Below are 121,896 nucleotides of genomic sequence, written 5' to 3' on the forward strand. Positions count from 1 at the left end.
GTCGCGCTTCCCTCACTTCTGACTAAAAGTGGCTGTCAGCTCGACTATAATATTATAGTCTGTTACTTTAATTTCTTGAAAGATCACTTAAAAACCTTCATAATCACAGCTTCATCTATTCCTGTAACACTTTAAAGTGGCTGGAGTGGCAGTCCAACACTGTGGCAAGTTATAAGTGACAAATAAAAGGAAATAAAATGAAGAAATTCAGCAGTGTGTCCATTCTGTTACAGTGCTACGATAGATAAATCTTTTTGCTACAGAACTTTATGACTCCAGTGACAAGCTGATACTGAGCCTCAGAGGAGTCTTTTAGCTATTGTGCAAATTCAGCAAGATGAGTCAGAGAGGGCCTCCTTACTAAAGGAGTGAGGCAGCAGCTCAAAATGGACTTTCTCCCCCTAGAGGACAATATCACAAAGTGTTCAATTCATCTTTTTTCAACTCAAGCGAATTAGATTAAATTAGATTAGATCAGAGAGATTATTGTCATTATACAATGTACAATGAAATTAGAACGGCTTCACATTAAGGTGCACAAGAGACAGGCAACCCAGCAAAAAAAAAAAATTGCTGCATATATTGCACTGTGGATGAATATATTGCACTGTATATTGCACTGCTGAGTGTTGAGATGAGTTCAGAGTGGTTATGGCTCTGGGGAAGAAGCTGTCCTTAAATCTGTTAGTCCTTGTTTTGATGCATCTGTAGCAGCTGCCAGAGGGCAACAGTTCCAATTATGATCTTAACTTTGTTATTATGACAAAAAACAAGAGAATGGATGGATGGATGGATGGATGGATGGATGGATGGATGGATGGTTTCATTTTAATGGCAGAAGCATCTACTGGACTGACTCACTAACATCTATAATATTACTTTTTCCTTTTGCATCATGGACTTATCTAAACCTGCAAGAAACATATGAATGCCTGGTTTAAAAGACCTGATCTTGCACCCTAAAGGATTCTATTGATTACAGTGACCAGAATTAGTATTGATAACTGAGATGTCGTTGGCTTGGTGGGTGCCAGTTGATCTATCCTGATTTTTTCTTCTTTTTTTTTTTGTTTAATTCAGACAGCTGGATTTTTTTTATAGCAAAGAAAATATGTGAATCCAAAGAAGTCACCCACTGGTGCGTCTCCAGTTACTATGATTCAGCCACAAGGTGGCAACAAATGACCACGTGACTCTGTGTCTTTTAATACTGTACAGTCAAATCAATTTAGTTACTTGTAGTATTGAGTACTTGTATTAGTTGCTGGTACATTGTTGTCATTTGTGCTTTATAATCATGAACACAGAGTTTCTGAGTGACTATCTGAATCTTGTTTTCAGAATGCAACAGAATACAGTGTGTGTTTGGTTTTAATGCTGTCTTAATTAAAGCAATTATCCAACGGCGATCAAACTAAAAACAACAATATTTCAAGACATGACTGTGACACCTTATTATCACATATGCATCTTGTTGAACAGCTGGGAAATATGTGTTTGTTTATCTGTTTGTCAGCCTTGTGATAGAATAGCCTTGTAATTTCCCGGGTGAATTCTGGGAGAGACTCCAGAGTGCAACAGGCTCTGATAAATATGGTTGTAGGAAATGGATGGACAGATATGGAAATGAATTACGCATGATGCTTTTCCTGAGCATAATATAGGTTAAATCAATCTGCTTTTTATAAATTATGAAAGGCAGCTTTAATTCTGGCATGATATATGCAGTTCAGCCTGAAGTGCACTCCACGTGTGCTCGGCACTCACTATCACTATTGTCCAAAAAGTCTATTTATTCAAAAATAGCCTTGATTACCAAGTGCACCCTCAAACCCCTTTAAATGATGCCGCTATTTAATTACTGATTTCAGGTGCAAGCCCTCTGCTGCTCAGATAACTACCATTATGAGGCAAGCAGTAGAAGTGGTGGAATCCTACAAGTGCCTTGATACTTGATGCTCTACAAAAAAGGCCAACAACGTCTCTTCTGCCTCCGTGAAATGGTACAATTCAATGTGGATAGGACCATCAGGACTACATTGTATAAATCCTACATTAAATCTGTTTTAACGTTCTCTTTAATCTTGGAAATCACAGTGTCAAGGCCAAAACTGAGCTCTCCAAAATTGTGAAGGCTCAGCAGCAAAATCATAGGTGTCCAGCAGGGCATGATGATGATGATGATAATTTTGTATTTTGTGGATTGTGACAATGTTTCATGTTGAGGCTGACCTTGGTCAGTGTTGCTTCGGTCTGTATATGATCACATTGTTGGCTGTTATTTATGTAATGGCATTTGTCCTTTTGTCTTTTTTTTTTTTTTATCTATGTCTGACCTTCAATGACAAATTAAGTTGAAAGTTCAGTTGAGTTCATTTCAAACTGAATTTATAGAGCCACATCAACAGACTGCAGTCATAAATATACTGCTTAGGAAGACAGTGTAAGACAAGGCTATTGAGCATAGCAATGTTTACTCCATTCATTTAAATACGGCTGATGAGCTTTTTTTTTTAAATGCATCTTGACCTGTCCCATTGACACTAATAAAACATTAACATTACAATTATACATGGCAAAATGTGTAGTTGTTGCTGTAGATCAGTCTGTAGAGGGCAGCAGCCTCCATGTTTGGACAGAAGTCCGTAGATTACCACAATGTATAAATAATCATTGCAAGTACGTCTTATTCTTAAGTTTTAACATTTAAAAGTACTTAAATTGAAAAAATACACCTATTTTGCAGCATGTGTGCAGTTGAGGTGCAGCTAATTTTACCTAATTTCTGTACTGTTGTGTACTTTAATCTTTGTAATGCATCATATTTAATGAGCTGATCATATATTGTGTTTATTATCTGCAAAATGAGTATAACTCTAATCAAATGACATGGGGTAAAAAGTGCAAATATTTCACTGACACACTTTACTTCAAATTATACTTGAAGTCGGCCAGTACATGATTTAATGTGCATAAACAATCGTCAGGTGGCAGAGGATCCCTTGTCTACTGTCTCACAGCACTCTGTTTATTTTTTAATTATTTAAAGGTGCAATATGTAGGAATTTTAACTGAAAACATTTAGAAATTAACTAAAATTATCGACCAACTCTGAGGGAATAACAGTTTTGACCATAGGGTGTCTATGTAATGTGTTGCAGAGACATCCACTTAAATTAGCTTGTTAACCAGCTAGCCTTGGCAGTCCTGGTCCAAAGCTCCTGTGATAGAGGTTTAGACATCAAGACTTCCCCAGTACTCTGAGATCCCAGTTGCTAGATGCACAGCTAATTGAGCTAACTAGCTAATGGCAGCTATAGTTAGCAGCTGCTGACAGTTACTCTGGTGTTATTGCTGCCCCCTTTTTCTTTTCAGGATGAATTTGGCAGGTGGCCAATACCCCACAACACATTTTGTGTTATGTTATCATATTTTGCTATATACACCTCAAATATATCCTGAAAAAGACCAATAAATAAGCTTAAATACATCTTTCAGTATAATTTATTTAAGAAGAACATCCAAAAGAACATCCTACAAGTTTTTACATATTTACTGTAGTTTATAACTGTGTTGGGTGTGTGGAGGAAGGATTAAATTCTGTTTATAGCGTCAAAAAAGTGATAGTTGGTCATGGTTAAGATTAGGAGGCTGGGGGATTGTTGAGCAGAGACAGCGGCCTCCACAAACCTGCAGCAGTGTGCCTACTGACAAACTGGTGTCCAAGAATGTGCCACAGAGAGATTTGTGTGAACAGTTCCTCATTCTGGCCCGACTCTCCAGCAGCTGATTTCACCGACAGGTGCAGCATCAACCAGAGAGGATGAACTAATCTCACGGTTGCAGACCACTGGGTTAGACAAACAGGGCTTGTGACCAGAGCATCGCTGTTCCAGTTTCCCCTCAACCAGCTGGTGAAAGGTGGGAGGAAGCTGAGCAAATGTGGCTCTCTCATCTGTCAACAGCAGCTGTTGAGGTGTTCTTGAGCAAGGTACTAAAACCTGGTTGTTAAAGCGCTCAGAGGCCCAGAGGATGCACTGTAACCGAACCATGAAGCCTGTCGATGCCAGCTCCTGCAGCTGTGCGAAGGTAAAGCAGCGCACGACTGGAAAAAACAGTATGCATGCTCAACAAATGTCCCCTAAAGGTTAATTAAATAAGAAACATGGCTCAATGCAGGAGTTGCTATTTACTGAAATGCTGTTCACATGCAGAAGGATCTGCCATGATTGCTGTGACTGTATGTGAGGGTGATGGCAGCCTCTCTTGAATCCACAATGTTAAGAAGATGTGGCATATCATCCAGAGTGGCTGCTGTGACAAATGAAAAGGCTCTGCTGCCAATGGTAGAGGCCCATGTGACGCACGAGGCGAATAGAGACAAACCTTACCAATCCTGTAGCACGAAGTCGCTACAACTTTCTTTCCAAATTATGAACCCCCACACAGTTTAACAGGATGTCCCTCAGGCAGGGACAGAGATGTGTCATGAAGTGACTTCATCTCAGTAGCAGCAGTGATCTGACGACAGCCTGTCAAAAAGCTCGAGTGATGAAGGATTTGATGTGGCATGTGCTGTACTCTGCAGAATAATACATACTGTTTTACTGTATACATCTGCAGTGTATCAGTTTGTGGGGAAGTTGACAGTTTCTGCAATAGATGTCACACAAACTTCTACTCAGCAAAGAATCACCTCTTAAACAAATGCTACATGCGAAATATTGCAGAAGCTGCATTTTTTTGTTTTTTTGATAAAGTTGTACGTGTGACAAAACAGCATTTTAATGAAGTACTGCAGTGCTACAGAGATGCCCTCACCTGCAAGTTCTGTTCTCCAGATGTTTGTTTGGTACAGACCCCAACAAATGTCACATCATCAACGAAAACTGATTGCAGAAATTATTCCCTCTTATTGTTGATCATATCGTAATATCTGTCAATTTTATTGCAGTATGATTTTTACCGTATTGTGCATCTCTATACAATCAGTGGTTCCCAACTTCAGGGACATACCCCACAAGAGGCTGTGAGATTAATCTAAAAGGCTGTTAGATGATTACTGGGATACATAATAATACAAGATTCTGCTCCATAAAATTCCCTTCATTTCTTTTTTGACTTTGCAGAACTTTGCTTTGGTGTTGCTTGTGAAATACTACATATCTCTTCAGGCCCCCAAAAAGTGTGAGACAGCCTAATAAGGGAAACATGCAGCCTGAGGCAAGGGGTTGCAAGAAGATGTTAGGATGCCACAAAAAACAAAGATCTAAACGGCTTTATTTAGAGGTAAAACCAAAAGTGAGTGCACCAGTAATGTCAGTTCTACTCCCTCTTTCACAATATGATTTCTTTTAACCATATTGTGCATCTCTAATTCATATCAATGTCACGTTTATTGCCAATTAGCTTATGTTAGCATGCAAATACAAATAGAATTAGAAATAGCAAGTATTTCTTGCTAGAAATAGTGCATGAAGGCACTGGTGGACCCCTGGTGGCCCCATGTTCGAAAAATTGCAGTGAAGGTGTCGTCTTGGATTCCCCTGCGGTGGATAAAATATATCAAAGTGCCCTCTTGTGTGCCCTTCCACTGGACAGTATGTGGTGAAGTGCCCTCTCGGGTGCTCTTCCACTGCCATTTTTTGCACACTGCGCAGACACCACTGTGTCCAAGTGCAGCCTCACAAAGCTGCTAGTGTGGCTGTAGAGTCTTGGTCTTGTTATTTAATTTTTACTTAAAGGTCCAGTGTGTAGAATTTAGTGGCATCTAGGTGTGAGGTTGCAGATTGCAGCCAACTGAATACACCTCCTCTGACCAAGTGCATAGGAGAAACTGCAGTGGACGCTGAAAATGCAAAAAACAAGACAGACCCTCTCTGGAGCCTGCGTCTGGTTTGTCCATTCTGGGCTACTGTAGAAACATGGTGGACCCACTCTCTCTGTAGATATAGAAGTCTCATTCTAGTTGATGGAAATGCAACAATTCTTAGTTTCAGGTGATTATAATGAAAATATCATTGTGAATATTATATTCAATTTCTGCCAATTGATTCCACAATGCACCTTTAAAATGAAGGTATAGGTTGTTTTCTCTATTCTTGAATGTCTTTAGAGTGTAAAGGGTGTTAACAACTTTGCTTTTGGTCACGGGAGAACTGAAGCCAGAGCAGGAAAAGCACCATGGCCTGTGTTAGGTGTGCCAAATCTGTTCTCTAGCATTTTTTTCATATTTCAGTTGATTGAAGATCTCTCTCTCTCGTCCTCTCTCAGATATACCCTGCCTCCTACTTAATCCTCAATGTGCTAAAAGCATTTTCATTTAGTCATGACTCACTCCTCACAGCAAATTGACTGTAAATTCAATTTAGTTCCTGTTATCTCAGATGGGTGAGAATCAGATTTGCAACTAAACCAACAAACATTTCTTGCGCAACGTCAATGTGCATGGCTTTAATATTTACTTGAGTGAGCCAGATAGGCACGAATGAAAAGACATACTGCACTTAACATGTTATAATTATCTTTCAAAGTACAGAACCTACAGCATGTGAGCTATGGCTATGAGCAGCTGGTCTGTTCATGTTATATAATAAGCATATTGCATGGCAGAGATAATAGAAATTAAAAAACTCATTACTTTGTGATTCCCAAGTCCCTGACAACCAGCAGTATTGTGATTAAATCTTGAAGGGATGTGGAATTTTTCAGAAAATTAGGCAGCTGTTGTGCTGTGTTGGGATATTTTCCTGTGCAGCTAAATGCTCTGGTCACAGCTCAGAATCTGGATTTGTTACGGGCAGGTCTGGAACGAGCTCGTATCACATTGGCTGATCATGCTAACATGCTCATTTTCAGACAATAATTCCTCGAACAGATTTGAGCACCTGTTCAACAACCACTTTCGGTCTGCTCCTGCCGCCTCATTTCCCGTTGGATGCTTGCCGTGAAACCATGACAACAAGTCCAACTATCATGATTTTCTCCTCGGTGCCCTGACTTTTATTGGCTGTGAATACAATTGAATGTGCAAACATATGCATATGTGTGCCAGTTTCTGCTCGTGTATTAACTATATGTTGAGGCTGGGTGGAGGATTAAGTCATCCTTCAGCTTATCTCCATCAAAATGACTGATTATGCTGTCAGCGATGGTCGTGGCCTAGTTTTGAAAGACAGCCTCGTTTGCTCTGGCTCAGAGCCACTAGACCTTGTAAATACTACTGATGCACTTTTATCTGCCGACGAGTATTACCTCATTGTGTTTAATAAGAGTAATAACGCTGCAGTTTGGTTAATGAAAGAGGTACAGGGGGCCTTTTCCTGGTGCCGCTGCCTCTGAGAAACCGTATAGCCCGCGGTTCACCTTAGCACTTGCATAATTTGCATATAGATGAGGATCATATCACATTATTGCAAGAAGGGGGGTGTATTAATAATGGGGTTGTTGAACAGGATATGGTGCTGTACAAAGACTTGTGTAGATGCTGCACATCTTTTACCTGCGCTCCATCAGACATACTTTCTCTATCTTTTCTACATTTTTGAAGGATTGTGAAGATCCACTGGCACAGTCCCGAGTGGGCTTCAAGTTAGCTGGGTTTTTTAAATTAGGCTACTCCCCGCAAATTGAACACAAAAACACCACAGGGACACAAAATTGCTTGACCTCCTGATCCCCTCCTGTCTGGTCCTGCTAGTCCCCACCGCTGTCCCACTATTACAGGTATGTCATGCTGTAAAATTGATTTCACTTGCTCAGTGGGTGTGACATGGACATCCCAAGGCCCCCTCTCTCTTTTTCTCACTCTCATACACGAACGTATAAATACGAGGGTAGTTTCTTGATCAGTCTTTTTAAAACAGTCAATAAAAAAGACAAAAAACAATGGGTTCTCTGGATACATTCTGCATCAAAATGTATTTGTTTGATTACTTATTTTGTTCAAACTGGCAGCTGCACCAGAAGACAACATGACTTGTTGGTTCTTTCTTTTCAAAAGGACTAAAAGGCTCTGGAAGTTTTTCCTTTGTAATGGTGAGTTACCAAACAATGAGAGTATTTCGCACTATAGCCGACAACTGATGTGTTCCAGCTAACCTTAGAGGTACAATGTTGTTAGCTAACATTAACTGGTTTGCTCGAGGACTAGTTTGCATTCCTGCCACCAGAATATTGCATATTCACTGGTATAAAACCAAAGGCAGATGTTTGATGTTGAATATATTACTTATTTAGTTCAACCCAGCAGTTGGGCTACTTTTCATTTTTCCACTGTTAGCCATGTCACCGGACAGCCGCACCAGAAGACAACTTGTTGGTTCTTTCTTTTCAAAAAGCACTAAAAGGCCCTGACAGTGTTTACTTTACAATGCCAAGTTAGCAAATAATAGGAACAGAGTAATTATCTAGGCCTACCCATCACCTTCCAGCTAACGTTGGTGGTACACTGTTGTTAGCTAATGTTAGCTGGTTTGCTCCAGGACTATCCTGCCCTGCCACAGGAGTATTGCATGTTCACAGCACAATATACATATTAAAGGACTTTTCCAGTCATGTCGGGAATTGGGGGGCTTAATGGGAGACAAGTATTAACACAACACTGACTAAAAAGCTAGCTAACAGTAATTTTTAAAAAAACACAAGCTACAAGCTAGCTAGTGCGGTGTAGGCAGTAAAAACATCCACAAATCACTCATTCTAACCATCAAAAATCCAACTAAAGTGTAGCCAAAAAGAGAATTATGTTTGAATTGTGTATTTAAAGGAATAAAACTAATTAATATTACATTGAATATATGAGCTCAACAAAGAGAACACTGGCTTGAATTACACCAAACAGGTGTTTACTGGCAAGCTGATGGTTTGAAGGAATATTTAGTCCATAGCTGTGGTTAAAAAAAGCTGCACATGTTGCTATAGGATGAAAGGATCTGAAAAAAATAGTTATTTTTTCAGATTTTTTCAGTTAGAGATGACAGCAAGTTGTTCACCATCATTAGAGGTTGTGCCAAGTACATTTTAAATAGTTTATATGCTAAAGTCCCTGCAAACCCATAGTCCAGCCAACCAGGTATATTCCCTGCAGACATATTCACATGTCATGATAAGACACAGGTGTAAACAATGAAATTAATGATAGCTGAGTTCCAGTTAGCTGCTTCCGTGTCAGGGTCTGTGTGCATGTTAGCTCACTGTCACAGAACAGAGTCATTGTTAACGTAATCAGAAACAGCTCGATTATTCTTACTGAGACAAGACAAAGTATCTGCTGTGAAAGGCCTTAAGACTGTGTGGGGTTTACAAACTGCTTTATCCACAGCTCCCTCTCTCTCCTGTTAGCTTTGTTGCACCTGGTGGGACAAATTACACCTTAGATGCCTTAGATTGGTGACATGATGTGATTCCCAACTTAAACCTGACTAGAGGTCTAATCAGCAGTGTAATTGAAAACAACTTTGTGTGTCTGAAGGGCCTTTAATAGATCCAGACATTACTGGTTACCTCTTTTGTGTATAGGCTGCAGCAGAAATGAACCCTGGAATACCTGGAAATAAATGAGCCTTTGTGCACTTTTGTCTTAAAGTGAATGGGTTTTTTGAATGGTTTTCAGTTAGAGAGCTGAAGTAAGATCTGTGGTTAACGCAAGCGTTGTTTGTTTTACAATGTACAAATACTTCAGTAAAATACCCCACATGTGCATTATGAAGTACTAACATGCCTCAGAAAAGGTGGTTGCTAACAAGTGGCTGAATGAGACGACAGAAGTGGTCGGGGACATTAAACACTGATCTACTCTGTCTTTACGGATGGACTTGTAGATTGATATGTTTGTAGTAAAGTGTGTATAGTTTAGTATAGTCAGAAGCTTACTGAAGGTAACATTGAAGTCATGTGACCAGGATGTAGTTTGTTTATAGTATGACTGTATTATTGACCCAGGTACTAGCACCACTCCAATTTTGCCTAGCGACCACTGGAGGTTTTGCAGCAAAATATTTTCCTTTGGCACAAAGGCATTTGCCCCATTGACCACCATTATAAAAGATCTTCAGTGAACTATAGTGACCAATCTTTGGGTTCACTATTAAAAAATAGTTCTATTTAAAATGTTTGACTTATAGTCTTACATTAGCTTTTGATTTCTGGTAGTTGCATTTACACTTAATTGTGATCAATTGTGGAAATTATCTTGCTGAACAAAACGTGTAAGTATCATAAAATTGTGTTGTGTCTGCAATAATCCAGGATCCAATTGACAAATCCCAGAGGCTTTTTGTTGAGGCAACCAGGGCGGTGCTAACTTCCGGGTTAGTATGCAAAAGTATGTCATTACTGCAGCACTCTGTTATGTGACTATGTATGATATCAGCTTTGCAATCACCAAATATGGTGTAATATAGAAAAATGTTACAATTCAAAATATTAATATACAAAGATTTAATTTAAATTAGCGAATTGAAAGAGACGGAGAGACATCACAATGTCGGGGGAGTTTTATACCAAAAAATATTCACTGTTGAATCAATACTTAAATTATTATTTAGGTATTTTAAAGCAACACTATGTAACTTTCTGTAGCAAGATAGTAGATCGTTGAGTCTCTTTCCATCCATCCATCATCTGTATCTGCAGGGCGCGGGGGGGCTGGAATCAATCCAAGCTAAAAAAGAAAAAAAGGAAAAAGCAAATCGTTAAATACCAATTGAAATCAAATACCAAATCAGGTCTTGGGCGTCGGACCCGAACCTTAACCCGAAGCGTTGACTATCCGGGAATGATGCTTAACAATCGACTATCAACTGTATCCCCCTCCAGGATGACTCCAATGTTAAGGCCAGATTCTCAGTCTTTAAACAGAACAGCAGAAGAAAACAACCTGCTCTACTCTATTATATTACCTCTACTCTTGGCCCCGCCCCCACGCTCTGTCGTCACGCTCCGGGCAGCCAGTGAGGCGGAGGGAGGGGTGTGTGTGTGTGTGTGTGTGTGTGTGTGTGTGTGTGTGTGTGTGTGTGTGTGTGTGTGTGTGTGTGTGTGAGGCGGAGGGGGGGTGGAGGGAGGAGGAGGAGGAGTTGGGGGTGTTTCACGGCGGAGAGCCAGGCAGCAGCGTCGCAGCAGCAGCAGCGCTACAACACGAGCGGCTCCCGGGCTTTGTTTTGTGGATGTGAATGAGCTCCATCACCTGCTTCAGAAATGTGGACGGATATAAGGACGCTGCTACTTTTCCACTCGGTAGTCCTCAGCCTTCATTTCTCGGAGGGTCAGTAGTGTTTGTTTTTCTCTTCCTTCGCGTGTGAGACGGTAGTGAAATGAAATATATGATGTGTGTGTGTGTGTGTATTTGTGGAGGTGAGAGCTGCCGGTACTAGAGAAAAAGAGAGAGAAAGAGACAAAAGAAGACTTTCCTCTCATTGTTTTTGGACGTGTGTTAGCTAGGTGGTTGACGGCTGCGTGGTGGCTGTTGGTCTGAGTGTGGGAGAAGCCTCTCTCCGTGTCTGTCATGTGTCTCATCCATACTGCATCAGAGGTAGTAGAGAAACGTCAGCCCACTCTCAATCTTTGTCCTCACGTTGTGGAGAATAATGTCCGGGGCCTCCTCCTCCTCCTCCTCCTCTGATGCTGCTGCTGCTCCCACAACACTTTTCTGATCATCTCGGTTAAAGTCGACCAATAACTGAAAGAAGAACACAGACCATGACGCTCACAGCAGCCGCAGCCAATTGACCCGAATGAACGCTGAATATCAATTAGGCATTCATTTGCAAATGACAGTTGAACTACAAGCGGGTTACTGCTCCTCTGCTGTATACTGATCCATCTGGACGCTCCTCTCCTCTCCTCTCCTCTCCTCTCCCCCCCTCTTGTTTTGTTTTATTTCTCTCCAGCAACGGATGAGTGTGAGGATGGACAGTTTCAGTGCAACAACAAAAGGTGTATACCGACCATCTGGAGGTGCGACGACGATGACGACTGCTCGGACAACAGTGATGAAGAAAACTGTCGTAAGTGTTCAAATCAGTGGAAATCTTGAGACAAGCATGCTGCTGTAAACTGTGAAATGATTGAAGTGTAGTGCAAGTGTCATGATAAAGAGGAAAAAGGTGTTTGGAGGAGTGGCACAAAATTGTGAAAACATCAATTAGTAGGTCACTACAACTCCTCCCTTCCCTTTCTTCCCACCCACTCAGAACAATGTGTGAACATGTGCACTAAACCATGAAATCAACCTTTTGTATTCTTATATCTTAGGTAGTTTTTTTTTTTTTTTTACAAAAGTCAAACGATAAGTTCATCCAAAATTGAAAATTCGGTCATTAGTTATTCACGCACATGCCGATGGAAAGTTCAGGTGAGGTTTCATCGTCCACAAAATATTTCTGAGGCTTCACAGCAAAACAGCATTCTGCTAAACAACTGAAGTAGATGGGGACTTGTTTTAAAATGTAAAAAAAAACAATGGATAGGAAAAAGTAAAATGGCTCCATACAGCTTGTCCGGCATCCCAAGTCCCAAGTTTCTGGAAGCCCAGAAATCCCAAATTGTTTTGAAAAGACATTTTTTCCACCTTTTTTTAAAAGCAGAAATCTTCGCTGTAGCTGCCAAGCTAAAAGCATTAATGCACACGGAGTGGAAGCACGAGCTTGACCACAAGTCAGCGGTGAAAATAACATCTTTTAAATCAATTCAGATTACAGCAGACGAGCTGTACAGTATGGTTATGGTTAGTTATTTGGTTGTTTCTTACATCTTAAGACAAATCCCAGTCAGTTGTCAAGGATAATTCTGTAATGCTGTTTTGCTGTGAAGCTACAAAACTTCACCTGAATTTCCACTGGCATGTGTGTGAGTAGATAATGGCCAATGTCATTTTTGGGTGAACTTCTCCTTTAAGAAACTAATTAGATTTATATTATTGATATTATCAAGAGACAATACCTGCAACTGCTCCATCAGCTGTCTATTAGAGCTTGATTTAATGGCCTGTTCCTGACTGGAATGTGTATAGAAGCTCCTCTGTCTTAATGAGCTGCAGTGGAAAATGCACCCATATCTCCCTTAGGTCTCTGTCCTCTCATAACTTCTTATTATTTTTATGGTGGATTTGCTATTCTATTAGCATTTTAGTGCCTTCATTTGTAGGGAGAGGTAAAAGCTTCCAGAGTTTACAAAGAGGCACAAATAAAATCATGTTCTGACTGGGGATTAGGCATATATATATATATATATGTGTGTGTGTGTGTGTGTGTGTGTGTGTGTGTGTGTGCCCCAGGGCCAGAGTGTGTGCAGGTGATTTCATCCCTGCTACACCTAAATATAGCAAGCTCAACAAGCACGTTTTAAAAAAAAAAAAAACAAGGGTTGATTGGGTGGAACCATTTTCCAATCATCTTCAAATAAAAAGCTGTCCAGCTGAGAGACAGATTGCGTGGTGCATCGGTCTGGTGCACAGAGCTCTGACAGGTATCTCGGATGTGTTGTTCTGTGCAGAAATAATAGAATTCCAGTTTCCTTTCTGACTGCGAGCCAGTGGCCTATATTCTGGAAGAATGCTTGCGCTGAAACCAGTGAAGTTGTGCCAAAGCTGAATCCAAGCCCTGCATGTTTGCCGTGCAGCTATGTTCTTTTGTGTCTGGGTTAATTGTGGCTTGGGAGGAATTCCTGCACCTCCCCACACATGCATGCATATATACACGCTCTCTGTTTCTCCTTGTAACTCTCTCCGTCTGTGTTTTCTCTCTACCACAAACTCCAACGCACGCAGACCTGTTGTATACAACCACCTCACGGCTCCTCTGTGCGCTAGTGTGGAGGTGTTGCCATTGTTACCCCGTCTCTCTGAGGCCAGCAGGATGAGTCCTCAGGCATGCCAAAGAAAGCCGGTCATTGGGAGCATCTTTGCTGCTGAAACATTCATGTGTCACCGCTTTACACACACACACACAAACCCGTGATGTTTGGAGGAAATCATTACTGTGTCGGGCTTTATTTCATCAGTATTTCTTTTATGAATGAAAGAGGAAATTGTCAGTGAGGGTTTTATTACCTCAGGCTGAGCTTCTGACACATTTAGGCTCTGAGTGGAAACACTCCTCCTGAACGCCCACTACTGTCAAGCCACCATTTGATGATTATGACAGTCCAGTGTTACTTGCCATTATATTAGAGAGTGGCCTTCACTGTGTTTCCATTTCGTTTCCTGCGTGTGTCTGGCTGTATCTGCGTGGGCAGGCGGATGAGGCTGCTTTGCCTTCGCAGCAGAGTTAGACTCTTGCTCGGAATATTAGTTCAAGTTTTATCCTGTTTGATTTGGAGGAGAGGCTCTCTGGCTGCAACTCTGGCAATATTTAATTAATGTGTTACTATTAAAATCATTCTCATGGGTCGCCTCTGTAAACTCCTTTTTCTGTTTCTCCATCTGAGGAGGATAAAAAACATAGGGACAGGCAGCGTAGTGCAGTGAAGTGTAAACCTGTACAACATATGCTGCACAGGGGGAGAGTGCGGTGAGGATTTAGGCTTGTACACACAGCAAATCCCGTGCAGGAATTACACAGTTAGTTTCTTGTTGACTATGAAGTGGTTGCATTTTTGAATTAAGTTTCTGAGAGGCTGAACGGATGGTTTCACTTTTTATTCACAATGCATTATTTTGCAACACAATGCCAAGCCCAGGCATCCAGTGACTGAATGTGTGCAACAGACCATGCTTATGAAATATGCTGACAGGAAGAAACCTTTGCTGCAGCTGCTTATTTGTCACGCCAGTGTCACCTTATTTCCAACCTGACTGGGCGCTTGTTGCTGAACCTCTCCGAGCAGGTGTAAAACACTGGTATTGCTCGTACCAGTATCACGCCATTTATGCACCACGATCCTCCTCCATCCTCCACCCTGTTCCCGTTAACCCCATCCCCCACCAGTCCACCCCCAGACAGCACTCCCATCACCATCACCATCCCCCATCATCCAAACTCTATTCCCCACTGACCAGTCACCCGCTGCATGCACCCATACATTCATACATGCATAATTGCACTCATGAGTATGCATGGACACAAGTGTGGACCAAACGCATGTAAGCATAAATACATGCATAACAGGCATGAATGCATACCAATGAACTCTGTACTTTTTCTGACAAATGATTGGAAAGTTGAAAGGGAATAGAAACTCTCAGTTTTGTTTACTGGTTGCATAACATTTGTGGGGAGGATGAGATGCAGAGCCACCCTCCCTGTCGCCTCGTCTGGAGTCAACAGCAGCTGAGGCGACAAAGAATTCCGCCTTGAATTCAGAGTCAGATTTGTGCCAACTCTGACATGGAGCCGCTGTTTAATCCTCATCCTGATTATAGCGGCATATCAGCCAGCTCGCATCTATCAGTGTTACCTTCAAAAGTTCAGCCTGTACGCTTGACTCTCCTCTTCATCCCTGGATATGATAACAATCTATTTCATCCATGTTCATGAATTTAACATCCATACCTGCGGGGAGGCAATTCGCCACGTCGAGCTCAAAGTGTTCTTTTGTTTTCCTCTGTGATGCCGAGTCAGCAGAGCCTCCTCGCTTTGTGTTATTTTACCTAATAAATCCGCACAACTCCTTCAGAGGCAGAATTCGCTTTTGAAACTGCTGGCGCTCCTCCACACCTCCTGTAGTCATTGTTAATTTCTTTAGTCCAAAAGCCTTTCAGTGGATGTAGCCTCCTCTGCTGCAGTGTTATAACCAAAGCCCTGCCAACTCACAATATCTTAGAAATGCAAATAGTATCCCTGTTCCCTCGGTTAATGCTTATTTAATGCTTCATTCAATAGTGTTCAGACCGCAGCTGCTTTTTGCTCAACTTACATCTGACACTAGTTGAAGAAAGAGTAAAACCACAAGTGTAAATCCAGTGTGCAGGTATCTTTTATTTATGTCTTACATGGTCTGTAAATTTGGATTTTCTATTCTTTCTTGCACTGTGAGACCTTTTTTTTCCTCAAATCATAGTGTTGCTTTTCTATAGAGCTTCTAGCTGTGAGGCCATGGAATGGATGGACTTGCACTTAAACATATTGCTTTTCTGGTCTTCTAACCACTCAAAGTTTTAACTACACATGCCACATTCACATATCCAAACACACATTCACACACTGATGGCAGAGGCAGCCAGGCAAGGCAGTGACCTTCTCATCAGGAGCCATACAGCACACTTTAACCAAAGCGCCTCATGAAATTTCTATGCTCACACCAATGGAACAACCATCAGGACCAATTCGGGGTTCAATAACTTGCCCAAGGTATCAAACCACCGACCTTCCGATTCATGGATAACCCGCTCTACCTCCTGAGCCGCAGCTGCCCCTTGGTGCCTTTCAGTCGGCACGACCATGTCATGTTTACTGAAACACACCATAGCCTGTCTGAGTGCTTTCTCATCTATTGACAATAGTCACGATCGCTCGCTGACTTTAACTTAAAATGCTGCCATTTGTTGCTTTAAAATGCCTCAGGTACAATGACAGAAAATAGAGAATCAAGCCTTTCAATGGTACCTGAAAGCAAGTGGGCCTCACATTATGGGATTTGGTTTCTTGCTTATCTGTTGCTTTGTTGTCAGAAATCTCTTCTAGTCTTCTATAAAGCCCACTTGACCTGTGTGACCTGCATTTTTCTGTTCAAACATACCTATTGGGACCTGATTTAGCCCCAGTAGCATTTACATTATAGCTACTATGTCTGTATTAGCCTTCTCTTCTCTTCTCTTCTCTTCTCTTCTCTTCTCTTCTCTTCTCTTCTCTTCTCTTCTCTTCTCTTCTCTTCTCTTCTCTTCTCTTCTTCAAAAAGTTGTTCTTCTCCTGGCTGTGTGGACACGACCCAGCCAGGCTAGTTGACAGCAGTATTTTCTAAAATGTGAGGTAATTTTATGTAAGTTTGGCCGCCTGCTGAGATCTGTAAGTGCAGAAGAATAATATAGTAACACGCAATGTTCTGATTTCTCAGGAAGAGGAAGAGACCCATCTTCTTGTTGTGTTTTTGATTTATCAGTGTTGAAAACACGTCTGCAAGCATGCATTTCCCCCCACAGTCTTTGCCTCTGCTTGTCTGTGTTGTGTGAAGAGATGGTTTGACAGCAGGGAAAGTGAGTGGTTGTTGATGATGTGGAAAAACAAAGAGAGTGGGATAAGAAAAAGAAGTGGAGTTGAAGTGATAGAAAGTGGGGAAAGAAATAATTCTGACCTGCAGGGTGAGTCGGCGAGGTTGTTTGTGTTCCTATCAAATTCTCTCCGTAATCTCCACTTTTGTTGACAACTGTACACAGTGTGAAAGGGATTATGCCTTTATCTCTCCACGCAATGAGGCTTGTTTTCCACTGGGTCTGTGGTCAATTTATGTCTTGTTAACTCTCCCCATTGCAGTTCACATAATCATGATAGAGCCTTAATTAATGCACCAATTTTTAATAGCCCAGATAAAGCAAACTTTTCTATGGAAAAAAATTGTTGAATTAATGCATTGTCAAAGTCAAATTGACCCTACATTATTATGTGTACCTTTGATCTTTTTTCATTCATAAGCAAGTAGCTCTCAAAGTTTGAGTTCCTGATGAGAATATCAAGCACTTGTTTAACTGAACTGAAATTTGCATTCTCCTCTCTTCTTATATAAATAAATGTAAAGTATAATGAAACTGCAGCTATTGCACACAAAAGACAATAAAACTATTATTAGACATATCTGTGGAAACAACCTCGAAGCTTCAGAGGTCCTCTATTGATTTGTTTGTGAAGAGAGTTTACTCTGCACAGATTTGAGAAACTTGGAACTGAATTTCTATCTTAGTAGTTTATTGCTGAATTGCTTAAGGGTCTTTCATTCTTGTCTTTTTTTGTTGAACTCTTGAATCATTTTTTTTTGGTGAATATTATTTGAACTTTCCTAGCCTTAACCTGCCAAAAAGACACAAGGATAAAATCAAACTGTTGTTGCTGAAGGCATGTACTTTGTGGAGCAGCACAACAACAAAAGTGTTAAACCCAATGCTAACCGGGAACCTGATAATGTTAATGAGGAAAAAGGAGTTGGTTACCTCAATGAGAAGTTGGAGGTGTGCAGCCTGCTACTTGCAGCTCTACATCTAACGTCTTCTTGTTCCATTGCAGCCCTAATGCTGTTCTTTGCTTGTCTTATGGGAAATATTGTCTAAGGAAATAAACTCCACAGTTTTGATGCTATCACACCATCTACGTTAACTTCTAGAGGAGCAACCGTTGTTGTTTTCAAACAAACAATCTCCTCTCTTGCTGGTTGTCACACCTAAACCATGTCCTTAATGGCCAGTAGTTCCTCATAGGACAGTGACTGGTCCGGCCCCCTCAGATTTGTCCACAAGCACATAGCTTGAAGCTTAGCAAGATGGATTCACAACACATGATCACATGATCTTGTGAATTCAGCTGCCTCACAAGTTAACACATAATGTCAGTTTGTGTATATGGAGTTACCCATTGTGCTTTAATGTTTGTATTTTTAAACTCATAAAGTGGAAGCCATCAGGCTAGGCTAACTAGCTTCCACTTTCCGACCAAATAAATACTCAACTCAAACTACATAATTAAGATTTATTAGCAGAAATTCATTTTAATTTAAGTTTACCTTTAAATAAGATACACAGCACACATAGGCACTGAATACAAACATGCAGAAATTCTTTTAACCTTTAATCATTAAGTAACATGCATACATGCAGTACGTAATGAAATTCATGTCCAGTAGTTAATAAAGTATTAATGAGGTTTTAAACCAGCTTTCAGTCTGACCACTAGACAGTGACGAAACATTTTCTCCCATGATGCATTTAGTGCTCAGTGCTTCTGTTGGCATCAGATGCCTAAAAACTCTCAGAGGCCATTGCTCTGATACAGTCTAAGTCTAGTCCCTATCCACATGTGTGTTTGTGTGTGCAGCTGTGTTCATGTCTGTTGGATTGGTCGCTGGCCCTACTGGCCTATTGCCCTGTGTCTGCATGTTTCAAAGCCAGCTCGCCAAAGTGATCATTAAGAAGTCTGCAATTGAGCTATTATCTCAGATTACTGCGTGTCGCTAAGCAAAGATGCTGAGAGAGAGAGAGAATGAGCCGGGGGGGGGGGGGGGGGGGGGGGGGGGGGGGATTAATGTGGGGGTATAAAACATCACTCAGCCACAGCCTCTTGCCCTCATTGGTCATTTATTTATTCCCCACTCTCATCATTTTCAACATTACACTTCTAATAAATTATCTGTTCATTTCAAAGAAAAAAAGTAGATATTTCTCTAGGGGACTCTGAGCAGCGTGTCTCTCTTCATGAAAAAGTCTGTTTTAGTTTATTTGAATCATTGAAATACTGCTGTGGTATAAAACAACAGCATAAACTGTAGTCTGTGCACCACAGGGCTTTCAACTGAATAATCTATGTGACTTTAACGCTGGATTCTTGCCTTAAACTTTAACTGATTTTGATTCAACTTCTTAGTACCTTCGCTTGAATCATTTTGTTTTAAAGTTTAAACTTTCCTACGTTTTATTAAGTTGTGTATTTAAATCATCCCAAAGATTTCTAACAATGTTCAAGCCCAGAGAAAGCTGGGATTTTATTCTATTTGGGCACCTGTTACTACAACTTCCAGGTAAACACCAGATGATGCATCATATGCACTGGTGGACCCAAGCGCGGGGGCAGGTGATTGCCCTCCCTGGTGCCTCCATATTAAAAAAAACACTGCAAAAGTGCCCAACCCCTTGTGCAGAAATTCCATACTGTGTGTTTACAACACAACAGTAAATGTCAAGTAAAAAATAGAGGTTGCAGACATAGAGCAGTGAATTCATTCAAATATTCACAACAGCTGACAGTTGTAAATATATAAAAAATGAAGAGAGGCTCTGTACGCATCTGGCAAAATGTTACTTCGATGAGTTAAGAAAGGAGCTGGAAATCCAACCAAACTAAACCATGGAAATGTTACATTCGATACTGCTACTCGTGGCTAAAATTTTTGTCACAGTGATTCAGCAGTGGCAGTGAAATGAACCCAGGTTGGCTTGAAAATCGATAAGACACATGCTGGATGTTTGAGAGAGGCTGCCTGCTCTGCGAACCCAGGCCTTGGGGCCAGAGGCACCCAGGCAGACAGTGCCTTTCATCCAGAATCACTGTCAGAAAAAAACAGACCCACAAGGGAGGATGCTGGCACACATCGCAAGAACTGTGGCCCTTTGCAACTTGTGACTCATTTCCGTGAAAAATGCCACTTCATGTGACTCAACAGGCATGCCAGTGAATCTTTTCTGACAGCTCGAGGGATGCTGGGATTGGCCGAGTGCGGCTGCGAGTCTCACTTTATTTTGATTTATCCGTTTGTGGATGAGTACACACACTCATCATCACAGACCTACACAGGACATTATGCCACTCTGAAGTCCAGCCAGGGTAACAGAGAGCGTCAGCAGCGAGTGTGGTAGAGAATTGAAATGATGAGCAAATGGCTGTGACACAGCAACCAAAGCCCCCAGTCTCTTTCTTTTTTATTGATGATTCAGTGTAGCTGGATGAATTATGAGCGTCACCTCCACTCACAGAAGTAGCAACAAAGGCCTGCTCTTGCTCCTCTTCTATGCAGTGACTCATTACATTGCCACCATCACAATGTTCAAGCTTTGCATGAAAGCTGTCACTGCCTTGAAATCATTCCACCTGTCTGCATGTCTCTACCATCATCTCATCTGTAAAACCCATTGTGCCTTGCCAGAAATGTTCTGTGGCCGATGCATTTCTTCCAAAGGGTCATGAAGGTAGAAAGACAAAGGGGATTAAACAGTAAACAACCAGATGCAATTACAGTTAGGGCTGGGAGATTTAATAATTCTGTTAATTTTATTCAATACTATTATAACTACCAGTTATTTTCATTTGCAATTGATCAATTCTAATTACTGTCTTGTGCAACTGGTTAATCATTTAGTCTGTGAAAATGCTTTGTCCAACCAACACTCTCACACCCTGAAAATACTTTAATTCCAATAGCCATATTTCCATCAAATCTACTGCAGATATTAACCACCTTTCCAGAAAATTGACAAAAGAAATTTCAAATTAATGCACCACCAACTGTTAAGTAACAGTTGGTGGTGCTAATTCTCCAGCTGGGTGCCATTCATCTGTTGCAGATGACGACACAATGAGATGATGTGAGTAATAGAGTGCAGGTCAAAACTCAAAAAATGAAGCTTTGTGTATGTTAATGCAGGACACGGAAACTATACGCCCAGCTGTAATCAGATGACAGCCTGTCGACTGGACCTGCTTTGGCACCATTACGCTTACAAAATTCTCATATCAAGTTATCAGTTTACAGTTCTAATGAAAATCAGTTGAGTTTTACCAATACCTAAAGACACATAATATTTAGTGGTAAATTCAGTGAATTGAGGAATTTACTTTTAACATTCTTAACAGTAAATATCATGAACATACTGTGTCAATAAGAGATAATACTGACCATGCAGGACAGAATAGTTCATTGTTTGACACAACCTCTTTGTAATTTCATGGAAAACCCAATTAAACCACGTAGACTGGAATGATCACCCCAGGTCCTTCTGGTGCCTCCCATTCCTCTGTGATTGTGAAGACTTACTGGAAATGTAAATTTAAATACTCATTACATTTAGTCACTCTTTATTTGTTTCGTAGCATCTCTTCCCTGTCGAGGTGTGATTTGTGATGCAGTTTCTGCACAAATGCAGCCTTTATGAGCTAAACCTAGGTTTAATGGAGATTTAATAGAGTCAAACATTGCATTACCTGAACAATGAGCAAATAGAAATCGGAATTGGACTAATTTACTCAGCTGTAGGTCTTTAAGTACGAGAAGCCAGCGAGGTACGATCAAATTATGTCCGTACAGAAGCAGCCTTCCAATTAGTGGAAGGGGCGCTTTTACATAAGCTGATCAAATGTGTCAAAGGTCTAGACTACAGACACTCTGCTCAGTGTAGAACCGTCTGTAGAAAAATGTAACGTAATGAGTGGTAGAATATAACAAAACAGCTGAACTTATCCTACTGTCTGTGTTCAGAGCTTTTTAGTAGAACAGCAGCAGAGTTTTTTCCAGCAAGACACTCTTCTAAATTTAGTATTTTAAACCAGCAGGCACCATTTCATGTCTTAGTTTTCTTTGAAATGTTCAGTCATACATGTATATTAATGCACACATGAAATGGGTTGTGTAGGATCCTCAGGGAATGAAAACGATATGATCAGTCTTTTGTAAAGCTTTGAAAAACCAGAAGAGTTTTGATGATTTTGATATAAATATGAATGTGCAAAAACCCAATTTGCCGAATACTCCCAAATGCTGAGGCCAGAACGTGGTTTTGAATTTGGAATGAAATTACTTTTCCCATCATTTTTAACTTTAATCACAGTGTAATATGAAGCTTTTAATAGATTTTCTGCAGTCCTTTTTAAGGAAAAGGCAGATCTCATATCAGGAAAGGTCAGGCCTGTTTTAATTTAGAAAGCTTATATTTAAATCATAGGCTATATAAGAAATTAATGCTTATTCAAGATTCATCCTGACTGCATGTGTTAACACCACAGTTGTTGCTCAGTACTTCTGCAGAAGTTTTCTTGAAAGTGTGAAGCGTGATGCTAGGAAATGTGGGAAATATTTGCTGGCAGATGGTTTCTCTGGGTTACCCCTGACCTCATGTGCTTTGGGGAGAAATATTGTGATCAAAGCTCAGCAGCTAAGCTCCGCCTAGAGATAGATATGTTTTAAATGCATAGCCATCGGCCACTCGCATGCACACACAAATATGTATGCACACAGGCACGCACAGTCACCGACCGATAGACACACTAAAAAAAACTCACGGAACAGCTTGATACACAACAGAGTGTGGGGTGTTTCATTGGTTTGTGCGTACCTATCATGCTTGGAAAATGATGTAATCCCTTGTGACAGGGATCACCAGAGAAAGGGGAAGAAGAGCGATGGAGAGCTTTGAGAAAAATACAAGGAGAGAAGGAGGAGGCGGCGTGGCGACGAGCCAAGGGGGGTGGGTGCTGTGGAGCTGGGTGGGGGTTGTGGGGTGGGAGCTGGAATGAAGAGTGCTGCAGTGTCATTGATTTTAGAGTGGTTGTTTTGCAGTGTTATTGTTGTGATGCGGCTCAGATAAAGAGTAGCGAATTAGACAGGCAGCTCATTAGAAATCACCTGCAGTCTCTCCTTCTCAAAGGTCAAAGTTGAGGATGTGTTTTCTGTCTTACGCCGTCCAATCTGGAAGACATCATGTTACACTGAGAAGAAAGAGTGTAAGAGAGTAACCACGGCTAGGAGGCCACGAGTAAACACGGCATATGAAACTCTTACTCGAGCCAGACTACAAAATTGAAACCAATGGCACCCGTTTGGTTTGAATGAAGACAAACAGAGCATCTTTACGGGAGGCTCCAACTCATTGCAGAACATCTGCTCGCCCTATCAGACAGCCAGACTGCTGGGAACACCTGGCATACGTGCAGCTTTCCTGCTCTACTTACAGTGCTCTTTGAAGTACATTTTCTGTCTTTTTACTATCAGTCAAAATGGTGGCAAATCATGCTTCCATTATTTGTCATTGTTTATGTATTTAAAATTGAGCCGAGAATACAATAATAAAGTACATAAACAAAACAAACAGGGTGTTATTTATTGTAGGAATATTGTACTAGATTGCATTATATACAGGGGATGCTTTTGTTGTTTCCACCTCTAAAATCACTAATTACCTGCACCAGGGAGGTTATGTTTTCACCTGTGTCTGTTTGTTTATTGGTTGGTTGGTTGGTTGGTTGGTTGGATTGTCAGCAGGATTACACAAAAACTACTGAACGGATTTCCATGAAACTTGGATTGAGGATTAGTCTCAGCTCAGAATAGAACTATTGTTGTGGATCCGGTTAAAGGGATGGATCCAGGAATTCTCACTTTATTTAAAAGGAGACATATGCTCATTTTTCAGGTTCATAACTTTATTTTGGGTTACATACTGTAGTGCTCAAAAACACATCAGTTTCTCATACTGTCAAGTGCTGCAGCACTGTATTCCTCCTCTGTCTCGCTCTGTTTTAGCTCATTTCTCTTTCAGGCCCCACCACATCCAGAGTACTCTGATTGGTCTGCTCACCAAGGCCTGAGCCTTGGGACTGCTGACGAGGCGTTTATGGAGCAGTGTTTTCTGTGTAGCCTTTTTAACTTTCAAGAACTTTTACATGCACAGGAACATATATAAAACACTGAAGGAAAGGAAAACGAATGAACGAACGAATTATAGGTCTCCTTTAACATTTTTCGCCATTTTTGTTCATTTCTTAGGGAATAATGAGTGGATCTTGATGAAAAAAATCAGGCGTATTTAGGTGGCTGGTATCTATGAGTGAGTACAGTTGATGCAGATCTCTATAAAAAGATTATGATTCCCTCTGTTTGAATTATGGTTTAGCAGTTATGGGTGGTTCAAGATTTAGAGTGATACAGGACTATCAAGTTTGATATTTGATCAGGCCTGATTGAATTAAAGTGGACTGTTGGGCTTTGGTGGAGTTATGTGCTCTACTGAGTGCACTTGTGGTCCACAAAGGTCTTTTACTTGTTTGTGTCCACGCAGCAGAAACCTCACCTTTGTATACATCCCAGAACTACGGCCTACTTTGACTCTCGACACCACATTATGTCATTACAGGGTAGAAATAGCAGCAAAAATGCCACAGAAATAAAGCTTCATTAAATTGCCTCATGCAACTGAAAGCTGCAGCTCATCTCGCATATCCATTTGGTGTAGATGACTTCATCATGTTTTTAAATGAGTCTTCAAAATCTTAATCTAATGTTTATCGTATACTGCAAAAGCCACCGCCCCTTTCCAATACCATTTACAGTCAATGCCTATGAGGAGGAATGGCTGATCAATCTACCTGGTGCTGCGTTAAATCAATTTTGTGTGGTGACATTTTAGTTTTCAAGAATGTGGACCAACACTGCTGTTATATTTCCCAGCCCATTGGGGCCTGAGTAAGATTTTATGAAAACAGCTAATGAATCACTTCACTTCACCCTATTAGTTTAAGTGAGGCCAACTGAAATGCTACATCTCTGATGTGTACCAAATGTACCGTGCTTTTAATGGAGCCATCTGAGCTTTAACATGCATGAGAGAAACCTCAGTAAAGAGCGTCGTTACTGTGTCACCTTCAGCATTCTCGCAAAGACACTCACTCGGAGATGCAGGGTATTTGCTCATACTGATATAATATGCGGCACATGCAGATGTATAGTCTTGCATTGCAAAAAGGAAGAGAGCACGCTGTGTGTCTCGACAGGAATAAATGGTGGTTGGATTTGACTATTAATAATTTACGTGGAGTGTTTACAACTCCAAGACATTTTGAATGCATAGTAACACACATCCAGACCTCACATACCCTTCTGACCCACAGGGCATCAAGGTGTACTCACACTCCCTTGATATTAAGTATTAAAGGTCCCATATTGTGGAAAAGGCCTGTTCTAAATGGAATCTAAATGTGTTGAACCAACACTTTTCCCCCCCTGCTTTGTTTCTTAATTTTCACAATTGAAAAATAAACATAGGTTGTCAGTTTGATTCTCATAAATTCCCTATTATAGTATTTTGGTGCTTAGCAACAGACTGATGAGTGGGCCAATAAGGCTACTAACAAAATCCTTAGAAGCTGGAACCAACCGTCAGTATTCCTATACAGACATAAACATTTTAAAATGATGATTCACAATCATAATGATGCTTTTATTGAAAATGGATACTTTTATTCTGCATCTTTCTCTGTAGCTCTGTAGATGTAATATTATTAAAAATGACATCATTGCATAAAAATGTTATCAATGTGACCTTTACAGGGTTTTCCAGTTGAATAGGTCTGTTGTAGAAAGTGTGATTTCCATGTCTTTTTCATTATTATAAAGCAGCTCTAGGTGCTATATATGTATATACTAAAGTATTAACTCAGCTCAATCCCCAGAGAAATGCACACAGTCTGTATTCAGAAACTGTGCCTTAAACGAGAAGTAAGGACTTCCATACGGTTGTGTTGTTGCAGATATACAGTCACAACCCACGCCCCCAGCAGAGCCGTGGTTACAAAAACACACATAGAACTGATGCAGAAATATGTTGACCATTGCCTGCTCAGGCCTGTTAAAGCTGACCAATCAGAGCAGACTGGGCTTCTCAGGAGGGGCTTAAAGAGTCGGGCTCTAAAACAGAGCGTTCAAACAGAGGGTGAATAAAGGTTCTGCAGCAATAGACAGCTTGAGAAAAATAAAATGTTTGTGAAAACTGAAGCATGTAAACATTTTCTGTTTGACACCCAAAGTAAAAGTATGAGCCTCAAAATTAGCTGGTCTGGGTCCTTTGATATAGGATCACTTGCAACAGCTTACGTGATGTGCCCACCCTGTACAGTCACTGCATTGTTCTGCTGCTAACATTCAGCAGCTCTGGTGTTGAGAGGGAAGCCTTTCGCCACGGTCTGAGTAATCTGTTTCTAAAGTGGGTGGCTGCTGGACTCTTTGATTGGCCAGCAGGCATTTGGTAGGCCCACACTAAAGGATGTCGGCCCTCACAAAGTCCATCAATAGTTGTCTGTGACTTTGTTCCTCCTGTCTGACTCCTGGCTGCTGTTTGTGGGAGAGACGATTAAAAAACAAAAAACAGACAAAGTACGAAGCTCGAAAAGCAGAGAAACAGAAGGTCTACCCGCACACGTGAAGAAGTGGTTGAACGTTCGTGCGAGTGTGTGGTGTTTGCATGTAACTGTCGGGTTATGTTCAAAGGCAAACGGCAGCTGGGATTAAAATCTGACTGTCTCTTAATTACGCTGCTTCATTGCTTGGGGCAGATTTTCTAGAACAAGAAATTTGACCTCGGGCAGTATTACAGTTATGCTAATTTACTTCTGCAGTGGGAAATGTAAAATCCTGCTCTCAGTGTCTTGTCACACCAATTTGAATGCCTTAGTCTTCAGGACAGTGAGGGTCTCTCTGAAAATTTGGTCTGCAGCTGGCATTGTGTTTGGTGTTATTGGAGTCAGGTCTTTGCAAGAATAAGAGCGAGAAGGAGAAGGAAGGAGAGAAGAGAAACGAAAGAGAGGCTCATTCTCTTTGCAGGGTAAAAGGCTAATCTCCCATTTCCCATTACAGTCCCTGGGTTAGTAGACAGACACTATAATCCAATGTGGCACACATTTCCATATACAGGAGTGACTATAGGCTCTCCTAATGCATTTGGCTGCCTTTGACTTAGAGTGGCAAGAGGCTTTTTAGCATTTGCTCTTAAATTCAGATCTATTGTGAGCTCAAGATGCATAATGAAAAAAGACTCAAAAGTAGTGGGAAGAGATATCAACCTCTCTGAAGAGTATTTTATGTCTGCATCGTGTTCAGAACCAGGAATGTAATGTTACACTTTGGGTTGCCCATAGGCACTTTCATAGATTAATTTATAGCCTAAGATCAAGATCAAGTCTGGATGCAGACAAATCTCACATACCCATGACAGGTAGCTCTTGTTATGGCTCATTGGCCTAGTTTACACGTGTCTCACTTCTTTTTGATATCCAGATGTGATTTCTTCAGCCAATTATGTATACAGTGTGTGTCCTATGTTAAGGAGATAAAAATCTTGATTGCGCCTGTCTTGGTCTTCCCAGTATTACGACATTGATTTGTGTGTCTCCCTTACCTTAACCTAAGACCTAACCCCAACCACGATGGACATGCTATGGGAATTGGGTTACATGCTATATTGCTCCCATTGCTATGGGAATAAAAAGCCTTGTTTCCACCAAACAGTCCGGTTCAGCTCAGTTCAGTTTGTTACACATTAGAGAGGTTATTTTTCCGTTTCCATTATCAAAAGTTGTGGATGGTATCGAAAGAACTGTTCCATGCTGTTATGTATTTTCGTTACCCTTCTGTTGAGGTACCTGGTACGCCGATCTGATACTAAAAGGTGGAGTTAAAACACTTGCAGATGGCTGACTGGTCAATAGGAACAACCAAAATTGTCTCTTCGCATGCAGTGATTGAGAATTACGCAAACTCCAGGCTTGCTGTGGTGAATTTCTTGTGGTTTCCAACTGCTGGAATAGTTACCATGGGTTACGTACAGTTCAAAGGGTACTTTACCAAAAGTACTGGAAGGGAAAGCAGACTTTGATATAAGATCGACCCCACATGTTAATCAGATTGACCCTTCTCCTCTACAGAGGGTGAAGGTGTATTGGTGATACAGAAATAACAGGAAGAAGAGGGGGAAATAGAGTTAAGCAGTTAAATTACAGCAAAACAGTTTAGCTTTCTAGCCACTAACTATCCAGAAAATAACACAAACACGCAGACACCATAGTTTTGCTCATCGTCATGGGCTCTCACTCATGCCACCCCCTCATCCATACTGATTGTTCAGTGGTTGCACTGATTGCACTCAGGGATCTGATAAAACCTGCCAACTGATGATTGTATGTGTTGAAATTGCCAAAGAGCCTTTCTTCCTGTCAATATATATGTGACAGGAAAAAGACTGATGATTTGTGTCACTATAGTTGCTATTATCACAGGGGGCAATTTCTGTTAGTGGCTATTTTCCACAGATTGCTCCCGACCAAGTAACAGGATGCATTTACACCTTTCTAATATCTGGCTAGAATGGGTCTCATTTGCACCCAGGACTTTAAGAGGCTGTTTACATTTGGTTTTACCATCTGACTGATCCGATTAAAAGTGGACAGCTTTAAACCTGTCAATTCACACCTGGCATTAAATGTGTCTTGAGTGACCTCTTGTGATTGGATCTCGACTCCCTGCTCTATATGCAATTACACACCTACATCACTGGAACAAACCTATACAACGTTTTTACACACAGAATATCCTTTTGCATGATGCTGAATTAACAAGGAGGTCAATGAAGTAGCTTTTATGAGTTACCGTTTACTGTATTTGTAAAATTTGACGGGCTGGAACAGCGATGCTGTTACAAAGGGACACTTTTTATGATTAAAGAAACAACTTTAAGTTGTCTCCACACACAACTCTTAAAATCACGCGATTTGTAAGGTAGGGGGATATTGTCGTTACTAGCTCAATGGTTAGTTGAAACAGAGTGCGGTCACAAGCGTCTGTTGTTAACATTGGCAGGCCAAGAGAGCCCAAACATGCCGTTTACATGACATTATTCTCTTCAAGGGGCGTGACATATTTGGTTCAAAGTGAAACGTCTTGTCAACTGTTCAGAATCAGAATCAGAAATACTTTACTGATCCCCAAGGGGAAATTGATAACAACAAGCAGGAGCAAAAGCAACAGGCTGCATGCACCTTCACGTATGCACATTTATATGTTGGTTGGACTGTTGCCATGAAATATAATTAGCAAACAGTAGCAAGCTAACATACTAAAAAAAGATGGTGAACATGATGAACAGTACCCTGACCATGCTTACATAAGCATGTAAGCATGATCATTGTGAGCATATAAGCATACTGAGTTTATTCAGCTCAAACGGCTGTGCCTAAATACAGCCTCGAGAGCTGCTAGCATGGCTGTAGACTCTTGGTCTTGTTTTGTATTCGTCAGCTATCTGGTTTAAACAAAACAAATGACCTGGTTGATTTTAAATGAGGTAAAATCTTCCCATCACAAACTCATCTTAAAACGACAGACCCACCAGCTCTTTCAATGTTGCAGACTTTATGGATTGTGTCAGTCAGGTCTCATTAGTGAGTGATGGCATTTGGTCCTGGAGCCATAATTACTTCTGACAGATGGATAATGATTGTTAAGAAGAATGTCTCCTGTGTGCAGCTGCATTGAAACTGAGGCGAGATTGTCCAAGTGAAGGGGGAAATCACTTTGGGATTTTCCTCATTAATTTCCATTCATCTGATGGCTCAGCAGTGCAGACTCTCATATCTGAGTCATACTTGTTCTCAAATTGCTGTAAAAAGAGGGTTAAAGGCCGTTTCGTGTCTTTTTTATCCCCCAGGTCTATAAGGTTGGATGAGAGTGAATAGAAAGATTAATGTGTGTGAACATGCAAAAGTATAATTGAGTGTGTGCTGGTGGCATAGGCACACTTCAGATGGTGCTTGTCAGCCACAAACTTCTTGAAGTCGAGATGTTTTGTAGTCAATCTTTGGAAATGTTTGCTACATTTGCGCACCTAATTAATGAGAGATCTCGCACTGTGTTTTACTCTAAACTCACAGCACTGATATTCTCCCTAGAGGTCTTCTATGAGGCTTTGAAAGTCCTCTGCTTCTTATCTGTGAACCGGCATGTCAGATTGTAAAGTTAGTTGTTTCTTTTGTTGTGAAAGCCTTTATTCCAGATTTCTTTTTTAACTTCAAAACTAATACTGAAAGGTATGGGCAGTGATAGCATGGATGTTAAAGATGTGGTCCTTAGAGATTGGAGATCTGAGCTCTGCTTTGGGTAAAGTTAAACACCCCGCTTTCCCCTTCTCAAATATCTGTGAGTATCAGCCTGAAGCAGGCTTTTCTACCTCCAGCTGCGCCACTGGAGCCGCTCAGTAGCTGATCTATAAATGACGGCACTTTGGCCAACAGGTTTAAGGTGGTGTGAGCAATTTGAATGTGAAGCAAAGCATTTCTGAGGACGATTATGTGTGTGCAGTCAGGCTTCCCTGAGTCATTAAAGGTTAAAAACGGAGAGTCTGATCAATACATCTCTGGGGAAAAGGTCTGGGTGGACCGCTGAGACTGTGATGAGAAATACAAGACCCCAGGACTCAATAACACACAGCACAACACAAAGCAGAAGGGTGAAACCTCTGCAGAATATGTAAGTTACATTCACCAGGATCTCGGTTTGAACTCAAGGCTGCAGACTGATGTGTTTCAGGCCAGCATGGAGAAGAAGGAGCATCTGGCTGCCGTGTTGATTTGGAGCCATTTCCACTGAAGTGTGCAGGAGAGACTCTGGAGGGAAGAGCTATAGTGGAGGTGTCAGCTGTTTGGCTGAGGCAACTGTCCTCAAATTGTGTGTCTGCTTGTTTTCTGGACCAGGGAGACTTTATTACCAAAAGATGTGGGGCAGGTGACAGACTGCACTAACCAGCTTGACTCCTCTCATGACACTATAGATGTGTGCTCTGTATTACTATTGTTATTATTATTATTATTATCATTATTTTTATTATTGTTATTTATTTGACAATGCATCATTATCTGCATATTTTGCTCCAATGATGCTTTAAATTCCTTTTGAAAGGATTGTGCTTTGGTATGTGAACTTGTCAGAGAATCTGACCTCTATCAAAATGAAGCTTTCAAAATTTCATCATGCCACCAAGAGGCCCGTCCATCTGTCTAGCAGGATTAGTTTCCTGTTTGTCTGCTCATTTTCTGATAAAAGTAGGATTTTGGGAATGCATGCATTCCAACTGCGGAAAAGTACACATCGTCTGACCCCTGCCATGGATTAAGAAACAGCAGTAGGGGCCAGTTCCTGCAAACCACCCGCTGTTAAAACCTTGCCTGCTTCCGCCACTGCCCACCATAATTGGATTCCTCTGCCAAAATGCTTTATTTCACTCCAAGCACAGGTTTCTCAGTAAAACGCTCAGTAATTTGATATATTTTTTTACCTCATGCACTGCTGCAGACTGTGGCTGTGCTGTTGACTCCCTCCACCATCGCACCTTCCTCCGGTGTGGTTCCAGTAGTCTGTTTCTGGAGGCGTTTCTCTCGAAGCTATGTCTTCCATGTCTCAGTGATATGTGTCTGCTCGGCTCTGTTCTGACACCCCTGGGCTTTGATTGTGCTCCCCAGTGAATCATTAGCAGGCTGCTGGAATTCATGCAGGGAACACCCCAGAGAGAAGAACCTGTACCTCAAAATATAACTGTGTAGCCACTTGTACAACAATTGTTTTAACTCCGCAATGAGACGTAAAATGCCTGGCTGAATCTAGGTTAGACTTTCCAGTAGAAATGGTAATTACGTAGGATTGGATGACATTACAGCAAGGTTGCATCACTGATGCTGCTTTTGAAATACCATATGTAAGCTGAATCACCTACCTCACTCTATTCTCGCCTCTATTCTTACATCTGATCTTATATACTTATATATACTTACAGATATGGTATAAATAGGTAATGTGGGCACTTTTCCTGCACTGATGAACCTGATGCCTCCTTGTTGATATGGAAACCATTCTACACAGACATTTCACAGCAAATGGCATTTCTCTAAGATGGATGTACAGTAAAAAATTATACACAGGCTCCTATAGTGGAAATAAACTTGTGTAAGTATTATTAGCTAATGTAGGTCAGTTCATTATTTCATTATTTTCCTCTCATTCAGGCCTGTTCCTCTTCCATCCTCTCATGTTCCTGAGTCTATCATGAGTCACAGCGACCTAATGCCAAAAATGTTTTTAAGTGAACCAAACTTGTAATTGAGGTCAACATGGTTTGATCATTTGTTATTTGTTGCTCTGTTATAATGAAGGTCCAACTTCAGTCATGTTCAAGTACTTTAAAGTTAAAATCCCTCAGATTTCTGGTAGATTTGGTGACATCTTGGTTACTGGTGGTCACATCAGGCCTGTGTTGATGTTGCTCCTACAACATCATAATTGATGGTGCTTCAGGAACATTATTTCTAATTACGAGAAAGCGACAAAGTCAGCATTTCAAGGAAGCAGTTGTGGATTAATTGGCTGAGTGCGGGACTCTCACCCAGGAGACTGGGCTTTGTATCCCAATTGGAATGTACTGTTCCATTATTATTTTCCATTTCTTTTCAGTTTTTTGTCACTTTTGGTTAGGTTAAGGGAACAAAAATACTTGGTTAGGGTTAAAATATACCCTTCAACAACATTTAACAAGTGTTATAATGGGCAAACTCTTCAGTGTGTGTATTTTATCGGTCTTTTTCCCTGAGTTGCAAAGCTATGACATTACAAAAATGTGACTGGTCAGTTGCAGTGATGGTCCTGGGGTGATATAGTGGCAGTAGTAAATGTGTTTATTGCATAAGCAGTAACTTAATACAGTTCTGATATGATGTGAGGAGATTAAACAGTAAACAGGGAAGCTGGTATCAATAAGACAAACTTACAATCTCAATACAATTGAAATATATTGAATGTCTATTAGTGAAAAAACACTAATACAAAAAAGGATTTTCAACTTGACTGTATAACCTGCTGCTTTTTACACAAACAGTGCCGCAGTTTTCTTTTGTTTTCGTCACTAACGTGATGCGTTCAACATAATATCACTCGACTTATCCTGGTAGAAGTTGCTGTCTACTGTAACGTTAAGGTACATTTAACACACCTGGGAACTGGAAACCAGCATATGGAAAAAATGTCTGCTACCAGTCGTTTATTTCCTTTTCACCCTTGACCAAACTGAGTTTAAACAGAGTGTTCAGCTTGTTTGATTAAAGTCCCCTGTAGCTTTGGCCTGCTCTTTAGTTTGTCTAAGGGAACAGTGTGTCGCAGTGAAGATGCCAGGCTGTAGGATGAAAATGTTGACATATGGCTTTAAATCAACCACATTTTGCTTCCCTAAAAATGGCAAACACAGGAAAAAAAGACAAGTAGCAGAAGGTCAGACACATGGAGGAGGCGTCATGTGGTGAAGGGCAGAAACACCAATGTATGTGTTATCTCAGCAATATTTGTCCATTTGATTTCACTGCAATGTGCTATGTGTGTGTGCCCGTATCTGTGTGTGTTCATGTCCGCCCCTGTGCTTTCTCCATATGAGCACGCAGAGCAAAAGGAAGTGGACCGTCACATGAGCATGAATAAAAAAATGTAATCAAAGCTTGAAAACAGTTTGATAAAACAAGACTTGTTCCGAATGTGGATATGACTCAGCGGCATCCTGACGCCTGTGTACAACCACCTGTACCTCTGTGTCAGATTGCTCTGTCGTACTTCAGGGTAAATCTGTTGGGGTTTAGCTGAGCTGAACCAAAGCGTCTTCAGTATAAATCACCCTCATGCTGCCTCGAAGGAACTAAGGAGCTCTGCTAGCTGAGCCTGCTCCTGTCTCCTCCTTGGTCAGGACGTTGTTTGTGCCAATGTGACCTGACAGGGGGAAAGAAAATATGTCTTTTAGCAGGCTGAGAGCTATAATTAGCACAGTATGTGTCTTTGATCAGTACACAAGGTCAAAAGAAAAGCTGGGCAGTGAACAGCAGCAAGTAGCTTCCCTTATGTCTGGCATCCTAAATGTATTGAGATGCAGACCTGATAGGAGGTTTTGTGGGTTACCTAAATACGGCCATACTGTCCATCTTTGTCATGATTGTTAATCGCTATCAGTAAGGCAGAACTTTTTGACATATTCCAGTGATGCTGATTTGATTTAATTGACCAGTAGTGGAGGATATGAGGTGGTGTATCAGGGCCACTTTCAGTTCACTAAAATCCAAAACACATTTTTTGTAGTTTTAAGCATGTTTTGATGACTATCTGGAAAATATTATGTATCGCTTTTATTTTGGCAGCGATAATTGTGGCATTAATTTTTTTACATCGCCCATGCCTATTGCAAACACCACAACACATGAACAAAAATAAAGCATACAGTAAGGTTAATGAAAAGAAAAGGGGTGATAACAATGGCTAATCTATTGGCCAACAGTGTCCTTCACATCTAAGGCACATCATGTTAGAAAGTGCTAAAAGGAAAAGTTACCATCTGTAGTACAGCTACTGTTCACAAGTCATATGTGCCTCTGGAATAAAACCAAACTTCTTTCTCTTTGTTATACGCTTGACAAATGTGAAAAGTATAATGATCATCTATTCATTTCATTGGAAGAGAGTATACTCTGTTGTGCTTGCAGTATCTTTGTCAACTCAACCAACAAATGGGACAAGTCTATAAAACCTACCAGAAGAGGCTACACAATGTGTCTGATGTGTTTGTTCAGTAACACTTCTGTCAAAATCCAGGTATTATTTTTTACTTCTCTAGACAAAGAGATTGTCTTCTGCTTCCCATTTCCTCTCAAATTTGATTTAAAATTGATGTTGTTTTAGGATTCAGAGCTGCTTCCTTAGATATGTTTAGTTGTGAGTACAAGACTAGTATGCCTTTGCATGTTTAGACTAGTGAAGGAGGTACCATCAGACCAAATATCTCTAAAAGAATGCACACCGTCCGGCAAATCAGCCTCAAGCTAAGTCAGTTTTATTTTCCTAACCGTACATCACACATCACCCTCGATTTCCATAAGGGAAAAAATCACCCAAAAAACAAGACATGGTCATAGTATAAAAAAAAATTACATGTGAGTAAGTTTACCTGGGTTTCTCATTGGAGGCTAATCAATCTGATGTCATACCTTTAACCTTATCTTCAACATTTGTTTTGCTCAATTTGTCCAAAAGGGCAAAAAGGTACAAGAGCAAGAGTGAGAAAGATTTAATCTGTAGATGCCACTACCCTGTGGCTCTGCGTTGCAAGATCAATACTCTATCAACCAGCAGTGAGTTAGAGCTAAGCCCTATCTAGCTTTTTGTCTTTGCGTTGGTTCGCTCAGCAGACAGGCTGGACTGACAGGACACAGTACAAAGTGACTTCCTCTATTGACAGATAACCTAGAATCAACTGGAGAAGTTACTTACTCTAAGGACACTTTTAAAGTCAGTTTGCTTCTACTGAAGGTGTAATATTAGAACATGTCTGCCAGTGCATCTGGCACTTAGAGTAAACCTCAAAACTCAAATTAGCCCTAATTTAATGCTATAATCAGTCGCAAAAGCAATTTCAAGAACAGCGTGTCCCAGGTCTTGTTGATGCCTTGCTGCATTTTGTATGCTACCATGATATCCCATTAATTTTGGAAGGTTTAGTCATTTGCATGCTGGTTTAAGCCAACAGGATACATTATGTTTCCTGCTTCGACAACACTCTCCTACTTCCTTCTGAGCTAATGAGGCCATTTGTCTTCTGATGCCCAGGAGAATGTGCTTATCACTGCATTACCTATTAAGCTTCTCATGGCCTCCAAATGAAAAGAGCTGTCATTAATATCCTTCATGGTAAAAGAAATAGACTTTAAGGGGTTAGGGAGTGAGTGTCAGATGACTGAAGTCTGGCGCTCTGCTCTTGAACATCACTGAATGATTGATTGAGCTCAGTTCTTGACAGGGTGCATTAAGAGTGACATCCAGCAGCCTAAAACTCACACGCATATATTCATACTAAGGTTTCATCAGGTTGAGGTTTTGAATTTTGTACCTATTTTCAACTCTAAACAAATATAGAAAATAAACTACAATGTCTGTTGACCATCACATGGTGAAAATATGCGTTAATTTAGATTATGTGATACTTAAAATCAACCAACATTTTAAAAGTCTATAGCCAATCTATGTGAGGCTATGGTTAGGCGCGGTGCTGATTTAGCTGAAATGATAATGTTAGCATGCTAACATGCTCATAATGACAATGCTAACATGCTGATGTTTTGCAGGTATAATGTTAACCATGTTCACCATTTCAGTTTAGCATGTTAGTATGCTGACATTTGCTAATTAGCACCAAACACGAAGTATAGTCATTCTCCTCATAGACAATGGTCAGTTGGAGCACTTTAATGGCTTGAACAGACATGAAACTCTCCCAGGATAGGCCTGCATTAAAAGATGTGACTCACAAGGTGAATTTCGGCAAGAAAAACGCCTAATTGTATCACAATATGATAGGATAGGTGCAAATTAACTCACATATCTACACACATCTTGGATACATTTATTTAAGCCTGGAAGCGAAACACCCTGCACGTAATCAAGCGTTATTATTAGTGCTAACATTAGCTAATGGGTTATCAAATACATTGCTTTACCTTGAATTATGGCCTGATGTCCCTCCAGATTTTCACTGTCATCATCATCCATTGTATCCATAACAGATTGTGACAGACAAAACATGATTTCTCTAAATAGAGAAATAATAAAACTGGTGGCCATAGAATTGACCAATGTGATTGTTACATTACCTGGGAGAGTCTCATGTTCCTCTGTTAAGCAATACTGAGGATACCATTGAAAGAAAAATTTGATATTGGAATAGAAATGGGGAAAAACAATTCTAGACCAAAGTGGTGGACTCACTGACCAACCAACAGACTGACACTGCCAGCCCTGGGGGAACCACTAGCTTGGTTAAATACGTTAAGAGCTGGTTAGCAGCTCCTCAAGGCAGATTAATTACAGTTTTCACACTCTGCTGAGGAAAGTCATACATCAGTGACATATATGGTGAGCAAAACTGACGTCCCCATATCTGATTATCATAAATCTCAACATCAACCCAATGTGATGGCAAACCCATACTGTATATAGGTCTACCATGCACTTCCACATGAATTGTGTTTAAGAAAGATGAAAAGGATTAGAAGCGGTGAAATGTTGACAACATTGGCCCCAGAGGAGAAGGCTCCAGGTGGGGTTGTCGGAGCGTGGAGCTCCTTCCCACTGTACCTCCTCCAGGAGACATAACATGGCTGGGTGAGCTCCCCTGTGCAGGGCCCTCAGTCTGTCTGTGTCACATCCCATTTGTAATGCTCACGATAGGTGATTCACACAACAATGGATTGCTTTTGTTTGTTTTTTTTTCTTGGATTTTTTCGCAGATGTGCTGTAGCTGGGCTCGGGGAAAAAGTCTTCCATTTATAGTCGAACAGGGAGACAGTTTTTGAGTGTTTGCGTGTGTGCATGTAAGAGTGGGTGAGTTTACATGCGTGCAGAGCATGTCACAGGGATTAATGTTCAGTAAGTGCTATCCCTGCCATCTACAGTAATATTGCCTGTTTTTATTCAGTATCACACTTTCCATTAGGATTCCATAAAGCATTATTACTGTGTGTGTCAGTCTCCATCTCTGCTGCTATTACTCACTTCGGTTATTTCTTCTCTTTCTATCTATCGGCTCGCCTCCTTCTCATTCTCCCGTCACTTTCCCCTTCAGCCCACCCTCACACTCGCCGCCCCCCCACGAGCCTAACATTTTAAAACCTTCTAATTAAACCAGAAAGTCATTCCAAGCAGATGGCACGAGCTGGCCTAGGTAATTATTGCCAAGTGAACCATGGCCCCTGTAGACCTTCACTGAAATGAGTAGCAAGCTCAAGACTCCCAGAGAGAAAGTGCTCAACGTGGGCACATCTGACCTGCACAGGCCACGCACCGGATCAACGTGAGATTTTCAAGGTCTTTGTCCTGCAATCAAATCAAGTCTTAAGCACCAACGCCTACTGCTTCGCCTTAAATTCTCAATTCTGCCCTCAGCTCTCTTTTTGATTCTTCTCATGGGAGTCAGATTAATTATTTCAATAAGAATTTTCTGAATCTTCCAGGATTTGTCGAATGTTATGAATCTAATTATTCTGTTTCCTTTAAACTTGGTACTATGCCTCAGGGTCTCTCATTGTGTGTCTCTCGCTGTCTTCCACCACCACACCTACCTACATGAGTGATAAACAGGATTTGAAAATATTCATACGGTATGCGAACATGTTTGTCTGTGTTGCAGGAAATACCAGTTGTTGTTTTTTTTTGTTTTTTTCATAAAGTGAGCACAGCACTAATGAGTTTATACACTTGAGGGAGGTGTTGGTTAAAAGGATGTCACAGTCCTCCTTTGCCCCATAATCATCTGTCTTCACCTTTAACAAAGGCCTGCGTTCCTGCTCTCTAATGAGGACACAAGTGGCACTTAAGATGCACTCAGGAAAGCCTATGCACTTTATGTGATCTAAGAAAAATAACAAACAAAAATGTGTTGGGTTTTTTGGGTGGCAAACTCCGAGGCTTGGGGTTTAGAGGAGAGGGACATGAAGGAAGAACAGAGGGAGAGGGATTGTTAGTTTAATGGGGACTTAAAGAAAGAATGTTAATTGACATTTTTGAAGTGAAATCAAAACACATTTACCGCTGAAACACATGTCCTTATAAGAGCGACACCATTAGAAATTTCATAATTTTCTTCTGGTTGCGTCAACAAGCCAAGATGAGCCGTTATTGCTTTGACTTTGCCACTCTGACACCGGAGATAATTGAGAATGGGGCGATTAAATAAGATTTAGAATTAGAGACAAGCAGTTTCTAATCTGAGTGCTTCTTGGTGGCGGGCTATCCGGTACTATAGCTGAACTGCATTAACAAGACTTACAGTCACATCATAGATACCATGACCCATACTGTAAATGTGATAATTAGATTTCAGAGGGATTTTATGCGTGTTGAAAGATAGCCAAAGATGAGACATAGTTGTGAGACTAAGATAGGGGTCTATATGTCCCCCTCACTTTTCAAAAAACAAGTTTACAGTTTGATTTCCTCACTCATATCTCTCTAAACAGACCTGTTATGTCCAGCTGCCATAACTGATATGTGACACATGAAACTCTGTTGATTAAAATACTACTACCCTTTACCCACTGGGTAGTACAGGTAAGACTGTACTAGTTGAATCAATCAAAATGAGGCTGTAACGGACAGTGAAAGTGATACAAGAATTGTTGTTTTTGCAGACCGTTGCACCAACTACACAGAAGTATTACCCTCAGTTTGAGTGTGAAGTCACTCCATCATTGTAAGGTGTTAGTTTTAATACTGAATTTGCCACTTTTGTTGCAGGCATTATTGTGGCAAAATACATTTTCAGCAACCATCACTCCTGTGGTACAATGGCATTTTTCTTGCTAATCCAAGTTTGGCAAATTGAAAGGCTGATTGATCACTAGAAAACTGTTGTGCTGATTAAAGAAGCAATACAATTGGCCTTCCAACTTGAGTATCTGGAGCATCAGCATCTTTGCTTTTGATTAGGGCCAGGAGAAAAGGATGTCTGAAAGTGTCAGTCTAGTTCTGAGAAATGAAGACTATTCCATGCAAGAAACTGCCAAGAAACTGATGATCTCTGACAACAGTGTGTACTAATCCCTTCAAAGAATGGCACAGGCTGGCTCTAACCAGAATAGAAAGAGAAGTGAGCAAGAGGGCAAGTGCATCCCAGTCTCTAGTTTGAGAAACTGACGTCTCACAGCTCCTTAACTGGCAGCTTCATTAAGTGGTACCTGTGAAATACGAGTCTAAACGTCAACAGTGAAGAGGTGACTCCAGGATCCTGGCCCTCTAGGCAGAGTAGCAAAGAAAAAGCTTTATCTGAGACTGGCCAATAAAAGGAAAAAGATTAAGATGGGCAAAAGAACACAGACATTGCACAGAGGAAAACTGGAATAAAGTGTTCTATTCATTTGGCAACTTATTTGATTAAAGTGCGAGTTTCTATGGAAAACATGTTATTTTTTGGTTGACCCTAAACTTTTGAGCAGAAGTGTATGCCACATCCTAACTAAATTGACTGTAATCAACATATTGTTGCTGGAAGTGACATTACATCGGGTGCAAACTAATGATGAAAGTGCGGACAGTAACAACAGCTTTTTTCATCAGAAAGGAGATAGTAATGTATATGTGTGAAGTAGTTTACATTAATAATTCAACAATCGTTAATCGATTGCTTTCGCTGTAGTTATATTTGTTTTTAAACATGGTAATGACAACTGAATCACTTAAATATGGCCGTGAATAATAACTGCATTAACAAAAGTCTTGCTGAAAATACTTGACGAAAGTCAATAAATTAATATTTACAAGCTTTACAAGATTCACTGCAGCAGACATGAAAGTCTTAAGTGAAAGCACACTTGTGCCCTTGTTTAGTACAAGTAAAGGCTGCTTCATATGGAAATCGAAAATGTTTGTAGTTCCAAACGGCCCTGCTGAAGGCCGGGGTGAGAGAGAGGTAGGAGATGTGATAATTATTTAGAAATGGGGATTACAGAGTATATTTTCAGGCAGTCTCTTCTAGTAGACATTTATAGCATTGCACTCTGTTGTTCATATTAAAAGTGACAGAAGTAGTTGTGTAAAGGGGGAAAAAAGAGACCTGAGAGAACAGCTCAGTGGCTCCTTCCTACCTCCACACTGCTGACCAAGTGTGAAGAGAGTATGAACGGTCCATTTTGGAAAGTAACAGAAATTGTTGCACACAAAAGGAGTGTCTGTCACAGGAAATGTGCTCTAGACATGAAAAACACACCTTCCTGGAGTCTCTCCATTTTTTTTAACAATTCCACAATGACAGCAGTTAGTGAGGAATGACCTACATACCATTAGTGAAAAGTTACATTTCTGACTTAAACGTTTATGGTGCAACACATTTTGACTGAAGTTAAAGTATAACTCCTCCACTATGTTCAAACTAACACTTGAGCCAACAGTTGCACTTTCCTGCCCTTCGATACTAAGGGTCAAGAAAGAGCAGGAGTTGGAGAAGTGAGTCAGATTAGTGTGAGCGCAGCAAAGAAAAATCACTGCCTGCTCTCTTTCCTTACAGCCCCTCAGCTAAGCTTAAGCTCCCCGCACATCTCTAAATGCTCTATCTAATTTGAAGCATCAGACCCAAGATGGGGGCCAGCTTAGGAACAGTTGCAACCGTGTAGCAACACCAGAGAGCTCAGCTGAGGGCCTTTTACCCAGTGATTTATTGGACTGTACTGCAGGTCCTCTAGGAGAAACAGGCTGAGAAAATTGAATGGCTCTGACCTCTGTCTACTTCTGGGTCTCTGGCCGAGCTTGCAGCCTCTTTGCTACAGGTGTTTTTTTTTATGTGTACATGTTTCTCTTGGAACACAGCGGGTTAGTGAGACTTGGGAAGCAACTTTGATGAGCTCTGTAATGTTGAAAGTTTCGATCACTTTCTTCTTACTGCTTAAACAGGCCTTTTCCTGACATGTTTTTGATTTCCAATTCTCAGCACGCTTGACATGTTTATCAGCCCGTGGCCTTGCTGGCTCGTAGCTTTCTGCGGTAAACAGGTTTGGGAGGTAAAAGGTTTAACCTTCCCCGAGCTCGTAGTGTTCAGCAATCAGCATCCGTTTCACTGCTCTGAGATGGAAAACCTGAAGGAGAGATTAGACTTTTGGAGAGCAGCAGATGGAGGGAGGGGGAGACAGCACAATGAATGAGTGTCGAGAAAATAGGGAAAGTGGAGATAATTAGTGAAGGATATCAGGAGAGAGAGAGCACCGGAGAGGGCTGCAGAGGAATAATGTGAGATGATGAGCCTTTGATGAGAGGGATGATTGCTCAGATTCAGATAATGTGACCAGTTTCATGACAGAGATTAAGCCCCACTGCATGATGACCATGCTCTTAACCTGTAGTACTGTACCATCCTCACACTTCCTGTTGTCTCTTTCTGTCTCTCTCTCCCTCTGAGCAGCCAGGAAGACATGTGCCCCAGCAGAGTTCGCCTGCCTAAATGGCCAGTGTGTCCCGGGACGTTGGCGATGCGATGGGGAGCCAGAGTGTCCTGATGGCTCTGATGAGGCAGAGGAGACCTGCAGTAAGTGAACGCATACAGCTGCTCCCATCAAGGACATCTTTTTAGGATGCTTCCTGTTTGTTGCGAGTTATGGGATTTTTTTTGCAGGTGTGATCATGGTTTTGTTATGAATATAGTACTCTCTAAAGTATCTGTTACAACTGTGTCTATTAGGACAAGAGACACAAGTGATCAGACAATCAGCCAGGTTGTCATTAAGATGACTGTTTAGCCACACTGTTATAGCTGTAATCTTTTGATGAAGGTCAAATGTGTGACAAAACAGCAGTGTTTCCCACACATATATTTTACTGTGGCTGTCCCCTCAGGTAAGTTATTGGCGACCAAGTATATTTGGCAACCCATTTTAGCATTTTATATTTTATTTTATTTTTTTGTCTCTCCGAGAAGACAACGCCATCCGTGATGTATTAACTCGTGGAGAATCTGCCTTCTCTGTCTCATCTACTGTCAATCAGACATGCTCTGCAGACAGCGAGAGAGACGCTCTCCTATTGAATGCAGGCCTTCTTGTGTCGTAGTTTTGTACAAACATGTAAGTGCACCTGGTTTATGCAATGTTGTTCCATTCCCGTTGGTTTTGATCGGCAACATAATTAACAACAAGCTTCCTCCACAACAGAATCGCAGGTGAAAAAATCCTGAATGCGAGGGCGACTTTATAAAGAGCTTATGCTGATGAAGAAAGAAAACATTGCTGGTAGAGAGAAAACAGAAAGGAGAGAGAAATAGAAAGATGAAGCAGGCCAGTGTGTGTTCATTAAGATGGACATTTCAAGCAACTCTAATGTAATGTAATGGTAGTTGTTCTCCAGATGTAAGATTTAAGTTTGTCTGGTACAAACCCCAACAAATGTCACATCATCATGATATTAATAGTTTTCTTTTCCATGAATCACTAATCATGATTCGTATCACAATCCAAATATCTGTCAAAACATTTTTTTTACCATCTAAACCAGCATTTCTCAGCCTGAGGGATATGTACCCCACTTGATGCTGCGAGTTGTTAGATGATTACTGGAATACAAAATAAGAAAACCAGGATTTGGCTAAATAAATAAATAAATAAATTCTTTTACCTTTTCAGACTTTAAACTTTACTTTTTTCTTGTGAAATACTGTATACTTGCATCTCTTCAGGCCTCATAAAAGTGTTAAAATGAAACAGCCTTATAAGGGAAGCATGCAGCCTGAAGCAAGGGATTGCAAATAGATGTTAGATGTCACAAGAAACGAATATCTAAGCCACTTGTTTCGAGGTAAAACCAAATGTGAGTGCGCCCATGATGTCAGTCATAATCCCTCTTTGCACAGAAAAATCTGGCAACTATGGTTAATTACATAAGGTCAAAGTTACATCAGGACGTTGCTCTGGCAATGGCAGATGTTTATATTATACAACCTGTATGATTGTCAGCCAGCTTGTGCTTCTTGGCCTTTGGACTGATCTCAGTTGTAAATTCAGTACTATTATTGATAAAAAATCATGCACTAAACTACAAAAATAAGAACCAGGTTGTATGAAACTGTAATTTCCCTTTAAGGAATTGTTGTCTGTGGTGTGTTTGATCTCAACTAGAGCATTTAAGAGAGGCGCAGTGGGATCTACTGTTACAGTCGTCTTTTTTTACACTAGGGAAAAAAAGAGGCCATGGCTGGCTAAATATGTTGACATTTTACATGTTGCATCTGGATACGCTGTCGTGCATTTATCTCAGACGTTTAAGACAGGATTTAATTTGACTCCCAGAACCTGCATTCAGGTTGCTAATTTTCCTTGTCATCTGGGCTCCGGCGGCCATTCAGCCGCCTCGCATGCCTCCACTCGCCCACGCACTTCAGTACTCAACGCTGTCTGATGGCGAGAGGATGGAAAGGCCTCGATTACCTCTCTGCCAAGCTGTTAGAGCTGAAGATCTCTGGCTGGCTCACTTTTCGCCTGTGCCAGTCTAGCACACCCACACACAGGCCCTGATGGGGGTTAGGTGAGCTGACGTCTCGTCAGCCAAGCAGGGGCTCAAGCGTGGGAGGCCTGAACCAGTGATTAATTGTTTTCTTTCTTTTTCAAATGCTAATTTCTTTTTTCCTGTGGCTACTTGCTTCTCTCTTGGGGTTACACATATCAGAGGGAGCTGAAAGCACTACACTGATAAATAATGAAAGTATTCACTCATTATAGTACCAGAAATGTGTTACACTGAACAGGCATCTCAATGCCTTCGTCGGACAAATGTTATCCTCATTGTAATACATTTACAATAATTTACCTCCGCCAAGACCCAACAGTCCCCTTTAATTAAATCAAGGCTTGAAACTTGAACTCAAACTTGATAGCCCTGTATCACTCTAAATGTTAAACCACCCATAACTACTTAACCATAACTTGATCTGCATCAAATTGTACCCACTCATAGATACCAGTCACCTAAATATGCCATCTGTTTTTTTTTTTTTATCAAGATCCATTTGATCCATGCATTAGTCCCTGAGAAAAATTTCGGATCTGCATCAAAAGTTGCATCAAAAGTTAATGGGGTCTCTTCTGGGTTGAGAACCGTCCTCCATCCAAGATTTGTGGAAATTTGTTCAGTAGATCTTGTGTAATCCTGGTGACAAACCAGCAAACAAACAAACAAACAAACAAACAAACGGACACAGGTGAGAACATAACCTCCTTGGTAGAGGTAAAGATTTCAATTTTGACTCTGGGACATAAATTCGTTTTGCAGATAAACAACCAGTAAATAAACCAATGGGCTTGCTGAGACATCTGAATGTTGGTCAGCTGCCTAAATGACCAGCTGGTGTTGCCCCGCTAGCCAGTCCTTACATCTCTTCTGTTCATTTGTATATGAAATCTAGACAATTCATTTCTTCCCTTTAAAAATCTTAAACTAACTTTTGCTGTATGACGTTGCAGGTTAGTTGAGTTGTTTTAAACTATTTTTGGGGGTCTTTTTGCCATTTTTTTTTTTTTTCTTCAGCATTTAATACAATGCAGCCACATCTCTTAATAGAGAGGCTCGTGTCTAAATTTGAATTGTCTCACCAGCTTGTGTTATGGATTTTAGATTTTTTAACTGGCAGAGAGCAAAGAGTCTCTGTTAATGGCTGTCTCTCTGACTCTGTAACCATCTCCACGGGTTCACCCCAAGGGTGCGTCCTTTCACCCTTACTTTTTATTATGTATACTGACGAATGCAGGAGCAGGCAGGCGGACAGCTATCTGATTAAATTCTCTGATGACAGTGCACTGCTGTCCCTCCTCTATGGTTCAGAATCAAAGAATGAGAGCGCCCTAACTGATTTTATCTCCTGGTGTGACTATAACTTTTTGGATTTAAATGTATCCAAAACCAAGGAATTGATTATTGATTTTAGACGTAAGAAGGAAATTCCTATTGAGTGCATCATACATAACGAAAAAGTTGAAATTGTCTCATCATACAAATACTTGGGGACCTTTTTTGACGACCATCTCAAATTTGATGTGAACACGGATTTTATTGTGAAGTGAGGACAACAGAGAATTAATCTTCTCAGGAAACTAAATTCTTTCTCTGTCAGGCCTGTTATACTTACTTGAGAGCCTTATGTGTTTTTCCTTTATTTGCTGGTTTCACTGTCTTTCAGTTAAAGACAGAAACAGCCTGACCAGTATTGTTAAGTCCTGCTCTAAGATTACCGGAGTGAAACTAAGAGACTTAAGTTTCTTCTGCAACCAGCAAATCCTCCGAAAAGCAGAGTGCATTTTAGCCTCCCTGAGTCATGTCCTTGCAGGTGAATTCTCTCTGTTGCCTTCAGGGCGCCGTTATGTCCTACCTATGTGTAAAACAAACCGCTTCTCTAAATCATTCGTCCCCTCTGCACTCAGACTTTTAAATTCTTCATATGGTTTTATTCTTTTTCTTATTTCTTAATTCTTTGAAGCAATGTGTTTTGTAAATTCTTTTAATTATACAGTAGGCTATCACAGGCTCTTATAGTTATTATCCATACTAAGCTCCATGTTGTCTGATGTGATATACTGACTATTTATTGACTATTTATTGTGGGCCATGTAGGCTATATGAACCACGACAACCTGCTGCTCAAAACTAATTGCCCCTTGTGGGATTAATAAAGTTGTTTGAATTGAATTTGAATTGAATTGAACGGTGGCAAAAGCTCCGTGAAAATATGGACCAGAAAAGCGATGATGATACAGCTGAGTTTTTGTTGAACAGGTAATCTTTCGTCTTTATTGTGGATGTTGTGACACAGATAACTTTTATGCCGATGCTGGCTTAAGACTGTGAAAGCTGCTGTTAGTTTTTTTCTGTGTTAGACGGCGTTGAAACAATTGCTGTTGCTGCAATATTGTCAACACTTGTTTACTTGTTCGACGGAGACATTAGCCTCTATGTTAGCATTGTAAGCTAAAATTGCTATCATGTTTACACCAAATCAGCCTATTTATTTGCTCATGGCAGCTAAATGAAGCAGCAAGTAATGCAAGTAAGTTGAATGAATGAATGAAATCGTTACTCCGCATTCAAAGCTGGCACCGTATTTGGTTTCTGCCGGCTGGCTTGTTGCTCTTGTTGCTTGTTGCGGGAGGGCGTGTGTCGTGGGAGGCTCCGAGGGGAGAGCGATACGAGCTTGGAGGGGAGGGATTAAGGAGCACAGAGGGGAGGGGTGTGTGTGTGGGGGGGTGCTTTTTTAAAATCTTTCTCAGAACGTAGACCATAGCTTTAAGTTTGAGAAAGTGTAACTACCAGTATCACAGTAACATGATAATCAGCCATCACACAATACCAGAATATATTAACCAAATAAAAATATTTCAGTTACTTATAGCAGTGGGACTTTTCAAGAATGCCTTCAATGATGTCTTGTGCGAGTGTTGAGTGTTTGGATGAGACAGCAGAGCTATGGTGAATGATGATGCTGATATTGTGTAACCAGTTTGAAACAGATATTTTGGCTCTACCCACCGTTATCAGGCTTTGATCTCAAAAACCCTTTTTTTGAAGTAATTGTGGGAAGGAATTAAAATGCGCCAAGCGGAGCGGGAAATGAATCAAGCAAAAGCCGAGTGAATCTTTCAGAGGATATTCATTTTTAGTTTTGTTCCATTTTATTGGCTGTGGATGTGTGGGTCGGCCGGATGAATTATGTAGCAGCCGAGCAAAGCTTCGAATGTCACCCCCAGAAAAGTTGAGTGCAAGGAGGGAGACATAAAGGGACCTTCTGAAGGATAACAAGTTTATATTGGAAATCCAATTAAAGATAAATGAAGGAAGGATTCATCTCTTGGCTGTGGAAGAAAGAGACAGAGATCTGGGCTGAGAAGAAAGCCATGTATATTGAAATCCCACTTGCGTTCATATGTTGTTGTTTTGTGGAACTTTTGTGAACACCAACAGAGAGAATTTTTGTTACGGTTCTTATTTCTCTTTGCAAAAAATAATCAGTATAGATTCTTCTTTTTGTCAGAAATGTTGCTGATTGTGTGTTTAGATCAAGGCTGTACACTGAACAGAGGGATTGCTAATGAGATCCAATTCATCTGAGCTGTCTCTCAGTTTTGAGTGGATGCCACTGTGCCATTATCACACTAAGGAGACAAGAGAAGCAAATAAAAGCCTCAAGGATGGACATTGTGCGAACAGGCATGCTGCATCTTAGGCAACAGCGACTAAGCCTACTCTTGAATGGCTCTCTTATCCAACATCTCATTAACCTCGTTTCACTGGTAAATTACCTGTCTTTGTGGGCTGCTTGGTAAGAATACAGAGCTATAATGAGAACTGTACGTCTGTCAGTGAAAATCTCTTGATGTGGTCTATTTTTCTGTCAAAAAACAAAACAAAAAACAACCTCTCACATGAAAATGTGGTATATCCTGCCACTTCAGTTCCATGCATCACTTCACTTTAAAGTCAAAAGCTTCCAAGCTTCACATTTATCAATTAAACTTTGCTGAAGTGAGGCTTGTTTGGCTGTCTTAACAGAATTTCACACCGACTGCATCCAATCCGTACCGTGATAGAGATATGAAATTTGCCATTATGCAAATAGCAGAGATCGGTGAGCGTTTTACACGAGCTAATTACATATAGAACAGCATACACCTTGATGCATCATGCTCCAGTTAAGCCACAGCCTGATAAGCCAGGCTGCACTCTCACATGCAGAAAACTCTCATCTTGTTTTTCATTCAGTTTGCCCCCGAACTCTCATGTACTCTCTGTCTATTTCAGTTTCACATGTGCACAAACATACAGTACGCACTCACATTCGCACACACACTTTTGGACTCGATCCTGCAGACATCTGTGCCACAATCATTCTGGCTCACTGAGTGGATTCCCAATTACACGCTGGAGTAGCGTTACACTGCCGTATTAAGAATTCAAATTCGGGCCACACTGAGGGAGTTACTCTCGTGCGCTGAAAAATGAATGACTCTTTGGAGAAACACATGAAGTGCCAGAGCTCATAGTTTTTGTATTAGATTAATGTGTAATCAAGGAGGAAGTGGGCCACAGCAACCAGCTGTGCAGCAGCTCCTCTGCTCCCTGGCCACAGCGGTGACATTTTTAGTTGCCCCAGTCACTTTAAGGGATTTAAAGGGTGTTAGCTACTTGACGCTCTCTAACAAAAAAACTGCTGAGTTCAGCTCAGTTCTGCGTGTCAGTTTGTCTTCTCTGCTTTTAAATTCATTTCGAGGCGTTGACAGGCGTGAGGGAACTTCACAGTGTTTCATCTTTCTCCAGGAGTCTTTCATTATGTGAGGACATAACCCTGAGCTGGTGCATATATTATTTGGGAACTGTGGACTGTTCAAACAGATGAAACTTTCCTTTGCAAATCCACCTTATTGTGTTTTCAATTTTTTCAGTGTTATGTAATGTGGAGTGGATTATAGATATTTCTCTGAAAGGGGTTTTGACGAGAAGTTGCTGCTATAAACCTCTTTGTGGAATTGAGCTTCCAACCCGCGTCAAGCCTTTTCTGGGGGAGTAAATAATAAAGCCTCGCTTTTTTATTGACTTTATAATGGGGAATATTTTCTTTGTAAAGATGTTTGGATTGCACATACTGGATGCTGCACTTCTGTGTGTTTTAATCCTTTGGATTTTTTCTCATGTGGAGATGTGGATTGTTGTAGTTGCTGCTATGAGAGATCTCTTGGCAGGTCTGTTTATTGTAGGCTGTTAATGTCCACATGAATAATAATAGGTAGACATGCACACACTGAACGCACTGCATAGATGTAAAGTACATTTGCTATGTGGCTTTTATGCGAAGTCCTCCCATTTTAAGTGTTTGTTTTCTTTCTATTCTTCTTTCTCTGCTTTGATACTGTGTTCCATAATAAAATGTTGATGTGTCACTCCAAAAGTTTTTTCTAAGTTCTTTTCCCGGGTAAACTCAGAACCACCATTGATCAAAGTATCATCAATTGTAGAGCCTGACAGTTCTAGAAAATCTGAGGCTGTTAGGCTTGAGGCTGTGATTCATTAGTTATTTTCTTTTTTACACAAACACTTCATATAATAACGTTCAGAAGAGGAAACAGGTGCGCTTGTATCACCAGCAGTCAGTGCCTCAACAGGACCAAACAGGAACTGAAATGTGTTTGTTCCCAAAAACATCCTTGATGTCTCTTATGGCTTCACATTTTCAGTTTTGTTTTGAGTTTGAACAGTTAAAAATTCAAAAAAAATTCAGCAAAATTATGAAGACATGATAACTCTTTTGCCTTTTTTATGCCTCACCTCCGTCCATCTGTCCATCCGTCCCATTCTTGTGAATGTGATATGTAAAGAACACCTTGAGGGAATTTCTTCAAGTTTGGCACTTGGGTGTCCACTTGGTCAAAAGAATGATTAGATAATTACATAAATGTTTTACACAATTGTCTAATAGGATAAAATTATGACATTCTATATCCAAAACCTCAAAGGTCAACTTCACTGTGGCATCATAATATTCACAAAAAACGTTCTGGCCATTATTCAATGCCATAGCTCACGAATAGCACCTTGACTGGTGTGCAGAGGCACACGGCAGCGGGGCGGAAATTCTAGTACTTACTTGTTTGGGGGAAACATTTTACATGACTATTTTGGCCTTAATTTCACAAATGTGTTAGAGTTTGTAGAGATATTTCACACAACAGTTACACAACAATAACTAATATGATGACAGTACGATTGCTTCTAATGCTCACTTTTATTATCGGTCAGTTACTTTTCTGATTCATCATTTAGCCTTGAAATCTGTCTTATAATAGTAAAAAATGTCCTTCATAATTTCCTAAAGCCCACAGTGACATCTGACAACCCAGATTACCATCACATAATACAAGAAAAGCATCCAATCCTCATATTGAGAAGATGGAACAAGGTGATGTTTGGCATTTTTGCTTACAAAATTGCTTCAACCATGATTCTATTTTCAAAATACTTGGTGATTTCTTTTCTGTCAGTCAACATATCTATAAATCAACCAAATGCTGCTCTAGATGACAGTAGAGTTTGAACAGTAACCTTAAAATGTAGATAACAACTCTAAATTATAAAGAAGAGTGACTTGGTGGCTCGGTGTTTAAGGCTATGGTCTAATAGCAAGACCCTGGGTTTAAATCCACTAACTTAGCCCCCCTCTGCATTTTAGCGCAAATGGCTGTCACTGTGTGTTCGCCCTGTGACAGACTAGCATACTGCCGATATTTTAGTCTGCCTTTATTCTACTGATGAAGTCACACTCAGGAGGGGGGCTCAGGTACAGCACATGATATTAAGCAGAGGTGCATGCCACAGTACATTACTCGCTAATGCACTTTGCTGGAAATAACAATTTCCTATCTTGTAGTTTGCAAGCAGCAAGTGTTCTCCGCTGTAGCAGATCTATAATTCAGAGAGGCGGACACGGCCATGCTAACCCGGTTTAATGAAGCAGTGAATCTGAGTATGACTCAGAGCGTTTTGTGCCCTTTTTTTCTGGCTCTGAAGCAGAGAGGCTGAGTTATCGCCTTCACCATCAGAGCACTGACATACACAGGTGTACATCACAGTGCGCAGACCCAAATAGATGCACAAAAAACTACACAGACCTCAATGCCTTTTAGCTCAAGACGTCCATTATGATTTTAAATGTTTGATAGCATGTAATTAAACTGGAACTAGCCATATAGACAAGTCAGGCTGTCATAGATCACACACAAAAGCTGTCATGAAGTGTCTGGAAGCAGCGAAATAGATCTTTATTTATATGAATAGGTTGCTGAATCTTACTTGAGGAGCTCTGTATCATGCTGCTGTGTGGTGTTACATTTGTTATGAAGCTGCATGTCCTTACATCCGATCAGTTTAACACATCTTTCAGCTCCACAGAGCTTATCAGGCCCTCCTGTGTGACAGCTGACAGACGTTTCAACGCTTCTTTATTGAAAGTTTAGGGTAAAAGGCTCTCAGCAACAACAAGGTCTATCATGATGGTCGAATAAACAAATTAGAACGATTACTCCGTCGCAGTTTCAAGATGAACACTGCCTTGGGTCTGTAATAGGTGATGAAGTCTAAACAGATCTCCTGACAAAACGCCACAGCAGAGATGAATCCTCATTCGTCACTGTGATTGTAAACAACAGCCAGACGCTCAGTTTGTCTGAGAGTAATTGGCTTTTATTATGTCGCCTCCTTCTCAACCAAAAAAAACCCCCATTATCTATGTCTTTATAAAGTCAGAGGTTTCACTCATCAATAGCTGTCACGAGGAGCGGTGAGTTACCTCCACTTTGTCGTAGTTTGGCTTCTCTGTTTGGATTTGGGAGGAACAGAGCTCACGCTTCATTAAAGAGTCATCAGTTAAAAGGACAGGACAGCTCGCCCTACACTCGCTGGATTCAGATTGTGCTCCAGCCTGCGCTCTGCCTGCCTTTCCGCATCCTTCATCTCTTTCCACTTGGTATGGATGGCTTTGATTTTGCTTTAGGATAAGAATCTGAAAGGTCATGCAGCAGTTTGTCTCTTCATTTCCCCTCTCATATAGTATCTTGCTCTTGGCTTGTCTCCCTTCTTATGGATTCTGTTTTTCTCCAAAGCTGCCCTCTGTATTTCTCTTTTCTCTGCTCTCTCTGTCACCTTTTCTTTTATTTTCTCTGTCTGTTTCTTGTTTTCTGTCAGGTCCTCGTTGGACCGACATTCATTCAGACAGCAAGTTATTTCCTCTCTCAGTGATTCCACCTCCTCGTCTCTTTTATCTCAGACATTTCTATGAAATGCTTGCTGTTTTTCCTCCCTGACCAGCCAGCCTGTGTCATTTGATTTTCAGACGTTACTCAGTTGTAATTTTTTCCTTTTAGCAAATCATTTCTTTCCGTCTTCAGTTTCTTCAGTCTTCGTTAATCTTGTTTGCTCACTTCACACTCGACAGTCGTGTCTGGAAAGAAGTGAAACATATCAACACATCATAGGCAGGCGACATCAAAGGCTCTCACACATCTTAACTTGCCTTTTTATACACTATCCAATCTTCCTCACACATGAAATGGAAACAGAAGAAATGAAATAACACTTCAATCACTTGTTCATGTATATAAGCCATGGTGGGAAAGGCAGCCTTGTGAGAGTTGGCAAGTAGAAGAGGTTAACTGCATCAGCATCAAATTGTGTGGTACAATATTTAATATTTAATATATTTTTTTTCAGCTGCTGTTCATCGATCTAACACTGCAGTGTGTTCAGTACTACAATGTGTGGCCGGAAAAATGACTGTAGGCAGATGTCACTACTCAGCAAGCAGAGTACGACAATGTTCTCTGAGCCAGAGGTGCAGAAACAGCCCCCCGAGCACTGCAGTGTCCAGTGTGTGTGTGTGTGTGTGTGTGTGTGTGTGTGTGTGTGTGTGTGTGTGTGTGTGTGTGTGTGTGTGTGTGTGTGTGTGTGTGTGTGTGTGTGTGTGTGTGTGTGTGTGTGCGCGTGTGTGCGCGTGTGTGCGTGTGCGCGTGGTCAGGGCCTGGCTGCATCAGCCATTCTCACTGCTTGTTCTCCCCAGGCACCAGCTGCCTCTCCAGCCTCCCCTCTGCTGTCACCCCTCTATGCTGCAGGGACAGTCACACACAGAGTACTGAAGGGTTGAAAAATTTACTTTATACACATGTACACACACTCCAACAACAATCTAATGGCGGTTACCTTACTGCAAAGCTGACATATCATCCAGTATGAGCTAATTGCAATTCTGTTTGAAGTGACGTGTGTGTCCCCAGTAAGCATTTTCCTGTTGATAACCTGTTAAAAGTCAGAGACCCGCCCACAGATGCCTTTTAATGCTTTTATCTGTCAAAAAAGTCCCCTCATTTCACAGCAGACAACATTATCCCTCAACACTGGAGATGCTGAGATGGCAGCCGGCAGATAGGAGCTGCTAAGCCCGCCCTAGAGCCTACAACAGGCAATGGCTGATTGTGTAGACAAGTGACCCACTCCCTCTTATTTTTCCTCTCACCTGAGCCACTTATAGGCCAGCCTACACATGATTGATGCATCATGTAGCCAATGAGATTTCAAACCCAATAATATATAGTTTATTATAGTTTTTGAGCCAAAACCTTTAGCATCATGCAGGTTTATGCAGTTTTATGCATTTTACTCTTTGAAAATGCTGAGCACTTGTTTTTGACTATTTTGTATGCACAAAGGTAGCGTAAATAAGGAAATAAATATCTATAATGAGTTTTTGCCCCTGTTACTCTCAGGCAGGGGTATGTTGAGGTCATAAAATTGTATTTTTTTGCCAGGCGCCTGGATATCTCCTCAGAAAAATAAGTGTTAAGTGTCTATTTTCAGTGATTTTGTTATTAAATTTCAACTTGGACCATATAAGACTATATGATGTGGACTCATTGTGTTTTCCAGTTATTTGGGGTAGTTACAAGTTAGATGCAGGCTTAATTTTGCTTTAAACAGTTTAGGCGAGAAAAATCAATAAATAATTCAGTGTTTTCAAACTCCTATAGATTAATGCCAGAAGCACTTATGGAGCTCCTTTCAAAAGAGCCCAAAGCCATGCCTGTACTCCAAATGTTTCAACAACAGCTTTGAATTTACTTTGGGCTAGACTAGGATAGGCAATTTAGGATAGTTTTACTTAGATTTCCAGGAACAGGTCTGTTACCCATTGACATTTCGATCACAATTCACTGGGATTTGCAGTACTGGCTTTCAACTGAGCAATTTGGATGTGGTTTTGTAATCAGGCTCCGAAATGACGATAGGCTCTTATTTGCACATTGTAGATGATAAAAATTGTCTCTTTTTGCAAATACTTAATCTGTCCTGGAAGCTTCTTGTTGGCAGCACACAGCCTGTATAGTTCCATATTTATGACATTTATATAAAACATTAAATGTGTCAAAATTGCATCTTAATTTAGACCACACTTCGCCTACCAGTGCAATATGACTTCGAAGAAATACCTTCACACTGATCAGTATTGTCTCTCTTTCAACCTACAACCAAACAAATATTTGTTTTGTGACATGTTGATATTGTAACTGTATTTAAGCTGGTTGAAAAGAGGCCAAAAAGAGATCTTAGATGTTTGGACAGAATATCTCCCAGTTTTCAACTAGAAATCAAGGTTGAAACCTCAGTTGGTGCTCACTGGGTCAGCTGATAAGTCACAAGAAAGTGCAGTAAAGTGCACACCACTCCTCCTTTCAGTACACTGAAGTCTGAGTCTGATGCTGATCTACATTTTAGTCAAAGGAACTGCTCCTTCAACCTTTAAGCTCAAACCCTACTCTCTTTACCTCTGCTTCTGCAGGATTAGCCACCCTTCCACTCTGAAGACCCTGTGGTCGGGCATCTCGGTCAAGGCTTTTTTTGTTCTGGCTCCACAGTGGTGGAATGAACCCAAAAGTGAAGACAGGACAGCAGAGTCACTGCCCATCTTTTGCCGCAGGCTTTAAAAATCCCAGTTTTTTTTCAGATGCCACCTCCCATGCAAGGTCCTTAATTAAATTTCTTGAAAACAATCAAAGCAAAACAAAATTGCAGTGTGTCACTTGAGCATGATTTTAGCTGTTTACCTGGGAGGAGTGTTATTCCAATTTTGGTGACATCTCATCAACTCTGACAGAAGCATCTGACAAAGTGTACAATATAAAGCATCCTGAAGGCCAAGCAGTTAAGATGCATACCATGTCCATGTTCCATTCCAGCTGGAGACGCTTTGTCTGTCTTTATCTACACTGTTGCTATAACAAAATGCCAGCAAAATAAGCTTAAAAAATAGAAACGCCAAAGATTTGTTTGAAGTAATTAAGAAATAATGTAGCCATTACATAGTTTGTCTGCCAGTGAGCACTAACAAGTTTATTTATTTAAATGTTAAGTGCCGCCTTTTAATGGAATCTCATAAAACAAAATGTGTTTGTTAAGTTATAAAAGTGTTTTATTTTTGATTGTTAAAGGATATGGCCTGCCATCATGAGAACATTGATATTGCGAATTGCATCTTGCTCGGAAACCAATTAACAAAAGGATAAAATATCTGTTGCCACCAGAGGAACATCTGGTGGCATGTGGCAGCAAATACACTAATCTTTTCCAAAGCAAATTAGCATAATGATTCTGGCTTGGAAGAAAAGCTACTCTACCATATGACCTCAAAAAGGCATTGCACATCATGCTGCTATGTAAATCATTTTTATCAGTGATACCACAGAATAAGAATTTTCACTCTAGTAATTTAAATAAAACATACAAATAAATCTAGAAACAGAACGAAAGCATCAGAAGTGAAAGCTAAAATGCAATCTGCAACTTAAACTTACTCTGTAATTGTCTTGGAAGAAGGCCTACAGTAGCTCATTCAATAATTAAAATTTACTACATATTCAAATTACATTAAATAAAAAGGAATTCCTTTCTCCCCTTAGTGCAGTGTTCCTACAAATGCATTTCCATATAACTAGATGTGCTTTGTTTAGAGGGATTCTTTGGCAGACCGTGTCCCTGTCTGGTCCAATTACCCACAACAGTTTACACCTAACATTGCTCGTGTCAGCATCAGAGATTCAGTTATAACCTCATAAATGATAATTCATTATGGAGTGCGTTCTCAGTCATCACGCTACAAATTTTCCTCTTATTATATTGTTTGTCAGCTGTAACAAAGCTATCACAGCGGGCTCATATAAAAAACATGACCAATAAAGTACTCCAATAGGCCTACTTCTGCAGCTGCCACAGGGGTATGTGGAAACATTGTCGAGTAGCTCAACTGATTTATAAGTTGAAAAAATAGAAATTGCAACTTGATGAAATAATATTTAAATATAGAGTCAGCTGTGCCTTTTGAATACTTCTGATGTATGTGTGGACGATTAGTTTGCCAAAAAAAAAAAAAGATTCCATACATACATACATACATACATACATACATACATACATACATACATTGAAATAGTTAGCTCAAAGTAATGGATAAATGGTTGAAATAAATAGCCTAAAGTAGGGCTGGGCAAAATATACAATACATATTCTTATCATGAGATGAGATTATATATCATCCTAGATTTTGGATATCATTCTATCGTGATACGACAAAAGTTACTCTATAAGCAACTCATTGTGTTAATATTTTGTGGAAGTACATCAACAGTCATCGCAACAATATTGATCAATATTGAGGTATTTGGTAAAAAATATTGTGATATTTGAAATTGTCACCCAGTCGGAGCATTTAAGAAGAGAGAGAATTAAAAATATCAAGAAATATATCCTGTATTGCAATATTAGTTTAATCTCATATTATCCAGCCTTAATTTAAATTCAAGGATGAATGGTTGAAACATCCAGCTTTACAAACACAAACTTGACCAAACTGACATAAACATATACAGTTACATTGTATGAAACCATTTTTGTAACAACATCCACGTTTATATAACTAATGGTATTAAACAACATTTAGTTTAAAATCATTTGAAAATTCAAATGAACATTTGTAACTTGACAGGTGGTGATGATATAGGGGTGCTTGAGTTCATCTGACAGAGCTGTGGGGGTACGTGTGACCATTGTCCTTGAACATAATATAAAAACCATCAAAGAGGTAAATGATTTGCCACATCGGCTGACCCTTTGATTTCATTCCGGGAGGCTTTAGGCTGCACTGTAAGCAAAGATGCATAATTAACAACAGGCACCATATTAAACGCAGTGTAATCTGGATCAAACCTACCCCGTGCCAACTAGAGCAGATTGGCAGGAAAAGAAGGAGGGGGGCTGAGTTGTTCTTTTGCTTTACAGCCAACTGTGCATTCGCTGTATTTCATGATCTTTCTGCATGTCTCTTTAGAGGCAGTCCAGACAGTAAAATCAATTGGCCAGAGTGGTGGAGTTTTGGACGAGTTTTAACTGCATTGTGGGGGCGATAGAAATCGAGTCCAGCGGTGTCTTGTGGATGTTTTTGTTGCTGTCTTTATGGGGACCATAAAACCACTGCAGTAATCTCCCTATCTCTTTTATCTCTGCCACAGGCAAACAGACGTGCCCCCCAGAGAAATTTGACTGTGGGGGATCCACCAACAAGTGTGTCTCGCTGTCATGGAGATGTGACGGGGAGAAGGATTGCGAGAACGGGGCGGATGAGGAAGACTGCGCTTCTGGTGAGTTTGTTGAAGTCAGCTGTCAGTTCTCCACCATAATGGAAATGACCTTAAATAAATACATGCGCCATTGTTTCTGCTCACTCACATTAATTCAAAATGCAGAAGTGAATGACTTGATGAGGCTCACAGTCAGTAGAACAATACTTCCTACTTTTTTGTATTTTATTGGCTTTTATCCTTTTTGATCGCACTCATCATCCTGAAGCTTCAGACATTAAAGCACAGCAGGGAACACTCCGTATGATTAGAGGGATTTCAAGTGAGGTTTGAGTTTCAAGCCAGCTGCACTCGACAACAAAGTCCTCTTTGATGCGAAGTGATTTTTGGTGTGGAACATCAGATATCTGCAGCTTTCTGTTCGTATTTGGAGGTCCCTGTTATCACATTTTGAACCTCGAGTCTCCAGCCTTTCCACTGCAAGGCCTTCACAACCATCAAAAATGACATCACCTCCTACCCAGCCAATCAGACAACTCAACCGTGCAATACCCCCACCCCCCGCCCCCTGCAGGGACTATCCTTGCCCTACTTCTGAGGCGCCGTGAAGAATCAGCTTCGTCTTTTCTCTCTCTCTCTCTCCCTTTGCCTCTTCACGTCAGAAAAAATTGATTGAGGCAACAGAGCTGTAGGGGGTGTGGTGTTTAGAAGACTTTGAAGATTGTGCAAAACGGCACGTGGCGACAAATGCACAGAGGGAGAGAGAGAAAAAAAGCCATCTCTTTATTATCCTATATAAATGATGTTCGTATTAAGAGACATCTGCTCCCTGTTTAGTTGTTTGTGTGTGTGTGTGTGTGTGTGTGTGTGTGTGTGTGTGTGTGTGGGTGTTCGGATTGTGAATTCATGTTTATTTGTTAAGAATACACATCATTTTGAGTTTCTATTTAGAGGAAGCCAAATCAATTTGGCATAAATTGAAAACATAAATCAGAGAAAATTATCTTCTTAAATAGATATGTCCCCTCTCCCCTCTCAAGTACTTTTAATTTGTTGTGCACTAAAGACACTTTTGCCAGATCAGCCTGTAAGTGGCCTGTCATTGACTCCCCGTCTCAAAGTGGCCCCACACACAAGTGGTAGTGATTCCATTGACTTTAGATCTAATGCCTTCCTAGCTTAGATGGCTTTTCACTGCGCTGTCCATTGAGACCCAGTCTAGCCTGTGCTAATCCCCTTTTCATTCTAATGTCTGTATTGATGTGGCAGCCTTAAGCCTCTCAGTTGTGACATGGGGGCAAGCAGCAGGCTGCCGCCCATCCAGGCAAAGGCCAAAATCCCTCCAGAGGTAAACGTTGCGCAGTTTGACCAGGAGGGACAAGCTGACTCCGACACCAACACAGAACAGTGCAAGATAGTATCGCAAATTAGGCCTATTAAGGGCTGCTCAGGCCAGTTTATCTGAAGACTGATTAGGCTCAGTGCCAGCCTGAAAGATATCTGAATGAAGAAGCTTTTAAATGTTACCTCACTGCAGATTAATCTGAAGGTGACAAGCATTGATTCTACAGTGTTATGGTGGTGGTCCAGCTCATAGAGCTAAGGAATGATCATACAGCTTTACATTTACTTCCAATACCAATGGTCACACCACTGCACGGTGTTGTCCGATGTATATATAGCTCTATGAAAACGTGAGGCTCAGTTGTTGTTTGCCTAACCCTAGCCCTATGCATACTGTTCTTACCATGCCTGGCTATCATAGCAGTGAACAACAGAAAAACATTTGCATTCAAAACACTTTCCTTTAGCATAATCCATGTTTTGCAGACTTGTCAAATCATCACAGTGTTGAGTGTGCTGTATGGTTAAAAGTTTAAATTACACAACCTGTGTGAATGCAGACTAAAAGGAAGTTATAGCTAACGGAAGTAAAGCTGGGCACGGACAATAATTGCCTTATATGTCAAACACTGCATGCTGTATCACTCTTAAGTGCTGCAGACTGAAGGCTTTAGATCTTTCGCATTAACAGTCGTTCAGTGAGGCGAGGCAGAAGTGGTGGAAATCACCAATCGGTCTGAGTACGTCTGACTGTTCGTTGCGGGCTAGCTGTTGGCACACGGGCACCAGGAGAATTCACTTCAAAGCAGCATTAACTGAATGTTGAGGTTTAGAGGGAGAAGACGAATTAGTTTAAATGTGTAAAACGGTGCAGCAGCGGTCAGACAAAATCGACAATAAAGCTGCTGTATGTATCCGAATGCATTTTGCTCCTGCCTGCCAGCAAGGGCTCAGCTGCAAATCTCAGAGAGTGAGGCAGCAAATGTAGTTCCAAATCATCTTTGGGTGCAGTTAATTCAGCACACTGAAGCACGCATCGACATGCATCGTTCAATAGTCTGTAAAGCCTGTTTCAGGAGGTCTGGGGTATTTGCTCTCTGCACAGGTTAAAAAATCAGCAGAGAGAGCTTTAAACATTTAAATCTTTTTTTCTCATGTTCCTTTCTGACAGAAGCGATGAATACTCCTGCAGCACACCTCCTCAGCTTTGTGACATGTTTTCAAAAGACTTCAGACACCATCATTCACACTCTATCTTCCCCCTCACATTTTTGAAATGTTCCCTGTTTAGACCTGTGACAAATGAACCACGGGTTATAGCCGTGAATTCAAATGTACTGACACATAAATCATGTATTGGACAGTTTTGGTGACCTGGCATCCTGTGGTGCTGTGTGAACGTGCTGGAGGCAACAAAAAAAAGTTTATTCCAGTGACTGTCACGTCAACTCCTGCTCTATGCCACTGTACCTTGTGGCTCAGTTTATTCTCACTGGTGGTCAAAAAAGTTGACAGGGTAATAGTTGGCTATCAGAACTATGAGTTGTCTCTGCAGCTAGTCATAAATAATGATGAGCAGGGAGAAACTGAGGACAAAAATGAGGTCTTTTCCACCAGAAATTTAATGTAGGGAAAATGGCTGCTGTGTGCCAGTACTGTTTGTTTTGTTTTACTCAACTTTTAATCATGAACTTCAAAGTCCAAACCCATTTTCACTTAATCTTGGATAAACAAGTGGGAGATTGATTCATTTACACTTTCCATGATCAACAGAAGAAACTCATAAATGTGTTTAGTTTATCCCTTGAGCTCATAGAAGTGCCACAAATCCACCATCACACAGTTCTTTCACCAGAGTTTCAATGTCAGTGCTCACACCAACCGAAACAAACCAACCAAATGCACCAGATTTGGTTGGAACTGCACCGAACCAATGAGTTGTCAAAGCACACCGGGAACCTGCTCTCTATCTCGTCTTTCCCATTCATGCTTTTGTGAGCATGCTCAAGCTCAATCCCACTAACTGTGAGCAAAAATGCTCAAACTCCCGTTACACTTCACTTGTATTTTGCTGAATGTGATGGGGAGTTTGCACTCCTAAAACTGACAGAGCTTGAATGTACCTAGTTAGCCCCAGCACGCTCTGCTATTAGTAGAAATTTATAGAGTGCATAGCCCACCGCAGACTTGAAAAAGCAAATCTTGCCGAGGCATCCTGCTAATTGAGTCATCCACATGTTGAATTATGTATTAAGTAGAATCTAGCCCTCACCAGAGGAAGCTTTCCCTGATCAACATTACATTAGGCAGCAGTTCTAGGGAGGCTTTGCAAGAAAGTTGAACTGTCCTCAACCCTCAGCGATGTGGAGTCTAATGTGCACTTACTCACCGGTATCTCTCCTGAGCACGCCTGTCTGCTGGGATCTACTGTGAAGCGCAGGAGCTGGTCTGGATTTGTGTTTGCTTTTGCAATAAGTGTCAGGTTGAGTTGACTGCCTGGTGTGTGCATATAATATTTCTGTGAGGTTGTATTTTGGCTCATTGTCTTTATTCATATTTAAAGCTGCTTGGATAGTATTAGGGAAACAATTACTTCCTGCACTCCTCACAGCTGTCTCCCTGCCCCTGTAGTGCAACTGAACCAGCAGACACTGTGCACCCTCCAACAGCAGAGTTTTCACACAGTTTACTTCAACTGACAACATCTCTTCCTGATTTCATTGTGCTAATTTAGCTAAAAGTCTCAGCACTTGTTCAGTGTCTCTTTTGCCCTCCTGCTGTTAACTTCTCAGTCTTAAAAGACTCTCTACACTTTGACTCCTGCCTTGTCCTCTGTTACCTTTTCTGTTGCTGTAGATGAGTGAGTTGTTTCTTCTCTATTACTGCTGGCTTTTCTCTGTAAATGTGTGTGTGTGTGGCATCACAGGAAAGGTCAGTCACTGAACTATTTCCCTGGTGAGCCACTGTGACCCAATCTGAACTGGCAGGCAGTGTGAGTCTGTGTGAGTCTGTGTGTGTGTGTGTGTGTGTGTGTGTGTGTGTGTGTGTGTGTGTGTGTGTGCGTGCGCACGTGCATGCGTGCGTGTGTGCGCATGTCTACCTTTCTAGGTTTGTCTTTAGTGGATGTTGTGTGTGTGCGTCCTAATGACCTTGCTGCAGCAGCTGCAGCGGACTTCAGCTCTGTGAGCAGAGCGGACAGTTCTGGACTGCCCTCTCACTTTACATATATGAATATCTATGAGGAAGCTGAGAGGATGTTAAAACACAGACAGTGACTGATGTGCTCAGACGTAATTGTGTGCAGATAAAATATAAACAGCTCTGTTTTTGCATGCTTACACAAAACCAGGAAGTCTTTCTTTTCATCTCATTTATCCTCTTTCTACCTTTTTTTTATTTCTAATTCATTTAGCTTTTTTCTCTCTTTCTCTCACACACACTCACACGCACCACACACTCATCAGCACTATGCTTATGTGAGTAGAGTGACCAGTCCTCTCCTGCCTCTACATTCTGAGCCACTGGTTGCCGCGGGCAACAATCTCCCATCACCAAAGCTGCCAGAAAAAGTAAAAGTGGGTTACGCTGCCAGCTTCTGACTACCATGGTGGTAGTCATAGAAGAGGCTCTCTATTTCAAGGAATTAAAAAAAAAGGAATGGGCTATTCAAAATGAGAAATGAGAGTAAATCTCTCGGTGAATTTAAAATATTAATGGAGTTTTTAGTAGTTGTCATTATAGTATATTTTCTGTTTATTAATGTATTATTCATTATGGCAAGCAAACAGAAGTTGCATTTGCTTTGATAACAAAAAGAATCAAGGAAGCCTGTCTGGAGAAAATTTTAAGAAACAACTGCAGTTAATGTAAACTGAGATGTAAAATTCAAGATTAGCAAAGTTGCTATCGTCCTTTAACAACTTCAGAAAGCTCACATAAGTTTAGAGTAAACAGCACAGTCATAAACTGTGTCCAACTAGAACTTGGTTATAGGACAGATTGGTTTGAAAAGGGTCTGATCACAGTAATTGCAGGATGTTTTTAGTAATCGTCTATTCAAATTGTGTTGATGAATTTTGATCTAAAACTAACAGAAAAAAAACCTTTCCATTAAAAAAAAACAAAAAAAAAAACACCACCGAATTAATTAATGCCGAAATGTTTATAGAAATAAGAGTCTACAGCCATGCTAGCGGCTCTGTTTTGACTCACTGATGTTTAGCCAGAATAATATTTTGCGTGTTCCCCTTCCAAGTTAAGCATGTTAGAGTGCTAAAATTTGCATTAAATACAAAGTACAGTTGACAGTGATGGGAATGTCATTTGTTTTGCAGGTCATAAACCAAAGTATTAGGCACTAGAGATAAAGTTAGGAGAGCATCAAAGTTGCAACAATTTGTGCGCTGTTTCACTGTGAACAACCAGTGTCAACCTAATGATTGTGTCAAAGTCAATGGATCACTGAAGTCAGGATTCATCCTCTGTGAATCATGAATGTCTGTGCAACATTTTAATGAATTCCATCCAGTAGTCTTTGAGATATTTCCGTGTGGACCACAGTGGTGAACAACCTGACAGAACCAAACCTCGAGCGCAAATAAAAACCTTTATCTTGAGCATAGTGTGCATTACAGCAACTAAAGTATGTCTAATTTCTATGTGTGTACATACATTATACATTATATACTGTACATGCAACATATCCATATATACATATACATATCCATTTGGTGTTCAGTATGTTATTTCCCTGCTTTTGTTGAAGCAGCCACACCAAATTATGTAAATAGATGGATAATAAATCTAAAAGTTGTGAGTTGAGTGAAACTTTGGGTTCCTCTGTGATTTATTTATCATTTAAAACCCACTGACTTGTACAACATTATACACGGGCAGTCTGTGGGCACAAAGTTGCTCAAAAGTCTTGAAATGTATTTCCTCAGTGGAAAACAAAGTCTCTCTCTGTACATGAGCGTCCTATTTACACCAAGCCACTCATGTACATTACTAATGGTGTGCCCCCTGTGTAATAATGTACATGCCTATTGAACCTCCTTAATAATTTAGCTCCAAATTAGTATGGAGTGAGGGTAGAGGCATAACAGGGACAGTAGTTATAAAACACATCAGTCAGATGGAAGCTGTTTAATATTAATGAATATAAACCCCTTTCACTGAACTGAATCCACAACACTTGTTTCTGGTTTCGGATGCGTTCCCCGTCCTTCTGTGGCAGTCATGACAGTACCCGTGAATTATGTCAACACTAATGGAGAAAATAGATATTGCTTTTAACATCTGGTATAATTACATAGGACGGTAATTGGGACACTATCTCGCATGTGATGTGTGTTCACCCAGTTAAACTCACCATGTGGGAATGCATATAATTTTCCACTCTGCTGTGATATTTGATTTCTCTCTTTTCCAAAGCTGTTTTTGATTTGATTTGATTACTTCTAGTGTCTGAGCCTCATACAGCAAACCGAGGACAACTGCTGAGCTTTTCATTATTTTTCAACTGATGGTGAAACATTGATGCTTATAATTTATATTCAGAACATTTTGAAAGGAGTTATGAGGATGAATTGAGCTGTCTAAGAGTCTGGTAAAAGAGGATACTCTGTCGTCTCGTGGTACAGCAGCAGACACTTCTGAATGGCCTCGCTTCTGAGTTATGTTTTGCTACTGACTATTATGAGGGCATAACAGTACTAGGGCATGTTGATAACTTCAGCTTCAGCTCAACAAAATTACTATTTCTGAGACAGAAACAGAATTTGTTAGCTATAGGTAACCTAGATGTATAAATGGCGACAAAGCTAAAACGAAGTTTACTTTATTTATTTCACCATCGTCATATTACAGTTACTAATCTTACACAGCCAACAATAGATGCATGGCCTCATGGTTATGCATCCTGCAATCAGCTCTTTAAAAAAGAAAAATAGTATTAAAATTTGTTGCTTTTACTGACTTCCAAATGCACGCACTAGAATAGGGGTGCCCAAAGCTTTAATGTTGGGGGCCCAAAACTGAAAATTAATGGTGAGCTATGGGCCAAAAGCAAATACTTAAAGTATTGTATTGTGACAATGCAAAAATGGTTCCAGGATCTGAAAAGTTATCTTGGCTGACTTCCTTCACTAAGTGTCACTTTGGCATTAACATTATAATTTTGTAAAACTTAATTAATTATTTTTTTAAATAGAAATAACTGGGGTGCCAAATTGAACCTTATGACAGGCCAAATTTGGTCCACAGGCCTCATTTTGGACACCAGACAGATCAAGAGCATAATGACAGGAGGCGGTGGTGCTCATACCGATTTTGCCCACGGGGGCCGCAGTCAACAGAAAATGAAAGGTTGTTGTAGCAGCTTTGAAGAGTAATCAACCTTTTGATTTACAAATGAGTATCAGTTTAAAATAACTGTGTATGCACATAAAATCTGGACTCTAGCACCAGACCTTCAATGTGACCATGTGGGAGATGTGAGATTTCTCCTGCAGGACACTGACAATATACTACCACTTTTAAAAAGTGCTGATTCTGTGTAAAATGTTTTAAAGCAGCGACCCATTCCTGTTACCAGCTTTAACTGCCAAAGGCAGTGGTGTTGAAGCTGAACTCCCTGTGGTTTGTGTAAATATCAAATTCAGCTTCTTCCTGTGCTGGCCCCTGTGCCGCTATGGGCTCACAGTGGGAGCTCTGACTCTCTTCACAGCCTGAGTGCTTTTGGCCAGACATGAGTATAGATGGAGGAAGCTGGAAAAGGTAGCAAGACAGATAGAGAGAAAAGGATTTACATAAGCCTTGAGGTTGGCTTTGTGAAGAGGAGAGGTACTGTACAGTACAAACTTCTCCTTTCTGCATGGAAACATATTAATGCGGTAAGAATCAAGGTCAGTACTACAAAATCAAAACACATGAAGTAGGCGTATGTATTTAGTCAGAAGTGAGTTAAGAGTTAAAAAATCTGACTGATGGTATGCCTTAGTTAGAAATGTGTGATTTGCAGCAACTACAGAACAGAGGTAACCAAACTGCTGTGAATGCACTCTGGCTAGTTAAGCTGGCTGGTGTGACCGCTAGCCCTACCTCCAATGCTAATTTACCCAGTTTTCCCACCTGTTTCCTACAAATAGATTTTGGTGATTTAACATCTTATCAACTGAGTTTGTGATAGCCCCTAAATAAAGCATTAGCGAATCATAACTGTGCAAAAAAGTAACAACAGATAAACTAGCTTGCTAACTGCTAACTAGCCCTGGTGAGCAGAATAGGAAAACTGCCTTCCAAGCTAGGTTAAGCCTCTGTATATAATTTATATAATTTGGTGGGTTTAAGCTACATTCAAAAGATGTACTAAACATTTAAAAATGTTCAGGTTTATGTGTTTTATTTTTGATTAGTTCATGGACAACAAAAGCTGAAGGAACATCTGGTTTGTAGGTGTTGTTCCTCCTGTGCCATTTTTCTCAACTTCACTTCCACCGTAGTTACCGTCTGCATTTGTAGGTAAACTATTCTATAATGCTGCAAAATTTATTGAAATATTATTGAAATTGCTATACAGCCAGGTGCCATATCTAAATTGCAGGAGCTGCAATTTTTTGATAAAGGTAAAATGTGTGTCAAAATATCATAGTAAGAAGTACTGTAGCGCTGCAGAGATGTGTTGGCCCACAAATCTTGTTCTCCAGATGTAAGAAAACATGTTTGTGTGGTACAGACTCTACCAAATGTCACATCATCATGACTGAAATGATTGGAATGATTGTTTACCAATTACCATACCCACAGGAGTCATATCGAGGTTGTAATATTTGTCAAAATAATCACAAAATGATTTTTTTATTTTTACCATAGTGTACAGACCTTACTGGAACATACCTAGTTTATGGATAACCAAAGTGTCCTTGTTGGTTATATACAAGAGAAAGATGAGCCAGGGAGCAGACGAGAAATAACATACACACTAGACAGACAGGGATCCTTTGAGAGAGAAGGAAGTACCATGATAGGGGTCCGTCAGAGAGAGATGAGAAGGACCGCCTGATGGCAGAGAGAGCTCTATTATCTTTTGCTCCACAGGAGAGGAAACCTCTCACCATCTCCTTGTGATAACCACCATCATCCCCTCTCCTCTTGTCCAGCACCTCCCGTCTGTCTCTTCCCAAGTTATAATACCAATATTTGACCTGGCTGAGAAACTCTATTTCTATCACAGCTTTTTTTAAGCCAGCAGGTTTTCCACTTCTGGCCTTACTGTGTCTCATCTACCTACAGCTGTAGCCAATGTTTTAAGATTCTACTTTAATATTACTGCGAGCAGAAAACTGAACCTCTGGTGTGCATGTTACATCTCAGTTGATTTTAAAGCACAGGCCTCTAAACACGTTCATTAAATTCCACTTTTCAGCAATCAAGGGAGAGTTAACAGCATATTGACCAAACTAAACTCCAAATAAATGTTACACCTCCCCTGCTTCAGTGTACAGTTGTACAGTAAGACAGAAGATGCAGGCACTCTGTTTCTGAGTATTCTTCCTTTCTGCCGGTCCTCTAGATGCCAAAGCCTGCCCAACCGGTGAGTTCATGTGCGCCAACCGTAAATGCTTGGCCTCTGTGTACGTGTGCGACGGTGACGACGACTGTGGAGATGGCAGCGATGAGCTCAAGTGCACCTCTCCTCTGACCTGCGGGCCCAACCACCTCCGCTGTAACACCTCCGAGTGTGTGCCGCTCATGTGGAGCTGCGACGGAGACCCGGACTGCTCCGACAGTTCAGACGAAGGGCCGGAGCGATGTGGCGGTGACGGGGTCCCGTACCTGCTTAACCGCCGGGCAAACTGCACTGCTGAGGAGTTCCGCTGTGCCAATGGGGAGTGTGTGCGGCTGACGTGGAAGTGTGATGGAGATCCAGACTGTAAAGACAAGTCTGATGAGTCTGACTGCCGTGAGTTTCTCTTTCTGTTACTTTTCTTTTAATGTCCCCGCTCCCTATTGTACCTCATTGTACGCTTATGTGCACCCATGTTTATGTTTTCTTTGTGAAAATGAGCTTATACATTCTCTATTGTACCAAAGCTATCTCTCTATTCATCTTGGAAAAGGCTGTCCTCGCCGCTTACATTGATGCAGGACAATGCTGCTCTGTCTGAAAGGGTTTCTGTACATGTGGAAGATGTAAATGTGTTGAAGGACAATAGAGAATGATACAAATGTAGCTGTGGTTCTCTGAGTGATGAGGCTGTAGTTGTGTCTCAGTTCCATGTTATTTATAAGCAGGTTTTGACAATGAAGTTTGACTGGAAATGTGTTCTCAAAAAGAACACTATGCATACTAATAATGCTTGTTTTTAGTGTGCTGTTGATGTACACTCTTGTCCCACTATGCAAAGCACAAAGAAAATGCCGATAATTTTGAAAAACAAACTAGAGACCATCTTGCAATATGTTGACATTCTGATCCACTTATCTTCAAACTTGAGCTTGTTTTGAAGTCAACTACACACCTGTGAAGTTTCCTTACTGCAACTCACACGGGTGTGATGCTATCAGACTAACAAAATCAGACCACAGACAGACAGACGGACTTACAAACAACTGGCAAAGTACTCAAATCACTTCTGCGTTAAATCCCGCTGCAATAGGTGTCTCCTAGAATCTAGGACCTAGACCTATTGCTTGTCTTGCCAAGACCTGCCCTACTCTGCCTCTGATTGGCTGGTACTTACTGCTTTGCCTCTACCCTGCCTCTGACTGGCTTACGACATAGTCAAACATGCAAAATCAACATCTGCCTTCCATTCACTTCTATTCTATGCATACACTCTGCACCGGTGGAAGATTTTCATTCACCTGCATTTGCATTTGTGTGACAACGGCCTTAACCTGATATCCTTTCACCCTAACGAATCTCACTCCTCATGCCTAAACCTAACCAACCCAACCACGGAGGGCAACCAATCATAGGCAGAGTAGTGGTAGTAGAAGAAAAGTAGTGGGATCCATAATAACGCTGCTGGCACACACATTGCGTGATTTTCTGTCAGTAAGATACTTATAACTTTAAAGAGGAAGTATGCTATGACTAATGGTATATAGTACATTATCTTTACAATCAGTATGTAGGGTGATATTGACACACATTTGTTTGCGATAAGCAGTTTTGTTGAAATTTCTGTGGCTTTTCATCTTGTTTAAGGTCATATTAGGCTTGGGTTAGTGTTTCTTTATTTGATTCTGCATATGCTATACTACTGAATATTTAATTAGTAGCGTGTAAAGGTGTATTATACTTCAGACCAATCAAATTCCAACACATTCATAAGTAATCACACTGACAGTCAGTTTTCTTTTTACATTATCGCTGTGTGGACACTGTGTTAAGATATCTATTTGCTTTGAGACTGGATGAGAATGGAAAAAAATCCCAACAAATAACATTTTCTTCCTCTTCTGAGGTGTTACTTTATCATTTAGCACATTTCCACTCTGCAAGGAGTTGGCGTTTGTTTGTTTTTTCTAAATGTGTCTGGTAAAGAATGTGTTTCTGCTGATAAACACCTTGTGAAGATGGGGCCTTGTGATAAAACGGTTTTTCCTGTTTGCTGGTCATTGATGGGAGAGCCCTGAAGCTCTTGTCTAACTAAGCCAGAGTGCGAAGCCCAGATAGTCCCACTATTCATTATCAAGATGTGCGGTGCACACATCAAACCCACCTCTCACTCTCTGTGGTGCCATATAAGCAGCACTTACAAGAGATTGATGTTAGCCAACTGGATCCCTGCATTAAGAGAGGCCTGGAGACGGCGAAAGGCAGCGGCTTGTATTTGTCAAGAGGTGACTGTGTAACCCATTTATGCTCTAGCTTCACTACTTTTGCTATATTCACATCCTGTAATGTGCATGTGAGGATTGTTTTACCGTATAATTTAATTTTCCTCAATCTCTTTACCTGAAGACAAATGCTCTTTATCAATATATTCTTATGAATATACAGTGTGTGTGCATGTGTCTGTATGCACCACTACGTTATTGTCCAATCACATCTCTAAATTGATCTCCCAGATACAGAGAAACAATGTATAGAGAGTCTGTTCCTCTGTGTTTGTATGTGCAGATGTGTGTGCATGTATGTCCAGCCTACAGCGGCTCCGTCTCCATTACATTCCCTCTGTTCAGCCCATCGCGTGATAACCCTAAATCATATCCCCTCAGACATATATATTGCTTTTTAGTGTGGTTTAGAGAGGAGTTATATGAGCATACTAGGCCCCGTTGATGAAAAGCTTGTCTGTGCTCGGGATATTAATGAAATTTGGTGTGGCTTCATGCAGCCTCCATCTTTGCGTTACTATATTGAAAATCATTCATCACACGCCCTCAGGTTGACTGTCTCTGTCCTAGGCAGCACCTTACACAGGCTGTGAGAGGATACAGACTGCAAAGCATTTTTTGAAATGTTTTTCAGTTGGGCTGGGTTTAAAAAATGCTCTTCTTTTAAGTGATCAGTTCATTTAATACTAAAATCAATCTTTTCATATATTCCGAATGTACAGCATTTTTAATAATGAGATTACTTCAATTATAAAATGATCCCATTCATTTTTTAAATGCACATCTCTGAAATCATTAAAGTAAACATGAATGTTTTTTAATAGTGCACCAGATCAGACAGTTCGTAGTATAAATGTACTGCCTTGGTTCTCTCAGAATCTCTCTCATACCAATGAAAAAATGATTTGATAACTGAAATATACTTAACCAAAGCAAATCAAATTGAATCAGAAACTGAATTAAATCAGGACCTTGTGAACTGGAATCATATCGATAAGGGGAATCAGTGGCGATACCCTGCTCTACTTTAGAGCATGTCTTGCCTTTATTAGCCAGAGGAAAGAGACTCTTGAAAAACTGATGGAGTGGAAAGGTCTTGTGTTGGTTCTGACTCCAGGATGTTATGTTCCTCTTGAAGGGATTAAAGGGGATTTACAAGTCCAATTTCACATGTGTGTTTAAGTGCCTGTTTGTGTGCCTCTTACAGCCCTGTTGACATGTCGCCCTGATGAGTTCCAGTGCGGTGACGGTTCCTGCATCCATGGCACCAAGCAGTGTAACAAGGTCCATGACTGTCCTGACCACAGTGATGAATCTGGCTGTGTCAACGGTGGGTACACCTGTCATCGCTGTCTGTATGTCGAGCTGCCAGAATTTGTCCTTCTCTCTGCCTCTTCACCTGACTTCTTCTGTTCTGCAAGTGTCTGTTTGAATCTGTCTCCCTATTTGTCAGTCTGTCTGCTATTTATATTTGATTCAGTGTGTCTGCCTTCTGCACGTCTGCCTTTGTGAAATACTCTAAAAGAAGTGAGTTATGATGGCCGGTGACAAGTTTGTGATGATCTGTCTGATCTGTATAACATGGTTGCCCCTGCAATTTATTGCAGAGATAAAGTGAATTTAAGATAGTAGTAACATCGCTGATATTAGAGTTTACTACAACCCCTTTTGTATTCACTTGTCAGCCTTCTGTTTGTTCTCACTTTTAAATGTTATTCAGCTTGTGGTTTGAATCTAATATAAAATTATGTGAAATACGAGAATTGATGAAGAGCAAATATAATGTCTCAAAGTTGCAATTCTGTGTGTTTTGCCAATTGAATGCTTTTTAGGTGAAGCAGGCTCTTTAGGAAGTGTTAATTACATCAGCGGTAACTTGATACAGCTCTGATGCTGTGTGAAGAGATTGATACAAACCGGCTATCATTTAAGCGGTTGAGAGGGGGGCGATAAAATTAGGGGAGAATATCGGCATCTGTAACTGTAGACATCTTTTTGCCTTCCTTCCGGCGTAATTTACAACTGGATGTTACATAGCTACCTCACACAAGGAGAAAATGTGTGATGTGGACATCGAGAAGCTAATACTAGAATATTTACATCAAATAATACACACAAAATAATTTTATTCAATGTAATTCATTCTATTCCTTGTAAACAAAACAACACCAATATGACAACATAGTGTCATTCTGTGGTACTGTTTGTTCATTTATTTTTCCAGTATGCCTGAATCCATGTGAATGTAGGATAACAATGAAGAAAACTATATAGAGATTTAATGACAGAATGTAAAGTAGCTATTGCAGAAAAAATGCAGGCTATAAATTATATTCAAAATAGGGTTTGATTTCATTAATACCATAAGAATAACTTACTTAAAACTTCCATATAAGTAAACTTGTATGACATATGTTTGCTGGACATAGATTATTGTGAAATGAATTGCTATAATGACCACTATTGTTCTGTTGTGTGGATTCAGCCCGGTGCTTTGTGTGAGCTGATTTCATTCTCTCTCTCTCTGTGATGCATAATTTACCAGGGTGCTGCAAATTATTTTGCAGGAAATTAAGCCCTGGCACTGTGAAACTGGACCAAATTAAAGTTCAGTTTTTATTTCACAAGGCTTTTTATGTTGGATAATATGAATATTTGAGCGGGAAGTATTTGTGTGCTGTCACTTGTTTCATGCGAGCCTTCAATAATTTGCCGAACCACCGGAGATTTTAAATTTGACAGCACACCCTTTGAGATGCATGAGGTTGTGAATCAGTTTGCAGTAGCTTGTGCAAATGTATCTTCATGAAGTTTATAGTGTAGATGCTGATCGTATCTTCTGCTTTTCTGTTGCAGCCACCAAATGTGAGGGACCTCTGAAGTTTCTGTGTAAGAACGGAGAGTGCATTGATAGCTCCAAGGTGTGTGACTCTGTCAAGGACTGCAAGGACCGATCAGATGAGCCTAAGAAAGAGTGCGGTAAGAGGACTTGGTTGTGACCTTGTGTGAGCTGACTTTTCATTTGGTCTGCTTATAGGTAAAAGCTTTTTCTTAATTTCCAAGTGGTATAAAATGAGGGAAACTGTGTGTGTCAGCAGATCTTTTGTCTCAGCCCCGTGCAACGAGGCAGCATGTACATATGTATATTGTAAATGGTTTCAAGCAGTTAATGTAGCAGCGTAATCATGTTTGCCATAACAAAATGCAACTACCTCCCTCCTATTACCTTGTATTTCAAAGGCTTCGGAGGCTCACTCAAATTAGCTGCAGCCTCCGTTGATCAGAGCAAGAACCTGCATGTACTAATTACCATCAAATGGTAGAAAAATCCGTCTTCTGCTCTGTGATAATCTCTGTTCCCCATTGCTCTTCCAATCTCTGTATACCATTACCTCTCAACCTATTTTACTGACCGCAAGTTAACAAAAGTGATGTCTCTGTTAAAGAAACAAAGCATTGTGAGTTTATTACTCTGTGTTAGCCTGTTCTTATTCCTGAAAATGTTTTCAAAATAACCCTAAAACACCTATACCAGTCTAGCCTAAAGTAAATTCAAAGCTGTTGTTGAACCATTTTGAGTACAGGCATGGTATTAGGCTCTTTTGAAAGTTTATAAGCCTGCAGATGACCTGTAACTGCTCCTACAAGCTGGAAAACACATCATAAAGTCTTGCATGGTCCAATTTCAAATTTGATAATAATATCACTAAAAATGGACACTTAACACACGTTTATCTGAGGAAATATCTCGATGCTTTGCAAAAAAAATGCCATTTTATGACTTTAGAATACCCCTGCCTGAGAGTAACAGTGGCAAAAACTCACTGTAGATCTTGATTTCCTTATTTACACTAACTTTGTGCATATAAAATAGTCAAAAACAAGTGATTATATTGAGCCCTTTCAAAGAGTCAAATGCATAAAAGTACATCAACTTGCATAATTTCCAAGTTTATGGCTTTAAAAACTGTAATAAACAATAGATTACTGGATTTGAAATCTCACTAGCAACATGGTGCATCAATCATCCAGAGGCTGAAGTGTAAGTGGCTCAGGAGAGAGGAAAAAGATGAGAGAGTGGGTCACTTGTCTATAGATCACTCATTGGCTGGTTTAGGCTCCAGGGCAAGCTTAGAAGCTCCTGTTTGCTCAAATGAGCTGCCATCTCAGGATCTCCGTTGTAGAGGGATAATGGCATCTGCTGTGAAATGAGAGTTTTGTGACTGATAAAAACACGAAAAAGCATCCGCAATCACAGTTTTTAACCATTTAATCACCATTTAATCATGGAATACTGTGTTTTGGACTAGATACATTACTGAAATGGATCTACTGGACATTTGAGAATAAGAGACAGTTTTTGTTGGAGTTAGAGGCACATACTGAAACACCCAGACAGTATATTGGTGAGAAGGCAAAACTTAGCACATGCTAGTTTGTTAGCTTGTTTGTTTGTTTGTTGATTGTACCTTGCTGATGTGGTTTTATCTTGAAATGGTTTGCATGGATAGAATTTAAGCTTTCTAACCATGCATGACGATTGCCTACTTAAGCTGTGTTTGTAAAGTTTGGCGACCCAGCCTTAGACTGGACAGACAGTTTCTGACATGAGAGAATGAGAAGCAGACAGAAGCTCTCATAGCATGACATTACCTCACAGACTCATACATTTGAGAAGGGAAAAGTGACAGCTGTCAGAGTAGACTGACCTCTGCCAGGGTACAGAAATGCAAGATGGAAACAGGTATTCCAGAGAGTAATTCTCCTCTACCTGCATCTCTTTCCCCCTCTCTCTCTCCTCATATCTCCCTCCCTCTCTCCTTCAACTCAGGTCTTGTTCTCAGCTCATTAAAAGCGTGTCCACACACACCTAGCTCATCGCTCTGCTCGCTCAGCCGTTTACTTGCAAGATGTTACCCAACCAAAATGCACACACACAAAAAAATACACACAGATACAAAAATACTCCCCACTGCTCTGAAACACACTGTGTATACGTAGATGTTGAGTGTGATTGCATTTGCAGCACCAGCCTAACATGAGGGGAAAATAAAGACAACACATCTCTCTGCGCACAAGCTAATGTTTTTCTGCGTTTCCCATCTCATTAGAAATAATGGCATATTACCACAGTACTGACTCATTACTTGGCACACCATGTATTTCTTAACACAGCACCATCACTTCCAGCTTGACTGAGAGGAACGGCTGAAAATAGGTAGTACATAATGGGTTACCATGGTGAGAGAGAGGAAGAGAGATGGAGGTGGGGGTAGAGGAGGAGAGACGTCATGTATGCTTGCCCATGGGAAGGCAGAAGTGACCTCTAAATCATGGCTGTCCTTGGAAGCGGCTTGGAAAAAACTGTTGTCACACATGGCCTCTCCTGGGGCGTCTTTCAAAGAAACAGGAATCAGGCAGTCCTCAAATACAGCTACATCTTGGTCTTTCGTGTGTCTGCAGTTAATTCTGAACTGACAAGACGGGAGTTAGCGGGAGTTACTGTGAGTGGCAGGTTGCTGTCACCCATCCAGCTGAATTAGAGATGGGAATTTAATGCTGGCGGTCGAAGCGCTCAAAGCCTGCTGGCACTGACACAAAGCAAAGAGAAACAATTTCTCACAAAAGTTACCTTCAGTCGATCTTTGGAGAGTCAACTTCCTTTCTCTTTTTTTGTCTCTTTTACAACAAATAAAGAATAATTGTGTGAAGTTGTGCAAATGACTTTCCTCATAGCTCCAGGGATGAGATAATTCATATTGGGTCATCTTGAATCCCTGCAGTCAGTGTAGTGCTGTATAGTAAACAAACACGCTTCCCAGGACTGACTTTCATCATTTTATAGCAGGGCAGGAGAAATGGCATCAGTTTAACTTCCCTGCGATTGTAGAATAACAAAGCATTCGAGAGTTTCTCTTGCATAAATGCTGTTTGTACCTGTGTAGTGTGTTGCAACATAAAAAGCATTAGCCAACATGGTCTTAGCACTGCACATTATCTTTACAACTACCACGTGACATTGGTCCAAGTCTCAAACAAAAATAAGGAGTCATTTTTCCTTGGCAAGCCAAGGTCAGTCAGGTCAATAAATGTAATCAAACAAGAAACAAATAACTTAATAAAACCTTATTTATTATTTACTTTCATCTCAATCAAAAACAGTTTTCTTAAAACAATACATTCACTTTACACTTGTTTAAAGGGGCAGTATGTAGTTTTGGAGAAGAAATTTTAAACTCAGAATTTTTAAATTTACAATATTAATGAGGTAATAATACAAATGTAGAAATATTAATTTGTTCCATAACTGAATAAACAAGCTGGTCTCAGAGGAAAATAAAGTCCCCAGAACACTGTTTGAAGCTAGAAAGGTGGCAGGGTCCGCCAAATTTAAACAAAGTAAACAGTATAAAATTGTGTTGTCCTTTAAGGTCAGTTTGTTTATTCGGTTTATTCAGTCATGAAAATAAAGAGAGTTTTATTTAGTTAGTTTGTTTAGACTTAAAAAATCAGTCAATGAAAATCTTTCTCTTCTGATTAAAATTTCTTCCCCAAAACTACATAGTGCACCTTGAACATAAGTTTTTATGAGGACTCATTTGCTTTCTTCCAAAGAGTTCTATGACAAGATACAACTCTCATGTTTGAACGTTACTTATGAAACTGCTTAGCGTAATGCAAAGACTGGAAACAGAGGGAAACAGCCAGCCTGGTCTAAAGTTAACAAAATCCACCTACATGTCTCTAAAGGTCATTAACATGTTATATTTAGTTTGTTCAATCCACACAAAAATAAATGTGTAAAAACAACATGTTGCTGTGTTATATGTGGGTATTCTTCCTGGAGTCGTCAAGTTTGTTTCATAAAAAGTTGAAATGTTCCTTATATATATAATATGTATTCCTATATTTTTATACATTTATTATAAAAATATATGCACTCCAGTCAGTCAGCAGACATACAGTTGCTACTGCTGTAGCGGAGTGTTCAAGACACAGTGTGTAAAGGGATGCTGAAGCAATGCACTATATGAGAAAAATAATGATAATAAAAAATAATGAAAATTAAAGTATGTAAACCTATTCTACTAGGACCCCCAAATAAAAGTATGAACCTGAAAATTAGGATGATATGATATGATATGAAATATAACAGTTATATCTTGAATACATAAAAGTACTTAATCCACATAAGACTTTATAAGAATTTAAATGTACTGTACACAACAATCAGAGACATTTAGTGATTCAAACAAGCAAAATTCATAATATTGGTACCAGCTAGTTAGCTATCATACCTACTCTGGCCAGTCACTAAAGAAAACAGAAATGTAACATTATTGACCCATCAAGTTACTTTACGCACTGAGGAGAAGAAAAGCCAACTGTGATTCGAGTTGGAGCTTTGTGTGACTTTTTGAAAACTGATTATATGTAAAGGTTAATTTTTTCACTTTCAGTTTCACTTTATATCTTTAACAAATGAAGCTTCATTGTAAAACAACAACCAGTCTTGGTGGTAGTTTACTGATGCTATGCCAATAACTAACTAACTAACTCACACAAGACAGTCAGTATCCCTGCTTTCAGTGACTGATGATATAAAGCTGCCCGGCTTTTGACAAATGTGTTTCACTAGATTGGGTTGGATGCTGTTGACAGAATTAAGCACTCTCATATTGAGGAGTTGCAGTTAAACCATTTTTCTCTTTATCACCTCTTTCCAGTTGTTCATTGTGCAGTCACGCTCAATTGTTTGTGTGAAAAGCAAAGCCTGTTGAGTGAATTGTCGGAGGGAGATTTCTTTCTTTTTTCCGGTGATCTTAGCTCTCACTCAGTTGGCTTACCTTCTGTAATTTATCTAAATAATCTAATCTTTTTGTTTTAAAAACGAACATGGAAAGGAAAGTGCCCTGAAGGGTTGAAGTCAGTGTCGGACAGTGAAATTAGAAAAAAAAAAGTGAAACCTTTTGCATGTGCAGTTGTTAGATGATACTGTATTCTCAAATATATCAGTTTGTGGTTTAAAAAACTGACCCTAACATTTCAGGCAGTGACTTTTGAGTCCTTTCTGATATCATTTCTTTAATTCACAAAGCCATTGAGTGCAGCACAATCAAATCTGACTGCCTCTGCCTTTATTGTGTGCGAACCTTGTGCCAGCTGCTTTGACCTAGTTTTAAATGAGAGTGGTTGTGTTTTTACATCTTGTGTTTTTCTTTTTTTTCATTCTCCGGATGTTTTTACATCACTCTGCTTCTATTTAGGCGTCGTGCCTGTTTTAATTTAGATGTCCTCACCCACTCCTGTCACAGATCCTTATGGGGGCATCTTGCAATCCCAGTTCACAGCATTAATCCCCTCTACACACATATTTCATATCCCTGCCGATGGACCTGATTCTCGGTTTAAGGGCTTACCGTGTGTGATGTGGTGTCTCTTTGATTCCCTTTTTCACTTGTGAGAACATCTGATAAGGATTTGAAAGGGATGGAAAAGAGCTGAGTGCAAGAGCCGAGATAAAATAGAGATTATGAAGATGATATCCATTTTTCCCCCACCTATGTGCCACACATATTTATGCACCTTTATCAAATATCACAGGCCATTCCTCTGCTCTTGCACCTTTTTCTAAAATATTTAACAGTAAATGAGACTGAGACCTTTTTAAATGACCTGCTGGGTGACCATTATGTCTCTACCTTCTCTGTGATTTACTGCATTTGACCACTGGCTTCTTTTCTGTCTCCCAGGGCTGAATGAGTGTATGATCAACAACGGCGGCTGCTCCCATGTCTGCATGGACAGACCGATCGGCTTCGAGTGCCAGTGCCCCACTGGCTACCAGCTACTGGACAAAAAGACTTGTGGTGGTAAATAAAGACACTTTAGAAAGACAGATTTTAAAAAAAAAATGGAGTGGCAGTCAGGCTGCTGATCGAGCTACTATGAGTCTGTTTGTGTGTGTATGTGTGGTGTATTGCTTTGGGCTGCTTTCAGCTCTCTAGCTGTCGGTCTTTGTTTAGTGTGCCCAGCCTGTCACTCCCACAGGGAAACTAGCACAGTCACACTGCTCTCTCTCTCACACACACTATGTCCTTCACACCCTTCCCCATCCTTTTAACACTAACATTTCCCCATCACACCCGAGGAAGAAAGCCCGAGATGTGCTGGAAGGAAGCAGAACAGAGAGGTCGACAGGGACACGCCCTGTCTCGCTTTCGACTTCTTTCCTCCTGTTAACTGCCAATGACGGCATGTCTGTGTCTTTCTCCAGGACTGGCAGTTATATATGTGCATATTTACTCATCCATTACAGCCATTATGCTCCAAAAATCATTTCCATTTTGAGAATTTAGTTGTCTAGTGCAGCTCATGAGGGTGAATTAGTCACTGGCTGTGTCTCTGTCAGTTGATTGATAACTCCTCTTGCCTCTTCTCCCTGCAGACATTGACGAGTGTGAGAACCCGGACGCTTGCAGCCAGATCTGCATTAACTACAAGGGGGATTTTAAGTGTGAATGCTATGAAGGTTATGAGATGGACCCTGTTACCAAGACCTGCAAGGCGGAAGGTGAGTCGAGAGCTGCAGTGATTAGTCGATTGAAAGAAAATTAGTTGATGGAAAGAAAATTAATCACCAGATATTTTAATAATTGATTAATCATGACAATAATTTTTTAAACAAAAATGTCAAACAGAGACTGGTTCCAGTTTCTTACATGTAAAGATTTGTTGATTTTCCTTGTAATTTATGACAGTAAACATAGGTGTAATTTAGACTGGGCACGCTGGGGACATGTCTCCATCACTTTTTAAAAGCTTAATTTGTTAAAAATTATTGTTTTGGGTTTTGGACTATTGGTTGGAAAAAAGGAGCAATTTGAAAACCTTAATTTGGGCTCTAAGAAGTTGTGATGAGTGTTTTCACAATTTTTTGACAGTTTATAGACCAAATGATTAATCGTGCAAATAATTGGCAGATTAATTGATAGCGGAAATAAATGTTGGTTGCAGCCGTAGGTGGATCCCAATTATCAACCATGCAGGCTGTCTGAGGCCTAGTCCACACCTACATGGGTGTTTTTGTAAACAGAGTTTTAAAGAAAACATCTGTCCGGACAAGCGTTTTAGCACTGATTCAGAAAAAATCTCCCCGAGGCAGATTGTATACTCTGGTTGGTTGCTTAGTTACAGCATCCTTTCGTTCATTGTATTATCAATATACCTTTGTGTCTCTCTGAATATAATGTCAAACAACAACATCCATTCAGTCACCGTACAAACTCAAATAATTCAATATCACAGCACATTCACACATTCAGTTCACATTTGCCAAAAATCTGTTTCGGTTGTCCGGACGTAAACACTGAAAGTGGCGTTTCTGACTGTCTTCACCCTGGACAGTTTTCCAAAAGCTACATTTACTGTGACCTAAAAGGCTGTTTACGTGTGTACGAAAGGCCAAAGTTGATTGAAAAAGCTTAGTTTTAGAAAATATCCGCATATGTGTGAGCAGGGCATGAGACAACAGGATAGAAGTCAAGTGTTTTTGTGATTACACTCAGGTTAAATGTTTTGTTGGTTTATATTTATGTAGTTCATAACCTACATAGTTGCTATTAAAACCAGTTTAGAGATGGAAAGATAAATTCTCCCCCTTGAGTTTAAAAAGCTGTGTTGTGCTGTTGATAACGAGACATTCTCTCAGATATTGCGTTGCTCATTAATGCAACACTTCAATCTCAGCTTTTTTGTGCCACAGAGTCAAACCATCGTCATCACATAATCACAAACATCTTTCTGCTGTGAGGTTCTTATCATGGCTCTGCACTTGCTTGACATAATTGCTAAATCCAGAAAAAAAAAATCATGCATCACCGAGGCAAACACACACACAGGCCAAATGTGTCCTCCATTGTCCCGTCCCATTAGACAGTTTCATGAGTGACAGACTGATGTGTTCAACCATGCTGAACACTTCTAATTAGGTGTAGCAACTCTTCGGGGGTACCTGGCTGAGTCACGGTGGAGGCTAATTACAACAGATTTAATCTGGTCTCCGTCAGGCTTGTTGACAACAGTTGTTAGACTAGTGGAGAACAAAGTGAACTGCTTGGAGGCCAATTAATTTTCTTTGACCTCCAACTATGGCCAAGAGCTGTGAGCAAGAGGATTAGAGAGAGAGGCCAGTTTATGTGTTTACACTTCATTTCCCTCCAAAATGTTCATTATTTAATTGGCAGGAAACAGTGAGTCAAATGAAATGTGGTGATTCGGTCCCCACGGCTGTCAAATGTTGTGATTTCATTTGCCTCAATTAAACTGAGCTAATATCAAAGCTCAGCACTCACGTACGTGTGTCTGTGTGTTTGTTTGAATTTGTGCACACTGTATATGTGTTTGGACTGTATCTGCCCCCAGCCTCTGTCTTCACTCGTGTATTACTCTGTGCATGACTGGCCCGTGTGTTTGCTATCAGTTTATTGTGGCCAGGAGAGAGCTCTGTGTCTGGCCTTGTGTCAAAAAGCCAAATCTCCGTGATTGCAGCAGTTCCACCGCTTGGTTTTGAGGCAATGAAAACTGCCGCTGCTGTGACAGCCCATAAAACCAACAGGGGGCCATTTTCCTCTTTAGAGGGGTTGGATATATTGTCATTGTAATGGCCAGTTCTTGAGAACGCTTAGTCCTGAACATCACTGTCGTCATTCAGGCGCTGGGCTTGGAGAGGAAGGAAAGTGGGAATGTGCAGGATACTACAATGAGGCTACGACACAGACTGTCAAAAGGGAAACCGAGGCAAGCGAGCCATTAATGAGAGAATATCATATCTGCCTCTAGAGATAGCTGGCTGCAGCTGCCATCCTATTACCATGCAGTGTCAGAATGAAAACAGGCTCAATATAGATGTTACAAGACAAAGGTGGGCTGTAGTTGCTAACCAGACTGATAAAACCCTCCCTGCAGGCACACACTGTTAATGTAACTGTCACCCACTTGGCTTTTTCCTGCCAGAATTATAAGGATCCAAACATAAAGTCATGATAATATAAAAGCCCCTGTTCATATTTGGGGCTAATTAAAATGCATTCTGGGTGACCTTATCACGGTGCGGACAGCTCTAAAAATAGGTGTGAATGAACCCAAAAGGAAAGAAGGACACACAGTGAGGTAGGTGCTCAGTGTTAAAAGCTAAGAGTTGTAATACTGTAGCATGACAAACACAGTCTCTACCTGAAGTGAATCTTTTGACAGTGTGATGTCACATTGTCATATCAGGGGTCTGTTTCCAGCTTTCTTTCCCATTTTGTGCTTTTTGTTTGTATTTATCAAGTATTCAAATATCCACTGCAGTCCTCCTCTGTTGCTCTGTGGCTGAAAGCAAATACGTATTTTTAGCCATGCTAGCGGCATAGCTCTAGGAATGGCAATGTTGGTGATTTGATGGATTGCCATGACATTTTTACAGACATTCATGCTTTCCAGAGAGTTTGATCACTGTGGCTTTGTTGATGCCCTGAATCTTCTTTTGGCACCACAAAGAGGTTTGCATTTGCTGTTTTAAAGTGAAACATCTCATCAACTATTTTGATTACACATTTTCACACACATTAATGCACATCTCTGGATTAATTATTTTGCACAGGTGATTTATGACCCCTCTAATCCAGCGTCATCATGTGGCCAAATGTTGCATTTGTCCAATACCTTCAGAAAAATGTTTTTTAAAAACGCCTAAAACAGTGACTTTAAAATATGTAAGAACTTGCCACATGTTGAATTCATATTCTGAACCATTAGGGGCAGCATATCAACAGACTAACTGCTAACAGCTGAGAACTGTAGCTGGTTAGCTCAGTTAGCGGTGCAGCTAGTGGTCCATACTGGGATTTTGAAGCACAGGGTAAGTGTTGGTGTTGTCTACACCAAGAGCACAGGAGGTTTGGACTACCGGGAGGAGGAGGAGGTTTTCATGCCCGGGATGGGGGAGACGCTGTGGGGAATGCTGGAAGGGAGTGGCACTAGAACATAATTAATTATTGGAATGTTTTAAAATAAAGTTCATACATATTGCACCTTTTAAGTATTTTAATTCCATGTAAATTTTCCATTTAATTGTATTGCTTAAGTTGCTGCGAAGCTTTTCTGTCAGGTTGAGTCAATGTGAAAAAATGTAGTAACTTAGTCTGATTTAATTAAATAAATGTAGACTTATACGTAAAATGAACGTGGTTCTTCAATTATTATACATAAATTTAAGGGGAATTTCTACCTAAACGTAGTGTATTTTTCAAACGTTTATTATTCAGGTATTATACATGAAAGTATTTGCAATTCATATTGGTTATTCTGTCTCCACTAATAAATCACACATCTAATTATTTAATTTGTTCACAGGCTCAACATGATAGAACATCTTTGCATTAAATGTGACCCTTAACATTGAACTATAATAAAATTAGACCAAAATTTACATGTAATTTAAATACCTAAATTTAAATACCAAAGTACACTCAAGGGCCTTTGAGTGTACTTTGGTTTATGACTAAACGCTTCGTAATTAATCAGCTTCAGCTGCAGTTTGCATGAATTACTAATAAGCAAACGTTAGCACGATAAACAATGATGATGATTGTGGTAAACATTACATCTTAGCTTTTTGCATCAGCATGTTAGCATTGTCACTGCAAGCACGTTAGCATGCTGGTGCTAGCATTTAGCTCAGGACAGCCTCAGAGAGCAGCTAGCATGGCCGTAAATGATTGTGGTCACAGATTTCCTACTGATAAAATCAAATGGGAAATGGAATGGGGAATGGAAAATCTAATCTCAAGTGATCACATGACATTTGAGATGCGTTTAGCTGCCTGTTGAGACCTGCAAATCATAACTGCCCCACAGACACTATTAACATTATTCTGTTGCGTTCTGTGGGTCAAATTTTCTCGCAGTGTATTGAGGAAACTCAGTAACTGATTCTTATTGGTTTGTGTTGGCTGTGGTGGCTCAGACAAGGACAAGATATCTGTCTGATTTAACTTTGTTCAAGGTTGTTTGTCAGCTCTCAGAGGAACTGACTGACTATTCTCGTCCTTCAGTGTGCGCGCGCTCATTCATGTCTATTTAGTTCCACCGCTCCTGTGCAAGTTGACAGCTTGCTGTTCAAAGCGGTGCACCGAATGCTAAGGTACTTCTGATCTATATCTGCAAGGAGACGATAATAAGGAGCGTACAACTTAATGATGCATACAGACACACTGATCAATACAGCTACTATTCAGCACTTTTTAATGAAGGATTATTGTCCCCTTACTCTTGTAAGAGGAGGATATTGAGCCGTATCACACAAGCTTTGTTGTGTTATTTATCTGTGTCCAAAGATGGCATTCAGAGTATCGACTCCTGTGCTACAAATGTGCAGCGCATTAAGCTTCAAGGCTTTTTGACTCAAGTGAAGCCTTGGTGTTATTTCTGTAGAGGAAAGGCCACATCATTCCCTGACACGCAGCTTCTCCCATCGTGGTCAACCATCCTGAGTGCAGCACAAAAACCTTTATAATGGTGTGCTGAAAAAACAATCTCTCAGGCTTAGTGCCATCCTCTTTTTTTGTGCGCTTCCTTTACAGCAGAGAAATGTTCCATCATTTTGGTATAATATTGACAGATGTGTCGGCACAGCAGTTATTTCTTATTTCTAATCCAGGTTTAATCCAGACCATGTTTCCTCAGAATGTGTTTTGGAGTTTTAAAGATTAGATTTATTTTGTTACACTACACTTGAATTTAATTAATTAAAGAAAGGGGTGCTGTGTGATGAAGATCTCTGCAGCTCCTGTACAAGAGCAGCTTTCTGCTACAGGTCGGTTTGGCACTTTACCAAATTGTCAAAGCTTATTTGACTGGTCATTATTGAAGCACATCCGACCTCCACCTACCAACAATTTATTCCTCTTACTAGCAATCTATTGATCCTGGCTCAGCCCCTTTTCTAAATTGCTTTGCACTGTGACTGTAAAATTTCGCTGACTAAACTCACCCATACTTAGGCCAAGAGTTCTGCACAAATGCAGGGCCTTGAATATTCTCTGGTTTGTGTGCAGGGAAAAGCCCTTACTTGCTGTTCACCAACCGGCATGAGATCCGGCGCATCGACCTGGTGAAGAGGGACTACAGCCAGGTGGTGTCCACCCAGAAGAACGCTGTGGCTCTGGACCTGGATGTGGCCAACAATCGTGTTTTCTGGTGTGATCGTTTTCACCGGAAGATCTACAGGTAAACCAAGAACAGACAGCTCAGTTAGGAGCAGTAACAGGAGTCATTATCACTGTAACATTAAAGGTACACTGTGCAGTTTTTTTGTTTCCCACAAAAATGCGTTGTGTGAATCTTGTGTATCATTGTATCCCCAAGTGTGCTGAATGTATTTCTTTCTTCATAATACATTTGTAGATTGTAAGGATTTTTGGAAGAGCTTAAACTCTACATCTTCTTCATACCTGCCTTTGTTGGCATGTTGCTACATTTCTTGACACATTAGTGCCACCAACTGTTGATCAGTGGAACAGTGAAAAACCACCAGCAGATCAGTGTATCATGTCACTCACATGTGCTTGTGCGTCCTAAGCATCCTTAGATCCCAACTAAATGAGGACCTATGCTTAAAAAATTCACTGCGTTGCGCTACTAGTGGTCAGTAGGGTAACACAGGATAACTTTAATTTAGTTCGCAGGGTCGGAGTTTGGGTCGGAGACGGAGGCTACATACAGAAACCGAGGCCTCACTATACAGTATGCCTTACTTAGCTATAGCAAAGCTTGAGTGTAGGAACTCATGTGACTTGGTATTGGACTCCTAAGTACTGCATGATTGGACTCTCTTGGACTTTTATGTTTCATTCGAATATGTCAGAATGATCAGATTTGTGGAGTTTGTATCAGTGGCACTCTCTGTGATAGGAATTTAACCCTAAAGATTTTGAGGAGCAGTGATCTGATGTTGCAGCATGAAACGTAAATGCTTCACACAGGTAATCTGCTAAGTGCATCATCATCTTTTATATATATTCTATCATTTTCAAGTTAATTCTGTCCAAATGCTTGTATTTGGAATAGAAATGGGCTTCACCACAGATCCCGAATCGATTTTTGGTTCACAAAGTAACGATTTGATATTTCAGTCACAGTCACGTTCTGCTTGGAATTTCTGAGAGAGCTAGTGCTGATAATTGTAAGTGGGACCCTCTGACCTGGTGCATCATTAAAAATATCAATGTTTACATTAAGAATTGAATTAAATGGTTTTAGAGATTAATCTGGTTAAAATCTGCTTATGGAGAAATGAATGTATTACTGTTATGATTTTAGCTCGAATTATTAAAAAATGCTGAAGTGAAAGAACAAGAGAGTAATGACAGATTTAGGCTGAATATTTATAAAAGGAAAATAAGACAAAAAATAGAAACGTTTCCGTTCAAACAACCTTTGTGGCCATTCGAATACAGATTTCTGACTTGGAAGTGCACCTGAATGCACAATGAAGTCCATGTCCCTATGCTTTATGTGAAACTCCGACAGCAGAGAGGACAAAGGCAGCTCAAAGATGAACCACAGGAGCATCTGAAGGTTTAAGCAGTAACACTAAGAAGGATAACAATCTAACTATGACGTATATTCTGGCACCCTGACATGATTCCCCCGGTCTTGACGTACTGACCATCCATTTATTCAGTCTTCTGATATTTTTGAAATTGAATCCACTGACTTGATGGCTCAAGCCTGCTATTATTTCAGATTAACTCCTCCCTTCCTATTGTTATCCCAGCTACATTTTCTCCCATGAGTGTATTTTAATTGGAGCACTGTGTTCTCTTTATAAAATGGATGTTAAGAAAAAAGATCTCTGGGGAAACTGAAATTGAAATTCCTGTTCGGGGAGCACAGCTGCCTGGCCCTCACCTCACCTCTGCCAGGGCCAAATCATTAGCGCGCAGGGCAACCCCTGAGTTAGGCCTTGTCTATTCTGATAAGTGGTCCACCTCAGAAGGACGCTAACCCCCGGATGAACCTGCTAAGCGCATGGCCCAAGGCTACACACCAGTCCCACTCTCCACTCTGCAGTCGCTTTACAGCACAGTGCAGATACTATGCGGTCGTTATGATACATCATCTTTAGGCTAATCATTTGTCCTGTCCCTGTCCGGTATGTGCGCATACATTTTATATGTATGCGCATATTTTAATGTGCCAATGAGGCTCATGCTTACTGCAGGATTTGCTTTGTGATTGTAGTAACCTTTATAGGTACAGTTACTCAGTTACTACTTTTTGGGAAAAGTTTGTAAAAAGCTTTAGCTTGTAATGAAATCACAAAAAGTCAATGTTTTACAGGGATAAATCTTTTTGCTAGGGTGGCATGTAATAAGAAAGTGTATTCAGACTCAAAACACAATCACAAAATAGAGCCCCTCCAGGTAATCAACATCCTTTCATTGCACATCGATTTTGCAATAACGTCTGGCTTGCTGTAGATTATGACTTCCACATTCTCCTCCCCTCAAATACTCTCTCTCCTCCTGCTCTCCCTCTATCACCCTTGTCCTGCAGTGCCTTCATCCACGAGGCCAGCGACCCCTCCCAGCAGGTGTCACTGGTGGATTCAAATGTGCAGACCCCCGTGGGTCTGGCTCTGGACTGGCTCCAGCACAACCTGTACTGGACCGACTCCGGAGAAAAATCCATCTCTGTGGCCTCGGTGGATGCAACCAAGAGGCGCATTCTCATCAACACTGACCTGAGTGAGCCCCGGGCCATAGCGCTGGATCCCCACCACGGGTAAGAAGGAGAAGATGTGTGTACTTGTTTGTATTTGTCCCTGAAGATAAAAGGAAATGCCTTTAAACTATGGAATAAATAAAATATGGAAGGGGCTTCTGGGTTTGAATGTGCCTTTAACTTGCATTCATTTAAATGGCCAGCAGAGGGCGACTCCATTGGTTTCAAAAAGAAGTCTGATTGTATGTAAGCTTACGAGAAAACTTCTCATTTGATTTATTACATTAGTAATCAGTTTACTCAGGAGTTTATGGTCTCAATTGCTAGTTTCAAGTCTTCTTCAACACAGCATGATGTTCATTTTGTATATCATGTTCCCATTTAGAGTAAAATAGACAATGAAGTAGGGTATGCTTTTGGGCTCACTACAACAGCGTAACCTCAGGATCTCAGTCACATCCAATCAGGATACCCTCCCCAGCTCCACATCCACATCATGCCCAAATATGGTCACTTCTAGCACCCCAAAAATGAGATTCGTCGGCTGTAATGCTAAATTTGCTTGAAACCAGGCTCAGACATCAAGCATCAACCGCATTATGTAATAATATTGAAGATACAGATAAGAGGAAAAACATTGATGTCTACTGATTGTTTTTATAATGTGAGCATACACTGATCTGAGTTTATCTCTGATTTCTAAAAGTATGCTAATTACTAATCTGCATGCTATGAATTTCCATAACAATTTACAGTATGTCAGCATAAAACGGTGTCATACTGAGTTTATATTTGCTGCACTCCTCTATATCTCCTTGAACAAGCTGGCAGACATCATACTGATCCCTTTTTTCCCTGTTCTATAATATTGAAGATGAAGGTCAGTGACCCTAGATAGAGATTTGTTAAGTGATTTCAGCCGGAGACCCAGGAATTGAATAAACATAATCCTCCTCTGGGTCCCCGTCTAATGATAAACATAAGAGAGCTCTTGTTTCTTTATGTGGGATTCGGGAGTAACAAGCCTGTGACCCATTTAGCATCCTGACTCAGTAGTTTGTTTGTTTTTTTCGAAAAATTCTGTCCTGGCTCCTAATCTGAGAAGCTTTATGAATTTGTGCCAGCCTCTGCTTCTGTAGCTTTTGTGTTCTGGTGATCCAAACACAGATGAACACAAACAGGCACAAAAATAAACCTAAATAAACAAGCACACAGCCTAAACTGAGACGTACACAAAGTGAGATTTTCTGCACATTACAGATGCCATCTTAACTGCCCAGCGGGAATCCAGAAGGCACAGATTTCTTACCGTGACACCAAACGAGTTTTGTCTTTGCAGGAAAAATCATTTAATGTCAGTAATACGCATTTACATAGAAATGACGGTGTAAATCACTGTGTATTCTGCTGCTGTGATTGCTGACTGATATTGCCCAATAACCATTCAACTCGTACAATAACAGCTCTTGAATGTGGTGGTTTAAACACTTGGGGTTTGGTTTAAGCCGAGCACATATCAACGCCATGGCTGAAGAAGTTTGCTTGTTTTCCATTTAGCAGAGTACTTACTAACACTAATACAGACATAATTGGATTTGGAAAGCAAGAGAAAGTGCGAGTTTCTGTTAATGAATGACGAAACCAATAAACATTATGTACTCCTCCCGCAAAGACAAATAATGTATGTAAGGAAATAATAGTGTTAAAGCTCATCAGAGAAGTTGAATTAAATGAAAACGGCTTCTGGAATTATAAAAGATCTGTCTGGGATTTGGTTGACTGTACAGTTTGAAAGAAGCACATCCACACAAGACGACTGTACACATACAAACAAAAACTATATTCTTTATAAGTAATATGATCTAATAATAAGTATGTAAACCATCATATTAGAATCCGCTTCAACAATGGACTCGATCTACTGTAAGCTACAAAATGTTGGGAAAAACACAAATTGAAGCAGAACAGTGAAGAAGTGAGTGAATTAGTTTGTAGGATGATTCCGTTACTGCATTGCTGGTCCTTTGACTGGTGTGGGGGTTTCGTGGTGCTGAATGGACAAAGATGAGCACAGATATTTTTTTTATGTCCTTGTTTCTTCCACTAATGTGATTTTGTTACACACTAGTAGTTATTAACAGACATTTCTCGCAGTCTGCCAACAACATTTCCACAAATCTTACAGGTGATATTCCCAGACATCAAATCAGATACAGTATTGTCTCTGCTGCAGGGTGCAGTCTGTGGTGGAAAATCATTTCAAAGCTATTTGAAAAAATTGACATTCCCCTATTTTTGGCAGTTTTATATAGGAGTTTTCCACAGGCTGTACACTGCATAGGCACTGCTTTTCTGTCATCTTGCCTGTGCCTGTCCTCAAAATAAATATAGAAGGATTCTTTGTGACTCGTTAGTACCCAAAAAAACTGTGGCATAAAGTCATTAAATCAAACTCCCCCTGGTGTCTGGTAGCAGTTTCTTTGTTATGTGACAGAGGCACAAAGTGAAGAGCAACGCCTACAGAAAACGTCAACAAAAAAAATGTCTAAGTTCCAGACAAGCTTAGTGATGGACAAGTGTCTCTTGTGCACAATAAAGTTTTTGCTTTCACATTTCTTGCTGAGCACAGCAGCACTACATGAATACTCCATAATAACACAATAAGTATGTTTCCTTTGTTCAATCCAGCTTCATGTACTGGTCAGACTGGGGCACGAGAGCCAAGATAGAGAAGGCCGGGATGAATGGAGTGGACCGACAGGTGCTGGTGGCTGATAACATTGAATGGCCCAATGGCATCACTCTAGGTGAGAGCTGTTTTTCAACTCTTGTCCTTACATAATGCTACACAGTGCTTTCTTTTCTTTCTTATTTGGCAATTATTGTGTGTTGATTAATGTGGTATATAGGTAAAGGTCAAAAATGATTGAAATAGTAAGGGTAAATGTTAAATGATGGCAAATAAATTGATTTGTTAAGCTATCGCAGTTGCTTTTGAGTGATATTCGAAGTGTTTAAGAAGTTATAGATCGACACAGTAAAACGTGCACTGGCGTAATCGTGAGAATCTGACATTTTAAAATGCAATCAATATCACCTAAAGGGATTTGTTGGTCAGAGTCCATGAGTGCTTACTGCAAAGACAATCAATTTCTACTCAGGCTTGGGAAAGTCCTATTGATGTGTGTGTGTATGTGTTTGTGGTGATTCCCAGATGTAGCCAACAGGCGCCTTTACTGGGTGGATTCGAAGCTGCACCTTATAGCCAGCGTGGACCTGAACGGAGCTCACCGCAGGACGCACATGTCATCTGCAGAGAGACTGGGACACCCCTACGCTCTGGCTGTTTTTGAGGTTTGTGTGTGTGACAGATTTCAGTGATATCAGGCGGTTGTTCTTGATATCATCCAGCCTCCCACATCTCATCATATCTACATCTGTTTCCAGCCTCACAGGGGCCTGCGGTGTGACTGGGAGTTTGAGTGTAATGACTGTTAAATTCAATTTACTGTGTGTGTGTGTGTGTGTGTGTGTGTGTGTGTCTCCTTGTGTATTCCCTTGATTGACTGGCAGAGCATACTAAACAGAAGACAGCTATGAGGGAGCAAAGAGCAGCCTGAAGCAACCCACACACTCATGCTGTTGGTCATCAGTTGGTCTGTGTGTGTGATATGTCCATCACAGAAATTTAAATCTGGTTTTGTGCCAAGCCATCCTGCAAATCTGCTGCCTCGAGGTTTCTCTCTTTGTGTGTGTGTTTGTGTGTGTGCAAGTGGAAACTGTTGTCTGGGATGTCTCTGTTGTTTCCACTGCAGCAACGTCCCAGCCAGTTCCAGATGGATATTAATGACATCACCCCAGTGGCCTATTCCCCAGTGGGACTCCTCTCAAAGGGAACTAGTCTCAGTGGGAGCACAGATACAGGTTTCATTCAGCAGGCAGACCAGATTTATAAGCACAGGGTTTTGAAAATATCCACTAAGGTTTGAATCACATTTGTTTGAGATTCAGTTGTCTCTTTTGATAGCAACAGAATAAAGAAACCTCAACTCTGCGACATGATCTAAAAAACTGGTTGAAAGAATATACAAATCGTTTGCTTTAGTAAAAGTAGTAATACCACCAAGCAGTTGGAGATTTGTTGATTTTTAACAGGGGGGTGGCCCAGTCAGAGGGGTTAGGTTTAGGGCCTTACTCTAACCCCACACATGATCATAGAAATATTACAGGAATTGTGTGTGAACAGTGTGTCTCTTTGGTCCTTACAGAGTATTTCAAGGATATTATAAATCGTAGACCAAACTGACATAAGGGCTGACATAAGTACAAATCTGTCTGCTACTTCAGCACCATGGACAGCGCCATGGAATTACAAATTGAGAGGCAAAGTCACGCCCCCTCTGGTGTGCCCCATGTGACCTTATTTCGGATTGTACAGACGTCAGTGGCAAGAGACAAATACATTTTTGATCCAGTTTGAATTGTGCCATGAATTACTCGTATTAAGTGTGTCAATTTAAAACCTAATTTTGCAAGTCAATAAAGTTTGTTATAAAGATAGTAAAATATCATTTAGTTTTGTGTGAAACCACAAAAGTATTACATGTAAAAATGGTGGAAATCTCAATAACTCTTGACAACTGCCGTTATGTGAAAGCAGAGTTCGTCACTTCTGTGAGTTAGCTAGGATACAGGACCAGCTCTACAAGGTTTCAGTTATGGTTTTGGTGAGCGTTCAACGAGACATCGTTGCTTACAGGACTGCTGGCTGTGTACGCTTTACTCGCATTTTCCATGGCAGGCTTAACGGGGGATGCACTGTGGTCATTTTGCTTATAAGGGGGATGGCAGTCCTCCCCATATCGCCTACTGCCACCATCTAAATTCTCCACTGCAAGTAAAAGTTCTGCATTCCAATCTTTACTTACAGTAAAAGTACATAGGTATTATCAGTAAAATGTAGTAAAAGTATCAAAAGTAAAAGTACACATTTTGCAGAATGACCCTCTTCGGTGTTATATTGTCATACTGTTTATTATAATAGTGGAATATTATTCACCAAATGAAGACTCACCAGGTCGCTGGCGACCACTTAAGATCATTCAAAGATTTACATAATGAAATAAATGTTAAAACTTTTGTCAAGATTGGACATGATATACATGGCTAGATCATTTAGATTCTCCACAATTCAGTCGTTCAGTTCATCTTACTAGAAAAAACTAGAGGAACTGATAAATAATTAATTCCATTTTGCCAGCTTAGTAAGCAAAAGGGACCGAGGGACAAGTGGTGACTCCCTACTTTTGAAGCAGTCATAAAGTCTGAATTTGTGTTCATTCTTCGATAATTTATATTCCTTTAATCCGTAAGGGTCCAATGATCAAAAGAATCAAAAACGCTTTTTCATCAAATTAATCCAAGTTTTGAGTATTGTCCTTTGAAGTCCATCGCTCAGTGTCCCCACATTTTTCTGTTTAGTTTTCATGACAGTCCCTGGAGTACAGCAAGTGCTCCCTGTCGGCTCTGGTCAGAGTGTCTGCAGTGAGAGGCGCCTTTTTCCTGTTGTTTTCCAAACACAGCTGAACTCAAAACATAAGGAAAATGATGATAAACAATACGTTTTGAATGATAATAAAGGGTTTTATAGTCAACAGAGATGCGGTTGATCTGCAGCTACAGTAGCAAAACAATATAACTGTCTTCTGTTGTATAATACCCAGTTGTCTTTCTGCAGTTATTTTGGTAGTAAAAAAGTAGTGCCTAGTAATATGTAATACATTACATTTTAGAAGTTACTTGCCCAACACTGATTATCGATGCATTAACGTTTAAGCAGCATTTTAATGTTGCAGCTCGTTGAGGTGGAGCAAACTGGAACTATTTTAGTAGTAAGTATAAAGTAACATAAATGGAACTACTCAACAAGAGAATCCAAAAATAAGTAGTATCTCAAAATGTGTATGTAAGTACAGTCCTAAAATGGATTACTGCTAAAGTCAAGAGAAAACAGAAAAATGATTTTTTATAGTATTTGTCTTGCTGTCATAGTTTTAACCTTTGGAAAATGAAAATAACCCGAGAGTTAAGCCGTCCAAAGCATAACCTTGAGGATTTTCTCACTGAACTCAGCTGCTAGTCCACCCTGCTGGCAGCTCTTGTAGTGTAACTCACGGAAACGATGATAAATGCCCCCCGGTGTAATACATGATCGATCTGGGGCTTCTCTGCTCTCTGCCCCTGTTGTGACTACAAGGTGACCTTCTTGTTCGGGATGTTGAACATACACCTGCCCCCCACTATTGAGTGGAGCTTGTTGTAGTGTACATCACATTACCATCTCTTTCTGATTCAATGACTGACTCAACACAAAGACACACACGCTCGTGTTGCGACGCACACTCACAGGAGATTAGCCTGTCGTTTCTAAGGCAACCGCAAAAAAATGTCAGCTCCAGTTTGAAAGTGTCTTTTTAAACTGTTGAGGGAGTGAACTAGGGGAAACAAAGCAAACAAATCAATTAATAAACAACAAGAGTGGTTCAAATGTGCCTCTGAGCTATGATGTAAATAGGATGTGTTTTAATCATTGAAGACGTAACACTATAACAGATCAGTAATGATATGCAGACACTAGAAACCTGGGAAAATAAAACCAATGGATAGATTAAATCTTCCACAGCGAGGTCCCATTTATAACATGCTTGCTGTTTGTTGTTAGTGTTGTTGTTGTACTGCTGCTCCAGCTGAATTAAAACTTGTCTTAGTTACCATTAAACCCTGAATATGCAATTCCTTGATGCATTCATTCTTTCATATTCTACAACAAAAGCCAAATTAACATGCTCTTCTGCAAGAGATAATGAATTAGACTGTGTGGCAACAAATATTTATCAGTGCATATTTCACTTGTGCTAATTATCTCGCCATTGTTTTTCCTCAAAAAATTAGACTTGTGAGTACTCTGAGCCAGCTGTTAGCCCTGTGAGTTCTCCCATAGCCTGCATCCCATCGCTCTGCTGAATGTTTTATTCTATTGTTCCTTGTTTCATTCACCCATTTTCTGTCACCTGAACATAAACACATTTTAGTGCAGTACATACTTTCTTACACTTCTTACATGCTTACTTTCAGAAATGGACCTACTTTACCATCTGTTTCAGTACATTTTGCTGTAACTGTGTTTACTTTAAAATGCTTTAAAGTGTTTTTTTTTAGCTTTTATTTGACTGTACAAGGAGGATGACATCAAACCACACACATTTACAGAAATGTTGAGGAAGACATGATTAAGTCCAAGACTGACACCCATTGTAGTTCTTGATGCAACTAGACTAACAGTCTGTAGCCTTGCTAGCAGCTATGTTAGGCTGTACACAGGGGTCCGTTCACCAGTTCATCTCGTTTATCACAGAGCTGACGCATAGAGACAAACAACCATTCAAGCATACAATTACACCAACGGGCAATTTGTCACCAATTAACCTGCATGTCTTTGGACTGTGTGAGGAAGCTGGAGCACTTGGAGGAAACCCGTGCAAGTAAGGAGAAAATGCAAACTCCACACAGAAAGGCCTTGATGCTCACATTTACAATGCTAAAGTGCTAAAAATATGTTTTATGTTTGTGTAGTATTTCATTATGCAACCATGTGTTGTATAATGAAGTAAATCACAATTTAAACCAGATGAAGTTAGACAAAAAGGGATCATTGAAATTATTACAATTCAGCAGTCCACCCAATAGTTGCTGGGACCTCATTTATCCATGCAAAATTTGGTGCCAAACCATCTCATAGATGTTGAGATATTTGGCCTGGCGGGTGGCACTAGAAGAAAGGTGGAAGGATCACCAAAGGCTGTAGGATTCATACTCTGCTGACCAAAAAATGTTTATACCCAAATAATTACCAATAAATGCAATAGTGTTTGAGATATTTCAGTCTGGACCAAAGTGGTGGGCTGACCGACAGACATTGTCATCCCTGAGTGACTGAAATTAGCAAAAACCGACAAGTCAAGGTGACTGGACTGCATACAACCAACAAACCCAACAGAATTAATACCCATCATCAATAAATCACCCCCAAGTCAAACTTAGAGTAAAATTAATAATATGTGAAAAAAACATGCCAAGGATTGTAACCTTGCACTTGCAAAGCCATAAAGTACGCATCTTCTTAAATTGTATATTGTAAGAGTAAGGCTCTGTCCTTCAGAGGTTACCACCACCCGAGCTGTTTGAATTTGGCCGTTGGCCAGAACGTGCTATCGGGTGAAAGCCCAACACAACCCTGACTAACTCGTTATGTGTGTTAAATCAATTATCTCCCTGTGTTTCAGGATCGTATCTACTGGACGGACAGAGACAGAGCGGCGGTCTTCATGGCCAACAGGCTGAGCGGTCAGGACGTCCACACGCTGGCTGAAAACCTCAACGACCCCCATGACCTTGTGGTCTTCCACCAGCTCCGCCAGCTGCCAGGTGTGTGTACAGTATGAGTGAGGGAGACTGTGTGTGTGCACGTCTCTTTGTCTCTGTTCACTTTGCTCCCCTCGCTGTGATTGTATTAGTCGCATCTCTGCAACCACGTATACTCCAGGCCCATGAATAAATGATATTGAAGCTTGTGACTGTGGTGGAGCGATCAAAGCATTGGGAGCAGCGGTACATTCACACATCTGTCAAAGCCCTGCCTCCAACCTGATTTTCTCTAACAGGACAATCCAGTTGAGCTGAACTGAACAGGGTTCTTAATCATGAATGTGATGGCTGTGTATTTCCTTTCTTGTGTGTCAGTGTTCATATCTATCTCTGCCTGTATGTCTCATCTAATTTCTCCCTTCCAGTGCGTAGTCCGTGCCCATTTCTATTTTAATCTTTAGCTGTATTTTATCACCGCCTTTCAACTTCAATTATGATCCACTCCTGTTTTTCCTAGAGCGTATCTAAACAAGGCGATTTGATGAATGCAGTGGAGTTGCACCCAACACAGTAGCACTGGAACTGCTTAATATTTACAGCAACTTTCTGTATGTTGTCACATTTTATTCTGTGTATTCTTTGAGATTTTGTTTATTCAAAGTAACGGCTTTGTTGAAAGGGAATGCAGTACAGAGTTCACAGCGGGGAACAATAAACTTCTCCTCTCTCTCTGACTCTCTGCAGTCTCCCCTTGTTGAATAAGTGATAATCTTATTTATATAACCATAGCTGTGTAATTCTCCATGTCTCTCTCTTTCTCTCTGTCACTGTCTCCAGGCCCAGACAGCTGTAATCTGGGCAGTGTGGCCAATGGAGGCTGCGAGTACTTGTGTCTTAAAGCTCCACAGATTACCGAGCACTCGCCCAAATACACCTGCGCCTGCCCCGACGGACAGGACCTGGGGCCTGATATGAGGGGCTGCGTGCCAGGTGAGCGTGTTTATGAGCTGTAATTGAGACTATTTAGTAATCAATAGCACCTAAAGGGATTTGCTGGGCAGAGTGCCACAGTGCTTACTGTGTAGATAATCAAATTCTGCTTCACTTAAGGAAGCTTTTATCTCTTACATAGCACTTTTTTCACACAGTTACAAAGTGCTTCACAGTGATAACAACAAAGCAAAACAAAGAAAATGTGCAGTATTTGTGATCCATTGAGCCATGTGCTAACTTTTGTTATTATCAGTGCGTGTTCTGTTTACGCTCCATACCTTGTGGTCTTGAGTCAAATAAAAATGATGAATGAAAATAAAATTAGCTGAAATAATAACATCACAATGCAGGAGAAGAACATGCATACAATAAAACAATAACATCTTGAATCATATTCAAGGTTAAAGTTGCAATTTGTATGATGTTTAGTATAAAACATTCAAAAATCAACTAAAATCATCAACAGAATGTGAAGAAACATCAGTTTTGATGTTATGTTAAAGTACTGTGTTAAAGAGATTTCTACTGAAGTTAGCATGCTAACCAGCTAGCTCTGCCCTCCTCCTGCTGGTCCAAAGCGCCTGTGCTCACAGTGAAAACAACAACACTCCCCTGGTGTAACAAGCTCACAGCCTGGACCGTTAGCTGTATTGCTAAATAAGCACACACCTGCCACAGTTAGCGGCAGTTAGCGGTTATTCTTGTGAAGTGCTGCCCCCACTGTTTGGAGTATGAATTTGGCAGTTGGCCAATTCTTATATATTGCACCTTAAATCTGGCAAATCATGTCTAAAATGTTGTATGACTTGGTCAATGTACATGTCTGCTATATTATATTGTTACCAGCTCCATACACTTTAAATAACGAATTGTAATTTTAGAAAAACTCATGTAACTGTTATTTAATTGCAGCACTGTACTGCCTGAAACTTGTTGCTGTTTCTGGTAACAAATGGCTTAATGAACATGTAACAAAGAATGAAGATTTTATTAGTTGCAGATAATAATTAATAATAAATTGTTATTTATCTTCCCTCCAAGCACCACAGTTATTGAACCTGTAACTATAAAAGAGTGTTGCTAAGCAACACATACAGGCAGTGAATACAATAACACAGGCCACTGTGTAATATAACACAATCTAACACATAATCTCTGGAACAAACACTGTGTAGCTCATAATGCTGTAACACACTGCATTATGATATATGATGTTCATGCAGCTGTCCCCTCACAGCTGCTTTGAACAGACACGAGATCAGTCATCGGCTGCATTATTATGAACAAAGATGTTTCTGACTGATAGAAGCATCAAAGGGAGTATTTATATTGAGTTCATGTTTTTGTGTCCACCCTCTTCAAGTGCCTGGTCAAATGAGAGGTGAATGTTGATTTCTGCTCGTTGATGTTCAGATATGTTTGTTACGGATCTTAAAGCACAGTTGTGCCAATCACAACAGATGACCAAAACTGTGTAATTTCAGAAATGTCAATGAATACATGAATATAAAACAGTATGTAAACCATGTAAACAGACTATAAGAGGAGTAGGTGTACTTGCAAGCATTGGAAATATTAGTTCTTGTTCATCTTCTTTCTCTGTGCACACAAGACATTTGTCTTTGTGCTATTATTTGTTCTTGACTCACTGGTTTTAAGACAATTTTAATCAAAGCGTGATATTTGTGGGGTTGTTTGCTTATGTTTTCAGACTGCTCTCAATCAAATTTGATCAAGCTACACCCACACAGAGTAGCTGAGTTTTGATTCTGCAATGCCTTATTATACACATATATGGAAGGATGGACATAACTTTGACATTGAGGTTGCTTATTTAGTTGTGAGTATGTAAAGGAATAGTTCAGATTTTAAGGAAATGCACTTTTTCTTGTATCTTTCCAAAAATTCGATGAGAGATCAATTCCACTTTAGATTTAGAGGTGATGGTAGATGGACCTTGTTTCTCCCTGTTAACAGTTATGCCAGGCAAAGCTAACCGTTTCCCAGCTTTAACTTCATTTTAAATGGGCAAACTGTGAAGTTAGACCAGCATTTGCCTTAACTCTCTGCAAGAAGGTGAAGGAGAATATTTCTTCAAACATCAAACTAGTCTTTTAAGGCTGTAGAGAAATACATCAGATGTGAAACCACATTTCCAGGAGCTTTAACACATCACAAAGTTCAGTTTCTTGAGTGAAAGCTTCTTCTGTACTCCTTTCCTTGCAGCAGCACCAAGAAATGACACGACAACGACAGCCTCGCCTCCCGCTGGGTTCACACCTGGCACCGGAGCGACTGTTGCCGAAGACCTCCCACCTCCCTCAGGGGGAGTATCGCAGGCGGACGCTACCCCCCACCTGACCACAGCTCCCTCTGGTGCCCCTGATCCCCTCACACCCATCTCTACCTTCAAGCCTGTGTCGTCAAAGGAGTCAAAGGCGCTGGGCTCCCACTCCACTGCCACCGCGATGGTCGTCTCCACCACACCTGCGGGGGACAGCAGCGTCTCTCAACACTGTAAGTTGACAGAATATTTATCAATGTTGCCCATGTGTGGAAAATACTGCAAATAAGTCCCATTTAGCACTACATAAATCCAGCACTATGTGATTAACACTTTTCATCCGACCCCTGTGGTCCTCTGTATGATTTGGAAAGGGCAGAGTGGCCCATTCAGGACTTAACAAGATATAATTCTCTGATAAAGCGGCACTTTCACCTGAGCGTCCTCATTTCCTGCCAAGTACCACGTCCTATAGTCCTACTCACACTTATAATGTAGCTAACAACCTAACCCTCACTGTAATGATGACATTAAAGTGAGATCCTGACAAGCCCTAACAACCACGCTCGACTGACTTTGATAGGAGTGATGGATGGCTCCTTCTCGCCTTGAAAATGTCGCCTTTCCCTCCGTGAATTGTGCTCTGTGTGGGCTGTAGGTTGTTGTGTGCATGCACTTGTGTGACTGTACATGAATAAGTGCGCCGGTAAGTATGTGTTATGTAAATGAGTGTGAGGTGGAGCCGGATGGAGCGTGGATGGATGAAGTGTAGGTCAGGGTGAGTGTCAAGGTCGCACTCAGAAAACGTCGTTTTCCTCTCCCTCTTTCATTTTTATATTCCGACCGCTCTTTTCACTATCTGTCTCTCTTTGTAAAACACTCACAGCCGTGCACGCATGATCACCCACTGCCTGCCTCTCTGTTTTATCTCCCTCCTCTTCCACCGGCTCCCCCATCCTGCCCTCCCCTGCTTTATCTTTCACTCTATTTCTCACATATTTTTTTTTTCATCCCGTACGCTTTCTCACTCTTAACCTCTCGCAACGCTGTCTTTTCTGACTCGTCTCTCTTGTTCCATCTCCCCCTCTTCAGCTGGAAGCGAGCATTTCCTCCTGGGCGAGAACCTGACAGTGGCTGTTTTGGGAGTGGTCATCCCCATCGGTAAGTCACCCGGAGCCTTCTTGTCTTTGTGTGTGCTTCCACACTCGAGGCCTCCAGGGCTGCCTAGTCTACCTGCAGTCTACCTGCTGCCCGTGGCCAGTCTGTTTGTAGTCCATTCACAGTGAGCCTGCTGTGGCAGCATGAGAGAAGCCTGGCCCACAGGTCTGTCTCGCTGACGTTCCTCAGGAGTCATTTTCTGTGCGTCTGCCACACTGCATTATTCACCTCTCACTGTGTTGTTGTGTTGGGTTCTGCTACAGCCAGACTTGTCAGTAGACCTTTTGTCAGTGTGTATTTAGCATACAATAGTGCAGAAAGAAAGGAAATAAAGGTTGATGCACCAAAATTACAGAAAATATCTTCTCACTTTACTGTACTGTTCCTTCACCTGTCAAGCACCTTATTTTCTGGCACGGCACATACAGTATGCACTTCGCACCGCTGGCAGATTTTCCAGTCCAATTTCCTTGATTTCAGACAGCACTACACAAAAGCAGGGTTTTCATTTCTAGCTGGCAACTGTCTATTCAGTAGGCTGAAATGGCCGCTGTAGCCAGCAGATTTTATCAGTCGTACCTTAGAAGTGAATTAATCTAATGTTCACTCCATGACCTGTTGAAAATGCTGCCTGTGGCTGACTTTGAAAATATAAAACTCAATAGCTACATACATAACACTGTGCTAAAAGACTGGTGTATATCCTGTTACCATGGATCCCAATGCTTTTCTTGCATTATCTGCCATACCCTGCCTGTGACTGGCTTGTGTCTATCTTTTTTTATGTTTTCGAGTCCGTCTGTCTCATTTTTGTATAAAGACTCCTTGAGATAGTTTCTTCAAATGTGGCACAAATATCCACTTGGACTCAAGAATGAATTTATTATATTTCAGAGGTTGAGGGTCAAGGCCAGTGTAACCACACAAAACACACTACTCAACAATTCATACGATTATTTATTACTTTACACAATGTCTAATAAGACACAATGATGAAATGATGATGGTCAACTTCACTTGGACATCATAATGTTCTACGAAAAATGTTCTGGCTGTTATTCAACACCATAGCTCAGGAACAGCAACTTGACTGATGCATGCAGGAATACAAAAGAGGCGGTAATTCTATTTTTTGCTATCAACCATTTCCACGTGACAAAAGCCTCGACAGTTTTGTTGTCCTGTTACTCCAGGGCTCTGCTCCCTCCATCATTTTTCAACTTGAGAAGCCCTGCTATATCGCTTGACAACAAAAAGTCCATCTTGTTCTCTCATGTCCACACACCGTTAGGTACCGTGGTGGTCCAGTGGAAAACAAGAGGGAGGGAGAGATGTCAGTGGGCCACCATAAATGTACTGTTTAATCAGACAAATGAGAGAAGAATTGGCTACTTAGTGCTCTGTTTCCTGAGTGTATGCTCAATGGCTGTCTGGTGTAAACAGGTTGTGTCTGTGTTTGTCCGCGTAAAGAGGTCGGTGTGTGTACCAGAGAAACTACGGCTCATAAACTGCTATATCAGCACTACGAGGAAAACCAGAGCTACACACCATACAGCCTCTACGTTTGAGTCAAACTGTTAACTCAGTCATGACTAAATCTAACCAGCGCGACTAACGAAGGCAACCGATCAGAAGTGAAGCAGGTCAGGTCTTGCAAGAAAAGCAATGGGAGTAGCATCTTTACCAGTGTAGTTAGTAGAAGAAGTATTAGTATTTTGTCTCGTATAAAGCTGCTCCTTTTTTGACACCACTTTTAGAAAAATAGCACGTACTGTACATGTGTAAATGTTACCATTGATGTAGACTCTTCTGTGCATCTTTGTAAAGTATATTAATGTTTACGCATAAACAAGCAAAAGCAAAACAACACCAGAATGAAACAAAATGAATCAGCCAATTAGTGCGGATGGTCTGTTCTCAGACCCACCGGAGAGTTAAAAAGACGCCATTAAAGCGTGAAAGCTTTATTGATGCTTTATTGGTGTAATTTAATAAAGCTTTATTAAATTGCTTATCCAAGGACACATTAGCTGTGGATGAGTTGCCAAAAAGAGATTGTGATGGAATGTGATGGTTTAGAATTTTTGCTCCCCGAAGGATAGTTTAAAACTAATTTGCTACACAGCCAGGCCACTAATAGTGTTTCCCACAGCTGATTCAGAGTCTGTGTTTTAAATCTGTCGGTTGGTGTATGACCCTGACATTGACCTGATGTTTAGCCAAGCCGCCCACACACACAACCTCTCTGTCGCTGCCCCCCTGCCCTCTCTGTCCCCCGCATGCCTGTTCTGCTCCTCTGTGTGCCTCTCATTTCATGCCATGGACTCGTTATGCCTCATTAACGCTCCCCCTTCCCGTGTCCCTGCCGCTGTGTGTTAAACGCATGCAGTTCCTATCGTTGCCACAGTGGTGTTCGGGCTGGTCTGCGCCGGAGTCTACCTGGTGTGGCGTAACTGGCGGCGCAACTCCACCAAGAGCATGAACTTCGACAACCCCGTCTACCGCAAGACCACCGGCGAGGGCGAGGAGGACGAGATCCACATCGGGAGGACCGACGGCATGGGGCACCACGCGCACCACCACCCGTACCCGCAGGGCGTCAACATGGGAGTCGTGGGTGCAGGAGGCGGCACCTGCCCGCAGTTCATCGCCCTGCCACTCGGGGGCAGCATGCCTGATCCAGGGACTCACTGGTACACTGAGCAGCCCATGCTCTCCACTGCAAAGTGACCCACGAGAGCGGACTCCAGGGAAGACGGCCGCTCAGGCACACGCACACACAGTGGGGTCAGGGGTGACTCGGACTGAAGTTTGCAGAAGGGACGAACAACATATCATCAAGTGTTACATGCAGCCATTCACAGCCAATGTCCTATGCCAATTTCCATTTGAAAAACAGCAGATTTCATAAGAGTAACATGATTCTTTAAATAATTGTTTCATACCTTTGCTGTGCTGGAGCTGGATCTACTTTTTCTCCAGTAAATGTTGAGAGTTAATGACAGAGTTATCAGTGTGTTATAATTTGTTCCCTGCATTGACCTAAACTGGAAGTCAGACTGGTTCCTCTTTTGTGTTGATGACTGAGTGAGGTGTGTCTTGCATTTTGTGACAGGGATAGTGAGAGGTTCTGTTTCGTCCTTGATGTATTAATTTGGGCTTTGTGTTATTCCTGGTGGGCCGTGGCCTTCTGGGAACACTGTTTAGCGAGGAGGAGCTCCGAAACTGGGACAGCATCTGCGTTGATGGGACAATCTGTACAGATTCATGTTAGAATCAATCATAAAAGTCATTACTGGAGCTGTGTTTTGTCATTTATAACGGCTTTTCTTTGTAAGATTTTTCCACTCTCTGATTAATTTTAAAGAACAGCTACCACCCACATGATGTGCTTTCTCTCTGGTTCAAAGGAAAGCTTTTCAGGGTGAGTTGTCTCACATTTCAGCGAGCAGTTGAACACTGTTCATTTAAGAGGTTAATGTTCTTATTTGACCTCCAACACCCCAGATTTTGAGAGAGTGCAGCAGGTTTTGCAGACTGGAAAGAAGGGAAATGGACGTGACCTTTTGTTTTCTATGAGCTGAGGTTAGAGGGAGGTTGTGTCTTCTTTATCGTGACTTGTTTGGTGTTAAATGGTTTGAGAAAAGCAATAGACTGCAGCTTTTAGTCAGGCTGCAGTGTTACGTGGTTGACGAAAACCCTCCAGTGTTAGGAATTTTATTTGATCACCTGCTTCTGTGACAAATGCACACATAAATACACACGGGGTGCAGTGATAGCTAATTCATGCTGCTCTCCAGAGGACGGAGACAACGAGCACTTGCCCTCCAAAAACACAAACAGCATGCATAATTGCTCACCAAGTGACAATGCAGCCAGTCACTGTTCCTGGCAAGTTACACGCACACACACACAAACACGTGCATGCACGCACACATTCACCAAAAGCGAGCTGGATTCCACAGCCTCCTCCTGAGAGGGCCGATATCTGAGCAGACAGTTTTGGAAAGCTCTATGTGGGAGGGCCCAGCTGGTGGCAGCATGATGAAAACGAGCCGTCATGTGATGAAACCACAGAAAACAAAAATCAGACTGTGATGTTTGAGGTTGAGACCAAATTGTCCAATCAGTGAACATGTTTCATGCTGTTTTAGTCCCGTCATTGACACTGTAACTCCATTCATAAACCTTAAAAGTCTGTGTGTGTGTGTGTGTGCGCGCGCTTGTCCGTGTGTGTGTGTGTGTGTGTGTGTGTGTGTGTGTGTGTGTGTGTGTGTGTGTGTTCATTATTATGCATGTGAGTGCTAACGTTCATCCCACAGCCATATTTGAACTGTTTTGTATGCTCTTTGTTGCACAACCCTCTTAGAATGCCTTCTGTATTGTGTATTGCATGGAAGAAAACAATGTATGAAGGTGTGTGGATACACAGGTGTGTAAGTGCGTGTGTGTTTGTGTGTGTGTGTGTGTGTGTGTGTGTGTGTGTGAGAGAGAGAGAGAGAGACAGAGACAGTGTGTGACACTGGAGAAGCTTTGAGGGTGCTTTTTGATTCATTGATTTGTAAATATGTTTTCATAAGGTTTTTGATAATGTATTATACAATTATGTAAAAGAGAAGCTGTACATAAGATTTTAGATAAAGTGTTGACAGGTATATTAATTTATTTGTATAAAAGGAGAGCACTGCATTCCCTGATTGTACGAAATCTGAATTATCCACCAAAGTGGTTTGTGTTGTTTCTTGCTGTGCATCATTTAGCATCCTCTTTTGTGTGCAACCGTTTTTTTCTTTACGTAAACAACATGGTATCCCCTCCACGAATAACTCCCACATCTTTGCAACCTTAACTTCCCAACCTTGGTGTTAATGAGATGATTGATTTTTGTTTATTTATGCCTTTTTGTTTTACTCTTTTTCATTCTCCTCTAGTATTTTTCATGAAAAGGACAGGGATCAGCCAGCTACTGTACATGCAAAGATGAACTGTAAGACTTAAGACCAAACTGGTTCCACTTTTTGCTTTTCTGTAATGGATTACTTTTGAATATCTCTATATATTGGTATATAAAATCTGACTGAAAATTTCCTTCATGTGTGCTGTTTCATTTTCATCTAAAAGATACAATTTCACACAGACTGACTCATTAAAGGTGTAAGAATGTTAGTTAAGACATTCAAGAATGAACTAAAACTATAAGCAGAATGTTACAAATGTGTAGACGTTATATCCACACCCACTCCTTGTCAGCTTGGTCCCCATAGGGTTCATCCAGGTCTCTTAACTTGCATCCGTGTTTCCCTCACTGGTGTCATTTCCTTGCATCTCAGTCCCTCCTATCGAAGATGCATGGAGAGACGCAAGGAAACCATGCAAAGGGAGAGGAAACGAGGAAATGCATTTAAAGGTGCAATATTTAGGAATTGGCCACCTGTCGAATTCATACTCAAAACAAAACGGGACAGCATATCACAAGAGTAACTGTTAACTGTAGCTGCAGTTAGCTAGTTAGCTCAGTTAACCGCGCTTCAAGTGGTCCAGACTGGGAGGACAGGGCACCAAAGGAGTGTTGTTGTTTAGACCACTAGCATAGGAACGTTGGACCGGGACGGGCCGTGCCTAGCTGGTTAGCATGCTAACCAGCTAGGCACAGCATGCTTGTAGATATCTCTACAACATAATACATATGCCTCATAACGTCATTTCTTCACATTCTGTCGATCATTGTTGAATGTTTTTAACAAAAACGTATAATAAAAGAGTAATTAGACGCCCTTTTCTTCTGAGGCATCATGTAAAGGGACATCCGCCATTGTCAAATGCACAGATGTATTTATATGTCATGATGTTGTCAAGCTCACAGTCTTCAGTGGAGGCTTCTGTCGTGTATCCTTGCTGGTTCAGTTAAAACGTTCATGAATGATGTAATTTTTTACAACAATATCTCTTGATAACATTAATTAATAAATTGATATCAGCTACTACAGTCTACTGGTCATACCAGGCGTAGTACGGCTGTAGCAGCAAAAACTCCTGAATGTACTGAATTGAGAAAGGTTTGCATGTTAAGCAGATAAGAAGCTGCTCTTAGAGTATTTGGAGAGTCCATTCAGACTGAGCTGCTTTTCACATTCATCCACTTATAAAGTGATTCATCAGCCAACAGAGTAGTAGATAAATCCAGTCCATTATCGTTATTAAACCAGAGCAGTGCCTTCAAACTCTTCCTTGTTGCACATTAGGATATTATGTAATAAGTACCTTTTATTAGTTCACTGGTTCCTGCAGCAGACACATAGGTGTCACAGATGCTCTTTATGTCCTTTATACGTGTGGTGTGAAGGCCTGTTTGGGTGGGGGATGGTGTTTTTGCTCCTATACATCTGTGCCTACACATGAATACAAACTGAAAACGCATTAATCCTCCAGTTCATCTATAAACATGAGTCATCTATTCAAGGCAAATAATGTTATTTTGATGGAGCAGCACTGATTTCCATACCGTGTCACTTTTTTGCAGTGTTTGTGTGCTCATGCTGTATTTCATGTGACATGAGAGTGATAGAAAAGCAGCATATTTGGTCTCCATCTATCCATCACTCTCTCTTTTTCTGAGGATATGTATTTGCTCAGGGTCATTAAAGCAGCAGGACAGTCAGTCAGCCGGGCCGGGAGAAAATCCTCAGGAGAAATGAGGTGGCTTTGCTCTGTCAGACAGAAATCCAGCCTCCTCCCCATCTCCACGCTCAATCCTTTTTGTCTTATCTCACCAACATAATCTCAAGACCTCGCAGAAAGACTAAAGCTCCGGCCCTCACTGTTTCCCAGGGGGGTTAGAGGAACAAAGGCCACTCAAACACATCTGCTTTCACGTCTGACTGGGGCGATTGCAGCTGCCGTACAGTTGGACCGCAGGTGAATCTCATTGTGTCCTCTCTCACGGCGGAGTCAGTACAATTCGGTGGGTGCCATGTTTATAATTGTCTGTCACACTTGAAAGGGATTAGATCTAATCCCTCGGATATGCTCATTTCAGAATTTCCAGATTTATGTACACTGTTGCTTTCTCTCTGTGTTATTGTGTTTGATTCAGCTGGCAGTGATGAGAGTGAAATGGAGGAGCTCTGCCACCTGCTGGTCAAGGTTGTCACTACAGCAACAAAGCTGATGACCGTGTTTTAAGTTTAGCCTGACAGCTCAACTACTGTATTTCAGAGCATGTTTACGCCATCATTTTATTAAAAATCAGGCAGTCTATACATCATTCTAGTGATTTCTAGCGTAAAATCAAAAGGTTGGTTTACTGGCAGCAAAATGTTTATTTCTTTCAGTTTTTGGCATGCAGCATGGGACAAATATTTGGCATGTCTTTCATTTTACACACATTGTATTTAAAAAGTGCTCAGCTGCTGCAGGACTGCATATAGCAATCTATAATTTTCCTCTAAAAACATAAAAGCGACCTAAAGGAGCACTATGTAGTTGTGGGGAAGACATTTTAATCAGAAGAGAAAGAGCTTCATTGACTCATTTTTTTAAAGCCTAAACTAAAATATTTAAACTTTATATTTGGCGGACCCTGCCACCTTTCTAGCTTCAAACAGTGTTCTGGGGACCATATTTTCCTCTTAGAACAAATAAATATTTCTGATGATTTCTCATACCTTAAAATTCTGAGTTTGAATTTCCTCTCCAAAACTACATAGTGCCCCTTTAAGATAGTAATTATAAGCACAGTTAATGGTCAACATATACATTAAACATATCACAATAAATATTTTTTTTATTGCATAGTTTGCAAAGCTAAGCTGCTATTCAGATGTGCAAAGATCAGAACTAACTATGAACATCAACAGTAAAAGCAATAGAAAACATTTACTGTATGCGGAATCAACAATCATGACACATCTTAGCTTTATCTGTTTTGCTGATGATTTATAGCCTTGCTATAATGGCATCACTCCATCGGACACTCAAGCTTATGCTCGTGCAGACGTCAAGAATTCAGAAACAGTTTTGAGAAAGCAACAGCTCAACCCAAGCACACAGTGTCAACATTAAGTTTTGAAGTGCCTCACAGAAGAGAGCACATGTGGGAGGATCATATGTCTGCAGGCTCTTTTCCAGTTTTCCAGTCCAAAGCCCGAGCTTTAGCATGAGCCTGCAGGAGGGCGGCTGTATCCGTGTGGGAACCTTGCATGGCGATAGAGAGTGCAGTTCGACCACGCTGAGGAAAAAGAAAGAAAAAAGGAAATTAGGAAGAAGGAGCAAAACTTAAATCCATCTGAATCCTCATTAAAGTAGACACAGGCTTACTTAAAAACACCTATTTTTAGCCATGCTAGCAGCGTTGCTCTAGTCCACACTCACTTTGTTGGTACAAACATTTATTTTCCTCACAGGATATTCATTAACACCATTATCAGGTCAAAATGTAGAATATCCAAAACTTTAATCTGTGGCTAAATGAACTGGAAGACTAATGACACTCCAATCAACCTCAACTGTATTTTGTGTTTAATGCTAATTAGTAAATATTAGCATACTGACAAACTCAACTGAGATGATGAAGGTAGTAAACAACATAATTAATAAACATCAACATGTTAACATGCTGACATTAGCATTTAGCTCAAAGTGCTGCTATATTTAAGCACCAAGTCGTTACAGTCCTACACTCTTCAGTGATCCCATGATTTTTCCCATGACCTTTCCTCTCCTCCTTTTCTTCATGAGGCCTTTTTTTTATTTTATTTTGTGGGTTTTTTTAAAGGTGCAATATGTAAGAATTTGCAACCTGTCAAATCCATAGGCTACTCAAAATAAGCAGGGGACGGCATATCACTAGAACTGTAGCAGACTGTGAGCTTGGAGCATCAGAGGTGTGTTGGCGCTTACAGTGCTAACAAGGGAGCTTTGGACCTAGATGGGCCAGGGCTGGGTTGTTAGCATAGTAGCTTCAGTCGATATCTCAGTGACATAATGCTGTGCATCGACGTCATAATGCTAAAATTGTTATTTCTTTACATGCTTTATAATTTTTTGTTCATTTTTTTATGTTTTCGACTAAATTTATTACATATTGCATCTTTAAATTTTGTCATGCAAATGATAACAGAAACATTTACCTGCTAAAGATCAACATTGTCATTGTCATGCTACCGTTAGCATTTAGCTCATAGCACCTCTGTGCTTACAGTTTCACAGAGCCACTAGCACGGCTGTAGTCTTGTTTTCATGTGAAAAGTTTCAAGGTGCAGAATTAAGGCTCCCAGAAGACAAATTAACAAAGCTACAGTATGTGCAAGGCTGCATTTTCAGTCCTTTAGATAAATGGGTTAAGATTTAATTTCATCTGACTTAATTAATTAGTCTAATTAATCTGAGTTTGTGTCAAGGTGAAACATGTAGATTCGAGTTAGGACGCCTGCGGTTGATGGTCTTTTTTCCCTCTTAAACTCCACTTTAAGGGCAGACTGTATATAAAGTAGAAGATGCATTTGCATCAGCTCCTCTGCTCTCTCCTCTGCCTCTACTCGCTCCAGACTGGCAGATAAGGTACTGTTAGCGGATTAGCTCATCTCAGCCCAGGGAGATTTGTTTTACTGTAGCCCTGATTAATCCTGGGGAAGCTCTATTCAGCTGAATCCAGACTGTCAGTCCGCCCACGTCCGCACAGTGTCAGTCAAAACATTCCAGCTTTCATAAATCTAAGCTCCTTTTTTCTGTTCAGTCCTGTGAATAGAAAAGTAGATACGCCATTCTGTTAATAAATATAACAGGATATAACAGAAATGGAGTCTGAGTCATCGCTCTGTGCTCTCAAATTTATTTTGACGGGGACGCTGCATGTAGATTTTCCTTTTTCGGAGATTTTTTTTTGTTCAATTAACTGTGATTCCTTTGGTATAATGACCATAAACAACTAATACCATAGACAAGACGACACGCTGCCTGTATCACACATCACACACTGGTGGTGGTTAAAATGAACACAAAACTTTGCTGCAGAATCACCTTGTCAGTCAGGGTGAGGTCACACTGGCTCCTCTCCAGCAGCAGCCTCGCGATGTGTGTGTGGCCCCTCTCAGATGCGAACATCAGGGCCGTGGTTCCCAGGCTGTCTTGGATGTTTGCGTCTGCTCCACAGCTCAGCAGCAGGCGAACCATCACAACTCGCCCGTGTCTCACTGCCAAGTGTAGGGCTGTTTGGCCCGTCTGTAGAAGACGGACAAGAGGACGGACGCACAAAAAGGAAAATTTAGAGATTGACACTTCCTTCTAGCACTTACCACATGTCATCTTTTGATGTTTAGTGTCTTGTGAAAGAATGCTTAAAGGGACACACACTATAAAAACTACATTTGATGGTCAAAATTGATCATGTTTTTCCCCCCGTGTGTCAAGCTTCAAAACACTGCATCCTACTTTTCCCATAATGCAGCTCAGTTGCTGCCTCCTAAAATCTCACATCTTTTGAAGCCCAATAGCCCAATTTGATATACCCTTAATGACATAATGAAGGTTATCACCTCAGACCTCCTTCAGAGTTACGTTTTTTACAGGCTGAGAAGTACTCTATCACAAGTAAACTGATTTTCATGTGTAAAACCAGCGCAATGACCCTTTAACATTGTGTTTGATTGTTTGCCATCTTCCATTTACGACTTGGGAAACTGGAAAACAACCTGCACAGAATCCAGATCCACTCCTCACCTGAACAGCCCCACTGCATTTATTACTCATGTTACATTTAAACCCTGTTTGCAGTGGTTGTGTTACCTGGCTGGAGCGAATGTGAATGTTGCCCAGCTCCATCAGCTTGCGGACCACCTCCATGCCACCCGGGCCATCGGGGGCTGTCAGAGAGGCCAGCATCACTGCTGTATAGCCAGCGTTGTTCTGAATGCTCACATCACTCACACCTGCAAAGCAAAAGAAAAAGTAAAACTCGACTTTCTCAGTGTTTACAAGCCAACTACTCTGATGTGCAGCAGCACTGGCAACACAACACTTTTACCTGTGTCCAGTAGCAGGCTGACGATGCCGTAGTTGCAGTGGGACACGCTGTAGTGCAGCACTGTGTTGCCGTTGTCGTCAGCCATGTTGACCAAGAAGGCCAGCAGTGAAGGTGCGCTCTTCTTCACTTCTTTCAGGTACACAGCTAACCTGCTGGCCTCTGACGTCTCCTCTGCTGCCACACTGAACCAGTGCTGAAACAACACAACCAGGGCCTTCCTCTGGAAAAAAGAGGGGGACATACAAGACACCATCTCAAACCAAAACAAGCCTGAGGAGGACGGAAGTAATGTTGCACCGCTAACAGTAACATCATCTCACTGCTGCATCCCTAAATCTATACATTTCTTCCAAGAGAAAAAATCTTCGCGGTCAAACATGCCACCCTTTCACCAAAGATCCTTTCCTTCTGTCCTTTAACATTAAAGCATCCACATCCAGCAGACACAGAGCACCATTAGCATTCATTTCAAGTAGTGTTTCTGTCCATCTGTTGAATGTCAGTGCAATATTCCCTCTACTTAGAGCTCTATTTTTGGACTTTATTGGTTCTTTAGCTGCTAAACGCTCCACTGTGCTCACCACCTAGTCACTAACTTTCTCTGCCCGCTGTTTGGTGCTGGGTAGGTTGTGTGTGATTGGTTATATGAGCTGTTTTAATGAAAACAGACAAAAAATAGTTGATGACAGCGGTGAGAGTGAATCAAAACAGTCAAGTTGTCGGCCATAAAACCAAAACAATGAGCTGAAAGATGCTAAAATGCTCCGAAGAGCTGAGGGAACTGCAGAGTTGAGTGATAATTATCCGTGGGATCTTCACACACAGAGATTTTATCCATTGTTGATATTAAAATAATTATAATTGCAGCTTTAAGGTCAAATAACGTTAAGTTGAAAGATTTCTACGTTCACTTTAAGATATAAAAATGTCATTACTGTAAGCGGCTTCAATATTGAATAAATCAGTTGCTTTGGATTTGATTGAAAGTTCCTGTGGAAGAATCAACTGCTTACCATGTCACCATTAGGGTTATCCATGTTGTCCATGTGGTCTTTAAGGAACTGACAAGCAGCCATAAAATCTGCACTCACTGTCTCCCTAGAAGAAGAAGCATGTGTGCATAAGAAGAGAGGATAGAAGGAAAATTTTGCCTCATAGCATTCAAAACATATTCCCATGAGATAAAATAAAAACACAGAAGCTATTCCCTGAAGACTAAACATCACAAATACATTTTCCAAACAAACACTGATAAGGCGTTTGTTCCTGTCCTCTCACCTGCCCCCGGTGGTGGTTTCTGAGCCAGAGCTGGCCTCCATCTGTTCTCCTGGGGGCTGTGGTTTCGTCTTGGCCGTTTTCTCTAGAGCCTGAGCTTCCACAGACGCTACGCCTCCATCTGTCCGCCCTGATCCCGCTCCTACCGATATCATCTGTCTGTCTGGGCTCGTTTGCCTCTCTCCCTCCATCCGTCTCTTCTCCGGGTCTGCATCCACCTGGGCAGCAGCCATCTCCCTCCGGGTGATGCTGCGCTCCTTCTGCTCACTCTGTCCGACCAGATTCCCACTACTTTTGCAACTTTAAAAAGCATAAGGGAGAGCAGAGCAGAAAATTAAAACTATCCGCTTCCCAAATGCTGTCAGATGTTGGCAACTGAATCTACACGGAGCAATTTAGCATGCCAGAGTTCACAAAGTTCACATATTGTTTTTATATGCTTCAAAAACTATACCGCTTCCATTATAATGTCAGCATTTACAGAATCCAACCACTTTCCCCCTGCAATGTCTGAGTTGGCTCATGTTGGAACAAGACAAAGATTTTTGGAAGAGATTTCTCATGCATTATTCATTATATATGGTTTTTACAGCTTCAAAGCTGGAAGGCAAAAGAAAATGTCCAAACAAATTCGCTATGACACTTGTGTTTTTCATTTTCATAGAGAACAAGTCACACTACGTTGACTCACATTACAATTAAATAGATGTCATTTATTATAGTGATACTGAGCCAAAAAACTACCCTGAGCCTCAGGAAACGATCCTTGAAACTGTCACAGTAACCTCTTCCGTCTTGTCTGACTAATCTAATGCAGAAGTAATAAATAAACTCTCGTCAAAGGCTCTGGGAAATGCAGAATGTCATTCTAAGACGTGGGAGTCGCCGATTTTCTTCTCTGACAGCTTTAGAAGGAGTGGTGTTCATCTTTCAGACTTAAATTATGATGTTTTTCTCAGTCACAACCATACAGCAGCAGCTTAAATAACCATGAGTTAGTATGTCTGTCAACCAGAACTATGGTTTAAGTGATAATCAAAACTCTTAAGGCTACTAAACTCAGAGAGAGTTATTTACTAACCCATCATCAACACCCCCAGAATGAAGGCTTTTTGACGTCCAGGCGCGTCCGTCTGTCCTCGGGATGGATTTAGAGGCCACAGGGAAGATAAACAGAGGACATGATGAAATATCAAAACAAAGCTTGAACAACAACATTCAATTCTCCTGATGAAATACATAATCATCGTGGCATGGCACAACCGCTGCTTCACAAACGCTGACACATCAGGACAAATACTGAGTCAATATAGTCTACATCAGTACAAGAGAAAGCCACACAAATCAACAACAGCCATCAGTTTCTATGTGTAACAGGTCAATTGGGGGTCAAATTTGGAATATCCTAATGAAGCTTCATCTTCAATAGACTTTCAAAGTGAAGCAAAAGAAACTCAAACCTACAAAAGCTGTTTTGAACACTTCTGTGCTGTGAGGCAAATGTGTGGATTCGACTTTGAACACATTTAGCAGCTCTCTGAAGACACATACTGTTTCTTATTTAAAAATGAGCCTGGGGGGTTTTTAAGATCAGCCAAATGCCACACACAAACTTGCTCTTATTCCTGTATTATTACAGCTGCTAAGTTGCTACAGCTCTTAGCAGACACAACAACTTATGCTCTATTTTACAGAGGCTTTGCACTACACACGGCTCATTTCACAACCTTACAACATCTGAATGATATGGCAGATTAATCCAACAGCTCCCTTTAATTCAGTCTAGCCTAGTCCCTTATATCTTGATAGCAATGTATAACTATAGTTTTAGCTTAAATTGTACTCATTCATTGATACCAGCCACCTAAATAATCCTGACTTTTCCCATCAGGATCCATGCATTGTTCCCTGAGAAATTAAAGAAAATGTTGACAAATGTCTGATCTCGCAAAAGTTCATGAGGTCTACTGTGGGCCAAGACCCATCCACCATCCAAGTTTCAAGGAAATCCATTCTGTGATTTTTATTTTGTGTGTAATCCTGCTGACAAACCAACAAACAACAAACAACCAAGCAAATGGACATGGGTGAAAACATAACCCCCTGAGTCCGAGTCAGTTGAATGAACTACGAATGGTATAACCAATGAGATGCTGTGTGAATAAAAATGCTTCTAAACAATGCACAGCATGTCACTTTTGCATCACATCATGCAATATTGCATTAAATGCACCAATCTTAGCTAGCTAGCTCGCTAGCTGGCTAACATGGGCAGCAGGTGAGGGTTATTTTCGTCTGATTAGATCAACAGCCCTTCACGATGTCTGTGCATGTCACTGGTAGTGATTATTTCATAGCCATAATGTTTGCATTTTTTTTACGCAATTCAAGTTTAGTTTTCTGAAAATGCCCGCTAGAGACTTGGATGACGTGTTTTTAGGGAGAAGCAAACTGAATACACTCTCTCAGGGATTCGCATCTACTAATTTTGCTTTGCATGCTGGGATTTCTGACACTTCAATAAGGGGGAAGCTCAAAAACTGAAAAAAAATTGTTCAAAACACCTAAAACCAACCTTGGTGGGACTAAACTATGGCCAGCTAATCAAGGGCTCCAATGAAACACAACCAATCAGCTTACAGATGACCAACTGAGACTAAAGGTTTTATCAGTAAGATGTTATGTTAATCAATACAGACGTTCACCTTCAAGGGTAAAGTAACATTATTACTAGGCCAAACTACGGTGGTTGTTCTGCCTTGTAGCAAACAGATTGATTTCTTCTTTCCCAATCCAAGTCCAAACCACGACATTGGATACAGTCTTCCCACATGTAATGTGAGAGCACTGCTTCTGAACATGAAGTCCGAATTTAGCCTGAAGTACATATTTGTAGTAGTCATTGAGGGCAACCGTCAATAGTATCTTGATGATCAAATTATGTTTGTAAGTCCCGCTGAATAGATGTGGTTTTAATGTACAATACCTGCATGTTGAAGTCTCTCTCCATCACTGTGTCCATGCTGTGTGTAGTAGGAGGTGAGGACGTCAACAAGTCCCATCATCTCCTGTTGCAGAGAGTTGACTTTGGGGTCTGGGTGCTTTAGATTTTTACCCTCCTCTCCTGACTGATGGCCTGAACACAGACACTCCCACTGCTGATCCAGGAGCCTCTTGATCTTCTTGATGTGATGGACGACCGCTGCTGTATCTTTACCGTCATCTGAAGACTCTTCTTTTTGACTTCTTTGCCCGTTTGTGGTAACAGTCCTTGCAGTGATGAATGCATTTGAACTTCTCCACGCTTTATCATATGGTTCAATGGATCTCACCACTGTCTCATCTCCATCCTGGTCCACCACCACTCTCTCTGCACGAACCCACACACCAGGATTCCTGATAAGGTTCTCAATCTTCCCGTCTTTATTTATGCTCTCCTCCTGCTGCTCCCTCAGCAACCCCAATGCCCTCTGGAGCTCCTGACCAGTCTCATGGAGCTTCTGCTCCAGCACAGCTACCTTAGCCTGCAGGGACGTCACCGTCAGCAGCTCGTCCAGATCTGTACTAGTCCTCCACTCGTGTGTCAGATTAGAGTCCTCTTGACAGTGATTTCTTGGAAACATGATATGACTTTCATGCCGAGGCCTTTTGATTTCCACTGTGCTGAAGTGGGATGAGGTGTAAGGGTCTGCAGATCCATTCATTGAGGGGGTGGGTGGGATATGTGGATTCAGGCCCAGACGGAGCCTTTCTCTTTCCTCCTGGAGGATGCAGATCTGCGCCCTCATCTCTGGAATCACCCTCATCTCCAGCTCCAGCTCCCCCACACGTTCCAGAGCCTCTCTCAGGCGCCTCAACAGCGCCGAGCAGTCCTGTGGTCGAGGGCTCTCTGGGTAGCAAAAGACGTCTTCACAGGAGATGTTTCTTCCTCCAAGGTGATCCCTCGAACTTCGGAGGCTGCCAGGGTCGTCGGTGGATTCTGATCCCTGTCTCAGCAGGACTGTGAGAGGCAGACTGGAGGCACGGAGGAGATGAGGTCTGATGTGCTCACCTAGAGGTTGCTCATCAAACTCCTTGATTCTGGCCTCCATCTCATTCAGCGTTTTGAGCCCTGTGGGAGAGAGGGGCGACCTGTGATCATTTGCCCAGGAAGTGTGGCCATGATGATGGGCGTCTGAGAGTCGGGACCTCGGGCCAAGAGCTCCAGTAGATCCCCAGGCATTCTGGCGGTAGCCACACCCAGAAGGGTTGAGGTGCCTGGGAAGAGTGCTTGCCCGAGGGCCCTTGCTTCGGCGCTGGATGGGGACTCTTTTGATTGTGTTGCCTTTCTCTATGTCATCGACGTATTTAAGGAAGTCCAGGTCGAGTTGAAATCCATAAGGGGTTTCCACTGAGTACGGGGGCTTCCCTTTAACTCCATTCTCTGTTGCTTTATGAGGCAAGATATTCCCTGTAAATATAAAACAGTAATTTAATATCCATTGAAAATAAATGCCTGGTTTAGTAAAAGTCTCAGGAATTTTGTTACCGTTTTGTCTTTCCATCATTTTGTCTTCAGTACTCCAAACAAGTTGTTGTCACATTATCTGGATCGACCTTTGGTATCTGGCAAAACAAGCAAAACAAAATTAAATAGAAGATTAAATTTAGCCAGCAATATAAAAAGCACTTTAGGGCATGTTTACAAGTGGCAGAAGTGGTTATTGTGAGGTTATCTAATAAAATAATGAACACACTCATGATTTCTGAGAGGGAAAACAGATGAATTTTAGCACTGCCATTCACTTGAGGTTTAGCTGCGGTATTTCTGGTGAGAGACTAGCCTAAGTCTTAATTTTACGCCCAGATGGAAGATCACTCTGGAGAGCAATACTGCCTTTTTGTAATCCCACATGTAGCACAAAGCACAAAACACAAACATTCAATTACGTTTGAGTGCTTTCTCTCTCTCTTCTTCCTTCTCATTCTCTTCTTTTCTCAAAGACTTCTGTTTTTCTCACACTCTCACTCTCGCTTCTTCATTTCTTCCATGCATCAGGCTGCTATTATTCAACAGTGGCAGGCCTGATGTTCACTTGATTACAGCCTTGCCATCCAGGAGGAGAGCTGAAAATAGTTTGAAACTCTTAAGCCCAGCAGCTCTGGCCAGCGGAGAAAAATATACTCCTACAGACACAAATACTGAGAGCTATTGTTGTGAGTCACTACTTTCCTCCCATCCTGCTCTCTGTGCCTCCACCTAGGTCTACAGTCTTCTTTCAGATCTTTGGTTTACTTTCACTGAACTGTCTCTGACTGTAACTTCATTTTCCTCTCATGTGTTTCCCTTGTGTTTAAAGTATTTGTGGTGTCTATGACTTTTATAGTACTTGTCTCCACCGCCCTGTGATTCTGCTAACTCTCACTTCTTCCAGTCCACATGACACATGTCTAGAGAAGAGAATAGTCTCTACTCCGTGTGGTCATGGCTTCCCTTACCTCCTTCTCTTAGTATGAAATGTCTCTCCCTTCCACCCTCACCCCTTCCCTCCCCCCATGTTCCTCCTCTCCTGACCACCAGCCTCTGTGGCAGCCTGCTGTCCTCTCGAGGCACCGCAGCCACCGAGCCGCAGCCCCAAACAATGTCAGCTATGCAGTAAACAGACAAACACCACCAAATGGCCCTGCTGGGAATTTCGGCCTCCATCATTCATACTCTCACTGATGGCAGGCAATACACAGCAACACATCTGCCAATTACATTTATGAATGTGCAGATTTTCACAACATAAAACACTGAGATAGGAGACACATGCTGCAAATGTATGTGCACATGTGCAGGTCCTGAATAAACATGCAATGTATGCAATGTCTGGTAAAGCATGTTGGCCTTTCTAGTTTGACAGATGGGTGGCGTTTATCATACAGGATGTGCAAATATCACAAACAAAATATAAGTAATTACACATAGGCACATATGTAGACTGTGACAGCAACTTATTATGACTCATGTTTACTTTTCTTGTTAAGGAAACGGCAGCAAAGGAAAGGAGTCTGGTAAAGCAATATAAAAAGAGAAAAGGCACTTTAATGAGGGTGTCGGGGATGTTTGTGCCCAGTATGTAACAAAAGTCAACGGTGAGTTATTCTAACTTTGTAACATAGTTAAGTTACATCACGTACATGAAGCACCTGAAGTTACATACGTAGGTATGTTTGTAACTGAAGTCACATAAGTAATATTTAAATCCAAACCACAATGTTTTGCTGAACCTAACCAAGTAGTTTGAGCCTTAACCTCACCAAACTGCGAGCATATGCAAAGGTCTGCAATACCTGTTGCTGCGGCAACCGTCATCTTGCTTTGGGAATCAGTGGTAGTCGACCTGTTCAGTTGTTTGTGTATGTGTGCTGATAATAAACTTGTTTTTTTGTTTTTTGTTTTTTCAGAACATTATGCAAAAAAGGTGCTTTGGGTATTTGAAAATATAATAACCCTAACCCCAGTGAAGCACTGATGACATTTTGAGAAGATAAAGTTTGTTGATGATACGCCAAATATCCTGCTTCTATTACATATCGTTGTCAGTCAAAGTGGTTGATAGACGTATTTGGGGGATCATTACAAAACAAGTGTGAATATGTATATCGCCGTAGGCAGAAACAAAATCAAGTATCAGTCGGGCTCTAGAGAGAATCAAGCTAGAATGACATGCTACCACATGGCTCTGTATTGACATTTTCTGATACTATTGCTGCTATTTCTGAGTTTTGATTCTGATCTAAAAATAATAACCTACTTTTTACCTTACATTTAGGAAATGCTTTTATTCTAATAAGATAAAGAGGTTTGATCTTTGACCGATAATATGTAGTCTAAAATTGTGAAAACTACTATTTAAATTCAAAAGTGTTATGCTCAAAGAATGAGTATCAAAGTATGAATGTGAGTAACATTTGAGTTTTCGTTTATTGAACTTAATGCTCGGACTGACAAAAAGGATTGAGTCCGATACCCACAGTTACTACTTTCTATATTGACGTAATATGGGAAACCCCACCTGTTAAACTAAAATAAACAGAGAAACGTATTTTTCTTAATACAAAAAAGGTTTAATATATCTCACTGTGTGTTCTGTTGCCCTTACAGAAACCTAATGCATGTGTTATACATTAAAACTGATACAGTATGTATGTTGTTATGCCAGCGGGGTTTTATGATGTAGAGAGGAATCTCTCAGCACTCCATCTGACAAGTCTAAGTTTAGCCCATACATGTGGGTGTAAAGCTAAAGTACATGTCGAGAGAGAAAACACAGACATGTGTCTTCACTTCACTACAATCTAATAGAAGAATAGCCTCCAGGTAGAGACACAAACTGGGAGGGCAACAAGATAATTTTGTTGGGATGAAATATCTAGAGCGAGTGAGACATTAGGATTAAAAGAAGGCTACTAATGAGCAGAGGCTGTAGTCACCACTGACCGTCAATCAGCTCAGCGCAGTGCAGCAGAGCACCTGTTACTGCAGACATCTCAATCAGTCTCACTGCTGGCTCCGTCATCAAGTGGACAACGCAGGTCAACAGAATGGAAACACTTACATGAAGTTATTTAACATTTGTGCTGTTAAGAATCTTGAGTTTCATCTCAAGACCAGGAAAACGAACTAATACGAAATAAGTGACTGCAAAAAAATGAGAGACAAGATTTTGGGGAAATACACATATTCATTTTCTCACTGAGAGTTGGATGAGAGGATTGATAGCACGCTCATGTCTGTAGGCGAACTATGACACCACAAGCAGGAGGAAGTTACATGTAGATCAGCTTAGCTTAGCACAAAGGCTGGTAGCAGGGGGCAGCTGGTCTGGTTCTGACTTCTGGACAACCCTCCCCTTAAAATCAAAACCCAACTTTGTCATTTGCACAGACTAAACAAATTACATACAACACGCTACTTCGTGAACTTTATGCTGAGCTAAGCTAACCATCTCCTGGCCGTAACATCATATTCATCATACTGATATGCGAGTGGTATCAATCTTCTCATCTGACTCTCAGCAAGACAGTAAATCAGTGGATTTCCAAAAGTGTCAAATGATTCCTTTAACCTGCTGTTTGATTTGTGGAAACATCAAAATATCCCCACCAGCTACACAAAACTTTAAACGCTGTGTAACTATGCAGAAGCATTCAGAAACAGAAATGTACATTTCTAGACCACTCATTGCCTGCTTTCAGACAAACAATGTGAAATCCAAACTGCCTCGCCCACAACCTCCTTACACATAAATATAGACGTACTCGTAACCCTCTCTCTGACCAGGTTACCACAGAGGAAACAATATAGCAGAGTTAGGGTTAGGGCAATTCCCAAGACTCATTGCCTAACTCTCTCCACATTTCCGTGGCGCAGGTTTTAATTGTGTTTGCTCGGAGCAGTGGGCCCACCTCACAGGAAACCCAAGAAATGAAACGTAAAATATTTGCCTTACCCCAAACAGGCCCCAGCCAAACAGTGCTGCTGCCTCTGCACACATTGAACTCGATCCAAAGTCAAGCAATGGAGTGAATTTTTCAAAATCAATGTCCTTTTGTATTCTGCTCTTGTTGTATTTCAGTTCAGGAAATGACACTGGCTTTTTTTTACGTAGTTC

At 40.9% G+C, this 121,896-nt stretch overlaps 2 protein-coding genes across 3 annotated transcripts; one reads left to right on the forward strand and one right to left on the reverse strand.

Moving 5' to 3' along the window:
* The first annotated feature begins 11,135 nt into the window (after nucleotides 1-11,135).
* LOC141017450 (low-density lipoprotein receptor-related protein 8-like) lies at nucleotides 11,136-106,050 on the forward strand. Of its 2 annotated transcripts, none has more exons than XM_073492176.1 (18): nucleotides 11,136-11,263; nucleotides 11,889-12,005; nucleotides 42,401-42,523; nucleotides 58,071-58,199; nucleotides 68,056-68,445; nucleotides 71,539-71,661; nucleotides 73,188-73,310; nucleotides 79,085-79,204; nucleotides 79,780-79,905; nucleotides 85,433-85,604; nucleotides 87,936-88,163; nucleotides 90,792-90,910; nucleotides 91,318-91,457; nucleotides 96,446-96,587; nucleotides 97,365-97,517; nucleotides 99,747-100,037; nucleotides 100,897-100,965; nucleotides 103,352-106,050. In XM_073492176.1, exons 1-18 carry the CDS (start codon nucleotides 11,197-11,199, stop codon nucleotides 103,690-103,692), a joined length of 2,973 nt encoding a protein of 990 aa, XP_073348277.1. In that variant the 5' UTR covers nucleotides 11,136-11,196; the 3' UTR covers nucleotides 103,693-106,050. The 2 variants fall into 2 exon arrangements, with proteins under 2 accessions (XP_073348277.1, XP_073348278.1); XM_073492177.1 differs by having other exon boundaries at nucleotides 99,750-100,037.
* Nucleotides 106,051-108,257: 2,207 nt separating this feature from the next.
* LOC141016925 (KN motif and ankyrin repeat domain-containing protein 2-like) lies at nucleotides 108,258-117,862 on the reverse strand. The gene is made up of 9 exons (XM_073491519.1): nucleotides 117,786-117,862; nucleotides 116,244-117,707; nucleotides 114,339-114,390; nucleotides 113,261-113,557; nucleotides 112,996-113,080; nucleotides 111,983-112,202; nucleotides 111,745-111,887; nucleotides 110,980-111,180; nucleotides 108,258-109,189 (listed from the first exon to the last, which is right to left on the reverse strand). The coding sequence occupies exons 1-9, from the start codon at nucleotides 117,802-117,804 to the stop codon at nucleotides 109,064-109,066; spliced, it is 2,607 nt and encodes an 868-aa protein (XP_073347620.1). The 5' UTR covers nucleotides 117,805-117,862; the 3' UTR covers nucleotides 108,258-109,063.
* Nucleotides 117,863-121,896: the final 4,034 nt, after the last annotated feature.

The sequence above is a fragment of the Pagrus major genome, chromosome 21 (assembly GCF_040436345.1).
Source record: "Pagrus major chromosome 21, Pma_NU_1.0".
Lineage (NCBI taxonomy): Eukaryota > Metazoa > Chordata > Actinopteri > Spariformes > Sparidae > Pagrus > Pagrus major.

What these genes read in the sequence shown, in the direction of transcription:
- LOC141017450 (XM_073492176.1), top strand. Translation starts at nt 11,197, where the DNA reads ATGTGGACGGATATAAGGACGCTGCTACTTTTCCACTCGGTAGTCCTC. An exon ending in GCCCAATGGCATCACTCTAG is followed by an intron (nt 90,911 to 91,317) that starts GTGAGAGCTGTT and finishes GGTGATTCCCAG; the next exon opens with ATGTAGCCAACAGGCGCCTT. An exon ending in TATGAGGGGCTGCGTGCCAG is followed by an intron (nt 97,518 to 99,746) that starts GTGAGCGTGTTT and finishes CTTTCCTTGCAG; the next exon opens with CAGCACCAAGAAATGACACG.
- LOC141016925 (XM_073491519.1), bottom strand. An exon ending in AGAGAGACTTCAACATGCAG is followed by an intron (nt 114,391 to 116,243) that starts GTATTGTACATT and finishes TCCCGAGGACAG; the next exon opens with ACGGACGCGCCTGGACGTCA. An exon ending in TTCACATTCGCTCCAGCCAG is followed by an intron (nt 111,181 to 111,744) that starts GTAACACAACCA and finishes CGTCTTCTACAG; the next exon opens with ACGGGCCAAACAGCCCTACA.